The following is a 124,108-nucleotide window of genomic DNA, read 5'->3' on the forward strand; positions in this document are numbered from 1 at the left end:
TACCATAATAATAATATATCGCTTCGTAAAACGGGGCCTGGTCTGTTTGTCTAAGATGGTGGGTACGTTGATGGTTATAGTGAGAGAGAAGTGTCAACTAAGCTGTTCAAGCTCATTCTGGGTGGGAGCAGGTACTGGAATGTAAACGTGTAATCTACCAGTTTAGTATATTCATAGAACAGTTAAAGTTTGTTTTGTTTAATGACACCACTAGAGCACATTGATTTATTAATCATCGGCTATTGGATGTCAAACATATGGTCATTTTGACACAGTCATAGAGAGGAACCCGCTACATTTATCCATTAGTAGCAAGGGATCTTTTATATGCACCATCCCACAGACAGGATAGCACATACCACGGCCGTTGATATACCAATCGTGGTGCATTGGCTGTGACAAGAAATAGCCCAATGGGTCCACCGATGGGGATCGACCCCAGACCAACTGCGCATCAAGCAAGCACTTTACCACTGGGCTACATTCCACCCCAATCATAGAACAGAGCTTCCTGTTTACATTAAAATTTGAATTGCAGGGGCAGGACGTAGCCACTCGCTTGATGCACAGTCGGTTTGGGATCGATTCCCATCAGTGGGCCCATTGAGCTATTTCTCATTCCAGCCAGTGCACCACGACTGGTATATCAAAGGCCATAGTATGTGCTATCCTGTCTGTTGGATGGTGCATATAAAACTTCCTACTAATGGAAAAATGTACCGGGTTTCCTCTCTATGACTGTATGTAAAAATTTACAAATGTTTGACATCCAGTAGCCGATGATTAAATAATCAATGAGCTCTAGTGGTGTCATTAAACAAAACGAAGTTGTTTTTTTGTTTTTTCAATCTGGGTGGTAGCGGGTACCGGAATGTGAACCCAGTATCTACCAGTCCAGAGGTTAAACACCACTGAGTTTAGTATTATCATAGACCGGAGCTTCCTTTTAACACTCAAATTTGCATTTAGCTGTTATTGTATTGCATAAGCTGAGCAATTAGTTCTCTGTGGACATAAATGAAATATTAATAGCATGACACCAATCCTTCCTCATACAGCTGGGTGAGTGGAGACAGAGCCTGTCTGTTCTCCCTCTTAGTTTCCACATGGCTGCTTCAAGTTTCCTAGCCGTCTGAATAGATCTGAGATATAACGAAGATATATATATGAAACTATCACCATGATGTTTTCTTTGAAATTAGAATACATGGCAATGTGTTGGAAGCAAAATCTCATGGTAATATCTCAATCATTGTTCATTTGATGCAGGCATGAAAAAAACTAACTTTTTGTATAGAGGTAGATTATTTTTCTTTAAAAAAAAGAAAAAGAAGATGATGGCATTCTCTCCATGTGGCCTCTGGGATGTATAAAGCATTTTTGAACAGTTGAAAGACTTCTAAACTTATTGTGTATTAAGCTTTCTTCAAAGTAGTGTTTTGTATTCAAAGCAACGCATGTGGAAAGTTCAGCGAGAGACCCCACCTCATCTGCTTAATATTTGGTTATCAAATTTAAGTGACATATTTATGTTTCAGTTTACACTTGGCCACTTTTCTCCTGTCCCTTGTTGTGTACAATTAATCACAAACTCTTTCCTGACAACCTCTTTCCTGTCCATTGTTACACCTGACTAAGCACAACCTCTTTCCTGTCCATTGTTTTACCTGACTAAGCACAACCTCTTTCCTGTCCATTGTTTTACCTGACTAAGCACAACCTCTTTTTGTCCATTATTACACTTGACTAAGCACAACCTCTTTCCTGTCCACTGATACACCTGACTAAGCACAACCTGTTTCTTGTCCAGTGTTACACCTGGCTAAGCATAACCTCTTTTTTGTCCATTGTTACACTTGACTAAGCACAACCTCTTTCCTGTCCATTGTTACACTTGACTAAGCACAACCTCTTTTCTATCCATTGTTACACCTAACTAAGCACAACCTCTTTTCTGTCCATTGTTACACCTGACTAAGCACAACCTCTTTCCTGTCCATTGTTACACTTGATTAAGCACAACCTCTTTCCTGTCCACTGATATACCTAAGCACAACCTGTTTCCTGTACAGTGTTACACCTGACTAAGCACAACCTCTTTTTTGTCCATTGTTACACTTGACTAAGCACAACCTCTTTCCTGTCCACTGATATACCTAAGCACAACCTCTTTTTTGTCCATTGTTGCACCTGGCTAAGTACAACCTCTTATTTGTCCATTGTTGCACCTGACTAAGCGCAACCTCTTTCTTGTCCATTGTCGCACCTAACTAAGCACAACCTCTTTCTTGTCCATTGTTACACCTGACTAAGCACAACCTCTTTCTTGTCCATTGTTACACTTGACTAAGCACAACCTCTTTTCTATCCATTGTTACACCTAACTAAGCACAACCTCTTTTCTGTCCATTGTTACACCTGACTAAGCACAACCTCTTTCCTGTCCATTGTTACACTTGATTAAACACAACCTCTTTCCTGTCCACTGATATACCTAAGCACAACCTGTTTCCTGTACAGTGTTACACCTGACTAAGCACAACCTCTTTTTTGTCCATTGTTACACTTGACTAAGCACAACCTCTTTCCTGTCCACTGATATACCTAAGCACAACCTCTTTTTTGTCCATTGTTGCACCTGGCTAAGTACAACCTCTTATTTGTCCATTGTTGCACCTGACTAAGCGCAACCTCTTTCTTGTCCATTGTCGCACCTAAGCACAACCTCTTTCTTGTCCATTGTTACACCTAAGTATAACATCTTTCCTGTCCATTGTTACACTTGACTAAGCACAACTTCTTTCCTGTCCACTGTTGCACCTGACTAAGCACAACCTCTTTCTTGTCCATTGTTACACCTAAGTTTAACCTCTTTCCTGTCCATTGTTACACCTGACTAAGCACAACCTCTCATATGTCCATTGTTACACCTGGCTAAGCACAACCTCTCATCTGTCCATTGTTGTACCTGACTCACCACAACCTCTCATCTGTCCATTGTTGTACCTGACTCACCACAATCTCTCTGTCCATTCTGATGGATGATTCTCCAATAAAGAAATGAAGTTTTCTGGTACTGTCAAAAACAACAGCTGTCAAGCAATGGATGCGTAAAAAGAAACCTTTTACCATATACTCAATAAAGGAAAGAAGGAACACTCCTCCTTTAACTTCATGTTATTTCATTTCCACAAAACTGGCCTCAGATTACAGTTATCTTCCCATTTGGTTGTCCAAAATCTGGAAATTTGACCGCGCAAGTAGTCTGCTGTTTGACTGATTATTTCATGGCAGACAGCTATGAAGTGGCAACTGTTTGACTGAAGTGACAGGGGATAGCATGTAGTTTGTAAACATGTGTAACTTGTTGACATTGAAGACTTGTTTGTGGTAATTCCGGCCCATGCAAAAGTAGTGCTTTTTGTGTAAAATGGGTGTACTCCGGCCTGGTTTAGAGGGTGTGTCTGTTTAAACCAATATGCTGGGAGAAAGAGCTGGACAACAGGGGTTGTCCTTTTCAGGGTATATGTTCTCCGTGCAGGCAAAGGTACATAAAAAACTTCACGGGCCTGCTGATATTAATAAAAATGTTATAGCCACTAAGGCTATATAGAAACATATAGCGAAATTAATTGTGGTCTGAGGCCTGATATAGTTCACACATTACACCGGTTAAATGCTTGATTCTGATGAAAGTATTATAACCAGAGAGGTGAAATTACACAGACTGATTGTGAATAGCACCAGGAATATGAAAACTGATTTATTTATTTTCTAAATATTTTATTAAATTAAAAAACATTTTATTTGAATTTATTAAAAATTAAAATTAAAATTTTCAACTTTTAAATTTCAATATCCTCCAAAATAGCATAAAATGACCTCTGATGTTACTACATGTTGTTGCAATATTCTTTAACAGTTTTGAGCTAATAATTTGGTAAAAAAGAGCAAAAGTTGGATTTTGTTGGTCAATATTGAGATTTTTTCTTTTTTTTACATATTGAATTTTAATGAGTTTCTCAATTATTGCAATTGGACAGAAGATCTAAATATAATGAATATTTCCCTACTAAATGTAATTAAATACTTTAAATAAATAGTATACAGTTTTTAACAAGATTAAGTACTCTAATAATACATTTCACCTACATTTATGTAAATTACACACTTCAGTAATTTTTAAAAAATGGTCTTTTATCCTTAGAAAATCTAATAGGCTAATATTCTATGCTGTCTGAATGTATTTATTGTGTTCAGTAATCAGATGCTGGTACACTTGTCAAGTTTATTGCAGAAAATCTGCCAAAAAAGTTAACATTTGGCTTGTAAAACATATGGCAGAATAATCCATAATGCATATTCAGTGGTCATTACTACAAACATCCTTCCAATCAAGAAATACTACACTGAGGTATCCAAGACACTGGCACATGATTACACTTGTTAACAGTTATCACTGGAAACTGAAAAATATGGTGCAAGTACTTCTTGGTAGGATTTATATCAGCATTTTGTGACAAAATCTTCATTTTCAAAGTTGTCGTCAACAAAAAACACATTATGGTGTATACTTAAGTAACATCTGTAGGGCATATTCATATTAATATGCATTTATATGGACTGTTTTGCCTTTTACAAAGTGGCTACATGTCTAATGCAGTAAATGAAGTAGATTAAGTAAATACAGCAGGTCAAAATTGAATCTGAGGCCTATCATGTCTAATTTTCCCTGAAATTAGTGTGTAAGAATTTGTTGCAAATGGTCCCAATTTTGTGACTTTCACCATCCCTCCGACACATTTCTAATAATGTACCATGAATTCAGTCACCATATCTTTAATAAGCCTCCACTTATCATATCTAAAATGCAAAATTTTACAGTTTTAGATTTTAATTTTTTTCAAAAATTTAAATTTAAGTTTAATATTTAATTAAAAATGAAGTAAAATCTAATGATTGATTTTTTTTCCTTTAAATATTTCAAAATCTTTCCAAGACAACAGTGTGCAGGGCCCGTGCTTATAAAACTTAAAGGCTAGACTTTAATAAAGTCCAGACTTTAACGTAATGCTATTTGTATGGCGTTGCCATGACGTTAAAGTCTGGACTTTATTAAAGTCTAGACTTTAAGGTTTATAAGCACGGGGCCTGATAGAACATATGTAGAAGAAAAAATAGCTGCTCATTGTATGAAGAAATTCCAAAATTTGATAAAGTTATTACATTTTGAAGTTGGTGTCTCTCACGTTTCCATTGCTAAAATTGGCCATGGCAAGGCACTGTGGTAGGTGTTTTAACACAGCCTCTATATACTCTCAGTTTAAAGGTGACATCCCGATACTTACTGAGCATTGCTTTAATATGTATATCATTGGAATGCATTAGTGTGGGCCAGTTTTTAGGGGGAAAAATGGACTGATAGGCCTCAGATTACAATTATCTTCCCATTTGGTTGTCCAAAATCCGGAAATTTGACTGCGCAAGTAGTCTGCTGTTTGACTGTGATTATTTCATGGCAGACAGCTATGAAGTGGCAACTGTTTGACTGAAGTGACAGGGGATAGCATGTAGTTTGTAAACATGTGTAACTTGTTGACATTGAAGACTTGTTTGTGGTAATTCCGGCCCATGCAAAAGTAGTGCTTTTTGTGTAAAATGGGTGTACTCCGGCCTGGTTTAGAGGGTGTGTCTGTTTAAACCAATATGCTGGGAGAAAGAGCTGGACAACAGGGGTTGTCCTTTTCAGGGTATGTGTCCCCCGTGCAGGCAAAGGTACATACAAAACTTCACGGGCCTGCTGATATTAATAAAAATGTTATAGCCACTAAGGCTATAGCCACATATAGCGAAATTAATTGTGGTCTGAGGCCAACTACCAGAAAATAATCAATAAAACCTCAATATTCAAGACTTTTTTTAAAAAGCAAGAAATGGAAGTTTTGGGATAAATAAATAGGTGCTATCAGGTACATGTATAGGGGAGGGTTTCGGGTGTACTTTATTAGATACGTTTTAGTTTGGTTTTGAGTTATTAGCGATTAATATTTTATGTACTTTATTTTTTGCTTGTCAACCAGACTATGTTTTAATTATTCATATATGAACATGGAAATAAAGTTATTGTATTGTATTGTATTGTATTGTATTGTATACAGGGAGGGTTTCGGGGTCAAAACCCCTCCTTGCTCAAGCAAATTTTCATCTTTTTTCAATAATATATTTTTGGGGAGAGCATAACTTGCCCCCTTATAAACTTCACTCACCACAATCTAGACACCTGCCTGCTAAACTTCCTGCACATGCACTTGGTTATGCAGGCACAAATTGAATAATAAATTAATAACATAGCCCCACTGTTTTTCCTCATTTTATTTTTGTACACGCTTACTTTAAGACAGTAAATAATAAAACAAACAGGAACAGTGCCCCGGAAAGATAAGAACGGTACTATAGTATTGAATAATAAATTAATAACATAGCCTCGCTGTTTTTCCTCATTTTATTTTTTTACACACTTTCTTTAATGAATGAATGAATGAATGTTTAACGACACCCCAGCACAAAAATACACATCGGCTATTGGGTGTCACAAATGGTAAGTATATGAAAAGCACTTTCTTTAAGACGGTAAATAATAAAACAAACAGGAACAGTGCCCCGGAAAGATAAGAACGGTACTATAGTATTGAGTAATAAATTAATAACATAGCCCCACTGTTTTCCTAATTTTATTATTGTACACACTTTCTTTAAGACAGTAAATAATAAAACAAACAGGAGCAGTGCCCCGGAAAAATAAGAACGGTACTATAGTATTGAGTAATAAATTAATAACATAGCCCCACTGTTTTCCTAATTTTATTATTGTACACACTTTCTTTAAGACAGTAAATAATAAAACAAACAGGAGCAGTGCCCCGGAAAAATAAGAACGGTACTATAGTATTGAGTAATAAATTAATAACATAGCCCCACTGTTTTCCTAATTTTATTATTGTACACACTTTCTTTAAGACAGTAAATAATAAAACAAACAGGAGCAGTGCCCCGGAAAAATAAGAACGGTACTATAGTATTGAGTAATAAATTAATAACATAGCCCCACTGTTTTCCTAATTTTATTATTGTACACACTTTCTTTAAGACAGTAAATAATAAAACAAACAGGAGCAGTGCCCCGGAAAGATAAGAACGGTACTATAGTATTGAGTAATAAATTAATAACATAGCCCCACTGTTTTCCTAATTTTATTATTGTACACACTTTCTTTAAGACAGTAAATAATAAAACAAACAGGAGCAGTGCCCCGGAAAAATAAGAACGGTACTATAGTATTGAGTAATAAATTAATAACATAGCCCCACTGTTTTCCTAATTTTATTATTGTACACACTTTCTTTAAGACAGTAAATAATAAAACAAACAGGAGCAGTGCCCCGGAAAAATAAGAACGGTACTATAGTATTGAGTAATAAATTAATAACATAGCCTCGCTGTTTTCCTAATTTTATTATTGTACACACTTTCTTTAAGACAGTAAATAATAAAACAAACAGGAGCAGTGCCCTGGAGAGATAAGAACGGTACTATAGTATTGAATAATAAATTAATAACATAGCCCCACTGTTTTCCTAATTTTATTATTGTACACACTTTCTTTAAGACAGTAAATAATAAAACAAACAGGAGCAGTGCCCTGGAGAGATAAGAACGGTACTATAGTATTGAATAATAAATTAATAACATAGCCCCACTGTTTTCCTAATTTTATTATTGTACACACTTTCTTTAAGACAGTAAATAATAAAACAAACAGGAGCAGTGCCCCGGAAAAATAAGAACGGTACTATAGTATTGAGTAATAAATTAATAACATAGCCCCACTGTTTTCCTAATTTTATTATTGTACACACTTTCTTTAAGACAGTAAATAATAAAACAAACAGGAGCAGTGCCCCGGAAAAATAAGAACGGTACTATAGTATTGAGTAATAAATTAATAACATAGCCCCACTGTTTTCCTAATTTTATTATTGTACACACTTTCTTTAAGACAGTAAATAATAAAACAAACAGGAGCAGTGCCCCGGAAAGATAAGAACGGTACTATAGTATTGAGTAATAAATTAATAACATAGCCCCACTGTTTTCCTAATTTTATTATTGTACACACTTTCTTTAAGACAGTAAATAATAAAACAAACAGGAGCAGTGCCCCGGAAAAATAAGAACGGTACTATAGTATTGAGTAATAAATTAATAACATAGCCCCACTGTTTTCCTAATTTTATTATTGTACACACTTTCTTTAAGACAGTAAATAATAAAACAAACAGGAGCAGTGCCCCGGAAAAATAAGAACGGTACTATAGTATTGAGTAATAAATTAATAACATAGCCTCGCTGTTTTCCTAATTTTATTATTGTACACACTTTCTTTAAGACAGTAAATAATAAAACAAACAGGAGCAGTGCCCTGGAGAGATAAGAACGGTACTATAGTATTGAATAATAAATTAATAACATAGCCCCACTGTTTTCCTAATTTTATTATTGTACACACTTTCTTTAAGACAGTAAATAATAAAACAAACAGGAGCAGTGCCCTGGAGAGATAAGAACGGTACTATAGTATTGAATAATAAATTAATAACATAGCCCCACTGTTTTCCTAATTTTATTATTGTACACACTTTCTTTAAGACAGTAAATAATAAAACAAACAGGAGCAGTGCCCTGGAGAGATAAGAACGGTACTATAGTATTGAATAATAAATTAATAACATAGCCCCACTGTTTTCCTAATTTTATTATTGTACACACTTTCTTTAAGACAGTAAATAATAAAACAAACAGGAGCAGTGCCCCGGAAAAATAAGAACGGTACTATAGTATTGAGTAATAAATTAATAACATAGCCTCGCTGTTTTCCTAATTTTATTATTGTACACACTTTCTTTAAGACAGTAAATAATAAAACAAACAGGAGCAGTGCCCTGGAGAGATAAGAACGGTACTATAGTATTGAATAATAAATTAATAACATAGCCCCACTGTTTTCCTAATTTTATTATTGTACACACTTTCTTTAAGACAGTAAATAATAAAACAAACAGGAGCAGTGCCCTGGAGAGATAAGAACGGTACTATAGTATTTATAAGCCTGTTTTGGAATCACACACAACAACACTTTAGTTGTCCATTCATGCCTAGCCGCACACATGTACACTTCAACGGATCTTTTATCTATAATGTAGTCCCCTACAACTTACAGCCAGGCGTTTCAACACCTTGCTTGGACTGAGTAGCCTACCAAAACTACCTGCGACAAAATTTCACCATTCAGATCCTCTCTCACAGTATCTTTCAACAAACTATAGACCGCTTTAGCATGGTTGGTTGCACATATTTCACAATACATCTCATAGGCCGCGATCTTTAGTACACACAAAGCGTAGTGAGTTATTTGTTGAATACTGTCCTTGCAGAATGTGGGAATATTTTTTCCCAAGTCTGTCATCGAGTTAAAAAAAAAAAGGAAAAAGAAGGAGAGAGAGAAAAAAAATTGTCACGAGTTTAATCGTGTTGTGAAGCAGTTCAGTGTTGTTTGATTGTTGGATAAACATTACACTTCTCAAGAGATGGTTCACGTTGAGTAAGGACAGAGGTCTTCAGTTTTGTTTAATCTACAGTTTTACAAAAGGAACGTTTACTGTTGTCCACAGCATGTGTAAATATTCGTGAGTAAGTGGGGAGCACACTGTTGAGATATCAGGTGTACAGAGATCGAGGAAGGATCTCTTCGGTTATCGTCTTGTCTGTCCACACAGTTACTGGAGTGTGAGCATTATGGAAATATTCAAATAATTTTCTTGGATAATGTGGTAAGAATCTTTAATTTTTTCTTTAAATATACTTTATATATATATATATATATATATATATATATAGTGTGTGTTTGGGTTTTTAAAAACTTTTCTTACCTGTGTTACTTATTTGATACAGTTACTTTCTTTTAAAGAATTTTATTCATTACAGGTATTCTAGAATTTGTTATGGGTTTTTTTTTATATATAGTCTTCTACCAATAAGATCAGTGGTTTTCAATGTTCACTCATCATGAGTAAGAATCCACTAGCCCTACTTAATATATGGTATAGACTCGTAATACAAAGCTCACTATAATGGCTAAATGTTAAGAACCATGGGAGTTTTTATCATTTAACTTATCTGTCTGTAGTTTTAGGGGGGTGTTTTTTTTCAGTGTGGTTAATGTTATTTCATGTGGCGTCATTCGTCTCAGCTGATATATGTTACCTCACTAAAAGGAATACATGCAACGTTACATATTACATGACGTCAAGCACTGCCGTTGATTATGGAATAATGTAATGCACAGACGAGACCAATTAACGGCACATTACTGTCTATGGGACGTGTGCTAGACGGTTTTTCTAGCATGGCTTTCTGGCACCTTTCTACTGGTTGATTGAACTAGAAATTATAATTATGTAGGTAGATTTAAATTTTGTTTAGCCATATGGTAAGAAGTTTTGAAGGGTTTTGTCTCACGTTTACAAAACATTAAAAAGTTTGTTTTGTTTAACGACACCACTAGGGCACATTGATTTATTAATCATCGGTTATTGGATGTCAAACATTTGGTAATTTTGACATATATTCTTAGAGAGGAAACTCGCTACATTTTTCCATTAGTAGCTAGGGATTTTTTATGTACTGGTACACCATTACACAGACAGGATAGCACATACCACGGCCTTTGATATACCAGTCGTGGTGCACTGGCTGGAATGAGAAATAATCCAAATAAGTCAATCGACAGGAATCAATCATAGATTGACCATGCACAAGCAAGTGCTTTACCACTGGGCAACATCTCTCCCCACCTTTATGAAGTAAAAAGGTGAGATTTAGGTATAACCTTTCCAATTGTGATGTCATTAACTTTTGCATTATGAACTGTAAGTAATGGAACTTGATTTATATATGTAGCTGCACCTATGGATGGCATTTAAAAAATGAAAACAAAAATTAATAAAAAATTTAATTAATTAGGTAAAATGTTTAGACTTTTGTTCTCTTTTTTTCTCTTTTTTTAAACATGGTATTGAGATAAACATTTATGATGCCATGTTTTGGGGTTTTTTTTGGACAATTAAAATGTTTTAAACTTCTTCTTTTTTTTTTTAAACAATGTAATGAGATAAACATTTATGATGCAATTATCAGCAATATCAAATAAGTTTTTGATGGGTGATATATTTAATTCTTGTTTAAAGTTTAATTTACTGTATTATACTTAGTTTTGCCTGGTTATTTTTATGGGGAAAAAAAAATGGATCTCTAATTTTTCGTATTTTCATCACACTTCTAGTAATAAATAATAACACAAAATAATATCCAGTTTTATAAAAATGTTTTTATAATTCTTTCATTTTTTAAATAATTTTTGGAAATTTTAAATGACATTTTGGACCATATAATAAGAATATATGAATTTTAAAATTTGTATTTATATGTTGATAGCTTTGAGAGCTTATGAACTATTCTCTTAATATACATCTTATAAATAAACATGTTTAAATGTTATAGTCACTACTGCTCTGGACTGGACTAATTGTTTAACGTGCACATTCAGAACAAGCTGTTGTAGTACACGCCTGTCCTGGGCACAGGTACCAGCCTCAGCCAGTTTCTCTGTCAAGGACAGGACACTACTGCTCAAACAGTATAACCATATATTATGCCCACCAGCTATTAGATATGTGGTAGATGAGTTTTCCATACATAATTTTCTTTATAGTTGTTGTGGCTTGTTACGGCTCTGATCATAATCTTCGGAAAAACCTTTTAAGAATATAAACATTACTTCACTGGGTATATATTGATACAAAATGTCTGTAATTGAAATATACAGCATTTAGTTACCAACCTAGGTGGGATGCAGTCCAGTGGTAAAGCACTCTCTTGATGTGCAATGGGTCTGGGATCTATCCCCGTCAGGTGGGCTCATTGAGCTTTTCTTGTTCCAGCCAGTGCATCATGAATGGTATATCAAAGGCTGTGGTATGTGTTATACTGTCTGTGGGATGGTGCATATAAAAGATCCCTTACTACTAATGGAAAATATAGCAAGTTTCCTCTCAAAGACTTATATGTCAAAATTACCAAATGTTTGACATCCTATAGCCAATGATAAATAAATCAATGTGCTTTAGTGGTATCGTTAAACAAAAAACCACACCCCCTGCCAAATAATGATTAACAAAATAATGAATAGATATTATATACTGTTTTCTTGTAACAAAATATAATATTGTTTAACTGGGTATGCAGTTGATGGTAATAGTCTGCGCCAAACTCGACTACATTCAATTACCCACCTTTGATGTATAGAAGATGAATAGATATTAAATACAACTTACTTTGAGGATAAATTAATTAACTCATACATGTACCTCAATGCTTGAATACAGATTCTGAATGGTGTTTGTTTTTTCGTTTCTGAATAAAGCAACCAGTTTGTAATCACAGAATGTGGAAACAGTTGGTTTAGTATACTGATATTCAGTCTTGTCTGGCGATCTTACTCATTGCAGTTAGTTCACATTTAGTGCAGTTAGTTTGTTGGTAAGAAAGGAAGGAAATGTTTTATTTAACGACGCACTCAGCACATTTTATTTACGGTAATATGGTGTCGGTAGTTTGTTCGTAAAGTCATGGGATGGGTGGGATTTAGCTCAGTCGGTTGAGTGCTCGCTTGAGGTGCTTGTGTCACAGGATCGAACCACCTCGGTGGATCCATTCAACTGATTTATTTTTTTCTCGTTCCAACGAGTGCATCACAACTGGTCAAAGACTGTGGTATGTGCTTTCCTGTGTCTGTGGAAAAGTACATATAAAAGATCACTTGCTGCATTAGGAAAAATGTAGCGGGTTTCCTTTGATGACTATGAGTCAGAATTACCAAATGTTTGACATCCAATAGCCGATGATTAATTAATCAATGTGCTCTTTAAATCATGGGATTGAACCTACACAGTGTGGACTTTACCACTTTGGACCTATAGTGACACACAAGCTATAGGATTAGGGTTAGTTTTAGTTTTACACTTGAAATAAGCATTCTGGAGAACCTAGGGTTGGGATTTAGCTCAGATGGTTGAGCGTTCATCTGAAGTGCTTGCATCGCAGGATCAATCCATTAAACTAATTGTGTTTTTCCTTGTTCCAACCAGTGCACCGTGTAAAAATGTAGCGGGTTCCTCCGATGACTTTGAATAAAAATGATCACATGTTTGACGTCCAATACCCGGCGATTACTTAATCAATGTGCTCTAGTGGTGTCAGTAACCAAAATAAACTTGCTGGAGAACCTTGTATTTATGGATATAATGTGTGGCAAAATATATTTCCAGACAGATTTAACATTATGTGACTAATTCACATTTAACATAGCAGTTAGCAGTTGATTTCAGTAGTGTTAATTTCAGTGAACATATTTCCATTCAAATTCAACATACTGTGATACACAGACACACACAGACACACACACACATACACACACTCACAGAGACACACACAGACACACACACACACACACACACACACACACACACACACACATATACACACTGACACAAACAGACACAGACATACACACACAGACAGACACACATATAGACACACATATAGACACACACAGACACACACACACACACACGCACATAGAGAGACACACACACACAGACACATACACACACAGATAGACACACACAGACACATACACACACATACACATATAAACACAAACACACACACACACATACAAACACACACAGACACACACACATACGCACACACAAACACACAGACATACACACAGACACACACACACATACACAGACATGCACACACACACACACACACATACACACACACACACACACACACATATTTATGTAATCAAGATACATTAGTGCATTATTGTGTATTTTAAAATCCTAAAGTTTAATCATGATAATATTAATTGTTTTTCAAACACACTTCCTGCTTTCAGATGTGTTTACCAGCAGACATAAGCGGGTTGCTATGTTAATGCGTTATATTACATTTTATTTGCTATGTATACACCTGTCTGTTAGCTGTTCATGCTTCGTCAGCGTTTTATAAAAACCAAATCAAACAGAGACGAGGGTTTATGTTTGTCTCGACAGATTAGCACAAAGATTGAGGATTTATTTAATCTTGTTCAATGCCTATAGACTTGTGTTTAATTATTTTCCGTTGTATTGATGTTTCATATTGTTGTCTGGGTTTAGTTTATTATGTTTGGGCAGATTAGCTGAAAGAAAGAAAGAAATGTTTTATTTAACGACGCACTCAACACATTTTATTTACGGTTATATGGCGTCAGACATATGGTTAAGGACCACACAGATTTTGAGAGGAAACCCGCTGTCACCACTACATGGGCTACTCTTCCGATTAGCAGCAAGGGATCTTTTATTTGCGCTTCCCACAGGCAGGATAGCACAAACCATGGCCTTTGTTGAACCAGTTATGGATCTCTGGTCGGTGCAAGTGGTTTACACCTACCCATTGAGCCTTGCGGAGCACTCACTCAGGGTTTGGAGTCGGTATCTGGATTAAAAGTCCCATGCCTCGACTGGGATCCGAACCCAGTACCTACCAGCCTGTAGACCGATGGCCTGCCACGACGCCACCGAGGCCGGTTAGATTAGCTGAAAGTTTAAGGAAGAGAACAAAGAAATGTTTTACTTAAATGCCACACTCAAGAAATTTTAAAATAATAGACCCTAGTTTTTAATCACTATGTATATTTTTCACTATTAGAGTTTTTAAGCACTATGCATATTTTTCACTATTAGTGTTTTTAAACACTATGCATATTTTTATTATTAGAGTTTTTAAACACTGTATATTTTTCACTATTAGAGTTTTTAAACACTATGCATATTTTTCACTATGAGAGTTATTAAGCACTATGTATATTTTTCATTAGAGATTTTAAACACTATGTATATTTTTCACTATTAGAGTTTTTAAACACTATCCATGTTTTTCACTATTAAAGTCATTTTTGATGAATTCACACACACACACACACACACACACACACACACACACACACACACACACACACACAGTTATAAAACAGTATTACATGGTCATCTGGACATAAACAACCAAAAAACCATTTTATATTGTAATTTAAACCCAAAATACGATCTAGTGAATCATTGCTCTGTGCAGTGTAATTTTTTTCGATCTATTGAAAAGTGTATTCACCTTTTCACACATTGGGTAATCCTACGATTTCGTTATAAACCACAAACTAGAAGGTCTTTGAACTTCTACACCAACTGGAGGTAGCCTAAAGTGAAATATAGAAAAGTAGCTTAAGATTTTTTTTCTGGCATTAGAGAGAGCTTGTTGTTGTGTACTTTTTAATTGGTTGCATAAAATTGTTCAGGTTTATGTGCAAGAAAAGTATTGTATAGGAAACATGTCACATGAATATATTTAGGGGGTGGGGGGTAGGCCTGGTGCTTATAAAACTTTTAGAGTCTAGACTCAAGACTAATAGGGCTGATTTCATATGTCTAGGTTATCGGTGGGTTTTCGAAACATATGGTTTAAACCTAGGTTAAACCCTGGGTCATGTTTACTGTGCATTTCACATGTCTGGTTTTCATTAATCCTAGTTTAACACTGGGTTACAATTGTTTTGCTTGTTTAAACCTGCCCTTGAGGTGGTTTTTCGCTGGGTTTGCTCAAAGTAACTTTTCTTCATGGATAATTTCGACAGAAAAATTGTGTTTTACGTCAGTATTGCAGAGCCATGAAATGTGAACGTATTTTAGAGATCATTTGAAGCCACTACAGAAACTGTGGCGTAGCTGGGGGGGGGGGGGGAAGGGGGCCAAAATTAGGGGTGATCAGTGGCGTACTCAATATCATTGTTTACTTGGCTGCCAGGTGCCCCCCCCCCCCCCCCCCCAATACAAACTCCTGCCTACGCCACTGTACAGAAACGAATACAGGGTGGGGGTAGGGGGTTCGAACCCCCTGCCCCTTTAGACAAGATGCCATTTTGCCTGGGTTTTTTTAGCATGACTGTATAATTAGATCCACCCCTTCACCATGTTTGTGGCAAATGAACAACAAAGCGCCTGAGATATATAGAGGATAATAAACGAGATACCAGTTATTATCAAAATTATATCCCAAATCAAATCATTTTTAGTTGTCGCGAGCTTTAGCGAGTGACAAATGAAAAGTATTTCACTCGGGACATCTATTGATAATAACTCATACTGAGTTTGCTATTCTATTTATTACCCCAGCTATGTTTTCTTTAAACGCCTTTATTGTAGGCGCACATGCACGTACATGTAGGCTATAGAAACAATGTAAACCACTTTACACACTGTTCTGGGTATTGCTATAACTTTGCATTTTAATCACGTTCACAGATAATTTTCAAAAACAAAAGTTATTGTTATTCTGGTAAAAATATAAATAATGATTTGCGTTAAAATGACATTTTGTTAGAAATTTAATATTAAAACAGTTGTGAACGCAAACTCATTAAAGTACATGATGTCATGTTGTGTGTTTGCCAAATCGCGATGATGTTATATTTAGTACCGACAAAGTCATTGGTTTGTAAGCGTCAAAACATCCAGTAATATTGTATGTCACAACACTGCATAATATTTCTCATTGAGAAAATACGGAAAATATTTTCCCTGTTATGAGTGGTTACTGGGGATAATAAATGTAGTTATTTATTAAATTAGTAAAAATAAACATTTTCTTCATGGTATATGAACTGCACGAAAACAGGAAGTACTACATCTAGTAATGAAAGTTGATCGGTTGCCACCGGTATCAAAGCAATAAACGTCTATCATAGACTGCAGTCTTATAAAGACATACGTTCGTGTTTGTCTCGTCTTAATAAAGGGGGAACAAGGCAGTACAGGCCCACAGTTTTGAAAATTTGACCATACGTTATCTCGGTGCCCTCAAGCATACGCGTCCCATCTTTTGTTTTTTAATATTATGTTAGAATTAAAGGGAAATGCCAATAACAAATGTTTATTCATATTTGCATTATTACCAACAGCTATGTAGGGCTCTGTAAGCATTTTTGCATTATTACCAGCAGCTATGTAGGGTTCTGTAAGCATTTGACATGGGTTATAACTAATATTGTGAGTAAAATGATGGAACTACACATGTACATGGTGAAATGTTTTCAGACCAGGTAATTTTCCCAAATATGTCCATAATTTTTGACAGAATGTGAAGGTTTGCTCCACATTTGGGGTGGGGGGGGAGGGGAAAAGGTAGCTGATCCTCCATCTCGAATATACCGGTAACGAGTTTCAACTACAAACTGATGAAGTGTAAGCTATTCCTCGCTTATGTCCCTTTCCAAATTTGCATGTAACCCATGTAAAAAGCGTGGTTTTGTAAACACGGGTAAAACACACACATGTGAAATACACCACGGGTGTATGTCTTGGTCAGGTTTTTCAGCGTTTTATGTAAACCATTGTTAAACCTAGGTTTTGATATAACTCGGTGTTTCGAAACCCAGACATATGAAATTGGCCCATAGAGTCCGAGACACTAATGTCATGGTGGGCGAGACCTAGCCCAGTGGTACAGCACTTGCTTGATGCACGGCCGTTTGGGATCGATCCCTGTCGGTGGGCCCATTGGGCTATTTCTCATTCCAGCCAGTGCACCATGACTGGTACATATATATCAAAGGCCATGGTATGTGCTATCCTGTCTGTGGGATGGTGAATATAAAAGATTCCTTGCTGCATTAGGAAAAATGTAGCAGGTTTCCTCTGATGACTACGTGTCAGAATTACCAAATGTTTGACATCCAATCTGATGATTAATAATCAATGTGCTCTAGTGGTGTTGTTAAACAAAACAAACTTTTTTCTTTTTTTTCATATTTGATTTAGTGCACCACCAGATTAGGTCATAGGGTTTAATGTGCACATTCAGAATAAGCTGTTTCAGCTTCACAAACATGATGCAGTGAAATTATTAATTATTATACCAGGCTCTAACAAATTTTCATATCTCCTAAGTTCAAGGGACATAACTGTCAAAAAATTGATAAATTGTGATTAAAGTCAACTATAACTATACATGATAAAGCTATACATAACATTTTAGTTCAATATCTTGAGGCATTGCAAAAAACAAAAGTCCAGAAAATTATATGTGGGACAAATGGACAGACACACAGGCAGGAAGACAGACAGACAGAAGGACAGAGACAAAACTTATATAGTCACCTCCATTTTCACAGGTAGGGGACTAATAAGGCATACTCTGCATATCATTAAAAATATAAAATAGTTTCAGTGACCTTTACCATGTTGCTTTGCTTGCACATGAATGCACCTGCCACATTGTATACATGATATGATAGGGGCTGTTGTTTACGGGACTGTATATGTTTACAAAGTTCCTTGACAATAAGAAACTGTACACCGGTGTATCCTCAAGCTTTCTTTGACATGGGCATGCAAGCAAAAGATATAAAACTGAGAAGATTGACACTTGTGTTTATCCGACCCAGATTCGTTAGAGCACCTGTGGATCATGACCGGTTTCCTTTTGTGTTTCTCTTCAGGTCACTTCTTCATCTTCTTGAATAAGTTTGTTTCTTTGTTTGTTTTGTTTAATGACACCACTAGAGCACAATGATCGGCTATTGGGTGTCAAACATATGGTCATTTTGACTCTGTAATAGAGAGGAAACCCACTACATTTTTCCATTAGTAGCAAGGGATCTTTTATATGCACCATCCCACAGACAGGATAGCACATACCACAGCCTTTGATATACCAGTTGTGGTGCACTAGCTGGAACGAGAAATATAGCCCAATGGGCCCACCGATGGGGTTCGATCTCAAACAGACTGTGCATCAAGTGAGTGCTTTACCACTGAGTTATGTCCCTTGCATCTTCTTGAATAAGGACAAGATAATATAATTCTCTGTACTAAGAGCTTAATAGTTTGTATTTTACAATAAAGATAATGATATACTTTATTCGTTGTCGCAGGATCAAACCCCCTCAGTGGATCAAATCAACTGATTGGGGTTTTTTAACGTTCCAACCAGTGCACCACAACTGGTCAATGGCCGTGGTATGTGCTTTCCTGTCTGTGAGAAAGTGCATATAAAAGATCCCTTGCAGCATTAGGAAAAATGTACCGGGTCAGAATTACCGAATGTTTGACATCCAATAGCGGATGATTAATTAATCAATGTGCTCCAGTGGTGTAGTTAAACAAAACAATTTTTTTCTCTTCGGTATGATGTTGCTCACTGATAAGAGATTTCACCAGAAGTGTTGTGGGACATTATGAATGTGTGGACCATCGGTTGTCTTCTTGTTTGTTTTGGGTTGGTTTTTTGTCTGCGACCCTGCCAATGCCTCATAACTGTAGGAAAGTACATATAAATATATATTACTGCTATTCAGTATATGATAGCAGCACATTTCTCTGTCTCTGTTTCTTTCTGTCTCTCTCTGTCTCTGTTTCTCTTTCTCTGTCTCTCTCTCTGTCTGTCTCTCTCTCTCTCTCTCTCTCTCTCTCTCTCTCTCTCTCTCTCTCTCTCTCTCTCTCTCTGTCTGTCTATATATCTCTCTGTCTCTCTCTCTCTCTCTCTCTCTCTCTCTCTCTCTCTCTCTCTCTCTCTCTCTCTCTCTCTCTCTCTGTATCTCTCCCTCTGTCTGTCTGTCTATCTCTCTGTATTTCTCTCTCTCTTGTCTCTCTCTGTCTATTTCTGTCTGTCTCTCTCTCTCTCTCTTTCTCTGTGTGTGTCTGTGTGTGTGTGTGTGTGTGTCTCTCTCTCTCTATGTCACTCTCTGTCCCTCTCTCTCTGTCTCTCTCTGGTTTATTAATATTGTATGTACTGAGGTTTCATAAAAAAAATCCTTCCTTTCCTTTTATTCATATATACATGTGCAGTAAATGTATATACAACCACTGTGAGGGAGAGAGATATTTTTTCATTAGTAGCAACGAAACTTTTATGTGCACTAAACTACAGACAGGATAGCACATACCACAGCCTTTGATTTACCAGTCATGTTGCAATGGCTAGAATGAGAAATAGCCCAATCTATCCGAGCCTGACTGCATATTAGGCAAATGCTTTACCACTGGGCAATGTCCCAGGCCTATCTTTTACAAATGCTGGCACATCTGCAGGGATTTAGGAAGTGGTATCTAAACTGGTGAGGAAAGGAAAATTTATCTCTTTGCACACACGCCTTAAATGGTATATAAAAAAAATATGGTATGTGCTGTCCTGTCTGGAAAAGTGACTAAAAGATTCCTTACTGCTTTTCAGTAGGAGTGGCCTGTGAGGCAGAACAGTTTGTTTAAAGTTTTTCTGTTTAACAACACCACTAGAGCACATCAAGGTGGTAAGGTATATTCCTTTCTTGAAAAGGTGGGTGACGTATAGGAGCAAATGACTCATATTGATGTTATTTATTTACACTGACACCCCCCCCCCCCCCCCCCCCCATCTCATCAATTTCCTTGTGGGTTGTCTACATGTAAAATATAGTCCCAAGTTGTTGGGTTTTAAAAAAACACAAAAAAACAAATTAATACAAAAACACCGACGATCCATTAAATTTATTGCCATTCTCATAGCAGGTTGGGGAAATAAAACCGTAGGTTGCCATTACAACAGTAATATTTCAAATTTCATTACGTCAAGTCATGAAATTTATCACAAAAGCTGTAAACGCCAATTTCTGTGCAGGCTGTTCACCGAAATGAAAAATGTCATCAGTTTTTACAATGTATGACAGCTTAGTGGTAAAGTACTCACCTACCGGGTAATGTGCAGTAGTTTATAGGATCAATCCCCATCAGAGGACCCACATGGTTACTTCTCATTCCAAACAATGTTTCATGACAATTTTTATAAAATGTTGTGGTATATGCTGTCCTGGTCTGTTGGATAGTCTTATATATAAAAAATAAATGACTCATTAATACTGGAACTGTGGGTTTAAGTGGTTTTATGTATAGTAGTTGTTAATTAAAATTAAAGTTTGTTTTGTTTAAGGACACCACTAGAGCACATTGATTTATTCATCATCGGCTATTGGATGTTTAAAAAATACAAAAATGCTCCTCCCACCGCACCCCCCCCCCACAAAAAAAACCCACACACAAAAAGTAAGTTAAAGTTTGTTTTATTTAACGACACCACTAGAGCACATTGATTTATTAATCATCGGCTATTGGATGTTTAAAAAATACAAAAATGCTCCTCCCACCCCACCCCCCCAAAAAAAAAAACCCACACACAAAAAGTAAGTTAAACTTTGTTTTATTTAACAGCATCACTAGAGCACATTGATTTATTAATAATTGGCTATTGGATGTCAAACATATGGTAATTCTGACATATAGTCTTAGAGAGGAAACCTGCTAGTTTTTCATTAGTATCAAGGGATCTATTATATGCATACTGGCCTTGGTGGCGTCGTGGCAGGCCATCGGTCTACAGGCTGGTAGGTACTGGGTTCAGATCCGAGTCGAGGCATGGGATTTTTAATCCAGATACCGACTCCAAACCCTGAGTGAGTGTTCCGCAAGGCTCAATGGGTAGGTGTAAACCACTTGCACTGACCAGTCATCCATAACTGGTTCAACAAAGGCCATGGTTTGTGCTATCCTGCCTGTGGGAAGTGCAAATAAAAGATCCCATGCTGCCATGTAGTGGCGACAGCAGGTTTCCTCTCAAAATCTGTGTGGTCCTTAACCATATGTCTGACGACATATAACCGTAAAATAAAATGTGTTGAGTGCGTCGTTAAATAAAACACTTCTTTCTATTATATGCACCAACCCACAGACAAGATAGCACATACCACCGCCTTTGATATACCAGTCATAATGCACTGGCTGGAATGAGAAATAGGCCAACGGGTTCACTGATGGCGATCAATTCCAGACCGACCATGCACCATGGGCTAAGTCACACCCACAAAAAAAACACTACATTTTTCCATTAGTAGCAAGACATCTTTTATATGTACTTTCTCACAAACAGGACAGCACATACCACAGCCTTATATATACTATTTATGAGCCAGGAGAAAACACAGTTAGAGAATGGGTCCACCGAGGTGATTTCATTCTAAGATGTAAACACCCCATGCAAGCATTCCACCAGACTGAGGTAAATCACACCCCTATACTGAATATGGCGACTGAAAAACCTGTTAGTAATGTTTTCTCTTGTGTCATCTACAACCACGCGGAAGGGCAACAGCCCACAGACACTATATCACACACAAAAGACTGTCATAAAGAGAACGCTGCAAGCTCCCACACATTTGGGTCACATGGATATACTTTGAAAATAAAACAACGATTATTCATCTCTGGATTGCCCTCAGAATGTAAGTGTGTGTAGTCGTTTATTGTCATTTTATTTTTAGTCTACAATACTACTAATTATATCAAATCATTTTTGTTAATATGAAGATTTAGCTGATATATTTGACTCAATCTTTGTTTATTTAAACTTAACAGACTCAACAGGTTGTTTTCTTGACTGAACCAGGGTACCTGGTACTTATCAGTTACCCTGCTATGTTTTAGCCATAGCTGTATTATTATAGTTGTTTATTAATAACCCATGGCTGTATTATTACAGTTGTTAATTAATAACCCATGGCTGTATTATTACAGTTGTTTATTAATAACCCATGGCTGTATTATTACAGTTGTTAATTAATAACCCATGACTGTATTATTACAGTTGTTTATTAATAACCATTGGCTGTATTATTACAGTTGTTTATTAATAACCATTGGCTGTATTATCACAGTCGTTTATTAATAACCCATGGCTGTATTATCACAGTCGTTTATTAATAACCCATGGCTGTATTATCACAGTTGTTTATTAATAACTCATGGCTGTATTATCACAGTCGTTTATTAATAACCCATGCTATTTAAAGGAAAGTGAGCAAGGGCTTAGAGTTACTTTACACAGACCTGTTCCGTACAACATTTAAAATGGTTTATTTTAGAAAGTGATTTGAGCGGAAACAACAAATGTATAGTCATGTTGCATTTTGAAAAAAAACACTGTGACAAGATTGTTAGCACTAAAAAATATTGCTATTTGGTTGCAAAGATTAGAGAATCTTTTGTGAAAAAAAGAGAGATTTCATTGAATTTGGAAATGTTTGCTTTCAAGAACAAATAACTTGTTTGGAAGGAAAACTGAAAGCAGCATCAATAGAAAGAGTATGAAAAGAATTTGGAAATATATTGGATGCTTTGTATAAATTAATACACTGATCATGTCAAAACAGCATTCTGTTTTTTTAATTGGGGAAGTGTATAAATATTGTCGATTAAGTAATTGACAAGAAATCAGCCTGGTCTTGGAATTGGGTGAAAGGACAGATATTTTATCAATTTACTTTTTCAGTACTAAATATAGTCGCGTCATGAAAAAAAGAAAGAAAGAAAAGTTTTATTTAACGACGCACTCAAACACATTTTATTTATGGTTATATGGCGTAAGGACCACACAGATATTGAGAGAGGAATACACGCTGTCGCCACTTCATGGGCTACTCTTTTCGATTAACAGCAAGGGATCTTTTATATGCACCATCCCACAGACATGATAACACATACCACGGCCTTTGATACACCAGTCATGGTGCACTGGCTGGAGCAAGAAATAGCCCAGTGGGCCAACCAACGGGGATCGATCCCAGACTGACCGCACATCAAGCGAACACTTTACTACTGGGCTACGTCCCACCCCGAGTATTTTAAAGAGTTTGATTATTGTAATAAAATGCTGTTTTAATACAATTTATTACACAGGTTTTAAACAGAATAAACAGAATTTTGGTTTCTGAAAATTATATTTGCATGATCATGAATAAAATATAGTATTACTTAGATAGTGTATACAGTTGTTTACATTGTTTCTATGTACAATAAAACTCCTCTAAACTGGACACCCCTGGGACCAAGTAAAACGTCCGGTTTTAAGAGGTATCCAGTCTAGAGAGGTTCTCTTCTGTACAGATATTTAAAAAGGGACCATTAAAAATGTCCAGTTTCAAGAGGTATCCAGTCTAGAGAGGTTCTCTTCTGCACAGATATTTAAAAAGGGACCATTAAAAATGTCCGGTTTTGAGGAAATTCCGGATTACAGAGGGTCTGGTTTTGAGAGTTTTCACTGTAAATATATACACATGTATGGCTTTTTGTGCCAGTTAAAATCACATTTATGTCCCTCGTGAAATAATTTTAAAACGCTTTGCTTGATGTGTGGTTAGTTTGAGATCGATCCCCGTTGGTGGGCCCATTGGGCTATTTCTCGTTCCATCCAGTGCACCACGACTGGTATATCAAAGGTCATAGTATGTGCCATTCTATCTGTGGTATGGTGCATTTAAAAGTTCCCTTGCTACTAATGGAAAAATGTAGCTGGTTTCCTCTCTAAGACAATATATCACAATTACCAAATGTTTGACATCCAATAGCCGATGATTAATAAATCAATGTGCTCTAGTGGTGTCATTAAACAAAACAAACTTTAACTTTTTTTAACTTACTAAAGTGAAAATATTTGTTGAACCTTCTTTAAAACAAAAAGTATACTTGAACCAAGTTGGGAACTGATTGGGTTTTTTGTTTTGTTTTTTGAGAAATTAGTTTTAAATTATTTATGGGTGTCAATTTATAACTTCAATTTTGATCATGTAAACCATTATTTCTTAGAATCTAGGTAATAAAATTAGATTTTTAAAAATATAACTATTACAAGGGTTATCTACCTCACATCATCCCCCCCCTTCCCCCCCCAAAAAACAAAACCCCAACAAAAACAAACAACAAACATCACAACAAACAAAACAAAAAAGCAGCAACCCCCCCCCCCTCCCCCCAAAAAAAAACCCAAACAACAACAACAAAGCAAACAGCAACAGACTAACAATACAATTGCTGTGTAAACTGAACCCCTTCCCACCCATAAAAGCATGGAACATGCCTCTTGTGTTTGATTAATAGGTTTCTCATAATAATTGTGGGGTTTTTTTTTAAAAGTATAGGTTGAGACCACACTTACATAAATTCAGCCTTTTACGAATGGCAAAACCTTGTATCTTTTGTGGTGTGTTGATAATTAACTCATAGTGTGTTGTCCACTTTCAATTTGTCGACCGAAGCGATACAGGTGGCCTCACATCATTTTGTCATTTAATTTCCCTTCCCAGACAAAGATTTGTGGCAGAAATCCAGCACAGGTAATAAATGTGTTATTCCAACCAGGTTGCATAGTCAATGTTAGTCATCCATGAAAAATTTATCCTTTTTTTCCCCCATGTAACATATGGCTGACAAGCAAGGTGATTAAAATTATCCGCAAGAACGATTCTTCCAGTCAGCTTAACTTAATTGTGATGTGAATTAAAATAAAAGGCTGTGGTATGTGCTATCCTGTCTGTGGGATGGTGCATATAAAAGATCCCTTGCTACAAATGAATTTTTTTTTAGCGGATTTCCTTTCTAAGACTATATGTAAAAATTACCAAATGTTTGACATCCACTAGCCGATGATTAATACATTAATGTGCTCTTGTAGTGTAGTTAAACAAAACAAACCTTTTTAAAATTGCGATGTGATTATTCTTTCTAGGTTTTCAGTTGAACTGTTATAATACTCCTGACTTTAAATGCTGCATTCCTCTGTTTTATGTATCTGTTTATGTGGGGTTTTTTAAGATAACCATCTTGGTAATGTTGTGGTTAAGCCATCAGACTTAAGGCTAGTAGGTACTGGGTTCACATCCCGGTACCAGAGCAAGTTCAACGACTCAGTTGATAGGAGTAAGACCACTGCACTCTCTTGTCTCTCACTAACAACTAACAACTAACCCACTGTCCTGGTATCTGAAGTATGCCCATGACAGCGTGCTTGAACCTTAATTGGATATAAGCACGAAAATAACTATAAATGAAATGAAATGTTTCATTTTCTCCTAATTTGGTTAAAGAAGAAGTTTGTTTTGTTTAACGACACCACTAGAACACATTGATTTATTAATCACCAGCTATTGGATGTCAAACATATGGTCATTTTAACACAGTCATAGAGTGGAAACCCACTACATTTTTCCATTAGTAGCAAGGGATCTTTTACATACACTATCCCACAGACAGGATAGCACATACCATGGCCTTTGATATATCAGTCATGGTGCACTGGCTGGAATAAGAAATAGCCCAATGGGCCCACTGATGGGGATTGATCCCAAACCAACTGTGCATCAAGCAAGTGTTTTACCACAGGGCTATGTTCCGCTTGGCTGAAGAAACATTGACACTTTTACCTTGTGATTTTAGACATAGACTGCATTTTAACTAAAATTATGATTATATACCTACTCAAGCAATGACCTGTATTAACCAGCCACCTGTCTTCAGAGGCCACCTTATTGTTAACCCAATAATCTAATATAATTTGTTTGTTTTGTTTAACGACACCACTAGAGCACATTGATTAATTAATCATCGGCTATTGGATGTCAAACATTAGGTAATTCTGACACATAGTCAGCAGAGGAAACCCGCTACATTTTTCCTAATGCAGCAAGGGATCTTTTATATGCACTTTCCCACAGACAGGAAAACACATACCACAGCCTTTGACCAGTTGTAGTGCACTGGTTGGAACGAAAGAAAAAATAATCAGTTGAATGGATCCACCAAGATGGTTCGATCCTGCGACGGAAGCACCTGAAGCAAGCACTCAACCAACTGAGTTAAATCCCACCCAAACAACAATAACAAAGGTTCTGTATTAATGTATATAAAAGATCCATTGCTGCTAACATAAAAAATGTAGCAGGTTTACTTTAAAAAAAACTACATATCAGAATTACCAAATGTTTGATATCCAATAGCTGATGATTAATTAATCAATGTGCTCTAGTGGTATTGTTAAACAAAACAAACTTTAACTTTAATGCACCCTTAATTGTCAGTTCAAGTAAAGCCATTGTAGTCCAGCCCAGACCTGTCAACCCTCCCGGATTCCGCGGGAGTCTCCCGGTATTTGATCAAATCTCCTTTCTCCTGTGCGGGAGACAGTTTCTCCTTTTAAATGACATTTTTGTAAGTATAAAAAAAAATCGATCCTCTTTTGTCAAAATAACAGAAGGGAAGTAACTCTGCCTTTTTTTCTCATTCGGCAAATGTCGACTACTTTCGGCTTCTGAGAATGTAACAGGCCGAATTGTCCCGACTGTTTAACCTTTGCCGAAGTGAAAATTGTGGGATAGCCTATTTATATTGTTAAAAAAGCACATGGAGTTTATAAAATGACATGTAATTATAATGTTTGTTGTCATCGTAATGGCTACAATGCGTGTTGCCGCTAATTCAACAGGCTGTGTATTGACATTCAGTGTTGCCATATAAAAAAAAAAACTATCCAATTTAGTTCTAATAACACCTCTGAATTGTAAAATGTCTTCCCACTGGATTACATAATGCAACTATGACGAATCTGAACTGCCAGACTCCGAGTTGACAGCGATACACACGATGCATGTTAAAATCACATGTCACAGCAAGACAACGAAAAGACCAATTAGCTGTATAAACATACTTGTGTCAGTTAATTTTGTATGTTTGTGCAGTAAAATGTTGGTTATAAGGGTACACTTCAAGAAATTATTTTTGTACAATTAAAAAATGTTGTGTTTGACATTGACATAAAGTTACTCACGGAAATGGGTATAATTCCGGTATATTTTACACGATGTCCGTAATGAGGTTTTACTTATGATTAATGAAAATACAATGTTTATTGCATCATTATAATGATTTTAAATAAGTACCACGCCACCGTTCCTCATTATAGTAAAAACTGAATATTAATTTATAAGATTTATATAAATTTGTCTTTGGTACTTAGGTACACTAACCACAAATGATAATGTAACGCAACCTGTAAGGCTGTAAGTGTAATACCGTAAATGTACTAATTAAATTTTGTATTTCTTGTTCATGTTCTTAACATTTTTGGATAATTTTTTTTTTTTTTTTTTAAATATGTATTAAATCATAATAATATTTAAACTTTAAAAAAAAAAAAAAAAAAAAAAATTAATATTTTTTTTTTTTTTTTTAATGCCAAGATCTAAGGTTAAGAAGTATATATGACATTATAAAGTATTCATATAACTTATTGTAATAATGTTTTTTTTTAAATCTTGCGATTTTGGGTTAAATTGTGTGAATTTAAAAATCTCCTGCTTTTTGACAAAATCTCCTGCTTTTTCAACACACACCTCCTGCTTTCTCTTGTCTAAAGGTTGACAGGTCTGGTCCAGCCCTGTGTACATTTATCTCGACAAGATTTGTTTAGTTTTTTCGCCTTAAAGAGCAGTGAATCATATATAACAGTTTATGAGGTAGAAATGTCAGCCTGAAAGGTAAGTTTTCAGTATTGCATGTCAGATATATTGGGTGCATATACAAAAGATCAACATAAAGATTGTAATCAGTTTATATTGTGCCAGGCTGTACCACTTACTGTACTTTCAAAATGGCAGAAAATGCAAGTCCTTTGTAAACATTTTACGAAAGTGCCAGAGGGAAAAGAAAGGAATGTTAAAAGTTGATTGACACTAAAACAAAGAAATCACTAGTTCTTTGTGTCTGACTCGTACAGGAATTGTGATACATTTTCTATAATATTTATACATATCGGAGGAAAAACCTGTTGCCATGTAAGTTATGTTTTCTTGCCACAAATATGACAGATATATCCTTAAGTGTTTTATATATATATATATATATATATATATATATAGTTAAAGTTTGTTTTGTCTAACAACATCACTAGAGCACATTGATTTATTAAGCATCGGCTATTGGGTGTAAAACATTTGGTAATTCATGATAGAATGAGGAAAGGACAAAGAAATATTAATTTCATGGACAGATCCTGTGATGTGGGATATTGGTAGAACCCCATGACAGAATGAAATCCTGTTCTGATTGTAGATTTGTATGTAGATTACAAACCTGTATTCCGAGACTAAACCCTATGCATGATTATAGGTTTCAAAATAAATTTTTAGTCTCAAATTTAAGTCGAGTATTTAAACTTATTTGGTCACATGCGTCTGAGAAGTAACGGCGATGGAGTCGAGTTTTAGTCTATTTTTAGAAGGTATTTTACCATTTCAAAGTCACAGACTCATGTTTCACTCAATTGTAACTCTATTCAAATGTGTTACAGGTTTGTAGATTAACTAACCTTAGTGTGCATTTTCTTGGGCTGAAACTAGGGTATGTCCCTTTAAGGGTATTTCTTGCAAAAACATAGTGTTATTCAAAATACATGTACCAGTTTGTTAAATTAATATCTGGCCATATGGCAATTTCTGAGTATATAATAACCTACAAATTAAGTAAATGCTTATGTTCATGGTCATTGGAAGAGTTTTGAATTAATAGCTGATGGTTTAATACGATGATATGAAATGATATGATATGTGATGTTATATACAATGTGATATGATGTATCATATATGATATGATATATGATGTGATATATAATGTGATATGATATGATAAATATGATATGATATTCAGTGTGATATATAATATATCATATATGATATGATATGACATATATATGATATGATATGATATGGTATGGTATATGATATGGTATGGTATGGTATGGTATATGATATGATATATGATATATGATATGATATGATATGATATGATATGATATGATATGATATGATATGATATGATATATGATATGATAATATTATATTATATATGATATTATATGACACATCGGTCTACAGGCTAGTAGGTACTGGGTTCGGATCCCAGTCGAGGCATGGGACTTTTAATCCAGATACCGACTCCAAACCCTGAGTGAGTGCTCTGCAAGGCTCAATGGGTAGGTGTAACCCACTTGCACCGACCAGTGATCCATAACTGGTTCAACAAAGGCCATGGTTTGTGCTATCCTGCCTGTGGGAAGTGCAAATAAAAGATCCCTTGCTGCTAATCGGAAAGAGTAGCCCATGTAGTGGCGACAGTGGGTTTCCTCTTAAAAATCTGTGTGGTCCTTAACCATATGTCTGACGCCATATAATTGTAAATAAAATGTGTTGAGTGCATCGTTAAATAAAACATTTCTTTCTTTTTCTTTCTTTCATTGGTTTGAGCGTTGATCACAGGTTCTGCTGAGTATATTTGAAAGTTTGATAGCCAGGGTGATGAAAATACATGTATTTGAGGGCCTAAATGTGTTGTGGGGGGAGAGGGGAGGGGGAGGGATTATACTGCACTGAGAAAATTTAGATTTTCAGGTGTTAAAATAGTGCATTTCCAGTCTTCTGAACAGTGTAACAGGGAAAGGGGGTGGGACATGACCCCAAGCACCCATTGATACATGGTCCATGGATCATAGTTATAAATGTGGGATGAACTGGTTGACAATTCACTTGGTGTACTGTCACAGTTAGGTCACCGTGTACATACGTGTACTGTCACAGTTAGGTCACCGTGTACATACGTGTACTGTCACAGTTAGGTCACCGTGTACATATGTGTACTTGTGACTCACTATCAGGTCAACAAGATTTCAATGTTTCTTGTACCAATATTGACCAACCAGTGTCAACACAAAATCCAACAAAGGGATAAATATCTTTTCTTGTAAATTGTTATCATCACCTCCACGTACCAAGTGCCAAGTACATGTACCACTAAGTCTAATGAAGTTGGAATGTTATACTACACTACTGGTGCCAGTGTTAACCCTTTCACCATTCATTCGGGTCAGGATCGGACTCTGAACAGAAGAAAAGGTTACAGAATCGGATTCTACCAGTGAAAAGAATATGATGATATTTTATCAAGCATTCTGTCCTGGGCACACATATCAGATAACTGTGTTGCCTGTCCAGGTCAGATGTTAGTAATTAGTTGTTAGTTGTTAGGGAGAGAGAAGTTGGGTGTATAGTGGCATTAAAATACACTGTAGGTGAGACTTGGTACCAGGGTGCGAAATTGGTCGCCGAGTTATTAGCTGTAGTGAGCAGTCAAAGTTGCCGTAATATTTTGGACCTAATCTGATTTCTATACACTATATGTACTTACCAGCCATGAGGCCAACTATGCTAATGATTCCAGTGATGATCAGATTGATGTGTGGTCGGTGTGGGATCGATCCCCGTCAGTAGGCCCATTGGGCTATTTCTCGTTCCAGCCAGTGCACACGACTGGTATATCAAAGTCCATGGTATGTGCTATCCTGTCTGTGGGATGGTGCATATAAAAGATCCTTTGCTGCTAATCAAAAATAGTAGCCCATAAAGTGGCGACAGTGGGTTTCTTCTCTCAATATCTGTGTGGTCCTTAACCATATGTCCGACGCCATATAACTGTAAATAAAATGTGTTGAGTGTGTCATTAAATAAAACATTTCCTTCCTTCCTTCCTCTCTAAATATCTGTGTGGTCCTTAACCACATGTCCGATGCCATATAAACGTAAATATAATGTGTTGAGTGCATCGTTAAATAAAACATTACCTTCCTTCCATCCAGTGATGATATATTATGTTACTTTCATGCCAAAATTCAATCAGTCTATGTGAAATAAGATTTTACTGGTCACTTTGATATTAGATCTTCAAAACACTGCTGGTTTTGCCAATCATGCAGACCTGTGCATATTGGTATTTCTCCCATATGAGCTCTGCACTAAATCATGGTTGGAGTTTGCCCGGGGATATGAACCCTGTATATCACTGAATCATGGTTGGAGTTTGCCCGGGTATATGAACCCTGTATATCACTGAATCATGGTTGGAGTTTGTCCGGGGATATGAACCCTGTATATCACTGAATCATGGTTGGAGTTTGTCCGGGGATATGAACCCTGCATGTATATCACTGAATCATGGTTGGAGTTTGTCCGGGGATATGAACCCTGCATGTATATCACTGAATCATGGTTGGAGTTTGTCCGGGGATATGAACCCTGCATGTATATCACTGAATCATGGTTGGAGTTTGTCCGGGGATATGAACCCTGTATATCACTGAATCATGGTTGGAGTTTGTCCGGGGATATGAACCCTGTATATCACTGAATCATGGTTGGAGTTTGTCCGGGGATATGAACCCTGTATATCACTGAATCATGGTTGGAGTTTGTCCGGGGATATGAACCCTGTATATCACTGAATCATGGTTGGAGTTTGTCCGGGGATATGAACCCTGTATATCACTGAATCATGGAGTTTGTCCGGGGATATGAACCCTGTATATCACTGAATCATGGTTGGAGTTTGTCCGGGGATATGAACTCTGTATATCACTGAATCATGGTTGGAGTTTGTCCGGGGATATGAACCCTGTATATCACTGAATCATGGTTGGAGTTTGTCAGGGGATATGAACTCTGTATATCACTGAATCATGGTTGGAGTTTGTCCGGGGATATGAACCCTGTATATCACTGAATCATAGTTGGAGTTTGTCCGGGGATATGAACCCTGTATATCATGGTTGGAGTTTGCCCGGGGATATGAACCCTGTATATCACTGAATCATGGTTGGAGTTTGCCCGGGGATATGAACCCTGTATATCACTGAATCATGGTTGGAGTTTGTCCGTGGATATGAACCCTGCATGTATATCACTGAATCATGGTTGGAGTTTGCCCGGGGATATGAACCCTGTATATCACTGAATATGCATATGAAGGAAGGAAATGTTTTATTTAATGAGACATTCAACACATTTTATTTGTGGTTATATGGCATCGGGCATATGATTAACTTAAGGACCACACAGATATTGAGAGAGGAAACCCGCTGTCACCACTTCTTTTCGATTAGCAGCAAAGGAACTTTTATATGCACAGACAGAATAACACATACCACGGCCTTTGATATACCAGTCGTGGTGCACTGGCTGGAACAAAAAAACAGCCCAATGGATCCACCGACGGGGATTGATCCCAGACCAAATATGCCTACGAGTCCAAAAGCCTTGCATGTGCATACCTTTAACTCCATCAAGGTTTTATAGTTATTAACCCTTTCAACTCTGAATATATACTGAACAGTATTAAAAATGCAACAGTAAATTTTTCCCTTTTGATATTGATTTTCAATAGCTAAAAAAAGTACATACATGTAGTCAGTGTCGTAGCATAACATTAGAGTACTGAAATATATATTTTTTAAAAACAAACAGTTTATTTGTTAAAAAACACACCAAACATTAGTTAATTTCAAAACAATTTAGGTTGTAAAACTAGTGCATTTTCAATGGCATACAAATGTACCTGTAGGTAAACTTTGATTTACCTTGATAAGAGGTGTTTAATGGGACAATATCACAAACTGTTAACCCCTTAATCTCTGAATTCAGCTAATGTATAGCTGTGTTGTATTTAACAGATATTTATAAAGATAAAATGAAATATTTTTATTAACACAATCATTAATTTTAAAGATGTCTCCACTAAAGAAGACAGTATACAGAGAATAAGAGTTGTTTAATGGAATTTGTTTTATTACCTGTAGAGCCTCGTGCTATAAATTTAATACCTTTTAAGGCTTTTACATCTTTTAATAATCTACTCGATTTACTTTTATTCATGTGCTCTTCACGTCAGCTGTTTATCAAGTACGGTATAACGTTTTTCAAACCATAGTTTTTACAGAGATGGATCCAGGATTCTGTAAGATGTGTGTGTGTGTGTGTGTGTGTGTGTGTGTGTGTGTGTGTGTGTGTGTGTGTGTGTGTGCAGGGCTTCTAGATTATGGTAGCCCCACTCCCATGGTTAGTGATATTCAATGTTGGGCTAGTAAATAACTACTATTGCCATGCCTGATGGCTAGTGAACTGTTTTTGGTCAAATCTTGCAGTTAAGTTTATTTTGTAAATATGAATATCATGTCCTTATATCTTTTAAGCTCTATCTCCCTCTTTGGGTGACATATCCAGTCATTATTATTATTTAGTGAATTTTTAGTGTGTGTGTGTGTGTGTGTGTGTGCATGTGCGTGTGCGTGCGTGTGTGCATGTGCATGTGTGTGTGTGTGTGTGTGCATGTGCGTGCGTGTGTGTGTGTGTGTGTGACAGTTCTGAAATTTTAGATTGCCAAGGGTAAGTTTGAATTTGTTAACACAAATGAGCCGAGCTCCCAAAGGGAGAGATCTCTAAGGAGTTCAGGGAGCATATGCTCTCCAGGAAATTTTTAAAACAAAGATGCTCAAGGAATCGTTTTAAGTGTTGTATATTGTGGAGGATGAATTAAAAAAAAATAGGTTGGGGTCATACAACCCTTGTGTCCACCCACTCCGGATCTGCCAACATTTTACCAGCTACTTATGAGTAAATAGAGACTTCAGTGTCATGTGGAAAGAAGAGAAGACATTTTACTAATTATGTGGAAATGTTTTAAAATCCAAATATTTGTTCTTGTTTTTTGGTGGGAATTGGTAGGTTTAAAAAAATATATATATAGGTTAGATTTTTTTTGTTTTGTTAGGTGTCTTTAATAAAAATGCAACAGATATCTCCTTTTTTTTATTAATCTTGTTTGCATTTTATTTAAATTCTACTCTAACAAAAGCCTTTCTGTATATATATTTTTTCAATTCTGTCTGGTGCATTGTGAATTGTGTACATTGAAATGAATGTGTGTATGTGCATACAGGTGAAAGGTAGTGTTGTTTTCTAGTTGTGCAGCAAGTGGTGCATCAATTGTATTTCGCTTGCCGTAGAGAATGACAAATAAGAGTAATTTAACTAACCTCTAGGTTACAGACATTTCAAATATACTGAATTTCACTAAAAAATCACCTCACAATATTCAGTTCTTATTGCCATTGTATGTTTGAGGTTGCTATAAAACATACAAACCCTTGTACACAGATTCTGCGTTATTTGCTGCCTGCTAGAATGCATCCAGTTAGACAAATTCAGTTAAATACATGTATAGTGTTTTTTCTTCTTGTATCCTTTTTATATAGGGGTGTGACATAGCCCAGTGGTAAAGCATTCCCTTGATGTGCGGTCACAATACCCTGACACTAATATACACGTAGGTCTGGGATCAATCCCTGTCGGTGGACCTATTGGGCTATTTCTCATTCCAGCCAGTGCTTCACAGTTGGTGTAACAAAGGACGTGGTGTGTACTATCCTGTCTGTGGGATGGTGCATATAAAAGATCCCTTGCTGCTAATCAAAAAGAGTAGCCCATGAAGTGGTGACAGTGGGTTTCCTCTCTCAATATCTGTGTGATCCTTAACCATATGTCTGACACCATATAACCGTAATTAAAATGTGTTTAGTGCATCGTTAAATGAAACATTTCCTTCCTTCCATTTATACAAATTCAGTTAAATATAGTGTTTTTTTCTTCTTGTATTCAGTTTTATATCTACAGATCTGACAGGTGTGTTTTCAATGGATCTCGGTATACATTCAGTGGTGCAGTAATAAGGATGACTAATGTAAAACGTACAAATTTGTATGCAAGAAAATAATGCTAAAAGAAGCATTTGTATTTGATTTAGAGGTGGGGCTATTTCTCGTTCCAGACAGTGCACTATAACTGGTATATTAAAGACCGTGGTATGTGCTTTCCTGTCTGTGGAAAAGTGCACATAAAGATCCCTTGCTGCATTAGAAAAAATGTAGCAGGTTTCCTCTGATGACAATGTGTCAGAATTACCAAATGTTTTACATCCAATATCTGTGTGATCCGTAACCATATGTCTGACACCATATAACCGTAATTAAAATGTGTTGAGTGCATCCAGTAGCCGACAATTAATTAATCAATGTGCTCTGGTGGTGGTGTTAAACAAAATAAACTTTTTTCCATCATATTTTTATGATGGTTAAAATATATTGGTCCAAATGTACAAAGCCTGTTTTTCATAAATACAGGTAAGTCAAAAACAGGCTTTGTAAATTCGGCCTATTGTAAAAACAATTCACATTAAATATTAATGTCTCATCTGTTCCTATCATGTTTTGTTGTGCTGGTTCTAATGCCATAATTTCCTGATGATAATAAAACAATATCCCCACTGTTTGTCTCTACATAAGTCAGATGAATCGGGGATTGTGTTCTTTACATATTTTAACAAGCTGAAAAATGTCTAGCATTTCTTTTGGTGTCGGCTGTTAAATATCAACAATCAGTACAATGTGTATTTGATTGTTGTTTATTTCCATACACCTCCTCAAACAAATATTTGATATGAATGTAACACTAGCCCAATTACTTGCTGAGATGATCAAGGAAGCCTGTTCTCCTGAGACAATAAGGTTGTTCGAGTCTAATGAAATTCCATCAACTCGACTGTTTGGCTTGGATGAGCTACAAGAAACTGGTATTGGATTTTGGGGCGGAGTTTTGCAGGACTTGTTAAATCTTCACAAACATGTCTGGCTCATCGATGTAGTGCAAAAATGTGAAGGATTTATAGATGTGTTGTCTCAAGTTTTACTGGATGTTTGTAGACGTTTTGACTTTGTTGGCATTTGGTTAGATGAAATGGTGAAATAATGTGGATGCATATATACAAGAAGGAAGGAAATGTTTTATTTAACGATGCACTCAACACATTTTAATTACAGATATATAGCGTTAGACATATGGTTAAGGACCACACAGATATATATAGAGAGGAAACCCGCTGTTGCCACTTCATGGATTACTCTTTTCGATTAGCAGCAAGGGATCTTTTATATGCACCATCCCACAGACAGGATAACACATACCACGGCCTTTGATATACCAGTCATGGTGCACTGGCTGGAGTGAGAAATAGCCCAACATCCTGCCCCTATACACAAGAATTTAATTCCGAAATGTTTGAAAACTTATGAAACAGTTGTGTATATTTTAGAAGTTGTTTTAAAGAAACATAAATAAAATAACAGACATATAATCGTGTTGGAGAAAAAAAACAATCTAATACATATACAGTTAAACCTGTTCAAACAGCCACCTTTTTATTCTTCCACCTAGTAGAGGTGTGATGAACCAACAATGCATTATGGTATTGTGAAAGAAAGAAATGTTTTATTTAACGACGCACTCAACACATTTTATTTACGGTTATATGGCGTCAGACATATGGTTAAGACCACACAGAGTTTGAGAGGAAACCCGCTGTCGCCACTACATGGGCTACTCTTCCGATTAGCAGCAAGGGATCTTTTATTTGCGCTTCCCACAGGCAGGATAGCACAAACCATTGCCTTTGTTGAACCAGTTATGGATCACTGGTCGGTGCAAGTGGTTTACACCTACCCATTGAGCCTTGCGGAGCACTCACTCAGGGTTTGGAGTTGGTATCTGGATTAAAAATCCCATGCCTCAACTGGGATCTGAACCCAGTACCTACCAGCCTGTAGACCGATGGCCTACCACGATGCCACCGAGACCGATATATGGTATTGTGATGCCATACAAAGTGAGTTGGATATATTTTCAAATGAATTGCAATATAAATGGCATCTAAAAAGCACAGATGTAGTTCTTGCATACATAATAATGTATTGGGGCGGGATTTAGCTCAGTCGGTTGAGTGCTCGCTTGAGGTGCTTGCGTCGCAGGATCAAACCACCACGGTGGATGCATTCTGCTGATTGGTTTTGTTTCTCATTCCAACCAGTGCACCACAACCGGACAAAACCCGTGGTATGTGTTTTCCTGTCAGTGTGAAAGTGCATATAAAAGATCCCTTGCTGCATTAGAAAAAATGTGGCAGATTTTCCCTGACGACTACAAGTCAGAATGAACAAATGTTTGACATCCAATAGCAGATGATTAATTATTCAATGTGCTCCAGTGGTGTCGTTAAACAAAACAAACAAACTTTTTTAATAATGTATCCTCAAAACCCAGGTTTAAATATATTTTCCTACTTAAACATCTTTACAGCCTTTGCGTTGCCTGTTAATAATTATCTCACAGAACAATCAGATTCATGTTACTGTGTATGTCAATCAATACCAATGATGCTATTTTTATTGGATGATATGGCAGTGGTGACTGGGTCAACACCTATAGTCAGTCCCATCATTCTATTAAAATGTGGGGTTTTTTGTAAATAATTTCAGTTTGATTTAACGTAAGATGAAAAGTAAAAATGTTTTGGAAATAACAAAGAAATACTCGCTAGATATCATTTTCTAATGTACTTGTTCATAAAAATGGTATTCAACTGAAAGTCGTATAGTATTCTCTGTTTAATACACATGTGCTTCATATGTTTTTTATTAACTCAGCTATGTTGAAGCATGTGTTTAACAAACAGTGATACTTGTTTTGTAGGTTCCAGTAAATGATGACAGGCCATGTCTGTGAAAAGCTCAGTTATGTTGAAGCATGTGTTTAACAAACTGTGATACTTATTTTGCAGGGTCCAGTAAATGATGACAGGTCATGTCTGTGAAAAGCTCAGCTATATTGAAGCATACTGTGATACTTGTTTTGCAGGTTCCAGTAAATGATGACAGGCCATGTCTGTGAAAAGCTCAGTTATGTTGAAGCATGTGTTTAACAAACTGTGATACTTGTTTTGCAGGGTCTAGTAAATGATGACAAGCCATGTCTGTGAAAAACTCAGTTATGTTGAAGCATGTGTTTAATAAACAGTGATACTTGTTTTGTAGGGTCTAGTAAATGATGACAGGTCATGTCTGTGAAAAGCTCAGTTATGTTGAAGCATGTAACAAACTGTGATACTTATTTTGCAGGTTCCAGTAAATGATGACAGGCCATGTCTGTGAAAAACTCAGTTATGTTGAAGCATGTATTTAACAAACTGTGATACTTATTTTGCAGGGTCCAGTAAATGATGACAGGTCATGTCTGTGAAAAGCTCAGCTATGTTGAAGCATACTGTGATACTTGTTTTGCAGATTCCATTAAATGATGACAGGCCATGTCTGTGTAAAGCTCAGCTATGTTGAAGCATACTGTGATACTTGTTTTGCAGGTTCCAGTAAATGATGACAGGCCATGTCTGTGAAAAGCTCAGTTATGTTGAAGCATGTGTTTAACAAACTGTGATACTTGTTTTGCAGGTTCCAGTAAATGATGACAGGCCATGTCTGTGAAGAGCTCAGTTATGTTGAAGCATGTGTTTAATAAACAGTGATACTTGTTTTGCAGGGTCCAGTAAATGATGACAGGCCATGTCTGTGAAGAGCTCAGTTATGTTGAAGCATGTGTTTAATAAACAGTGATACTTGTTTTGCAGGTTCCAGTAAATGATGACAGGCCATGTCTGTGTAAAGCTCAGTTATGTTGAAGCATGTGTTTAATAAACAGTGATACTTGTTTTGCAGGGTCCAGTAAATGATGACAGGTCATGTCTGTGAAGAGCTCAGTTATGTTGAAGCATGTGTTTAACAAACTATGATACTTGTTTTGCAGGTTCCAGTAAATGATGACAGGCCATGTCTGTGTAAAGCTCAGTTATGTTGAAGCATGTGTTTAACAAACTATGATACTTGTTTTGTAGGTTCCAGTAAATGATGACAGGCCATGTCTGTGTAAAGGTCAGTTATGTTGAAGCATGTGTTTAACAAACTATGATACTTGTTTTGCAGGTTCCAGTAAATGATGACAGGCCATGTCTGTGTAGAGCTCAATTATGTTGAAGCATGTGTTTAACAAACTGTGATACTTGTTTTGCAGGGTCCAGTAAATGATGACAGGTCAGTCGGTGAAAAGCTCAGCTATGTTGAAGCACATGTTTAACAAACTATGATACTTGTTTTGCAGGTTCCAGTAAATGATGACAGGTCATGTCTGTGAAAAGCTCAGTTATGTTGAAGCATGTATTTAACAAACTGTGATACTTGTTTTGCAGGTTCCAGTAAATGATGACAGGCCATGTCTGTGAAAAGTTACAGCACACTGAGTGAGAAGAGTTACAAGTCACAGAGCAGCACCAACTCCAACAGCACGCGCTCGTTTGTCCCCAACAACAAGAATGTCGGCTACGGCAGCAAGTTTCACGGTAGCTCTGCCTGGTGGAGTGTGGGGGAGTACCTCAACCCCGGGCTCACCCACCAGAGTGTGGGTCTGTCCCTAGCCCACCACACCAGCGACGATGATGTCTGGGATTTGTCTGATTCCCTGGCGGATCTGTATGCGGAGTTGAATAATCGAGAACAGAAAGCAGCGAATCGGATTCCTGGAAAAGCAAATCTTGATATAAACCATAAGGTATGGTTTTTATTTACTTTGGAGAAAAATTATTTGTTCTTCTTCAGCTATTTACACCTTTATTTATGCATTCACCTTAGTTTCAAAGCCAATGTAATTTTCATGCTGGGGTGTTGTTAAACATTCATTGATTCATTCATTGATTGATTGCTTCATTGATTGCTTCATTGATCGATTCATTGATTCATTCATTCATTCTTTAGCTTTTTTAGGTATGTAACCTAGTAACAACAGTCATAGTAACATAAATTATTTGCTGGCTATCAGTTATGATATTCATGTATTTCTGTCAGATTATTGAAACACTTAACTACATACTAAAAATTTTAATTTTGAGATCAAAATAATGTTAAACTATAATTTCTTTCATTATTTTTGCTTTATTTCTATTTTATTTCCTTTAAAAAAATTGTGGTGAGGGGTATAAATATTTTGAAAGGAAAGGAATGTTTGGTGTCTAATATATGGTTATTTTGACATTTCACCAATAGAGTGAAATAGAGGATACCCATTGTTACCACATACAGTGTAGGTTATTCCAAATGAAGTAGCAAGGGATCTTGTATGTGTACTTTATCATAGACAGGATAGTACATACCATAGCCTTTGATATATCTGTTATGGGATACTGGTAGGGACAAGAAACAAATCTGAGTTCATTGATGGTGAATAGTTCTGCGACCCATCACACCTCGTAAACGCTCTACCATTAAGCTACATCTCTCCCTTTAAAACATTTTTATTAGTTCCCTACCGGTCCAACCGGAGGGGACTATAGATTTCATCTCCATCTTTCTGTCTGTCTGTCCATCTGTTCTACATATGTTTTCCAGATTTATTTTTCAGAACACCTTTAGATATTGAGCTGAAATTTTGTGCATAGGTTTATCACATATTTTTACAGATCAAGTTTGACTTTCATGACAATTTACCCATTTTTGATGGAGTTATGGCTCTTGAAAATTAGTTTTCCAGACTCTTTTTTTTCTTTTCAGAAGACTTAGATATTGAGCTGAAATTTTTTGCATAGGTTTATCACATATTTTTACAGATCAAGTTTTTCTTTCACGGTGATTTACCCTTTTTTTTTAACGGAGTTATGGCCCTTGAACTTAGGAGATGTGAAAAAAAAATGTTTCCAGATTTTTGCAATGACTGGAAATATTAAAAATTTTGTATATAACTTTATCATTTTGATATAGCTTTACAGATCAAGTTGAAGTTTCATGGTGATTTACCCACTTTTCAGAATTATGGCCCTTGAAATTAGGAGATACAAAAAATTGTTGGGCCTGGTAGGGGACATGTATTGCTTTAGCAGTACTCTCAAAATGCTTGTTATTCTTTTATTTATCGAGGCAGGACATAGCCCAGTGGTAAAGTGCTCGCCTGAAGTGCGGTCAGTCTAGAATAGATCTCCATTGATGGGCCCATTGAGCTATTTCTTAATCAAGTCAGTACACCACGACTGATATATCAAAAGCCTTGGTGTGTGCTATCCTGTCTGTGGGATGGTGCACATAAAAGATCCCTTGCTACTAATGGAAAAATATAGCGAGTTTCCTCTCTAAGACTAAATATCAAAATTACAAAATGTTTTATATCCAATAGCCGATGATTAATAAATCAATGTGCTCTAGTGGTGTAGTCAAACAATACAAACTTTTTTTTTATTATTCGTTTATTTATATTTCAGATTGATGTGAAGAACTGGATAGCAAAGGACACAAGCCATGGATTTATTCGAATATTTAACTCAGAGTCGGAGGAAAACTCTAAACTTTACCCATCCACCTTGTCGACAACAGCACAGAAGATTTGTTCCACTCTTGGAATACCGAGTAACTCGCTGCACATTCAACTGAACGGAGATATTATCCGGCGACTGGAGCCCTTCGACTGTCCCCTGGCCATTCAGAACGAGTTCCTGACAGGGATAGGATACACTGACATACTGAGGGTACAGGAAGAGGGCTCCAAGTTACATCTGTGCTTTCTCATCAGGTTCTATGCAGGTATGAACACAATGTGATACAGAAAATAGTTACATATGTAGATATATGGAATAATGTATGGCTGGGTGGATGGATGGATGGATGGATGGATGGATGGATGGATGGATGGATGGATTGGGGTGGGAAGGTGGGAAGATATGTGCTTTCTATTATAATTTTATGCTTCATAATATTGAATTTATATATAGACGGATGAATAGACAACAGAAGTATAGACAGATGAATAGACAGCAGAAGTATAGACAGATGAATAGACAGCAGAAGTATAGACAGACAAGCAGTGACAGACACACAAACAGATAAAATAATAAATATACTAAAAGATAGTGGCCTCTGTCAAAACCACATCCACATCTGTGTAATAAATTTATTTATTTTTGGTTTAGATAGCTTTACAACAGTGTTTAAATGATATTAATAACAAACTTGGTATAAAATCAATCTGGTTAAAGCTAGTGACACATTTTAAATCAAACTGATTTTCTTGCATACAGCATTACATATTACGTGACATCAAGTACTACCGTTAATTATGGAATGACATAATGCAAAGGTAGCAACCTCCTAAATGATGAAACCAATTAACCAATGAAAAGGGCACATTACCATCATGGGGACGTGTGCTAGATGGGTTTTTTTACACGGCTTTCTGGTATCTTTCTCCTGGTTGATTGAACTAGAAAAAGTAATCTGGTCTGATAAGGTGCTAATTGTGAGTTTTTACAGGTAAATGAGAACAGTTCCCCAGCCATTGTTAATCCCAGCACCTAGAGTAGAAGACTACAATTTCCTAATACAGGTTCTTTCCCAATATGATGTCATAATATAGGAATCCTTGCTCCGTTAACGGTGGATACACAGAGCATTTTTAACACTGTCCGAAATTTGCATCAATTAGATCCAACAAATAAATGTTACAGACATGTCAGTCTTCTTTGAAAACCACTGATTTGAAATCATCCTTTATCGGATGCATTTGACGGCTGACGAACGGATCCAATAAATGGATGGATATATGTGTCACTAGCTTTAGACAGTAAATATCTGGATTTAGACAGAAAAGAAAAATAATATTTAATTAACAGGTGCACTGTATGTAGTGTAGGCCTACACATGTCTGTACTTTTTAATTAAACCTTAAGTTGTTAAGTTGTCTACTTGAACTGCACTGCTGTATTTGATTTCAACAATATTTATTTCCATTCTGGGATTGGCCTGTATCAAGAGCTGTCCCTACGTATTTACATGTGCAGTATTAACACATAATTCAACATTTACACAACACTAACACAACAAAGAGAACAAGGAGACAGAAAGGACACAAACAGAAACACAGAAAATAAAAACCATGAAACACCAAGGATTGACGTATAACAAAAAGGCCTATGTTTTATTCAAGTTGTATGCGTTTTTTTAATTATAAAATAGAAAAAGATAGTAAAAATATAAGTAAATAAAATTGTTATTTTTCAATGTTATTAAGATACAGTGAAACCTCTCAAAACTGGACCCTCTTTAAACCGAAATTCCCTCAAAACTGGACATTTTTAACAGTTCTTTTTAAAAATTCGGTAAACAATGTAACCTCTCTAAACCGGATACCTCTTAAAACCAGACGTTTTACGTGGTCTCAAGGATGTCCAGTTTAGTGGGGTTTCACTGTGTATTCAAACTTCAAAAATCTATCTTTGTTTACAAAGATTTTAATGAAACATAATTATTATTATGTAAATGTTTATTTAAATTAGCTTTAGAACATGAATTACAGCAGAAGAAAAAGAAAAAATCACATAAACACTGTTAACAAGATTAAATACCAGTAAACAAGAAATTATATGTATTGTACAATGAAATGTCAAATACCTATAGCTTGGTTGCATATATCATTTCCTTTTTAATGTATTTCCGTATTTATATTTACTTAATTAAAGTTCAAGCACACTGCCCTGGGCACATATCTCAGCTATCTAGGTTGTCTAACCAGAAGATAGTGCCTAGTTGTTAATGACACACAGAAGTCGGTATAGTTGACTTATACCTACCCATTAAGCAAATAAAAGTCATTCAGGGGTGGGAAGGAAGGAAATGTTTTATTTAACGATGTACTCAACACATTTTATTTACGGTTATATAGCATCGGACATATGGTTAAGGATCACACAGATATTGAGAGAGGAAACCTGCTGTCGCCACTTCATGGGCTACTCTTTTAGATTAGCAACAATTAGGGATCTTTTATATGCCCCTTCTCATAAACAGGATAGCACATACCACAGCCTTTGATGTACCAGTCATGGTGCACTGGCTGGAGAGAAAAATAGCGCAATGGGCCCACTGACGGGGATCGATCCCAAACCAACTGCACGTCAAGTGAGCGCTTTACCACTGGGCTACGTCTTGCCCCTCAGGGGTGGGAGTCTGTTCTGACATATAAAACCCATCACTTATGAGACTTGGGCCTCAACCAGTACATGACCAAGGCCAATAGTTAACATTTCTTATTCTGCAACCACCTTTTCTATTCACAGAATATGATGATGGACAAAGCAAAGTAGCTAGTAGCAGGATCTGACTTTTGACATCACTCATGTGACGTCACATGCATCGCCTGCATTAAAAAATCACTCATTTGACAGAAATAATAGCTTTTCCCCCTAATTTTTATGGTCTGCAGGACAAAGATAATAACTAGTTAAAGACATTGGATATCTGCTTTATCCTGTTCGGGAACGAATGAGAAATCCCCCCATTCTTACCGTCACAAAATAAAGCAGATATGCAACATCATTAACTAGTTATTCTCTATTTAAAAATGTTTTTACTGAAATATACATGTATATTTTTCTAAAGAGGTTTGCTGTGAATTCAAAACTGAAAAATAAATAATAAAAGTTAAATGTAGACCTAATTATGCTCATTTATAATGACAAATTTAACAATTCAAAACTGTATAATAGATAATAAAACTTAAAGGTAGACCTAATGATGTTCATTTATAATTAGAATCAAATTTAATAATTCACTACTGTAAAATAAATAAAAGTTAACTGTAGACTTAATGGTGCTCATTTATAATGAATTTTTTTTTAATAATTCAAAACTGTAAAATAAATAAAAATTAACTGTAGACCTAATGGTGCTCATTTATAATGAAAACAAATTTAATAATTCAAAACTATAAAATAAATAATAAAACTTAATAACCTACAATGACAAACAAATTTAATATCTGCCTTTCCAATGATGCCGTTTGTCGAACATCACCATTACGCACTGTGGAGCATGACAGTTTAATAAATCATACAACTTAACTTTCACCTTTATCTCACAGGTAGATCTCTATTTTTAAACATGTTTGCTGTGAATTCAAAACTAAAAATTTTATAAAAGTTAAATGTAGACCTAATAAGGAAATGGTTTATTTAACTACGCACTCATCATGGTTATATGGTGTCAGATGTATGGCTAAGGACCACACAGATATTGAGGGAGGAAACCCACTGTCGCCACTTCATGGGCTACTCTTAGCAGCAAGGGATCTTTTATATGCACCATCCCATAGACAAGATAGCACATAGCACGGCCTTTGATGTACCAGTCGTGGTGCACTGGCTAGAGTGAGAAATAGCCCAATGGGCCCACTGACAGGGATCAATCCCAAACCGACCACGCATCAAGCAAGTGCTTTACCACTGGGCTACGTCTCGCCCAGCCGTAGACCAAATAATGCTCATTTATAATGAGAATAAAATTTAAAAATTCACTACTGTAAATTAAATAATAAAACTTAAATGTAAACCTGTTAATGCTCATTTACAATGAAAAACAAATTTAATATTTCAGAACTGTAAAATAAATTTGAAAAGTTAAATACAGACCCAATAATGGTGCTCATTTATAATGACAAACAAATTTAATATCTGCCTTTCCAATGATGCCATTTGTCGAGCATCACCATTACGCACTGTGGAGCATGACAGTTTAATAAATCATACAACTTAACTTTCAGCATTATCTCCCAGGTAGATCTCTCATGACAAACAGAAATGATGAAAATACTTTCGTCCTCTCAGCATCCATATATATGAAAATGTCATAACTTCCATCAAATCAATTTGCCAGCCATCCGTTTCCACCTGATGTACTAATCAGTGCTGGGTTCAGTTACCAAGGAATGTTTTTTCTCTCCCATCAACATGAAGAACATTCAAAAGATAAGTTTACTGATGCATAAGAATTTATTTCTTTGTAAATGGTCGCCATTAGCATACTCATGAAAGCCGAGAGAACAAACAATACAATTTCTTTTCTAAATATAATTCAAAAGATGTAATTTAGTGAAGGGATAAAAAATTATTTTATTTTTGTATTATTTTCTCAAAATGGCTGCTATTAAACACCTTAGTGGAAGTCAGACGAATGACAGTGAAAAGTGTGACTAAATGGAATTCCGTTCCCACTCATTTAAAGTTATTAGAGTAAGGAATGCTTTGTAATTTCGTATTTCTGAATGGAGCAGCTAGCTTTTGAGACTGGGATATTGTTATCTATATTGGGAGCGACATTTATATTGACATAAAATGTCAATGGGTGTGAGTTATCTAAGGATGGTTTCTTTGTTAGGCAACCAATGCACCTGTCATGCTAGAAGGCCATATTTAACAATGATTTGATAAATTTACCTATTATGGTCATAAATGTTTTCATACTTCCTTGAAGAGATGCATGTACAAGATGCATTTGAATAATCTTTAAAATATTTTATTGTAGAAAAATCATGAAAAAGTACCTTTACTATTTGATGCCATTTAGTACATTTCTGTCATGTATCTCTATAATTTAGTTTTGGTGGCTGTATTTGAAAAAGCTTCCGTGCAATGTGTTTTTAATTTTATAGTTTTAATAGTAATAAAGCAAATTTGCCAAATAATGAAATATATCCATATGATTTTTTAAATTACACCAGAGATCTTCCATTTTTGGTGTAATTTAGTTTTTTTTACTACACCACTAGAGCACATTGATTTATTAATCATCAGCTACTGGATGTCAAACATTTTGTAATTTTGACATATAGTCTTAGACAGGAAATCCACGATATGTTTTCATTAGTAGCAAGGGATCTTTCATATGCACCATTCCATAGACAGGATAGCACATACCACGGCCTTTGACATACCAGTCGTGGTGCACTGGCTGGAACAAGAAATAGCCCAGTGGGCCCACGAACAGGGTTCGATCCCAGACCGACTGCACATCAATCGAGTGCTTTACTACTAGGCTATTTCTCGCCCCTTTTTGTTTATGGCCATGCAGTAAAAAGTATACTCTTTACATCTTAAAACATAATGAACTTAATTAATACTTTCAGCAGGAACTTGCCTTTATGCAGCCTAAATAGAACTCCTTTAATATGATATGTACTGGTTCAACAGTTTTCTTCCCCCTTCATTTGTGCCTGGGAGAAGGCATACTAAACAATGTTTTGATAGTTAGTATATAGAACATCGGTTTTCCTGCCAAAAACCCTTTCAAATCTTTTGACCAGATTATTTGAATTTGTGTCAAATATGGCCCTACTACAAATTGCAGGCCTTTCAAAATTGTGAGAGCGATATACATGTAGTTTCGTTTGCGAGTTGCTCTCGTACGTATTATTTGCGTAACCAAGTTTTCATTCGTGCACTGAATTTATGACATCATTTATATGTTCATGATGGGTTACCTAAAAACGAACTGGGTCACCTGAATTTGTTTTAGAGTAACCCATAAATATGCTTTACACAGCTGTTAAGTTCTCCGAGGCCTGATACTGTAATGTGTTTCTTGTTTTGTTTTATTTTTTATTTTATAAGGTTAACAAAATGTTGAACTTCCCAAGTCATGTGCAATTTTTATTTGGATTTGAATAACTTAAAACCAGTACAGATAGCACTCACTGTTTATTGAGATTATCCCTTCTGAATTGTAATCACCAGAATTCGAAAATTACTGGTAATTTTTTAAACACATTGTATAAATGAAAACAAAATTATTATTTGGCTGGATGCATTATTTTATTTGTCAACTTTCTTGTCATACCACTCTATAGACATGTTAAGTTAAATAAAATTCATTTTTTAAACACATTGCATAAATTAAAACAAAATTTATTATTTCGTTGGCTGTATTATTTTATTTGTCAACTTCCTTCACCAAATAAACTTCAAGTTTGTCATACCACCCTACAAACATGTTAAGTTAAATAATTAAATTCATTTTTTAAACACATTGCATCAATGAAAACACATTTATTATTTGGCTGGCTGTATTATTTTATTTGTTAACTTCCTTCACAAACTAAACTTCAAGTTGTTCATACCACCCAACAGACGTGTTAAGTTAAATAATGAAATTTCATTGCATATCAAAAAGGCCATTGAAATGGTATGCAACAAGACATCCTGTTTGCTCCAGTTCCCATGAACAGGTTTTTATATCTGGCCCAAATTACCCACACTGCTTTTGTGTTTTAGAAACATGAGTCTCATTTAAGTAACTTACACTGCCTACATGGGATTTTATTTCATGTCCTTGCTATCCATTCCTTGAATTCATTCCAAAAACATGTTGACATTAAAATATAAACTGTAAGCTTTAATTGACTACTTGAAGATTATACCAATACAAAAAGTTCAACAGAGCCTGAAGTATTGTAAAGGAACAATCTGACTAAAGACAAATCAACATATTATTTTAATCATAGTCTATCAGGTGTCAGATATATAGCAGAACAATTTACGGTCTAGAACATGACCTGGGCACATTCCTCTGTCTAGGATCATGATTAATGGTTAGTTTAGGTGGAAAGAAAAGAATGAACAGAAGTATTTGTTAAACAATATATCAGAACATATTCAAAAACCTGCTGCCCAAAAGGTAATATCATTTGAGTTATTGTGATCCAGCTGGTGGAAAATACCACACAGAATATTCATTGCTCTTTATGGCACAGACTTCCAACATTCTTTGTATATCCTATAAACATAAGTGTACAAGATGAGTTTGGGGGACAGTTGGGGGATGGGTAACAACAACCCCATCAGTGCTGGAGCAAATATTTGAATTAAGGCTAAAACGATGGAGACATTCAAGCAAAAGGAGCTAACCTGAAATCTTTTCACCATGTATTTCCATCATTCTACTCACAATATTAGTTATAATTCATGTAAAAATGTGTAGTGATTAATTTACAACCGTATATAGCTATTTAGTATTAATGCTAATATAAATATTGTTATCCTGATTCCAGCATTTTTGTTTAATTTGGGCAAAAAATCAGCCTCCCCCATCCCCCTACAAAAATAGGATCCCATATACAACATAAATGTATAATAATACATGTATAACAACTTGTCTTTAATAATATTCTTAATCCTTATTAATTTCCTCCTTTTTGCATTTAATTTTAGTCGAAGTTTTCAAAGTTTGTAGTTCATAGTTATAACAATTTGTACTTTTATATACACCTACAAATTTCATAGCAGTTCATTTCTTATGGTTAGTTTGTGACAGTCCAAGATAAACACTTCCTTTCAGTTAACATATTGCTGTAAACCGACAATCTACACACTGTGGCACGTAATTTCCATTCTTTTCATGTTTAAAAATACATCATGAATGGCACTTTTGTCAGGGTGTAAACTCTGTGTACTGCAAGGCATATGTATCCTGTTTATATTTATAAATGCACTCTAATTTATGTTTGGTCGTGAGATTGGGGAAGTAGCACGTATGGGTAATTTAGATGTAATCCGATTCACGGTTCATTGAGAAATGTGCGATACAAATCAGATTTTTTTATGATCTGTATTGATACGTTTGTATTGCATTACTGTTGAAAAGTGTTTACGGAATATGGGTCACCAGATTTAGATTTTGCCACGAAGAAAGTTGACCCATGCAGTTGAGTTCAACAAACTATACTTAACATTTAATTATATGTTCAGTTGGTGCTCACTTGAGGTGAGTGGTGGGACGTAGCCCAGTGGTAAAGCGTTCGCTTGATGAGCGGTCGGTCTAGGATCGATCCCCATCGGTGGACCAATTGGGCTATTTCTCGTTCCAACCAGTGCTCCACAACTGGTGTAACAAAAAGGCCATGGTATGTACTATCCTGTCTGTGGGGTGGTGCATATAAAAGATCCCTTGCTGCTAATCGAAAAGAATAACCCATGGAGTGGAGACAGCAGGTTTCCTCTCTCTATATCTATGTGGTCCATAACCATATGTATGACGCCATATAACTGTAAATAAAATGTGTGGAGTGCATCATTGAATAAAACATTTTCTTCCTTCCTTCCTTCATTTGAGGTGCTTTGATTGTAGGATCGAACCCCCTCAGTGGCTCATTCTCTGGGTTTATTCCCCCTCATCCCAAACAGTGTATATTAAAGGTCAAGGTATGTGCCGTCCTGTCTGAGAGAAAATGTATATAAAATATCCCTTGTTACTAATAGAAAAAATATAGCAGGTTTCCTGTAAGACTATCTGTCAGAATTATTGTTCATTCGAAAGAAAGAAATATTTTATTTAACGATGCACTCAACACATTTTATTTACGGTTATATGGCGTCAGACATATGGTTAAAGACCACACAGATTTTGAGAGGAAACCCGCTGTCGCCACTATATGGGCTACTCTTCCGATTAGCAGCAAGGGATCTTTTATTTGCGCTTCCCACAGGCAGGATAGCACAAACCATGGCCTTTGTTGAACCAGTTATGGATCACTGGTCGGTGCAAGTGGTTTACACCTACCCATTGAGCCTTGCGGAGCACTCACTCATGGTTTGGAGTCGGTATCTGGATTAAAAATCCCATGCCTCGACTGGGATCCGAACCCAGTATCTACCAGCCTGTAGACTGATGGCCTACCACGACGCCACCGAGGCCGGTATATTGTCCATTCGCTGATGATTAACAGATCAATGTTATTCACTGGTGTGGGTAAAAAAAATACCTTTGTGTTGAAACCTGTATAAAGAACCCTTTGTTGTGAACCCAACCTTGGTGGTTTGGTGGCTTGTCACTGGCCTTGGTGGCATTGTGGTTAAGCCATCGGACACAAGGCTGGTAGGTACAGGGTTTGCAGCCCGGTACCGGCTCTCACCCAGAGCAAGTTTTAATGACTCAGTGGGTAGGTGTAAGGCCACTACACCCTCTTCTGTCTCACTAACCACTAACAATTAACAGCTAACCCACTGTCCTGGACAAACAACCCAGATAGATAAGGTGTGTGCCCAGAACACTGTGCTTGAACCTTGGTTGGATATAAGCATGAAAATAAGTTGAAATGAAATGAATGGTGGCTTGTCAACTTTAAGGCAAGAAAAGAATGAGTTCATATCCTAGAACTGGATTTCATCAAGTCAGGGTCGGGACGTAGCCCAGTGGTAAAGAGCTTGCCTGATACATCCTCACTCTAGGATCGATCCCTGTCAGTGGACCCATTGTGCTATTTCTTGTTCCAGCCATACATCATGACTGGTATACCAAAGACCATGGTATGTGCCATCCTGTCTGTGTTACTAATGGAAAAGTCCTGTCCTGGATGGAGGAGCTGACAGAAGTCAACACGTGTGGCCATGACAGGCGTGCGCTACAACAGCTTGCTCTGAATGTACACGTTAAACCCTTTGACCATAAATAGCAAAATGTGATGCGTTTCCTCTCTATATGTCAGAATTACCAAATGTTTTATATCCAATAGCCAATGATTAATAAATCAATGTCCTCTAGTGGTGTCGTTAAACAAAACAAACTTTAAACACACTTTTTTCATCAAGCTAAGTTTTAATGGTTCTGTGGAGAGGTGTAAACCCATTACATTGACTTGTCTCTCACTGAAACTGGAGGTGATACGTAGCTAAGTTTTAATGGTTCTGTGGAGAGGTGTAAACCCATTACATTGACTTGTCTCTCACTGAAACTAGAGGTGATACGTAGCTAAGTTTTAATGGTTCTGTGGAGAGGTGTAAACCCATTACATTGACTTGTCTCTCACTGAAACTAGAGGTGATACGTAGCTAAGTTTTAATGGTTCTGTGGAGAGGTGCAAGCCAATTACATTGACTTGTCTCTCACTGAAACTAGAGGTGATACGTAGCTAAGTTTTAATGGTTCTGTGGAGAGGTGCAAACCCATTACATTGACTTGTCTCTCACTGAAACTAGAGGTGATACGTAGCTAAGTTTTAATGGTTCTGTGGAGAGGTGCAAGCCCATTACATTGACTTGTCTCTCACTGAAACTAGAGGTGATACGTAGCTAAGTTTTAATGGTTCTGTGGAGAGGTGCAAACCCATTACATTGACTTGTCTCTCACTGAAACTAGAGGTGATACGTAGCTAAGTTTTAATGGTTCTGTGGAGAGGTGCAAGCCCATTACATTGACTTGTCTCTCACTGAAACTAGAGGTGATATGTAGCTAAGTTTTAATGGTTCTGTGGAGAGGTGCAAGCCCATTACATTGACTTGTCTCTCACTGAAACTAGAAGTGATACGTAGCTAAGTTTTATTGGTTTTGTGGAGAGGTGTAAGCCCATTACATTGACTTATCTCTTACTGAAATTGGAGGTGATTCATAGCTCAGTGGTATGGCACTCGCTTGATGCGCGATCGGTCTGGGATCGATACCCGTCGGTGGCCCTATTGGGCTATTTCTTATTCCAGCCAGTACACCACGACTGGTATATCAAAGGCCATGGTATGTGTTATCCTGTCTGTGGGATGGTGCATATAAAAGATCCCTTGCTACTAATCGAAAAGAGTAGCCCGTGAAATGGCGACAGCAGGTTTCCTCTCTCAATATCTGTGTGGTCCTTATCCATATGTCCAACACCATACAATCTAATTAAAATTAGCTCCACAATTACATGTGGATCTAACACCAGCCAGTTGGAGCTCATGTCCACCAATCAAAACCTTACTTGCAGAATCATGCCAGTGATTTAAAAATAATTTGAAAACATTCCGAATTATCCTGGGGGTATACGACATGTTTCGTGTGAATTAAGAAATGCCTTAAAACATGTTTTATTTTATAAAATAAATATTTTGTAATGTAAAACTGAAGACTGATTTAGTTGTTTATTTTTTTTTATAAATAAATAAATAGTTTTTAATGTAGAATTGAAGACTGATAACCCATCCCGTACGTATTGGTATGGTTCTCTGTACTGCGGCCACTAAAATAGACTCGCCCGATATTTTTAGAATTTGTATGCTCCCAAATAACGTTATAAAAGGCGAAGTGTGATTGGTCAGTATTTAAATTATTATTTACAGACAAAATGTTACCTGGACATTGGGGACTAAGCAGTGTTGTTAGTTTTAAATCACTGGCAAGATTCTGCAAGTAAGGTTTTGATTGGTGGACATGAGCTCCAACTGGCTGGTGTTAGATCTACATGTAATTGTGGAGCTAATTTTAATTAGATTGAACACCATATAACCAAAAATAAAATGGGTTGAGTACGTCATTAAATAAAACATTTGGGGAGGTGAAAAACTGCTATGCTTACTTGTTCATCTGTATCTCACTAGTTAACCATACAGTTCATGATAATTACGATGTGTGCACAGAACACTATAATTGAATTTTAATTGGATATATGCACAAAAAGTAATGGAAACAAAGTGAAATAAGTGAAATGAGCAATCTACAAAGATGCTCTCACAATATCGAATTTTTTTGGACCCACCAGTGTGTCTGTTAGCATCAGATGTACTGTAATTATTTGATTTTGTTCTGTTGGTGATGAATATTAAAAACCAGGGTCATACAGTAAAGTACTCTTATAAGAAACTAGAAGGGACCATGATAGTTAGTTCATTATAGCAGTAGTTCGTTATACACATTTGTACAAGTTGGTTATTAATGTGTAGGGAGATAAAATGGAACTTTACAATCAGTTCGTTCTAAGCATTTTCGTTATAAGTGTACTTTACAGTACTTATATATTACATCATAATTTTTTTTTTTTAAATGATAATTTTAGTTTACATGTACCATTTTCATTTATGTGGAAAAAATCCTATAATATTATCTCTGTGTCCCGATTCCGTTTAACTGCCCCCTTGTTATTTTAGGCTGGGTACAGCCCTGAAAACAACATCGTATCTCATCCATACATCCCTTCCCACCATCCTAGATGCAGATTTTATTTTGTGAAATCTTTTGCAGGAAAGCCCATCTCTGACAGAACATATTCCCAGAATCAGTTGACAATGTATGCCTATATCCAAAAAGGACTTATTTTGTGAAATCTTTTACAGGAAAGCCCATCTCTGACAGCACATATTCCCGGAATAAGTTGACAATGTATGCCTATATCCAAAAAGGACTTATTTTGTGAAATCTTTTACAGGAAAGCCCATCTCTGACAGCACATATTCCCGGAATAAGTTGACAATGTATGCCTATATCCAAAAAGGACTTATTTTGTGAAATCTTTTACAGGAAAGCCCATCTCTGACAGCACATATTCCCGGAATCAGTTGACAACGTATGCCTATATCCGGAAAGGAAAGCTGCTACACCAATGGGTGCGGAGATACTGCATTATTTCTGGAACACGTCTGCTCATTTACAGAGGTGAGAATATTCACTTTAATACTAGTTTCACATTCAAATTTGTTATGATATAATAATATTCAGTTTATTCTTCTTATTCTTCTTCTTATTTTTATTATTATTATAGTGTCATCGATCTTGTGTCATTGTTTTTATTAAACAAATTTCATTTACAGAGGTGAGAATATTCACTTTAATACTAGTTTCACTTTCAAATTTGTTATGATATAATAATATTCAGTTTATTCTTCTTATTCTTCTTCTTATTTTTATTATTATTATAGTGTCATCGATCTTGTGTCATTGTTTTTATTAAACAAATTTCATCTACAGAGATGAGAATATTCACTTTAATACTAGTTTCACTTTCAAATTTTAATTGTTATGATGTAATAATATTTAGTTTATTATTATTATTATTATAGTGTCATCTTTTGTCATGTTTTTTTTATCGAACAAATTTCATTTACAGAGATAAAAGTCATGAGATTCTTGAATGAAATAACAATTTCAGTTTAGGCTGGTTATGAATCAGATGGTTTTGTAAACAGGTACACCAAAATAAGGTGATAGAAATCATTATTAGCTTCTTTGAAGATTCTGACAAATGTCCAATAAACTGTCAAAACTTTATGATAGTATCAGTATATTTTTATACTGTTGTTATTATTATATTCTAATATATTAAATTATAATCTGTTATAATTATTCTTTTTACAAATTGTTCAAATTACATTACATGTTTTTTGATAAGCTGCTTTAAAGAGACAGACCCTAGATGTTAAACACTAAAGCATATTTTTCATCTAGACCCTAGTTTCAACCCGTAAAATGAAAACTAAGTTTGGTTAATTTACAAAACTGTAACAAATTTGGATACAACAAAGTGAAACAAGAGTCTGTGATGTTATCAAAGGATAACATCCAGTTTTTTAGTGACATTATCCAATCAGAATTGAGTAAATAGTATAAAGGTGGGATGTTTGTAATTATAACTTGATGTAATTATATTGTCCCAATAAAAAATTTAATAATTATATATTTACATTTTGTACAGACAAAAATGCAAATCCTACAATTGTACAGCTTGCCAAAGGATCAGTGGAAGAGGTCCAGGTCAAAGGTCAAGGTAACGTCTTGAAGCTGACCTCGACCTTGCAGGGGGAACGATCTATATATATATCCTTCATTGATGTGTCAGACTACAACAAGTGGCTCAAGAAAGCCAAGAAGGTAAAATTAGTAATTCTGCAGAACTATTTGTACTGGGTGGGATGTTGCTTTATGATACAACTACTATATCAAAGGCTGTGATATGTGCTGCCCTGTCTGTAGAAAAGGATGTTGGCTGCTAATGAAAAATATAGCAGGTTTCCTCAAAGACTACAAGTCCAGCACTTGTTTTTGTTGTGTTGTGTTGTAATGTGTCATAATTTAAAATTAGAATTTTTATATTGACATTGATAACCAGTTCATTCACATTCCTGTCTTTGGTTGATACCCAATAGCTGATGTATTTTGGGTAATGGGAAGTAGCCCAGTGGTAAAGTGCTCGCATGACGTGTGGTCAGACTAGGATTGATCCCTGTCGGTGGGCTCATTGTGGTATTTTTCGTTCCAGCCAGTGTACCACAATTGGTATATCAAATGCTGTGGTATGTACGATCCTGTCTGTGGAATGGTGTATATAAAAGATCCCTTGTAACTAATGGAAAAAACAATAGCTGGTTTCCTCTCCAAGATATGTTACAATTACCAAATGTTTGACATCCATAGTTGATGATTAATAAATCAATGTGCTCTAGTGGTATCAATTAATTAATCATCGGCTATTTGGTAATTCTGGCATGTGATCAGAGGAAATCCGCAACATTTTTCCTAATGCAGCAAGGAATCTTTTATATGCACTTTCCCACAGACAGGAAAGCACATACCATGGTTTTTTGACCATTTGTGGTGCACTGACTGGAACGAGAAAAAACACAATCAGCTGAATGGATCAACCGAGGAGGTTCGATCCTGCGACACAAGCACTTCAAGTGAGCACTCAACCGACTGAGCGAAATCCCACCCCATAAAGTTCGACACCAAATATAGTTTTTTAAATGTGCTTTGGTGTTCTTCAGCAAATATGCCTTTCCTTTCTATATGTTGTGTTAATGTTGTTTTCATTCTTCAGGTTCACTTTTTGTTCCACTATACTTACTGTTCATACACACATCCCAGGCCTTGTCACTTCAAAAACTGCAAGTACTTGTCTCATGTGGTTGTTCATTCCAGACATCTCCAAACTGTATTTAACAAGTGAACCCATTTAGCATGTTATTATTCGAAGAAAATCTGTTTAATTATTAGAACATGATCTTTACCAAAGAGAACAATTCATCAAAACTATAAACCATTCAATGTTTGTAAAGTAGAAAAGTGGGGAATCCATAAGTAGAGTACAGATGACGTCCCGGGGGATGGTGGCCCACTCGGCCTGCAAGGCTGCTGCCAGCTCGGGCAGGGTCTGGGGCTGTGGTTGTCGCTGTCAGAAGCGTCGGTCCAACTCGTCCCATAGATGCTCAATTGGGTTCAAATCCGGTGATGTCGATGGCCAAGGAAGGACATTAATGTTGTTGTTCTGTAGGAAAGCCGTTGTGAGACGTGCTGTGTGAGGCCTGGCGTTGTCATGTTGGAACACTGCGTTGGCGTTGGCCATAACTGGAACGATGTGTGGCCGGAGGATCTGGTCAGTGTAGCCCTGTGCATTCAGGTTGCCCTGCACGTGGACCAGGTCAGTTCTGCCAGTGTGTGAGATGGCTGCCCACACCATGACACTACCCCCGCTGAATCTGTCCACTTCCTGCACGCAGTTTGCCGCAGTTGAGGCCATTGTCGATGAATCTGGCACCACTGCAGTCGGAGTCGACGGTGTTGTGGTGTTAAGATGACACCTCGAACTGGACGTCTGGCACGAATTCCTACCTCACGTAGGCGGTTCCGTACGGTCTGGTCGGATATCCTGCGCAAACCTGGTATTGCTGCGGCTGTGGAGGTGGCAGTAGTCAATCGTTCCCGAAGGTGGCGTACCCGGATGTAGCGGTCCTGCCCGGGGGTAGTGACCCGTGGTCGACCGGATCTAGGGAGGTCACGTGTTGATCCATGTTGCTGGTAACGGTCCCACAGTCTGGAGATGGTGCTTGGGGACACATGGAATGCCCTGGCAACGGCCGTTCTGGATTCGCCTGCGTCTAGTCGGCCGATGGCATTGTTTCTCTGCGGTTCACTGAGACGTGGCATGTCCTGGATTGTCAACTGTCAGCCAGATACAGAGGCCAGGCAAGCGAACACCCTGCACTTTTATACTGTCGGTGTTCATGTTGCATGTGCAGACAACGCACGTGCAGTGGTGACATGGTTTGCACGTGGCTGCGTTTTTGCGAATATTCACATTTTGGAACTTTATTGTACAGTAGCTGCGTTTTATCGAATGTAACCGTGGGAATGTGTTTGGGACATGCAATGACCTTATATTCACAAAGCATGAACCGGTAGGAAACATAAAATCGGAGTTATAACCCATTTGTACCCTTTTGCGTTTCTTTTTTTGAAGAGTATATTTTCAGAGATGAGTGCTATAAATTCAAATAACAAATCATGGGTGGAGAATTACAAGGTTCTATGTGCACAAAACCTCATTTTGAGAAATCCCCATTTGAAGTTTAGAGCTGCCATATTATCCGAGTCATAGAGAGGTCTTTGCAATAGTTTTAATATAACAACTGTGTCTTAAAATACCATATTCTAGGGCTGTTTACTATGTAAATAATTTTTATTTTCTATCAAATAGGATGGATAACTAATTTTTGGAAAAATTGCAGCTAGAACCTTGTAATTCTCAGGCTACAAAATTTATGTGAAACAGAATATTTGCGCTTTACCAATGTAATGACAGACCCAGAACTGATTGATTTTAATGGATATTTTCTCTTCAAATAATGGATGTAGGATGTGTATCGATCATTCTTCTTGTAAATTTCTAACTTTTATTTGAAACAGGCAACATCAAAACTGCCTACCAAAGCTGACCTGTCCAACTGCCATCTTGAATTTCTACCCGAGACCGTCTTCATCAATGATGATCTGCAGATTCTGATTTTGAGACACAATGCTCTCAAAGAACGGCCAATTGAAGAAGACATCTACACCATCGGATGGCTTGATGATTTGCCAAGGTATCAGACTTTACAGTAGTGCTACAGTTTACCGAGGCATAATTTACAGAGTTGTCCAAAATTAATATTCTAAAACTCTTTTAAAACTATGAGGTGAAAGAATCTGACAGTTGTGTTATTTATAAATGCTATAAAACATAAATTTAAATGCATTTGATTGTTTATATCCCTCACCAATGAATGGTTTGGAGGGCATATTTTTTATAAGTTTTTATTACAGATATGACACATCACTAAAATGGGTGTGGGACAAAATGTTAGCAGTCAAAATGTCAATGGACAAAATGACAGTGGTAAAAAAGTCAATGGACAAAATGTCAGTGGACAAAATGTCAATGGTTAATATGTCAATGAACAAAATGTCAATGGACAAAATGTGAACCAATAATGTGGTATTTCGGTCAAAATGTCAAAAAAACATTTAGTTACTTTCATTTAGAAACAAAATTCCTATACACCTTTAGTGCTGTTGACTGTATGCAAACAGTGTTTTGATTGGTCAAATGAAAGGTTATACAATTGTAAGTTTTCTTCTCTTTTTTTTGTGCAAATAATCTGAAAGTTTACATTTTGACCTGGGTACCACTTTAATAGTTGACATTTTGACTGTTGTCCTGGGTACCACTTTAATAGTTGACATTTTGACTGTTGTCCTGGGTACCACTTTAATAGTTGACATTTTGACTGTTGTCCTGGGTACCACTTTAATAGTTGACATTTTGACCATTGACATTTTGTCCTATATCCACTAAAATGATGTCTGATACAATACCCTATTTTGATATTTTGGTAAACATATTTGTACATAATGGTCATTGCTTAGATGACAACAATAGATTTGACAACTGTAAGCAGCGCTTATGAAGGGTGCCACTGGTGGGGCAGGATATGATCACTTTACACAGACATTAGTGGTGTGTTCAGAAGGCCAAATGCTTGTGAACAATTTACAAAAAAATCAAAAGCACAAAAACCTGACAGTGATTCATGAGTTCATGTCACCACAACTGTAAACATCCATTGAGCTCTGTTTTGTGCAGCAATATGCCTTTGTGTTTAAGATTTGTCTAAACAGTGTAGGAAGTTGCTGTTCTCCTCCAGATGAAGCATCTGACTAATTCATGGAATCATATCATCACAACCATGTTAAAAATATCCACTGGACGCTGTCTTGTTCAGAGATATGGAATTATTACTTTCCAGGTTTATTTTTTATGATTCCACTAAAATCTTAAAATAATGTAATATATCTATTTTAGGATTCTGTCTCATAATCTTATGCTTCAGACCCAAAATCTGGAATTTGCGGAAGCACGAACTTCTGTTAATTTGCAACCTGTTTTTATGATTCAGACTTAAAATACATCTGTTTTTATGATTCAGACTTAAAATACATCTGTTTTTATGATTCAGACTTAAAATACATCTGTTTTTGAGAAAAAAAAGTTAAAGTTTTGTTTTGTTTAATGACACCACTAGAGCATGTTAATTTATTAATCATTGTGACTATTGCATTTCAGATATTGGGTAACAGACATATAGTCTTGTTTGTGACAAAAATAAGCAAATTATTACATTATAGTATATTATATTTTATTTTTTCTAGATTCCTGCACTTGACCAGCCTGAACCTGGCAGACAACAGCTTGTATATTTTCCCTCAGTCAGTGTGCCGAATTCGCACTCTGGTCGAGCTGAACATGGCAAGCAATAAACTGGAGGACATTCCTGTCCAGATTGCAGACCTTGTCCAGTAGGTTTCTTCTCTATTAGAATGTAGCCCAGTGGTAAAGCACTCACTTGATACATGGTTGGTTTGGGATCGATCCCCGTTGGTGGGTCCATTGGGTTGTTTCTCGTTCCAGCCAGTGCACCACAACTGGTATATCAAAGGCTGTGGTATGTGCTATCCTGTCTATGGGAAGTTGCATATAAAAGATCCCTTGCTGCTAACTGAAAAGAGTAGTCCATGAAGTGGCGACAGTGGGTTTCCTCCCTCAATATCTGTGTGGTCCTTAACCATATGTCTGACGCCATATAACTGTAAATAAAATGTGTTGAGTACATCATTAAATAAACCATTTCCTTCCTTCCTTCCAATTAGAATGATTTTCAAATTATCTTAGATAGAATGGTGGCCCAATTATTCAAAAGTTAGAGCACATTGATTAATTATTGGATGTCAAACATTTGGTAATTCTGACTCGTAGTCATCAGAGGAAACCCTCTACACTTTATCCTAATACAGCAAGGGATCTTTTATATGCACTTTCCCACAGACAGGAAAGCATGTATTATCACAGCCTTTAATTGACCAGTTGTGGTGCACTGGTTGGAACAAGAAAGAACCCAATCAGTTGAATGGATCCACGAGGTGGTTCGATCCTGCGATGAAAGCACCTCAAACGAGAACTCAACTGACTGGCTAAATGCCACCCCCTTCCCCAATTATTCAATGATGTTTTGTTTTAGCTTTTTTTTAAATAAAGAGGCTTTTTTTTAGTTATTTTGACACTTTATCACAAATGGCACATAATTATGTCTATTTGGCTTTATTTCTCTAAAAAACAGAACTAAAAGGCAACAATTTTGAAAGTTTATTAAAAGATAAAACACATGATTTATATTGTTGTTAGGAACATTTTAAATACAACTTGCAGGAAAAATGTTCCTGTGTACCAAATAGTCTCGAACCAATTGCAAAGTTTGTAAATGGTTAAAATTTAACAAAGACGATGAGAGACCAGCTGCAAAGTTTGTAAATGGTTGACATTCGACAAAGCAAAGGATTTGTTGTGTGTCATTTCTCACAGACATGACAGTACATACCATGGTCTTTGATACATCAGTTAGGGGGACACTGATTCAGGTTGCGGAAAAAACTCAGTTGGTGAATGAGTCCACCAAAGGGATTGGATCCTATGATCAAAATGCCTTAATCTTCAGCCGAGTGCTATACCACTGAGCTACATCCTGCTCCGAATGTATGAATAGGAACTGGGAACTCTATTAACGTGCCCATATCCAAAAGGTTCAGGCATGCCAGGTTTGGGCTCTGACTTTGCCAGTGGTTAATTCCATCTGAATGGATGAACCGGTCCTCAGTTGGTGTCGTATTTAAGCCATTGGACATAAGGCTAGTACGTACTGAGTTCACAGCCCGGTTTTAATAATCCATTGGGTAGGTGTGAGACTACTACACCCTCTTCTCTCTCACTAACCACTAACAATTAACAACTAATCCACAGCGTGCTTGAACCTTAATTGGATATAGAAAGGAAGGAAATGTTTTATTTAACGAAGCACTCAACACATTTTATGTACAGTTATATGGCATTAGACATATGGCTAAGGACCACACAGATATTGAGAAACCTGCTGTTGCCACTTCATGGGCAACTCTTTTCGATTACCAGCAAGAGATCTTTCATGTACACCATCCCACAGACAGGATATTACATACAATGACCTTTGTTACACCAGTTGTGGAGCACTGGCTGGAGTGAGAAATAGCCCATTGGGTCCACCGACGGGGATTGATCCAAGACCGACCATGCATCAAGCGAACGCTTTACCACTGGGCTACGTCTGGCCCCTTAATTAGATATAAGCACAAAAATCAGTTGAAATGAAATAAATGGATGAATGAGTTTTAATAATACAGCTCAAAATGAGAAGATAAAAAGAAAATGACTGTGTCAATCTATACTATTTTATTTTCTTCTCTTTTTTTCAGTCTTCAAGCCCTCCATTTGCACAACAATCGGCTTGCTTCACTTCCAGAAGAAATAGGGACCATGAAAAGACTGTTGGTAGTGGTGCTGGCTTTCAACCGATTCACCACGGTTCCCAACGCATTGCTGTCCCAAAATGCATCATTCAAAATGGACAGTGTCATCATGGCTGGCAATCAGATTGAGAGACTGCCAATGGACAATCTCAGTCACATGAAACACATTAAAAAGATTGATCTCCGGATGAATAAACTTGAACTGTTGCCAACGGAAACTGCCAAATTTCATTCCTTGGATCACGTGACTCATCTTGATATCCGTGACAACCACATAGTGGATCTGGATATCCGTGCAATTCGGTGTTTGGAATATTTGAACTGTGAGCGCAGTGGTCTCAGAAGCCTGCAGATCAATGGAAGCGCTTTGAAAAATGTTTTCGCTTCACACAATAGTGAGTATATATAATTGAAGCCTGTGCGTAAAGGATATAGCACTCAAGGTAGTGTTGAGAATCGGTGGGAATTTCATCATTAATGATCTGTTATAATCCATAGATATAAATGTAAAATGTTAGATGTAAATTAATCGAGGTCACGGCACTACGTTTATTGACATTCAAGTAAACGTACTACAGTGACACTCCATAACTGACGAATACATTCATAGTCAGCAAATGAAAACATTTCAATAGCAACCTTACACTGTAAGCTGTCCAGCATTCAAAAAACAAAAAACGTTAAGTACTAGTTTATTTTTATGCAAGGATATAAAAAATAACGACATTCGAGTTTGATGTCATTTCCATTCAAAAGACACCATACCACATAGTCTTACGTCATTTGAATATCTAGTAATGGCAGACTGGAATTAAAGTTGTGTGTACAGTTTACAAAAACATATTATATTAAGCTTGAGATTATAGGCTATGATAAAGAGATTATTACACTCGTGTGTGTCTATGTCATCAATATCATATATTAGGAATAAAAATAATGTATTATGCTCGTCATAATGCAATTTTTATTCCTAACATATGATATTGACAACACCGAAAAACACTATGATAATAACATCTATGTATGTCTTGTGGATGATTTCATAGGTACAAAATACAATAGAGTTATCTTTCCTTGCAGACATCCAGTCTCTGTCTGTGAATCCTAAACCAGAGTGGCTTATTAGTATGGATGTCTCACAGTGAGTATCAATTAATTAATGCCATTAATTAATATAACAATTAAATTTGAGATTTTATTCATTTGTTAATCAGTAAAGTTTAAATTAAAGGCTGTCATGTTGCCACTGATATCTGTAGGTGTTAATGTCTTTATGATTATAGTAAAATAAATAATCAAATGTTGCTATGGAGGTGGATCCAAGTGGGTGTTAGGGGACCAGGGCCCGTGCTTATAAAACGTTTTTAAGAGACCAGACTTAGTCTCTAATGACGTCACATGCATACAATTTGTATCGCATCGCCATAACATTAGTATTACAGACTCTATTAGAGTCTCAAGCCTAAACTCTAAAAGTTTCATTAGCACCAGGCCTGCCTCTCCCCCACCCCTCTCTCCCCCCACCATAAATATATTCATGTGACTCTGGGGGGTTTTCAGGCTTTAAAAACCCCCACCTCATTGGGTTTCCCTTTTCACAAGTTGGTCCATGTGTCCTTTTTCCCTTAGTCTCTTCCCCCCCCTCCAAAAAAAAAAATGAAATTATTAAAAAAAAAAAAATGTTTTCTAGATCCACCCAGGTATTGACTAGTAAGCTGCAAATCCTATGCAGAAATTCAATTATAACCATCTAAATGGTCAACCCAAAGAAACAGTTTTTTGTGCTTTGTTGATCTACATGTATGTAGAATTTATGCAGCAACTTATCACATTATTGTATGTCAGTGTTATAGTAATGTAACTGTACTTGTGTGTATTTCAGCAACAAACTCACTCAAGTTCCCAACTGGCTGGGTGATTGTTTCTTTCTGGTTCGACTCGACATTAGTCACAACTGTCTTGACATGCTTCCAGATAGGTTAGTATATTAAAAATGGCTTTTAAAGGGACATACCCTAGTTTTTAAACACTAAAGCATATTTTTTTTACTATTAGAGCCATTTTTTGACAACTGAAATCAAGACATTATTTAGATTTTATTGTTTAGATTATCCATTTCCGTACATTCAAAGTGTTTTTTGGTCATCCTGGTGTTTTTAATATCATAAAATGCATTTCTCATATTTTTAAAAATGCACGTGCATCTGAGAAGTAACAGTTATGGAGTCGAGTGTTAGTCTATTTTTAGAGGATATTTCACCATTTCAAAGTCACAGACTCATGTTTTACTCAATTGTAACTTTATCCAAATGTGTTACAGGTTTGTAGATTAACTAAACTTAGTGTTAGTTTTCACGGGTTGAAACTAGGGTCTGTCCCTTTAAGTAACTAGATGTTTTATTTAAAAGGTGTTTTTAGTTGGAAAATCATACGTCTTTTAAAAATGTTAATGTGCCTATACTTGATTGACTGCTTTACTCCATCTGTTAATATTTGTTGATCAAAGTGCTATTGTACGATACAGCATATCATAGGAATAAAAACTCTTGGTTGATCAAGTTCAGCACATCAACATAGAACTTTAAAATTTCACAAGTTTCATGTCTTCAAGATGCAGGGGGATTGAATTCAACATACCATCCCAACAAAACAGGGGCCTAGCTTGGGATTTTCAGGTGGTACACAGACTTTTTCGGCAGTGAAATAAAATGCATACACATATACGCATATACGCATTTACATCATATATTTTAATACAAAAATATTTGTAATCTCAGGTGGTACGCAGCTGCGTACCTGCGTATATGGAAGCTAGGCCCTTGCAAAAGCAATTCCATAAATTTGGAAAGAAAAGGCAAATAAAGATTCAAGGGCTGAAAACATGACGTGTTGGCGTTTCAGAATTTGAAAACAACAAACACATTTCTATGTATGAAGAGTTCAGGCACAAAACCGATAAACGCCATTTTATCTAAAAATCGACTTCTACTATCGTTACTTAGTTCAACGTGTCATGTTCTAATTTTCATACTCATTTTTTTAAATTCTGTCCTTTAATGACTTGACTTATGTGAAATTAAGATAACCCATTGTGGTCTTGATATGTTTTACATAGAATACAAGCATAACAAGAAAACCATTTTTACAGAAAATTACTCAACTTTATTTATTTGCTTTTGCATCTGAACTCTTCATATACATACTGATCCTAGCAGTTCCAAACCTAATTTAACTAACTAAATTACTGTTAAAATTAATCACACATATAAATTTGATTTACAGTTCATTTTATAGTTTTACTGGCTATTGTATTCTCCTATCAAAACTTAATGTAGCAATAGGTCTTTGTTTTTATTTGGGCGATCACTTGTGCTATGTCTGTGTAGGCTCCCATTTTGTCCAAATTAAATGAAAATCCCCACATGTTTATTCTTATTTACATTACTACCAAACAGCTACATATATAGGATTACAACTGATACTGTGAGTAGAATGATGGAAATATATGGTTAAAAGGTTTCAGGATAGCTCATTTTGTCCCATAGGGCTCCTGTTTTTGTAGGGGGGCTAGGGGTGAATATTGTGGTCAATTTTACTATTGCAATAATATTGAGACAGTTAAAATACTATTGAGATAGTATTGCAATAGTGATAGTACTATTGTGATAGTATTGCAATAGTAGAGTTCTTAAATCGCTTGATAACAATAATATGAATAGATATTTCGCAAAACTATTTACCGGAGTCTTCAAATGTGTGTCTGTGTGTGTCTATGTATGTCTGTGTTTGTACTTAATTATTTGTAATAATGTTACTAGGTAGTGAAATCATGCGTTGATCGTAGACTAAATTATTTCACTATGCATACTATCGAAACTATTGATAGTCGGGCAAACAATTGCGATAGTTATCGATAGTTGAATTAACTATCAATGCATTGCTATCGAGGCACTGACTATCGCAACATATCGATAGTTCGATGTATTGTTACACCACTATAGGGGCCAGGCTTATTTTTACCCGAATTAAACAAAAATGCCTGAATCTGGATAAAAAAAAGTGTTTTTCATATTAGCATTAGTGCTAAACAGCTATATAGGGCTGTAATTGAATCAATACGCATTTTTACATGAATTACAACTAATTTTGAGTGTAGAATGATGGAAATACATGGTAAAAAGCTTCAAGTTAGCATATTTTGTCCAAATATCTCTATCGTTTTTGCTCAAATTTGAGGAGTTGCTTCAGCACTAGGGGGGCAACTGTCCAATGTCTCCATTATTTGTATTTGAATGTGAAGATTTTTTCCTGCAGAGCTGTACTGGGGAGGGTGAAGGGAGAGGGGTGTCAGTTACTAGGCTTATACATGTCTGTATCTATTTTATTTTTTAACAGAATCATGACAGATTCTCGAAAACTGAAAATCCTGCGTGCAGACCACAACCGCCTGAAGGTACTGCCTAGCGACATCCACCACTGCATAATTGAAGAGTTACACCTAGAACATAATGAGATCAGCGACCTGCCGCCAGAACTCTTCATCAAAGCCACCAAGTACGACTCGGTTAAACTAGACATTAAGGAAGGAAATGGTTTATTTAACGACACACCCAACTCATTTTATTTACGGTTATATGGTGTCGGACATACTGTATGGTTAAGGACCACACAGATATTAAGGGAGGAAACCCGCTGTAGCCACTTCATGGGCTACTCTTTTCAGTTAATAGCAAGAGATCTTTTATATGCACCATCCCATAGACAGGATAGCACATATCACTGCCTTTGATGTACCAGTCATGGTGCACTGACTGGGATTGATCCTAGATTGACCGCGAATGAAGCGAACGCTTTACAACTATGTCCCGCCCCTCACAGCAATAGAGGACTCACCTGGGGTGTAATGAGTTATAGGATTGATTAATTGCCACTGACCTGGTTTTTTTTATTATATCAAAGGCCATGGTATGTGCTGTTCTGCCTGTGGAAAAAATATATAAATCATCCCTTGCTGTTATTTGGTAAGAGGAGTTTATGCAGTAGCACTGGGTGTTTTTCTCTCACTATCTAGACCAAATGTTCAAATAAACATGTTAGACATCATATACCATAGCTATACTTTAAAATGTGCTGCGATATCATTAAAACTAATATTTCTTTATTTTTCACTTAATGTTATGGACTTGAGGTCAGATTTTAGAGTTATCTGTTACTTATCTTTACATTAAAAAAAATGTGAAATGTTTTTTTTACTAGCGTTCACACTTAAAGATGACCTTGGATACAAATTCTGGAAAACTTTGCTAGGATTTAAAAAGTAGGGAGTTTTATCATGAACTTTCCATAAATAAATAAAAACAAGGAAAAAACAGGAACATTTTTTTGATTGTACTAAAATTAGGAATTTCAGAAAAATCGGGAAGTGTTTTATCTCAGAGTATTTTAGTGGAGACTCTGATGTACAAACATAATTTGTAATTTGTTGTTTAGATTGCGGTATCTGAACTTGACACGGAACAACATCACGGATTTGCCGACTCCGAACCGGAATGACTCGTACAATAAGATACAGGAGCTATACCTCATGTCCAACAACCTGAATAACAAGGCTGTCCGCAAGATCTGCTGCTTCCCACGACTTCGAGTGCTGCATCTCGCTAACAACAACATATCAGAGCTAGTTGACAAGTGAGTAGTACACTCAATTTTGAAAATGCTTTTACAATTTCAGACAAAAATTGCCAATGATTTAGGAGATAACCATATGGAGTTTTTAGATTCGCGGGTGTTATTGTCTATTTGATCCCACAAATGTCATTTTTGACTGAAGGCGTTAGCCTGAGTTTAAAAATGAAACATTTGTGGGCATTAAATAGACAGTAACACCCACAAATCTAAAAACTCCATATGGTTATGTCCATTGTAAACTAAATTGTTTTCCTAAGGAACTAACTGTATATTTGGTATTTCTTGAAAAAATATCTGACTACAATCTAACTGTAGACCCTTGAACCGTCAACTTGGCCTGTTCCAATTGCTAATGACTTTCTAATGACGTCATTCTTATTTTCATTTGATCCTGGAAAAAGAATGTAATTAACCAATCACCATACAGAACACCCTCCCATCAGTTTACAATAATTAATCAATGTGCTCAAGTGGTGCTCAAATTACTTTCATAATAAAATCTATGTAGTAAAGATATCCCATGTTTTAGCTAAGTGAATGGAAACAATCATTTGAATGTAGTGATTCACAGATGTACTCCATCACAGTAGGTTATTTAGCATTCTAATGTGTGCTTCACATGAATACAGTTGAATCCCATTGGCTCGAACCCTGTTGGTGTTCGAGAAAGTGTTTGACCTATCGGGTAGTTTGACCTATCCATTTGGTTAAACTCGAGACCACGTTTTTGGTTCGAGTGTTGCAGAGTATTCGACCCTTCCGAGTTCGACCCAATGAGATTCTACTGTATATTTTTGTGTTTAATAATTTTTCCAACAGATAGTTCAGTGTTACATCTAAGAAAAAATTAACAAAAGGTATTTATCTCTTAGTCATATGTAACTTTCCTAAGTATATTTAATAATTCATGATAAACATGTAAATAATTGTCCTTGACCTAAACATGTGATATATACCTTTGATAAATTTGGCTGCTAAAGTTTAATTTTTTGTTTACAGAGATTTTGAAAAACTTGAACAGCTACAAGAATTGAATATTTCCTTCAACAATCTTCGTCGTCTTCCTGCCTGTCTTGGCCGCCATCCTAAACTCCAGTCCTTGCGGGTGAACTGCAATCTGCTGCATGAGTTGCCTAACTTTAAAGACTCTTCATGTCTGAAGGTAAAATATTTACATCATAACATTTAAAAATTAATGGATATTTATAACTACATTTGTTAATTGGTCCATTAAATTATGGTATCATAACTAGTTTGTCCTGGCTGTAAGGAAACTATTTAAGAAAAAACCCACAAACATATAATAATGTTCAACACTACTGCTTTGACGTTCAAACCAAACAATGAACCAAGCAAAGAATTTTGTCAATTCAGAATTAAGTTAAAGCACAAATACTGGACTTGTTAAAAGTAGAATAAAATTGAATTATGGTTTCCTTCATGTTGAAGATGGGATGTAGGTCAGTGGTAGAGCATACACTTGAGGTGTGATGGGTCATAGGATCAATTGTCCTCGGGGGAAAAATCATGGGTTTTTTTTCATTCCCACCAGTGCCCCACAACTTGTACATCAAAGGCCATGGAATGTACTGTCTTGTCGACACAATGAGAAAGTGCAAATAAACAAAATCCATGTTTCTTTTCAGAATGAATATCTTATGTGGCTGCAATGGGTTTCCTCTCTCACTCTCTACACCTAATACTGAAATAACCATGTTAGACACTAAATAACGATAATATAAAATATGCCGAGGTGTTGTTACACAAATATTCCTTTCCTTTCTTTCAGGTTCTGGAAGTGGGCACGAACCATCTCGAGAACATCAGCATGGGAAACCTGATGACCTCTAAGGTCAACCTTCTGGACATCTCGGGAAACCCAAATATTCTGGTCAACACTCAGGAACTGGATGGAGTCAAGTATGATGTGCAGATTTAACTCTTTATCCTGCAACCACTGTTTCTATTGGCAGAACATGATGACAGATAAAGCAAAGTCATATCCTGCTACTAACAGGATATGACTTTTGATGTCACTCATGTGACATCACACGCATCCAATGCATCGTACAATGTGGTTGAAATAACAGAAATAATAGCTTTTCCCCTTAATTTTATGGTCTGCAGGATAAAGACAATAACTAGTTAACGACATCTGATATATATGCTTTATCCTGTTCAGGCCGAATGAGAAATTCCGCTCGTTAATGCCTTGCGGAATTTCCCATTCTTACTGTCACAGGATAAAGCAGATATCCAACATCATTAACTAGTTATTCTCTATGTAGCTGCTCAGAACAATTTTACAGTTATTTTGGACTAATCTAGAAACTACAAAACATAAATTGTTTTTGTTTTCCGTTTCGGCTTGGAAGACAATTCAAGTACATTTCTATAGGACAGTTTACAGTTAATTTGGACTAGTCTACAAATTATGCATAAAACGTTATTTAGGTTTTCAGTTTGGGTTTCATCATTGTGTCAAGGGAGACAATTCAAGTACATTTCTATAGGACAGTTGACAGTTAATTTGGACTAGTCTACAAATTATACATAAAACTTTATTTAGGTTTTCAGTTTGGGTTTCATCATTATGTCAAGGGAGACAATTCATGTACATTTCTATAGGACAGTTGACAGTTAATTTGGACTAGTCTACAAATTATACATAAAACGTTATTTAGGTTTTCAGTTTGGGTTTCATCATTATGTCAAGGGAGACAATTCAAGTACATTTCTATAGGACAGTTGACAGTTAATTTGGACTAGTCTACAAATTATACATAAAACTTTATTTAGGTTTTCAGTTTGGGTTTCATCATTATGTCAAGGGAGACAATTCATGTACATTTCTATAGGACAGTTGACAGTTAATTTGGACTAGTCTACAAATTATACATAAAACGTTATTTAGGTTTTCAGTTTGGGTTTCATCATTATGTCAAGGGAGACAATTCATGTACATTTCTATAGGACAGTTGACAGTTAATTTGGACTAGTCTACAAATTATGCATAAAACGTTATTTAGGTTTTCAGTTTGGGTTTCATCATTGTGTCAAGGGAGACAATTCAAGTACTGTTTATAGGACAGTTGACAGTTAATTTGGACTAGTCTACAAATTATACATAAAACGTTATTTAGGTTTTCAGTTTGGGTTTCATTATTGTGCCAAGGGAGACAATTCAAGTATATTACAGTTTGTTTTGTTTAACGATACCACTAAAGCACATTGACTGATTAATCATCGGCTATTGGTTGTTAAACATTTTGTAATTTTAGGAGGAAACTACATTTTTCCATTAGTAGCAAAGGATCTTTTATGTGCACCATCCCAAAGTCTGGATAGCATATACCATGGCCTTTGATATACCAGTCGTGGTGCACTGGCTGGAACGAGAAATAAACCAGTGGGCCCACCGATCGTTTTATCACTGGCTACATCTCGCCCTCTTCAAGTATATTATGTTAGTGGGACAGTTTATAAATAATTTGGAAATAAATTGTTTATGTTTTCCATATGGGTTTCATTAGTGTGCAAATCAATATGCTCTAGTGGTGAATTGGAAATGGACAGAATTTTGGAATAGCAATTAGTGAAAAAGATGTGTATATATATTTTTTTTAAATTAAAAAGTTAACTAGCCAAAAATAAAAAGGAATTGGTGGCTCAGCTGAATATTTGTATAATTTGGAGCATTTTAGACGGACATGCAGTCCAAAAATAAATGAGAGAAAGGAGGATCGGATTATTTAATAATATAGAAAAAAGGCAATTTTGACATAAAATTTTGAATGGTGGTCTAAAAGTTTAAAGTCTGATATATGTCCACGTGATAGAAAATAAATTATTTAGCTTTTCAGTCTGTCAAGGGAGACAATTCAAGCACTTTTTTTTTTTTTGTAGGGAAAGTTGATAATTTTGACATTTTTTGAAGCAACAAAATCTCTTCTGTCCGAATTAATAGAGATTTCTTTAATCTGTGATTTACTTGATGTTGAGACGGTTTTTTCCAAGGCATTAAAAATGTGTGTATTTATGTTTCAGTCTGAAAAATTGCTTTTGTCTGTTTTTCAGGCATTCAAAGCGAGTGTGTATGATTGACATGCGAGGTCAGAACCGGTCCCTGGAGAACCTGAATTCTATCAGCAATGCTGAGATGAGTTGGCAGAGTGGATTTTCTCACACATCCGGAATGAGAAACAAGTGAGCATCAGTTTAGATATTAATATGAACTTTATGGGGGGGGGGGGGGGGGGGGGTGGTCACAGAGAAAGGTGGTCAACGAGACTCAAGAATTGTTTTAACTTTTTTTTTCAGATTTTTTAAAAGATAAAAGTTTTTATGTGCTAGAATTTGGATGATAATGCATTTTTGAAAGTACATTTTTATAATACATCTGTTTTAATTGTCAAGATATTCGACAGTTCAAGACATTTCAAGTTCAACATTCATCTTAGATAAGATTTCAACATTTGGGATTAGAGAGTGTGACACTGTCAGACAAGCTTCTCTTTGACCCAATTATTTCAAATTTTGTTGGTAGTATGGCCAGAAATGTATTGAATATATGAATATATGGACTATACATAATCTAAGCAACAAAATATATGTGCATGAAAAAGAAGGCTGTACTGACCTAAAACATAACACTGTGGCTATACAAACTCTTGATGAAAAATAAATAAATATATATACTGTATAGTTCTTTTAATGAAATGTGTTGTAAAATGTTGTTTATAATAATGTTAATTTTAGACTGAAGATGCTTTGTTTGGAGTATTTGTAAACTTCTATATAATGTTAATTTTAGACTGAAGATGCTTTGTTTGGAGTATTTGTAAACTTCTATATAATGTTAATTTTAGACTGAAGATGCTTTGTTTTTTAGTATTTGTAAAATGTATAATGTTAATTTTAGACTGGAGATGTTTTGTTTAGAGTATTTGTAAAATGTTGTATAATGTTAATTTTAGACTGGAGATGCTTTATAAAATGTTGTATAATGTTAATTTTAGAAAGTCTGTGGCCATGTTGAACCACACACACTTCAGTGAGTCTGGAGATGCGTTGTTTGGAGTGTTTGTAACATGTTGTATAATGTTAATTTTAGACTGGAGATGCTTTATAAAATGTTGTATAATGTTAATTTTAGACTGTCTGTGGCCATGTTGAACCACACACACTTCAGCGAGTCTGGAGACGCGTTATTTGGAGTGTTTGATGTATAATGTATAATGTTAATTTTAGACTGGAGATGTTTGGAGTATTTGTAAAATGTTGTATAATGTTAATTTCAGACTGGAGATGTTTTGTAAAATGTTGTATAATGTTAATTTCAGACTGGAGATGCTTTGTAAAATGTTGTATAATGTTAATTTGAGACTGGAGATGCTTTGTAAAATGTTGTATAATGTTAATTTGAGACTGGAGATGCTTTGTAAAATGTTGTATAATGTTAATTTCAGACTGGAGATGCTTTGTAAAATGTTGTATAATGTTAATTTCAGACTGGAGATGCTTTGTAACATGTTGTATAATGTTAATTTTAGACTGTCTGTGACCATGTTGAACCGCACACACTTCAGCGAGTTTGGAGACGCATTGTTTGTAACATGTTGTATAATGTTAATTTTAACTGGAGCGCGTTGTTTGGAGTGTTTGTAACATGTTGTATAATGTTAATTTTAGACTGGAGATGCTTTGTAAAATGTTGTATAATGTTAATTTTAGACTGGAACGCGTTGTTTGGAGTGTTTGTAACATGTTGTTTAATGTTAATTTTAGACTGTCTGTGGCCATGTTGAACCGCACACACTTCAGCGAGTCTGGAGATGCGTTGTTTGGAGTGTTTGACGGAGGACGCAATGATGAGATTGCAAAACTCTTAGCAGAAGGGCTGCCCTCCATCTTACAGGAAGAACAATCCCAGAATCCCTCCTCGGAGATCTTCATGAAGTACACACTGCTGTCTGCCCACAGGTAACTTAGTGTACAGACATCTATTGTCCGTCCCCCAGGAAACACTTTTTTTCATACTATGAAATTTACTACTACTTATTTATTTCTGAACCAATTGATTTGTAAATTGCACACAAAATTAGTCGTTTTTTTTTTATTTCCAAAAATACTTTTACGTTTCTTGTTTCGTCAAACCAAACTGAAGTTATTTACAAAAAACATTTCTATAGAAATGATGGGATGGACTATAGAATAGAAATGAAAAGAATATTTGTTTAATAACATTTTAAATGACAGTTGAAGGAACATTTTGCTTTGCGATTCGCTGTGCAAGTTTCAGAAATTGCTAAACTATTCTAAAAGATGAAATAGTAATTGCTTATACATGTTCAACTTATTAGCAGCTGTTGCTACTCGAAATTTTGAAAGCAAAATATTCCATGCAGCTAAACTTGGTGTCTAGAGTTATTTTAACACTGTGTCTACAGAGTGAGGAATCCACTGCCAGTACACAAGCTACTCCTACTAAATAGGAATCTTTTATATTAGGGAATTGGGAACTCTATTAACGTGCCCACATCCTTAAAGATTCAGGCACGCCAACCTCAGATCCAGTCTCTAACAAGGCCAGTGGCTGGTTCTGGGGCAGGAGGGGGAATCTTTTATATGCACTTTATCACAGGCTACTCCTACTAAATAGCAGCGAGGAATCTTTTATATGCACTTTATCACAGGCTACTCCTACTAAATAGCAGCGAGGAATCTTTTATATGCACTTTATCACAGGCTACTCCTACTAAATAGCAGCGAGGAATCTTTTATATGCACTTTATCACAGGCTACTCCTACTAAATAGCGGCGAGGAATCTTTTATATGCACTTTATCACAGGCTACTCCTACTAAATAGCGGCGAGGAATCTTTTATATGCACTTTATCACAGTGAAACACCTGAGAGGTATTGGGGACATTTAGCTCAGTAGGTAAAGTGCTTGCATGAGTGGTAGTATGACTACAAACAGGAATTAAAATGTTTAAAAAGTACATTTCAGGCATGGTGGACGCAAGTAGACTTGGGAAGGGGGGGGGGGGGGGACTGACTGAGATTGAAGTGATCTCCTATATGCAACATTCCCCAGTCAGGATAGTATATCAGTCAGTGCAGAAGCAAGTAGACATTGGGGGGGGGGGGGGGGCTGACAGATCAAGGGTGCAAAACAGTTTTTAAGGGGGGTTCAGGGGTATGCTTCTCCGTAAAATTTTGAAAACTAAATGTCCTGAAATGCAATTTCCTGCATTCTACAGGTAAAATTCATCTCTGCCTTATGATTTTCTACCAATAATACTTTTGATTCAGAATGATTGGGGTGGCTCCACCGTGCCTGCATTACAATTGCATAATTTGTTTTCAATTCATCCATTCGATACAACCATCTTGAGTCCCATGTTTGATATTTTTTTCAGAAATTTGAAGTCTGTTGGTCAGAAACTAGGAGCAGCAGCTGCTGTTGTTCACATCAAGAAGACGCAGAATGCCGATGGTCACATCTTGACTGTAGCCAATGTCGGTGACACCGAGGTCATTCTCGCGAGACATGGCGAGGCTGTCTGTCTGTCTCGAATCTTTCTGGTTTCTCAGAACTCAGAAGAATGTCAAAGAATAATCAAGGCTGATGGTATTATAACAGAGGTAACTAATTTTAAATTCCTCCATCTTTGTCTGGTTTAGGCCATTTTAGAAATTGTCAAAATAGGGAATTGAAAAGGTTTTTATTCATTAATTTAGCTTAGTCTAGAAAATTATTATAAGGTTATAGTTATTGTTGTTTTTTGTGTCCATTTTTATCTGATATGGGCTGTTCTAGAAATAAACATATAGAGGTTGTTGTTGTTGAGTTTTGTTTAGGTTTTGGGGTGGGGTTGTACTTTTTTATGTAGGTGGTTCATTTTTTGAAATTTATATATAATTTAATCTGTTTCTAAAATGATCACAGGAGTTAGGACTGAAGTACGAAAATTACACATTTATATTAATATAAACACATACAGATTTCCTTTTCATTACTTGTTTTCCTCCAGTTTTGTCTGATTTAGGCTATTGCCTTTGCTATACCAGATGTTTAAATTTAATAATTTGTTGCTTTACTTTCAGGATGGCAGAGTAAGCGGTGTCACGTTCAACACCCGTCTTCTTGGTTGTGGTTACCTCTACCCTCAAGTAATTCCAAATCCCCATGTCGTGTCACTGACCTTGACCCCAGAAGATCAGCTCATCATCATAGCCAATCAGGGACTGTGGAGGTATGTCTCGTACCAGGAGGCCGTGAAGGAGATAGTCGACATCCCCGATCCCGTGATAGCGGCCAAGCGTCTCCAGGACCTGGCCCAGGGCTGCGGGTCGAGAGAGAACATCGGAATACTTGTTGTCAGGCTCCTTCTGTCAGAAGGAGAACGCTTCCGCATGCAAGAAATACTGAGGTCACAGTTCGAAGGTCAGAAACAGCTTCTAGAGACCCTAAAGCAGAAGACGAACCTGACACAGCTTCACGACGTCATCCCGGCCGTGTCGGAATTCGGCGGGATTGTCATAGATAAGACTGGCCGAGTGCGGAAGCAGTCAAAGGAGTGCATACGTCCTAGCTTGAGCGTGAAGCCCACACCAAATCCGAACAACAAATACCGAAAGAAGAACGAGCCGCTGGACTGGGAGGCCATCCTGCAGAGACGTCTGGCTGAAGAGGTCAAGGACAAACAGATGAAGCAAGCATTTGGCCTTGATGACGAGGACAATCCTGACAATCCCAATGAGCCCACGAGCAACTGGTCCACATTGGACAAGCGGAAAGAAGGAACACAGTCGGAGAGCAATGTGATGAACAGGAGGGCAATGGTGGCACCTATGGTGCGTCCACCACAACCACCACCACTGCCCAACGTTATTATCCACAGATCTGTATCCTCGGATACGATAGAGTCATTCGACGAATTTACCCGACAGCCAGTCATCACTCAAAACATTGACCGGGATGCAATTCTCTTTCACCAGATGCAGATGGCTCGTGCCCATAGCTTGAGCAGCAGCAGTCTTGACTCGACTCAGTCTGACCCATTGTACGCATCCGTCAGAGAGGTCTACAATGGACCCAGAGCTCCGTCGCGCAGTATTGAAGTCTTGGTTCATTCCTCGGATGGCCAGGACCAGATTGTGTTACCTTCTCGCATCCACAGGCGGCCCGAGAGAAACAGTGGTGCCCAGCTGCAGGTGATGCAGGAGAAGCAGGACCCCAGTGAATTGGATGAGAGTGAGATTGAAGCAATTGAGACTGACATCATGGAGAACTTCCACATTAGCATTGAGGACTTGTACGCGCGTGTGATGAAGAAGAAACAGAATGACATGGATAAGGACCCCAGTCGAGTGAATCTTGTCAAGTTTACAGAATCGGGGGAAGTTGGACCCACCGTGGAGGAAATGTATGCAAAAATTGACAGAAGTCAGAGAAAGAAATCCGTATTCCCGTCGACCAGTGTTTTCACCGGGTCGTCCACCAGCATGGATGAGCCGAGTAGGATACAGAATGGGGGAGGCTCCCTTTCCCTTGCTGAGTACAGTTTTAATAACCACAGGAACCAGTCCCCTACCCCTCCTCCAGTCATCATAAACAGGACAGCCAGCCAGCAGAGCATCATTATTACATATTTGTGATTCCAGCAGTGTTCAACAAATGTTTGAGAAAGTCACTAGTCCTCACAGTAGCTTTGGCCAGTGCTCTATGTATTATGGGAATACAGGTGATATTTTCCACTAGCTCAGACCAAAAATTCACTAGCTGGGACCAAGGGCTAGTGGATTTGTCAAACCGTGGGGAAAGGTTACATCATTACAGCTTCCAGTGGATAAAATTTTGAACAGGGTGTGGTGAGGGTGGGTGGTGGTGTGACTATAAATAGTGATTTAATATTTAGTAACTGGAGTAAGGGAAAATCAGGTTGTCATCCCCCATCTCAAAGAACCATGACGTCGCCATTGTATGGTAAATCGAATGTACTGTAAGCAACTTGCATTGGTAAGATAAATGAATAAATGAATGAATGAATGAATGAATGATAGTGTAATGAGTACCAATTCTATTTCAATGTATTGCCCAATACCAAAGTTGAAATAATCTGGTGTTGGCAAACAGAGATAAGAATTATATAATATCAATAACAACAACAACAAGCCAGACAGAGACACAAAATTTATATTTGTAGTACAATACCAGCAAAAGGGCATTTTTGACAGGGCTGTACATAGTGTGTGTGTGTGTGGGGGGGGGGGGGGGGAGACAAGAGGGACAGTTGCCATCCCAGAAAATTAAAAAAAGTTCTTGGTGTAGTTTAATATTGAGATTTGCATTATTGTTGTGCTCTGATTCGATATTTACTGCCCCTCCACCCCCCTCTCCCATCATTTTGGACATCCAGGTTTCAGATGTACATGTATGTTATTGGTACAGCTTTGAATAATTTAATATTTATTATTATGTACCCAAATTTTGGCAAAAAAGACAAGAGACTAATTTGGTTAAAGGAAACACCAGCTCCGACATTTGTTTAACACAATACATAGAGGTCATTATACCAAAGTGTGAATTCTGTATGAAACTTATTATATATGGCATATTTACCAATTATTTTATTTAAAAGTGAGGGGGAACAATGCAATTCTGAGACAAGTTTCGTAAATTTGTTACAGCACTCATATTAAGGTGATCATTTAATTATTGTTACAAATGGAGATGCCTAAAACCATAAAAATATTATTTCTTTGATTGTGAAAGTCTTGAGAGATCTGAAAACCTTACAGTTGTACATTTCCACATTCTTGTAACCTATAAACCTTAATAATGCAGAGATAAAAATACTTTCAATATTGTGAATTTCAGGATCGTAGTCCTATTCCAAAACTGTTTCTGTCTTTGTTCTTGGATGAAAGTACATTGAATCACAACTAGCCCCTGACTCTTCAAGTGAATGCAAAATTTTCTGGACGTTTGTTTTCAATGCCATTTTCATTCTTTCCAGTGTCATTTTCACTTGTGTGTGAATGAATTTGTTGCAATATGTGTCTCAGTATGATGATAATTTTTATTCAGATTTTTAAAACACATATATTAAATAATATTATTATTATACAATACATAGTGAACATTACAATTTCCATTAAAACACACAGTTATTAATTAATACAAAAATATACATGTATATATATATATTACATCTGAAGTACTCAACCGATATATTCTCACTTTTGTCTTACTTTATTAGCTTTTACTGTGGGGTAAAGATCAAGAAAATATAATTCAATCTACATATATGAGCTAAACATGAAATATAATTTTGTTACAGGAAGTCTTTTTTTTCATTCTACAAATATGTATACGATTTGTTTTATTAACACTTATCCTGCCACATTCTTTTTGCTAAATTTGAAGAATTTTCACCTGTTCTACATTTCTAGTAATTTTATTATAATCCATGGGCATTTTAACATGAAATTACACCCATATATACCATAATGATCCACCTACGTAATTATAGCATTTTGTAGATGGTTATTTTATTTATGTTACCATGGCAACAGCTAACATGTAACAATTAAATTACAATACAATATTGTACTTTCATGCTATTGATGTTTTATTTCCTGATAAATATAAAATTGCAATAAATATTTATTTTCTTCTGTGTATATACAATTCAAGAACATATGTATATATTTATGGTATATGGCACCAAAAGCATCATATCAGAACTAGAGATAAAATATCTTGTATGCTTTAGGAACTGGGTATATGCTTGTAAATGGGAGAAGGGTAGAGGGCAACAATTTCTATCTATGTAATGTATTATACTGTCTTTAAATCAGTTTTAAAGTACTCATACCTTGTCTAAATGATGACATTTTATGCCAGTCTCTTTCATTTGTAGTTAGTTGTGAATTTACTGGTTCAATCATATCATTGTTACCATAACTCATTTGGTTCAAGACTGGATTCAGTACCATGACTATACTGGTATGCTAAAACTTCAGCTGGATGTAAGTGGAAAATACTAGAAAAATATACTGTGAAACCCCTTTAAACCGGACACCCTTGGGTTCAAGACAAATGTCTGGTTTTAACAGGTATCTGGTTTAGAGAAGTTAAGTTCTGTTATGGTTTTGAGAAAGGGACTCTATAAAACGTCCGGTTTTGAGGGAATTTCAGTTTACAGAGGGTCCGGTCTTGAGAGGTTTCACTGTAGTTCCATGTGTTTTGGAACAATAAATATGTCTGTCTGGATACCAGTAAATCACATTTGATAATAAACAATTCTTCATTTAGATTTTTTAAATATTATTATTAATGATGATAATAAATACACAAATAATCATTCACCAGTATGAATAATTATAAATATTTTTTTTAAGCATATGAAATGTGACATACCTATTCAGAAATATTCTAAAGTTCTAACTAGAATTCTGGGCAAATATAGATTATTCTTTATATGCCAGAATTTGATTTATAACTGTAAGAAAACACTATTTAATCTGGCAGTACATTTTGATAGTTTCCCTTTAATACAGTTTTAAGTCCACTTCACATAGCTTGTCCATTATAATCCTTCGATGTTGGGAAGTCACATTTAAAAGGGGATGGATTAATGAAATCCTACTGGTGCTATTTTTTAATTACCTAATACAGATTTCATAAGATGTAACAACTTTAAAAGTTGTAAGATTTATTGTTGTTTTATCATTCAAATGCATTGTAAATATGCTCATTTGTAAACATCTTTGTGATATATGGCAATAAAACTTTTACATATCTTTTAATGGACTTTTTATTCTTGACATGTACATGGAACCAGCCTTGATGGTGCAGTAGTTATGCCATTGGACTACAGGCTGGTAGGTACAGGGTTCGCAGCCTGGTACCTGCTCCAACCCAGAGCGAGTTCTTAAGAGCTCAATGGGTAGGTGTAAGGTCACTACAACCTCCTCTCTCTCACTAACCAACTAACGACTAACCCACTGTCCCGGACAGACAGCGCAGATAGCTGAGGTGTGTGCCCAGGACAGTGCTTGAACCTTAATTGGATATAAGTTGAAAATAAGTTGAAATGAAATGTACATGGGTGTTTTGTGTGCTACTTCTAGATATTTAACACAAAATAGGAAAGGAATATATGTTTAACGACACCTCAGCACATTTTGAAGTAGAACTATTTGGTGTTGCACATGGGTATTTTGATACTCGAAATAGATAGTGAGAGAGAAAACAGCACATTTTGAAGGACAACTATTTGGTGTTTAACACATGAGTATTTTGATACTCGAAATAGATAGTGAGAGAGAAAACAGAACATTTTGAAGGACAACTATTTGGTGTTGAACACATGAGTATTTTGATACTCGAAATAGATAGTGAGAGAGAAAACAGCACATTTTGAAGGACAACTATTTGGTGTTTAACACATGAGTATTTTGATACTTGATCAGGGCTAGCTCTGGGTGAGCAAAACATTTCACCAAATTTGTCTATTAAACTTAAAAAATTGAAGAAATCAACAGATATTTTCTTTAAAATGTTAATTATTACATGAAATTATTTCGCTAAATTAAAATAAAATTAGCCAACTGCTTTCAAAATCCGCTATTGGCAAATTTGGAAAGTGACAGAGCTAGCCCTGCTTGATCTAGATGATGACAGAGGAAACAGCACATTTTGAAGTACAACTATTTGGTGTTAAACACACTTGGTTTTGATACTTCATCTAGATAGTGACTGTGAGAAAGGACACAACACATTTTGATACTCGATATAGATAGTGAGAGAGGAAACAGCACATTTTGAAGTACAACTATTTGGTGTTAAACACATTTGGTTTTGATACTTGATCTAGATAGTGACTGTGAGAGAGGACACAACACATTTTGATACTCGATATAGATAGTGAGAGAGAAAACAGCACATTTTGAAGTACAACTATTTAGTGCTAAACACACTTGGTTTTGATACTTGATGTAGATAGTGACTGTGAGAGAGGACACAACACATTTTGATACTCGATATAGATAGTGAGTGAGGAAACGGCACATTTTGAAGTACAACTATTTGGTGTTAAACACACTTGGTTTTGATACTTGATCTAGATAGTGACTGTGAGAAAGGACACAACACATTTTGATACTCGATATAGATAGTGAGAGAGGAAACAGCACATTTTGAAGTACAACTATTTGATGTTTAACACTTGGTTTTGATACTTGATCTAGATAGTGACTGTGAGAGAGGACACAACACATTTTGATACTCGATATAGATAGTGAGTGAGGAAACAGCACATTTTGAAGTACAACTATTTGGTGTTAAACACACTTGGTTTTGATACTTCATCTAGATAGTGACTGTGAGAGAGGACACAACACATTTTGATACTCGATATAGATGATGACAGAGGAAACAGCACATTTTGAAGTACAACTATTTGGTGTTAAACACACTTGGTTTTGATACTTGATCTAGATAGTGACTGTGAGAAAGGACACAACACATTTTGATACTCGATATAGATAGTGAGAGAGGAAACAGCACATTTTGAAGTACAACTATTTGGTGTTAAACACACTTGGTTTTGATACTTGATCTAGATAGTGACTGTGAGAAAGGACACAACACATTTTGATACTCGATATAGATAGTGAGAGAGGAAACAGCACATTTTGAAGTACAACTATTTGGTGTTAAACACACTTGGTTTTGATACTTCATCTAGATAGTGACTGTGAGAGAGGACACAACACATTTTGATACTCGATATAGATAGTGAGAGAGAAAACAGCACATTTTGAAGTACAACTATTTAGTGTTAAACACACTTGGTTTTGATACTTCATCTAGATAGTGACTGTGAGAGAGGACACAACACATTTTGATACTCGATATAGATAGTGAGAGAGGAAACAGCACATTTTGAAGTACAACTATTTGGTGTTAAACACTTGGTTTTGATACTTCATCTAGATAGTGACTGTGAGAGAGGACACAACACATTTTGATACTCGATATAGATAGTGAGAGAGGAAACAGCACATTTTGAAGTACAACTATTTGGTGTTAAACACACTTGGTTTTGATCTAGATAGTGACTGTGAGAAAGGACAGAACACATTTTGATACTCGATATAGATAGTGAGAGAGGAAACAGCACATTTTGAAGTACAACTATTTGGTGTTAAACACACTTGGTTTTGATACTTCATCTAGATAGTGACTGTGAGAGAGGACACAACACATTTTGATACTCGATATAGATAGTGAGAGAGGAAACAGCACATTTTGAAGTACAACTATTTGGTGTTAAACACACTTGGTTTTGATACTTCATCTAGATAGTGACTGTGAGAGAGGACACAACACATTTTGATACTCGATATAGATAGTGAGAGAGGAAACAGCACATTTTGAAGTACAACTATTTGGTGTTAAACACACTTGGTTTTGATACTTGATATCTGCGAGAGGACACAACACATTTTGATACTCGATATAGATGATGACAGAAGAAACAGCACATTTTGAAGTACAACTATTTGGTGTTAAACACTTGGTTTTGATACTTGATCTAGATAGTGACTGTGAGAAAGGACACAACACATTTTGATACTCGATATAGATAGTGAGAGAGGAAACAGCACATTTTGAAGTACAACTATTTGGTGTTAAACACACTTGGTTTTGATACTTGATCTAGAGAGTGACTGTGAGAAAGGACACAACACATTTTGATACTCGATATAGATAGTGAGAGAGGAAACAGCACATTTTGAAGTACAACTATTTGGTGTTAAACACACTTGGTTTTGATACTTCATCTAGATAGTGACTGTGAGAGAGGACACAACACATTTTGATACTCGATATAGATAGTGAAAGAAGAAACAGTACATTTTGAACTGCAACTATTTGGTGTTACACATGGGTATTTCTATATCTGATCTAGATAGTGAGAGAGGAAACAGCACATTTTGAAAGGCAACTATTTCGTGTTTAACATGGATATTTTGATACTTGGTCCAGATAAGAGGAAAGAGATCATTTTGGTGTTTAACACATGGGTATTTTTATACTTAGTCTAGATGATGACAGAAGAAACAGACTGCTGCCACATAGTGGCAAGGGGTTTATTTATATGAATTTCTTAGGACAGTACATACCATGGCTTTTGCTATACCAGTTATGGTGAAAAATGTGAGTCAACGAAGGGTGTTTGATCCTACAACCCATCATGCCTCCAGCAATAGGTCGATCCTAAGACACATTGAGGAGGAAATGTTTTATTTAATGATGCAGTCAACACATTTTATTTACGGTTATATGGGGTCAGACATATGGTTAAGAACCACACAGATATTGAGAGAGGAAACCTGATGTCACCACTTCATAGGCTACTCTTTTTGATTAGCAGCAAGTGATCTTTTATATGCACCATCCCACAGACAGGATAGTACATACCACAGCCTTTATTATACCAGTTGTGGAGCACTGGCTGGGACAAGAAATAGCCCAATGGGTCCAACGATGGGGAAGCCACATTGAGTCTGACCCCAAATTACTTTTTTATTACATGATGTATGCATAATGGCTCGTTAGTAAATCTGTGGGCGCGACGTAGCCCAGTAGTAAAGCGCTTGCTTAATGTGTGATCAGTTTAGGATCGATCCCCGTCGGTGGGCCATCGAAAAAGAGTAGCTCATGAAGTGGCGACAGCGGGTTTCCTCCCTCAATATCTGTGTAGTCCTTAACCATATATCCGATGCTATATAACCGTAAATAAAATATATCAAGTGCATCGTTAAATAAAACATTTCCTTCCTAAATTAGTATTAAATCATTCAGAAATCTATCCACAAATACAGAACTAGATGACTATATATAAAAATACTCTTTATTATATAGCGTTTCTTAGAACTTACTCTAGGAGATATTCGCATCACATATTTGACGTTATTGTTTGGGGATACCTCTGGCCTCGTGCTTATAAACCTTAAAGTCTAGACTAGTTTTATAAGCACGGGCCATGTCACATTTACTATTTAGTCCATAAATTAAAATAAAGAGTTATCGTTCTTTGAATAGCTTTTCACGGCTCGGAAAACGCAAAGCACGAAATTTATCGAGATGTTACGAAGGTGAAAGATGGCAGCCTCCATTTAAAACTCTTGCTACGAAATAACTTTATTTACCATAAAACTTTAAAATTAATATGACGCCATCTTTATTATATTTGTTAGTGTATTTTGGTAATACTGATGAAATTTTCTAGAATGTTCTAATAACGATTAATCTATTTATAGCCAGCGAGGAAATCCCGGTTGGCTGATGATAGCAGACTGTCGCCGAGTCGGTTTTGTAAGTGTTGCATTTGCAGCTCTGCATGTTGCATGTGACTTAAATGTAGCTTTTCCAAATAAAGCTGTGTTGCAAGAGTTAAATGTTGATTGCCATTCACGAAACTGAGAGTTGTTCGATCAGTTGGACATTCAGTAAACATAGTTACTGGTGGAAAGGTAAATTACTTTGGAGCTTTATCTTTTAACTTCACTTTAAACCGATGTCAGGCTTGCCGGTTAGTAGGCTAATTATTTGACATTGTAGGACTCGGAACTTAAATATTTCTCTCTCACAGCAATTTAAAAAAGAATTGCCATGGGTGAAACACCTCACCGACAGCAACTTTGAGCCTGTCTATGGCATTTTTTTTTTTTTAAAGTGACATTTGCAGCAAATCAACATGACCAAAAAGTGATTTTGCTGTATCCTCGAACCAGTCTATTAAAGGGACATACCCTATTTTTTAAACACTAAAGCATATTTTTGACCATTATAACCGTTTTTGATAACTTAAATCATACTTTACATAGATTTTATTATTTAGATTATCAATTTCGTACATTCAAAGTGTTTTTGGTCATCCTGGAGTTTTTTATGTCACAAAATCATGAAATGCATTTGTCATATTTTAAAAAATGCATGTGTCTGAGAAGTAACAGTTATGGAGTAGAGTTTTAGTCTATTTTTAGAGGGTATTTCATCATTTCAAAGTCACAGACTCATGTTTCACTCAATTGTAACTTTATCCAAATGTGTTACAGGTTTGTAGATTAACTAAAGTTAGTGTTAATTTTCACGAGTTAAAACTAGGGTATGTCCCTTTAATTGGAAATGGTTTCTGCACATTGTAATGTACGATCAATTTGATAAAATAATTTTTTACATTGTTCACTTTAATGTCAAAATCAACAAAAAAATTAATTTTTAATATCCATGCCATTTTCTGTTGTGAAGAGATTAAATGCATTTTGTAGTCTAATGTTGACATTCTTCAGCTACTCCTGTAAACCGGGCTATTGTTTTCAAGAGTGACGCGTGTCACATGACATCACCAAAACTAATGCATCTGCGAAGCAGACAAGACTTTGACAATGACAGCGGTGTAAAACTTTTTTTATTTAGGTTTGTTTAATATTACATGCCATTTAATATAGTGTGCACAGTGCAAAATGGCCGTCATGTATACATTTCCCTATGTATAAAAATATTTTGAATGTCTTCTTGTCTATTCCTCATTTGTGCACCTTGTTTTTGGGAAGGTTTTCTAAAGTCAACAAAAGTATTTTGATGTCAGGATTCAATCATATGCAGATTTCTTAAAAGCAAGTCGAATGTAAATACGGTAGACTGGTTTATGGGATAGCCTGATTCACATTTTTTCACAATATATGTATGTAAACATATTTCAAATGTGCAAATGTTAAATATTTATAGGATATTAAACAAGCTTCTGTTATAGTATCATGTTTATGTCCCAAGTGAAATAATTTTCAATTGTCACAAGCTTTAGCAAGTGACAATAAAAATTATTTTATGAGGAAAATAAATATGATATGAAATTATAGCAAGTTTAATATCCTATTTATTACCCGTAATCGATCTTAATTTATATCACTCAACTCGTTTAGTTGGCATTCCTGTAAGGTTGTAGTGCGCCAATCGATGACGCCATCGTTTGATGTTGAAATGTTACGCCCCACTTGGCGTTCTAGTGGACGTATCACTGATATGTACCAAGATATTTTTAAACATATTGTAATGGACCCAACTAGTGTGTCCATTAATTATTATGAGTATTTATAGTAATTATGTACGAAATCACGCGATTAACACGTTATTAGCAAACAGCTGATTTTTACACTTTAGCTTAGATAATTTATTTTACTCGATAAGACGATATTTCGATGAACTTGTTACTCTGTACATGTTGGTACTTATTTCACTGTACTCTAAATAACCTTGAATTATGTTATTTCCCTTAGTTAATGTTATTTTGGAGTTTAAAATATTCCTGTTTATGCGCGTATTCGCAGAAGAATACATGGATGTCTGCCATATTGACTTCACTGGTGGTGTTGTTACAGGGGTCGAAAATACAACACGTGTTAAAATAAGTTGATTTGTTAACTTTTAAAACGTTGTAGAATGATGCTAAATGACAAAGCTATTTGTTTATGTGTGCATAATTTACTCTGATATACTGTACAAGTTTACTGGTGATTTTTATAGGACTTGGTAATCTTATTTTTATAGCACGGCTTTTGGATACATTACCACAAAATAATGGGGCATGGTTTTATGTTGGCTTATATCGTAAAATGAATTGTTGTATAATATTAAGTAGTGCTGTGCCCCACTAATTCCGTGTGGGGCAGAGTTTGCCCCATCATATTTACTGTAGGAAAAATAGACTTGGTGGTCTGTTTTAGTAGCACAGCTTTTGGTTGCATCACCACAAAATAGCTGGGCGTGGTTTTACATTGACTTATATCGTAAAATGAATTGTTGTATAATATTAAGTATTCCTGTGTCCCACTAATTCTGTGTGGGGCAGAGTAGCAATATAAACGTAAATGTTCAAAGCAAGTGGAGTGGCCGACTCGATGTTTGTCTTATAAATTGTACAGCTAATACTTACTTGATTTTGGGGCAGTAAAGTGCACACGGATGCTCTGTAATAGTAGATTGTGGATCCGTGTGGGGCAGAAACTGCCCCACGTTATTTATTAGGTTATTTAGCATTTTCTTTGTAAAATAGATCCAATCTGGTGTATTGTCCAGCCAAATTACGTAACGCGATTGGTTAGATGACGTCATGTGACGTCATATGAAAAGTATAAAAAGCGCGAAGGAACGTTTGTTTATCACTTTTCACTTCGGTGTTAAAGTCATAACATCTCAAATAATAATAAAAAGAAAATGGAAGGTTACCTTTATGACAAATAGTTAACTATGTAGGCCTGGCATTTGGAATGGAGATTGACACTGTTTACACACAATTTAAAGTATTTAAACCAAATGAAACTACGGTATAATTGTGCCTCAATTTCCATTACACCGCTTTTGATACATTCATAGCTCAGCTTCACTTGAACACCAGACAGGATCTACTGGATAATGATGATGTGTTATTTTGGCTGTTTGTCTGCTGCAGTAAATAAATATGAACTGATGTTTTCTACCATTCCTGACTTGTTCCTTTTGTTAGCCAGGTGGCTTACAATATATATGGGTAATAATGGCAGATAACGTACACCAAGTTTATAAATACAATTTGCCACTGTTGAGTAGCTTTACTGATAGAAACTTATATCACAATGATGTCAGTTGCTGTCTTTGCCGTTGTTAAGTTTGAGCCCTGCATTGTTCATACAAGTCATCAAATCTATAGTATAGGGAACACCATCGTTCATACCATGGAATTTACTACAAGTTATTTAAATCCGAGCCAATTGTTTTCTAAATTGCACACACAAATAGTGTTTGTAGGAGGATGGGATGGACTATAGAAGGTAGAGTTCATATCTCTGTACTGACCCTAATACAGTAAGCACCAAGCCGATGACTCAGAAGATATTGCCTATCTACCCAATAAGCATTGTATTCATTTGCAGTGCCTGGCTTTTAAAAACCATGGCAAGTGAAAAATCGCACTCATCAAAATGCTAAGGCGAGTGAAAACCAAGCATTATTAATTTATGAAGTAATTGGTACATGTAAATGTAAAAGAAGTATGTTGAAAAAATGAACCAATAAACCAATAATGTTTTCTTCTAATTTTATGTTGTTTTATGTTGTTTGTTTCATTAATGTATATTAATGTATACTCTTCAAAAAAAGAAACGCAAAAGGGTACAAATGGGTTATAACTCCGATTTTGTGTTTCCTACCGGTTCATGCTTTGTGAATATAAGGTCATTGCATGTCCCAAACACATTCCCACGGTTACATTCGATAAAACGCAGCTACTGTACAATAAAGTTCCAAAATGTGAATATTCGCAAAAACGCAGCCACGTGCAAACCATGTCACCACTGCAGTGCGTTGTCTGCACGTGCAACATGAACACCGACAGTATAAAAGTGCAGGGTGTTCGCTTGCCTGGCCTCTGTATCTGGCCGACAGTTGACAATCCAGGACATGCCACGTCTCAGTGAACCGCAGAGAAACAATGCCATCGGCCGACTAGACGCAGGCGAATCCAGAACGGCCGTTGCCAGGGCATTCCATGTGTCCCCAAGCACCATCTCCAGACTGTGGGACCGTTACCAGCAACATGGATCAACACGTGACCTCCCTAGATCCGGTCGACCACGGGTCACTACCCCCGGGCAGGACCGCTACATCCGGGTACGCCACCTTCGGCAACGATTGACTACTGCCACCTCCACAGCTGCAGCAATACCAGGTTTGCGCAGGATATCCGACCAGACCGTACGGAACCACCTACGTGAGGTAGGAATTCGTGCCAGACGTCCAGTTCGAGGTGTCATCTTAACACCACAACACCGTCGACTCCGACTGCAGTGGTGCCAGATTCATCGACAATGGCCTCAACTGCGATGGAGACAGGTGTGGTTCAGTGACGAGTCCCGATTTCTGCTCCGACGTCATGATGGAAGATGTCGCGTGTATAGGCGTCGTGGTGAACGTTATGCGGCAAACTGCGTGCAGGAAGTGGACAGATTCGGCGGGGGTAGTGTCATGGTGTGGGCAGCCATCTCACACACTGGCAGAACTGACCTGGTCCACGTGCAGGGCAACCTGAATGCACAGGGCTACATTGACCAGATCCTCCGGCCACACATCATTCCAGTTATGGCCAACGCCAACGCAGTGTTCCAACATGACAACGCCAGGCCTCACACAGCACATCTCACAACGGCTTTCCTACAGAACAACAACATTAATGTCCTTCCTTGGCCATCGATATCACCGGATTTGAACCCAATTGAGCATCTATGGGACGAGTTGGACCGACGCCTCCGACAGCGACAACCACAGCCCCAGACCCTGCCCGAGCTGGCAGCAGCTTTGCAGGCCGAGTGGGCCACCATCCCCTGGGACGTCATCCGTACTCTGGTTGCTTCAATGGGCAGGCGGTGCCAGGCAGTTGTCAACACACGCGGAGGCCACACCCGGTATTGACTCCAGATGACCTTGACCTTGGTGGTGTGTCCTATCACTTACTCACAATGGACTAGAGTGAATTGTGAACAATCCTGCAACATTTGGTAATTATCGGACTCGCCATTCAATAATTAAATCAATTCTCCAAATGTTACGACAATGTGGTTTTGCGTTTCTTCTTTTGAAGAGTATATAATATTAGTTGTATTGTTAGTAGTAATTGATTCAAATTGTGGTTTAGTCAACTTTTTGTAAACGTACTTGTAAAAGTAGGCTTAGGATGTTTTGGGAAATTGGTCCAGATATATATAAACAAAAATTCTAAATAGGTTTATATAGAGAATGATTGGTTACTGTCATAAGATAATACATTTATTGTGCAAATGTTAAAAGGTAATGCTTTTGACCTGAGCAGGATGAAACTGATATTTTAAGGATAAAACTGGTTATTTTAATTATCCTGCAGTCCAACAAGATTGGTAGAAGATTTTTTTTTAATTCTAGCTTTTATGTGCAAGGCTTTTGCAGTATGATGTCATTCTTTGTTAAATGCTGGTGCTGCTCCATTTTATCACTTAAAAACAAAAATTCTACACTTGTTCATAAATATTTTTTAAATATGTACACTTTGTATCTTTATCGGGACACATATATATTGTATTGAATTGAAAATATAATCGAGTTGGGATTATGACATGTGATCTATATTTGTGTTATCTTCCAGGTAGTTAACATATCTTTCCAGTATATTTAATGATTGCATATAAATAGAAATATTCGGTCTACACTAACCTTTAAAAATCCCTTGCTACTTTATCAGTGGGGGGGGGGGGGGGGGGGGAGACATAGCTCAGTGGTACAGCACTCGCTCGATGCTTGGTCGGTCTGGGATCGATCCCCGTCGTGGGCCCATTGGGCTATTTCTTGTCACAGCCAGTGCACCACGACTGGTATATCAAAGGCCGTGGTATGTGCTATCCTGTCTGTGGGATGGTGCATATAAAAGATCCCTTGCTGCTAATCGGAAAGAGTAGCCCATGAAGTGGCGACAGTGGGTTTACTCTCTCAGTATCTGTGTGGTCCTTAACCATATGTCAAACGCCATATAACCGTAATTAAAATGTGTTGAATGCGTTGTTAAATAAAACATTTCTTTCTTTCTTTCTTTATCAGTAGGATAGCCTATTTAGGATGACTGGGGAATTCCAAGCCTTGGAGAGAACTCCCCCATTCTTAATACTAACAGCACATGATAAAGCTGATAACCTACGTCATTTATTGTTATACTTTAATATAATTAAATTTCTGTTACATTCATTACAACGTAACGTCATCCGATTGGTCCAGACGTAGGAACGGGAGTTTGTTCATTTTTCGATGAACGTAAAAATTATGTCGTTGGGGAACGTCATATGTGATGACGTCATTTTATATGGGAAAGTTGTCTTAATGAGCGTTATTGTTTATGGATAAAAAATAATTCAAAATAAAGTATGACGTTTTAGTGTTATTATTAGCATGTATCATTCAAATTTAATTATAAGTATTGTCTGTTATTTCTTTTACGTTCATCTGGGTATGAACAAAAAAAAATCAACCACAAACTTATGTGATAACGGCTTCGCCGATTCACACAATTTGTGGATGATTTTTGTTTTGTTCATACCCCGATGAACGTAAAAGAAATAACAGACAGTCCTTAAATATAACTGTAAATTTATTTATTTTTATGCTCTACATAACTGTGAACATATTCATTGGAATTTAAGAGCACCAAGGATGCCATAACTTCAAGGGAAATAACTCATGGATTTATCCAGGATTTTTCATCAAGGTCCCATTGCTAATCTAGATTAGGAAAATAAGCGCGACTTTAGTCATAATTGGTAATTTTTTAGGGCCAAGTGCTGTAATATTATTTAAAACATATACAGAGACTATTTCATGTTTTTTTTTTATGTCAACAAGTGATGTGTGAAAACCAGTTTCACGAATTGCGAAGCGTACAAGGCCTGGATAAATTCCTGACTCTAATCTCAGTTTTACTCAGTTGTGAAACTTGTGCTCATTTAATTGGTCAGATAGTTCAGATAAACAATATCTGACTAATACAGTTAAATGGAACATGACTAATATCTTGTAATCAATAACAGCTAATACTTCAGAATTGTTACGTAAAACATTTTTATTCTTCTTTTCATTCTTTTTCTCTAATATCTCATGAGTGCTTAAAATTTGTCACCGAGCTACTTGGATCTCTAAGATTCCATATTTTAAAATAAAACATTACTGTGATTATTATAATATTAAAATACATATGTCTTACATATGTCTTGCTGTACAGCTTTCTTATGCAAATTTGTACATGTCTTTGTAACATGTTGCAAGGCTGTGATGCACCGGTGAAAAATGTGAAGCTTATCAGCAATGTACTTTCTGGTGGTGCCAGCTGTGATTTTCACACTGCCAAACATTATTATTAATAAGTTATTGATTCTGTGACAGTTAGATACACATGCATCATGCTGAAACATACATGTAGCTGAACACATGCAGACAGGTGGGGATCGTATGTGTTTGTCACTACTGGAAGAACGTACAAGAAACTGTAAAATTGTAAAGCATTTTTATATTTTGTGTGTGTGTGACTGTATAAATGCATGTACATGTATATATAGACTTTTATAAATGAGTTATTGATTATTATTAAGTTTATTTATCAAGTTAAATAGCTTGCGCTTATTATGAGCTTTGGCAAGTGTTTCACAGAAGATATAAACTTGATATGTAGTACAGTAGTACTAAAGTGGTGTCCTAATCGAGTTAGCTGCTAGAGCTGTGATGTAAAGATTTCCATACATATACCATATATGTATTTCTATACTAAATACCCATGTGTAACGTTTATCATTATTTCATAAACAAAGGGCAGGGTCTAGTTCATTCAATAGAGTGCTCAACTGACAGCTAGGGTTTCTGCCAAAGGGTATGAAGGGTAAAATTATGTACCCTAAAATCTTGAAAATTAATTAATACATTTTTATTATTTTTAGAAAGATTATAGAACTGCTGTTTAAAATAGTACATGAAAAGCAGTGTTGAATTTCAAAACATTTCAAACCCATAACCACCTGTAGTCTGTCCCATCCATCTACAAAAAATTTTTGTGTAAATAATTTCAATTTTGTTTGACGTGAGAATAAAAGTAAAATGTTTTGAAAGTAACAAAAAAACCCAACTATTTTTGTGTCTAATTTTATAAACAATCGGCTCAAAAATAAATAACTTGTAATAAATTCCATAGCAGGAAAAAAGTCGTTCCCTGTAGGACGGACTATAGTAGGGGCCATTATGGTATGTTTGGTTTTATTACGTACCCTCAAATTATTGTCTGGCAGAAAGCCTGCCTGAGATGCTTGCATTCTAGGAGTGAACCACCTCAATGAACCCATTGGGTTTTCCCCATCCCACCTAGTGCCCCATGACTGGGATATCAATGGTCATGGTATGTACTGTCCTGTTTGTAGGATCCCTTGCTTCAAATGGAAAAAAATGTAGTGGGTTTCCTTTAAGACTGCATATAAAAAATTACCAACGGCTGTTGATTAATAAATCAGTGTGCTCTGTTGGTATATTGTTAAATAAAACCAACTGTACTTTATTTCATAAACAGGTAGATGACTATGAGCTGCTAAGACAAAGTGGATGAGCTGAGTTACAGATGGAACGGTATATGGAGATGTGGTGTGTTTTTAAGTGTTACCACTTCTCAGTTGATCCAGACCTGTGCTCAGACATGTGACCAAGTGAAGAATGCCTCTGAAGAAGAGCAACATGGCAAGAGGAACTAACTCTGCCTTCAAGCTGAAGAATGGACTGGAGCCAATCAAAACGTTTGATGGTGAGACCCACTGTTCAATGATAGAAATAAGCAGAATATTTTACCAGTCCACTGGACAAATAAATCTAGAAATCCACTTGTCCAAATAAATGGTTTGTTTTATTAAAGTACCAGGATGATGTTTGTGATTGCTCAAAATGAAACTGCACAGAACATTTTTACTTGTCCACTGGACAACAACCGAGGCACAAAATGCTTATCTGAATAGATTTTCAGTTGTCGGAACAAACGGACAATTGCTTATTTCGAACACTGCTGTTCTAGACAGATTGCCCAGGCAGCTGAGATGTGTACCCATCATGCTTGAACCTTAATTGGATATAAGCACCACAATAAGTGGAATTAAAGGATACAAAATGACTGATTTCAAACTGGATGTTCTGTTAAGATTTATATACACAAGTACAGATACTTTATTTAAATTGTAATTATATATGTGTGAGGTGTGTGGACTTTCAAAAAACCCCAACCCATTTGTATCCTATCCATGTAACTGTTGGTCTGTACTATTTATTAATCTGTTAATACATCTTAATGCATATACATGTATAATTGGGTGTGGGTGTGTACCATGAATATAATTCTAGTTTACTAAATTGTCTATTTCAGATTCTGACTTGTCTCAGCTGGATGATGGGAATGCTCGTCGTCAGAGTTCGCAAGCACTGGATCTCCCGCGGTCTGTCCCCACCCACATCCTGATGACGTCCATCTTGGAACAGCTGTGCTATCTGTATATCCGAGATGATGTTTTAGCTCAGGAGCTCTTTAATTGTAAATAACTTTAAAAAATTAATTCTCATTGTGAAAATTGACCAAGATAGGGACTTCATGTAGTTAACGTGTAAAGAAAAATAAATTCTAAAATTTATTCATTCTTGGAGCTTTAAAATGACATGTTTTTTTTTTTTGCCCCCTAACCTGACCCATATTTGTAGCTATCCGAGTGTAGTCTTTTTCAAGCTTATATCACTTGTTTTGATGGAGTTAAAATTGTCCGATATTTGATGAAGTGAAACATTTGAATGTCAGAATGTAAATTCATTATAGGATCATATCAGGGTGGGTGGATGGCCGTAATTTTATTTTATGCCTGTGTGTACATCAGGGGTGTGGAAAAATAAAATTGTCAGTTGGTCCCACTTATGTCATCACTATGGACAGGTGCTTCGGACCGACAAAAATGACAAAAGTGGGACCAGCAAACACACGTTTTTGAAAAATAATTTTGGTCTCGGAGATCGAGAATCGGTCCCAGAGGGCTTTTCCTGGTGTACATGGTTTAAATTAAAAAAATTTTTTGCATGATGTAAGTTAATTGTCACCTGCATTCTGATGTATAATATTTTTGTACTGGTGTCTGTGTGATTTATTTAACTTTATCTTGTGTTACTTCTTCTCCATTTTGCCAGTGATGTGTAAGCGGCTCGTCAAGTTGAGAGTCATGTGTCCGATGAGTTTCATTGACGAGATCGGCAGTGTTCGTGCCCAGTACCGTATCTGTGTCAACAACATGATGCATACCACCATGAAACAGGTTCTTAAAGTAGGTCACAGTTTTGTTTCCTCTTTATTGTGGTCACTAAGGTAGATAACTTGGTTTAAACAGTAATAATTAAATTTTCTTTATGTCTATATACTTTTTTGTGTTCATATCTCGATGAATTAAAAACATATAAGCCATGCCTACGCCCCCCCCCCCCCCCCCCCCCCCACCTGACTAGCACTAATTTTCTGCAACTTGCCAGAATATTCAGGTAACCATATTTAAATATTTTGAAAAAAACACATATGAAAGATACAAAAGGCAGTGAAATTGTGATACAGTTGCTGGTACATCTACACTGCTTGACCATTCAAAAAACAAGTGTTGTTTTGGTGAGTGTGTTGTTTTGAAGAAGAAAATACTGTGATTTACATAAAATAAATTTCCTATAACATCCCCATCTGGATTTTAATTTTTTTTAGTCTAGGTGATGATTAAAACTCCATTCAGTGACAGTGATCTGAAAAGGAATTCCCCTAATCAAATGTAGATCTTTCTTTTATTGAATGTAAAGGGTCAAAAAGGCTTTTATTACTGTAATAAGATCAAATGTTATAGATAGAGGATTAGTCACAAGTATTTTTTAATATGGAAAATATCAATTGAATCTGTGTTTATCAGTTTTGTTGAGGCTTTGCCGAGACAAATACCGATTAACTAGACGAGGTTGATATTTTACATATTAAAAAACACGAGTAGCAAATTCTATTTATGATATAACACTTCTAAAATAACAGTTTAATTCAATTTTAAGTAAATCACAGTACTAAAGTCGCCGCCATCGGTAATATGACATCATCACGAGTAGAACAAATTAGTTTGACTAAATCAAATTAGTTTGATGCATTTTAACTACATGTAAATCAGGTACACAGGTCTTGTTGGCTTGTAAGCAAATGACCTATCCACAGCAACACATTACCTAAAACCTTGCGAATTTGCATACCATTATTAACCAGGTTAATACACTAAATTTTCACATGGGTTTATGGCATGGATATCATGGGTAAGTTATATTTTCCTATTATTTTCCTATTTCAGAATGCTGGTTCCATGGCACTGGTGCCAACAGAGACAAGACGAATACCTGGACTTTGCTACTTGAAGTAAGCTTGTTTTAAACATTATATGTAATCCACTTGTAGTCGATTGCTGCCAAAGTAACCACATGTACCTCTTAAACAGTGAGTTATGTGGTATGGCCACCTTTCTCCCAAAACATCTGGGGCCGGACATAGCCCAGTGGTAAAGCGTTCACTTGATGCACTGTCGGTCTAGGATCGAACGGTGTATCCATTGGGCTGTCTTTCGTTCCAACCAGTGCTCCACAACTTGTGTAACAAAGGCTGTGGTATGTTCTATTCTGTCTCTAGGATGGTGCATATATAAAAGATCCTTGCTGCCAATCGAAAAGCGTAGCCCATGAAGTGGCAACAGTGGGTTTCCTCTCTCAATATCTGTGTGATCTTTAACCATATGTCCGATGCAATGGTAAAGGTATGACTCTGGCTTACCTATCCCAAAAATTGCCCAAAACAGTATCAGAACATTCTCGCAACCTGTTGCGTGATGCTGATCACTTGTAGGGATTTAGAAGCCGAACAAAACTATTTTCTGATTCGTTCTTCCCTTCAGGAGTTAAATTATGGAACAAACTACCAATAAATACTAGACATTCTTTATCCATAAGTTGCTTTAAAAAACACTTATATGCAAACAAAACTAAAACTCCATTTTATTTTTACACGTGCGAGAGAAGACCAGAGATGTTACACTGTCATCTTCGTCTAAATATTAGCGACCTAAATGGACACAAATTTACACGTTTTATATCGGATACTCCAATCTGTGCCTGTGGCCATCCTATTGAGAATTCTGAACATTTCTTACTCCATTGCCCAAACTATGACAGACAATGTGCTCAATTTCTATTTGCTTACTCAAATTGAAATTACTAAGTGCTTTTACTTGGAAATTCAAATTTTGATGACCAAGAAAATGTTGACATGTTTAAAATGGTTCAACAGTTTGACATTATCTGACAATTCTCATTCATTCATTCTCTCTCTCTCTCTCTCTCTCTCTCTCTCTCTCTCTCTCTCTCTCTCTCTCTCTCTCTCTCTCTCTCTCTCTCTCTTCTGTCTGTCTGTCCTCCTGTTTCTGTTCATTTCTCGTGCGTTGTGTGTGATTGTTTTTCTCACAACTGTTGTTTTGTCTGCTATGTTTTGTAAAAATTGTATTTGTAAAATGTAGGGAGAGACCTTAATATAGGCATCGCCTGTTGGTCAATCCCAAACGTTAAACGTTAATAAATATTAACCCCCCCCCCCATATGTCTGATGCTGTATAACCATAAATAAAATGTGTTGAGTGCATCGTTAAATAAAACATTTCTTTCCCAAAACATCTAAAGTAGTATCGGTTGAATTCTGTTACATGGCCAACTGTTTCGATATTTCTTATAATTTGTAGCATCGGCTTGCATTCATATGTTGAATCGTCTTGTGAAATCGACCAAATTATGACTTTTATATGTACCCTTACTGCAAGTTGTGATGATAATGGGTTTTATTTCCTGCTATAAATTCTTACAACAAGCTGCAAAACGACACCTAGCCACAATTAGGATAGCTAGTTAATGCTGAACTCATTACGTAAGATACTTTCACTTGAAATTGGGTAAATCTACAAATTTTGCTACATGCACTACATATATTAGGGATAACAATAATGTGTTCGTTGTGAAATATTTTGGCATTAAAACATTGAGTAGTTTTACTTAATGCAAATTAAAAGACTTTTTTTTTTGGTCAAATACATCTCATATAATATATATGAGATATATTTAGCGAAAAAAATGTTTGTCTCTTGTAGCAGGTAGTAAGTAATGTACTTAAAAAAAGGTGAACATTACACCGGGAAGTTACATTTTGTATTTATGTTATTGGCAGTAATTTCGTTGAGCTACAGCTGCCGATGGTATCGTTTGATGACATCATCACGGTCCACACATCGCGGTATCACAACGAGTTCTTGGAGCTTGAACGACTGGGCAAGGGAGGATTTGGATCAGTGTTTAAGGTGGGTACTCACTGACAAACATTCACTCTACCATTTTGTCTTTATTAGCAGGAAGGGGTGGGACGTAGCCCAGTGGTAAAGCACTCGCTTGATGCGCAGTCAGTTTGGGATCGATCCCTGTTAGTGACCGATCCCTGTTAGTGACCCCATTGGGCTATTTCTCGTTCTAGCCAGTGCTGCACAACTGGAGTAACAAAGGCCATGGTATGTACTATCCTGTCTGTGGGACGATGCATATAAAAGATCACATGTTGAATCAGGAAAAATGTAGTGGGTTTCCTCTGATGACTGTGTCAGAATTAACAAATGTTTGACATCCAATAGCCGATGATTAATTAATCAATGTGCTCCAAAACAAAACAAACTTATTATTAGCAGGAAATTAAATGTTTCAATACATCAGTCATTTGATCTGTGAATTTTTTTTACATACACATTGCACTGTTGTCTGAAATGGACTTTGCATGGCATACAAAATATATTATTGTTGAATTTATTCTTTTGATAAGCTTAGACTTTCTTTAATTCCAGGCAAAAAACCGTTTAGATGGACGAGAATATGCAGTGAAGAAAATAAAGTTCAAACACAAAAATTCAGAAAAATTACTCAAGGTACAAATCTAGTTCTTTTCCAAATGAAAAACATATTTATGATGCTTTCAGACTATAATTGTGCATCATCAGTAACAGTTGGTATCTGTAGTATAATTTCATCAGGCTGTGTTAGATGTCTAAGATACTACCATGTAATATCATAAACCTCATACCATACTCTCTAAAACAGAAAAATGTAAGAATGTTTTTTCTTTTCTTTTTAACGACTTTAAAATTATTTGGATGCATTTCTAGTATATTCAAAGAAACTCAAAGACTTGCTTTTTGAAAAAAATAATAACCAGTTTGGTAAAGCTTTGTTTGACAAGCCAGTAAATATTTTATTACTGTCTTTGTTTTTTTGTTCAGTTACTGCGAGAAGTGAAAGCCTTGGCTGGGTTACAGCACACACACATAGTTGGCTACAACGCTGCCTGGTTTGAAAACGACGTCAAACGAACAGGTAAGTAAAACGTAACTTTATTTCACTTGTTTGGCAGTTACTTGTTAAAATTAGAACACATGATAACTGCACCTATTGTCAAGATTCACGTTGGCTATGAAAATCCAGTTTTTAAAAATCCAGTTAGTAGTTGAAAATACTTATATTCTTGTTTGTTTTGTTTTGTTTTGTTGTGGGATTTTTGGGGGGGAGGGTAAGAAAAAGATGTAAATTTCAAATTAATTTTCTTATTATTCTGTTGTTGGTTTTGTTTTGAATTGCAGTTATTCAAATTGGGATACACTGTACCAAAGTTGTAAAGATGATCTTCAATAATAACATTTTTTGTTCCTCTTTTTTTTTTTTTTTTTTTTTTTTACCGTTTACTCCAGTTTGTTAGGCAACCTTCTCTGCCTGGTTATGAACTGTAATTATATATCTTTTTCCAACTATAATTTTATACATACAAAGAAAGAAAATAGCTTTAGCTAGCAATTTCAGTTATAAAAGTAATATTTAACTATTGCTGTTTCTGTATAATTCCTGAAACTGATGCTATACTTTACATGTGCGTGTGTGTGTGTTTCAGCCAACAATCCTACACCCAGTACTGAAGACAGTATATCACGGACCACAGAAAGGTGAGAAAATTGTTTGAGAATATTTTGATTGTTTATCATATTTCACAGTAGGAAGTTTGTTTTGTTTAATGACACCACTAGAGCACATGTATTTATTAATCATCGGCTATTGGATGTCAAACATATGGTAATTTTGACAGTCACAGAGAGGAAACCCGCTACTTTTTTTCATTAGGAGCAAGGGATCTTTTATATGCACCATCCCACAAACAAGATAGCACATACCATGGCCTTTGATATACCAGTTGTGGTGCACTGACTTGAGTTTCGCAGTAGGAGGTCATTTGTTTAATGTTGGTAGCTGTGTTAAACAATCACTGAAGCAATATAAAGCAAAAAATAAATTAAAAATAAAATAACATGCAGTGACAATCACAGGCATATCTACAAACAATGAAAACACAACACCCTGTTGCTAGGTCCTTGTCGGTTAAAGCAGCAATTAACACTGGTAGAAATAAGGGAACTCATGGTATTATGGACCAAATTTAATTCACTCCTGACTTTAGTAATGTAGATAAAAAATACAAAGGCTTAATCTGAGATTGAATGTCAGTAATGTGGAATTGAATGTCAGTAAGACAGTCAACGTCCTGATACTATGTATTAAAGGGACTTGCAGCCATTATAAGATTTTTGCGATAACAGAGCCTTGTTGGCGACTACTATTTCATACTAAATACATTTTCTTGTTTAGAATACCAGTCTCTGTATATTGAATGTGTTTGCGATCGTATACTAATGTTTGTAGTACTCAGTTTTTACGTTAATTTGTGATATATATTTGTTCGTACGTACGTACAAAAGTATTGAGAGGTAAAATCCGGTTTGGGCTACTGCAAGCATTCGGACAACAACAAACACCTTGTAAATACAGACACTGATATTCTAAATAAGAAAATGTATTTAATTTGTATGTTACATCATCGAAAAGGCTCTATTGGTCGGAAACATTTTACAATGGTTGTAGACTCAAGACTGTCCCTTTACGGTTCTGGTGGTGGTCACTGTGTGCATTTCTTTTTATGTGATCCCTGATTTCTTTTCATCAGTATTGTCTCGTCTCAATTAATTTTCAGTAGTTACTCTCCAGTGAATCACAAAAGTCCCAGTGTCAGCATACAGTTCAAGATGTCCTCAGATGAAGACGAACTGACGGATCAACAAACCAGTCTTCCTAAGAAAACCCCCACTACTCCCTACATTAAGGAAATCAAGGATGATGAGGGCCATAATAGTAACAGTCCCAATATAAATGGTGCTTCGCTGATTCGCAGACAGACAAGTGTTCACAGCTTTTTCAATATGTCCATCGTTAAAAAAAGCTTAATAGCCGGACCTGTGCAAGACAGCATGGGTAGGTTTGACTTTGACCGAGAACCCAGGGTTTCCTTTCAGAGGAGTATCAGTTACGAGCCTCCAGGAGATGGAGGAAGACTTTGTGAAAGTGCCGTGGAAGAAGCAGAGAATGCTGATGAAAGCTGTTTGTTAATGGTGAGTGGTGCTGTGAAGTATCTAGATTTAAAACATTGTTATATGTATTTCAGGTTTTTTTTAGAAGACCATGATTAGATAAGTGCTTCAATATTTTTGAGTGGTTCTATGAAATGTTTAGATTTTTAAATTTGTATTTCAGTTTTGTGTACAGACATTGATTAAATAAGAACACTATGGGTAAATTTTAAGGATTTTTTGGAGGTAGTCTAAAGGGCAATCAAGAGCTGACATTTCCCATAAAAATCCCAGGCTATCCCGTTTGTTTGTTTAAAACAGATGAAAATTGTTCGCACTTATCTGGAATTCTTGATTTTTAATCATTTGTACAATGTATCCTGTTTTTCGCTGTTTGTCTAAAATTGTCCATGTTCTCCATCCAAAATGTACAATATAGTTTAGATTGGTGTTTTGTATACATTCTGATTGGTGGCTGTGATTTTAGACCATAACGTAACCCTAACCCTAGGGCCAATCACGGTAACCTACCACCAGTATGAACATTTCTGGATTTTTTTTTTTTTTTATAACTTTTATTATCTCTGTTAAAAGAAGAGAAAGAAATTTATTATGTGAATACTGCAATAATTCAGTGTTTTGATTTATTTATGTGCAAACACTGTTTTATATATATGAATTTATTATTACCCATATGGTTAAAAATATCTTGGTACATATCAAAGTGATACGTCCCACTAGAACCAAATGAGTTGAATGATATAAATTAAGGTCAATTATGGGTAATAAATAGGATATTAAACTCGCTACTATTTTGTATCATGTTTATGTCCGCTGTAAAATAATTTTTAATGTCACTCACTAAACCAAATGAGTTTGAATAATATAAATTAAGATCGATTATGGGTAATAAATAGTATATTAAACTCGCTACCATTTCGTATCATGTTTATGTCCCTCATGAAATAGAGCTCGTGACAACTGAAAATTATTTCATACGCGACATAAACATGATACGAAATGAAAGCTTGTTTAATATCTTATAAGTATGTCATCCGTTTTGTTGCATTAATTTACTAATTCAGATATTTATAATTTAACTAAGTATAACCTGTTTTAGATAGCAATATTACATGATGGGAATCCACGAGAATGATTTGTTTTCACGAATGTTTCACTCTACTAATAGACTAACTAATTAAATGGCTGAAGGAATATTTGTTTTCACGAATGTTTGACTCTACTAATAGACTAACTAATTAAATGGCTGAAGGAATATTTGTTTTCACGAATGTTTGACTCTACTAATAGACTAACTAATTAAATGGCTGAAGGAATATTTGTTTTCACGAATGTTTGACTCTACTAATAGACTAACTAATTAAATGGCTGAAGGAATATTTGTTTTCACGAATGTTTGACTCTACTTATAGACTAACTAATTAAATGGCTGAAGGAATATTTGTTTTCACGAATGTTTCACTCTACTTATAGACTAACTAATTAAATGGCTGAAGGAATATTTGTTTTCACGAATGTTTCACTCTACTAATAGACTAACTAATTAAATGGCTGAAGGAATATTTGTTTTCACGAATGTTTCACTCTACTAATAGACTAACTAATTAAATGGCTGAAGGAATATTTGTTTTCACGAATGTTTCACACTACTAATAGACTAACTAATTAAATGGCTGAAGGAATATTTGTTTTCACGAATGTTTCACTCTACTAATAGACTAACTAATTAAATGGCTGAAGGAATATTTGTTTTCACGAATGTTTCACTCTACTAATAGACTAACTAATTAAATGGCTGAAGGAATATTTGTTTTCACGAATGTTTCACTCTACTAATAGACTAACTAATTAAATGGCTGAAGGAATATTTGTTTTCACGAATGTTTGACTCTACTAATAGACTAACTAATTAAATGGCTGAAGGAATATTTGTTTTCACGAATGTTTCACTCTACTAATAGACTAACTAATTAAATGGCTGAAGGAATATTTGTTTTCACGAATGTTTCACTCTACTAATTGACTAACTAATTAAATGGCTGAAGGAATATTTGTTTTCACGAATGTTTCACTCTACTAATAGACTAACTAATTAAATGGCTGAAGGAATATTTGTTTTCACGAATGTTTCACTCTACTAATAGACTAACTAATTAAATGGCTGAAGGAATATTTGTTTTCACGAATGTTTCACTCTACTAATTGACTAACTAATTAAATGGCTAAAGGAATATTTGTTTTCACGAATGTTTGACTCTACTAATAGACTAACTAATTAAATGGCTAAAGGAATATTTGTTTTCACGAATGTTTGACTCTACTAATAGACTAACTAATTAAATGGCTAAAGGAATATTTGTTTTCACGAATGTTTGACTCTACTAATAGACTAACTAATTAAATGGCTAAAGGAATATTTGTTTTCACGAATGTTTGACTCTACTAATAGACTAACTAATTAAATGGTTAAAGGAATATTAGTTTTTAGAAACTGTTTAAAGTTATAGTGGCTACCGTAATAAAACAGAATAACCAACTTGCTACACGGTCTCTCTTTTGTGAATTAATATTGTAAACCGTCATCAAAGTGGTGTGTTTACAACATTAATTCAGTCAAGACAGATAATACATAATACCTTGTAGTTAATGACTTTTTTTCTGTAAGAATTGATGCTCAATATCACAATTAAATGTTTAGTAATAAGAGCAAACATGTATATTTGTATTGTGTGTTACGTACATGTATATTTGTATTGTGTGTTACGTACATGTATACTTGTGTTGTGTGTTACGTACATGTATACTTGTGTTGTGTGTTACGTACATGTATACTTGTGTTGTGTGTTACGTACATGTATACTTGTGTTGTGTGTTACGTACATGTATACTTGTGTTGTGTGTTACGTACATGTATACTTGTGTTGTGTGTTACGTACATGTATACTTGTGTTGTGTGTTACGTACATGTATTCTTGTGTTGTGTGTTACGTACATGTATACTTGTGTTGCGTGTTACGTACATGTATACTTGTGTTGCGTGTTACGTACAATGTATACTTGTGTTGCGTGTTACGTACAATGTATACTTGTGTTGCGTGTTACGTACATGTATACTTGTGTTGCGTGTTACGTACAATGTATACTTGTGTTGCGTGTTACGTACAATGTATACTTGTGTTGCGTGTTACGTACATGTATACTTGTGTTGCGTGTTACATACATGTATATTTGTATTGCGTGTTTCAGACTAACGTTATTTTGTACATACAAATGGAGTTGTGTTCACTCACGCTGAGTGACTGGATGAAGAAGAGAAACACCGACATACACGCTGACTCGAGTGGAGGTGAGTAGAGCTGGGCGGTGTACCGTATATACCGTCCAGTATCGGCATCATGTCAATATCAATTTACTATACCTGCCATTTAGTAAAGCACTAACAATATATATCTGACGAACGCAAAATAGCTGAACAAAATACCGTACTGATACCGAGGTAAATCACCTCAAAAATACTAACACCAATACCAATACCAATACCGATACCAATACCAAACCTCAAATTTCAATACCGCCCAGCTCTAGAGGTGAGTTTATATTAAAGTGTTTAAACCAGTGTGTCTTCAAGACTAATGTGGGATCACAAGCTTTCGGTAGACAAATATTAAATGAATGAGAGATGTAAATTCGCAGCTAACCACATTAAAATGCTCGAGCCAATTTCACAATAAATCGCAACTACCGGTACGTTTATGGTTAGCAGTCATATGTTTACAAGTATTTGGTATCTATTATGTCAGTATGGAAGATCAGTCATGGTAAAGGACAGTAGAAAGTAACTGACGTATATTTTGAACTGTATTATTTGTACTGTATGACACTGTACAAAATGCCAAAATGGGAAAGGTTTCAACATTTATCGGCAGGATGCTGCTGAAATATAGTGAACAAATTATAACAAAATCAGTAATGATTTTACCCTACTAAATCCACAATTAAAAACATTTGGTGAGTTCACACAAGACATAAATATTTTCTTTTGTCTCTGCCTTGATACATAATCCTAGTTTTTCTGCGTTAAATAGTTACCAGATATTTGTAAGTTTACATATAGCTGGTCACCACAAATGTAATTTTACAATATTTTGTGAAATTGGCGTGGTTTTTTTGTTTTTTTAATTCCAAATGTAAACTAGGAAATAGAGTGTGTTTAACAAAACGTCATCGCATTGTAGACAACACCGGTGTCCCTCGTATGGTTATTTCAGTTTCTACTTATTATTTCACACAACTATTTCATCTTTATTTTTATTTTTTAGGTGAAATGTCAATAAACCATGACAATATGCACATATTCAACCAAATCCTGCGAGGGGTCGACTTCATCCACTCTCAAGGCCTGATGCACAGAGATTTGAAAGTAAGATCACTTATTTATTTTTGTACAGTGAAACCCCTCTAAACTGGACACCCTTGGGATCAATAAAAATGTCCAGTATTAAGAGGGATCCAGTTTAAAGAGGTTTAAGTTCTGTACTGGTTTTTAAAAAGGGACTCTGTAAAACGTCCGGTTTTGAGGGAATTCCGGTTTACAGAGGGTCCGGTCTTGAGAGGTTTCACTGTATTACTATTGATGGAAAATCAGCCTCAGTGGCTTAGTGATTAAGCCAAAAAGCCTGAAACTTAATTGCACATAAGCATGCATTTTTTTTTTTTAAGTTGAAAAATTTAATATCATTTACAAATATTTATTCTCATGGCAATAATATACTCTTCAAAAGAAGAAACGCAAAACCACATTGTCGTAACATTTGGAGAATTGATTTAATTATTGAATGGTGAGTCCGATAATTACCAAATGTTGCAGGATTGTTCACAATTCACTCTAGTCCATTGTGAGTAAGTGATAGGACACACCACCAAGGTCAAGGTCATCTGGAGTCAATACCGGGTGTGGCCTCCGCGTGTGTTGACAACTGCCTGGCACCGCCTGCCCATTGAAGCAACCAGAGTACGGATGACGTCCCGGGGGATGGTGGCCCACTCGGCCTGCAAGGCTGCTGCCAGCTCGGGCAGGGTCTGGGGCTGTGGTTGTCGCTGTCGGAGGCGTCGGTCCAACTCGTCCCATAGATGCTCAATTGGGTTCAAATCCGGTGATGTCGATGGCCAAGGAAGGACATTAATGTTGTTGTTCTGTAGGAAAGCCGTTGTGAGACGTGCTGTGTGAGGCCTGGCGTTGTCATGTTGGAACACTGCGTTGGCGTTGGCCATAACTGGAACGATGTGTGGCCGGAGGATCTGGTCAATGTAGCCCTGTGCATTCAGGTTGCCCTGCACGTGGACCAGGTCAGTTCTGCCAGTGTGTGAGATGGCTGCCCACACCATGACACTACCCCCGCCGAATCTGTCCACTTCCTGCACGCAGTTTGCCGCATAATGTTCACCACGACGCCTATACACGCAACATCTTCCATCATGACGTCGGAGCAGAAATCGGGACTCGTCACTGAACCACACCTGTCTCCATCGCAGTTGAGGCCATTGTCGATGAATCTGGCACCACTGCAGTCGGAGTCGACGGTGTTGTGGTGTTAAGATGACACCTCGAACTGGACGTCTGGCACGAATTCCTACCTCACGTAGGCGGTTCCGTACGGTCTGGTCGGATATCCTGCGCAAACCTGGTATTGCTGCGGCTGTGGAGGTGGCAGTAGTCAATCGTTCCCGAAGGTGGTGTACCCGGATGTAGCGGTCCTGCCCGGGGGTAGTGACCCGTGGTCGACCGGATCTAGGGAGGTCACGTGTTGATCCATGTTGCTGGTAACGGTCCCACAGTCTGGAGATGGTGCTTGGGGACACATGGAATGCCCTGGCAACGGCCGTTCTGGATTCGCCTGCGTCTAGTCGGCCGATGGCATTGTTTCTCTGCGGTTCACTGAGACGTGGCATGTCCTGGATTGTCAACTGTCGGCCAGATACAGAGGCCAGGCAAGCGAACACCCTGCACTTTTATGCTGTCGGTGTTCATGTTGCATGTGCAGACAACGCACGTGCAGTGGTGACATGGTTTGCACGTGGCTGCGTTTTTGCGAATATTCACATTTTGGAACTTTATTGTACAGTAGCTGCGTTTTATCGAATGTAACCGTGGGAATGTGTTTGGGACATGCAATGACCTTATATTCACAAAGCATGAACCGGTAGGAAACATAAAATCAGAGTTATAACCCATTTGTACCCTTTTGCGTTTCTTTTTTTGAAGAGTATATAATAACAATTATGTATTAAAATAACTGTATAATACATATATAATAATATTGTCTTACCTTTGATGAAAATTATGGAAAAAATATTTAGAATTTACTTAAATTCCAACAGCCATAATGTTAACAGTGTCAATCTTACATGGTGATACTTTGGACCCATGTTTTTCCTGATTTTTAATATCAAGATGGTAGAACATAACTGTTCATTCAGTATGCAGCCGTTAGTTATGCCATGTATCCAGTCTCCAGTGTGGCAACCAGCTTTTTCTATTTATGTCACCAATTCTGTTACAGCCTAAGAACATATTTCTGCAAGGATTAGATTTACATGTGAAGATTGGAGATTTTGGATTAGCAACAGAAGACTTCCAAGGTTCCAACGGGGAATCAACAATCCTCACCCCTTCCCCTGCAGTTAAAGGTAGTTATTACTCGGGCAGTCGTAAAAACGTCTTGATAAGAGGTTTCTCTTGCTTTTATGGCAGGAATTATGCCAATCATTATTAGCTTTTTATCTTGTGATTTACCGTATATCTTCGCCTGTAAGTCGACCCTGCCTATAAGTCGACCCCCCTTTCTTTGGTAATAAAATCAGCCACTTTTGCTTTGACCCGCTTATAAGTCGACCCAGTTTCTGTGGCAAGTTGTTCTTGACATTACTAAATGATGACAAACATATCATTCTTATTATAAGGTTGTGGTACAAGATTTTCGCTTCACAAACAACAACCGTCGCCATACTTATTTTGTTACTGAAAGTATTTCCTCCATATCAGTATGAGCACCCTCTGAAGTATGTTACGTTTTATAGTAACGTAAAACATTATTTTCATTTGAAGCTAAATGTATGTAAACAAATACAACAAACAAGTTGGGTTTTTTTATATTTACATTTTTACTACAGTTTTTTTTTAATAACATCATTCAGTATTAAATGCAATAAAATGGTGTCCAATTTCAAAATAAACAACTGTCAAAAAAGTACAAAAATAGCGTCTGTTGTATTTACCGTTGAATCATTAATCAAACGCACAATCACTCGGTGACCAACCCCAGAAATCCTCATCCTCACTGTCCGACTCCCCAAACAAGGTTTCGAACTCAGCCAGCGCCATGTTGTCCTGGTACGGATCGTCATCCTCTTGGGTTTCTTCCCCAGCTTCCTGGACTGATTCTGTTTCAGCTGAACTGCCCGTTCCCACCAAGTCATTGTAGAGTTCATCGTCCTCCGTACCATCTAAGGCATTTGAAATGCCACACTTCAGAAACGATTTTCTTACCATTTCATCCGGAATATCGTCCCATGCTTTCTTCACCCATCCACATACAACTTCAATTCCTGGGCGCTTCAAATTCCCTCCCTTTGTGAATTGTTTGGTTCCTTCTACCATCCATTCATTCCACTGTCTCCTCATGTTGCACTTAAATGGCTTGTTTAAGCATACATCTAGCGGTTGCAAAAGAGAAGTCGTTCCTGCGGGGATGACTGCTTGATGCGTTTTCATGCTTCGTAACTTCTTCTTGATGCTGTCCATCAAATGAACACGAAACATGTCCCAAACCAACAGCGACGGGCGATTCAACAGTACCCCGGGCCGTTTATTCCACACATCCATCAGCCACTGGTGAAGAATTTCCTCATCGACCCATCCCTTTGGCTGTGCAGCTATGAGAACACATGGCGTCTTTTCCTTTGGCAGAGTTTTCCTTTTGAAAATCACCATGGGTTTTAACTTAGTTCCGTCTGCCAAACAGGCCAAAACAACAGTGAAATGGGATTTCTCTGCACCACATGTCTTAATAGACACTGTTTTTTCACCTTTCACGTGGACAGTTGAATTTGCAGGCATGTAAAAAAACATCGGTGTTTCGTCCATATTACCAATACTCTGCAGTGAATACAACATATTTTTCCTATCGTCAATCACAAACTTGTGAAACTTTTCCACTTTGTCGTTGACGTCTTTGGGCAACTTCTGCGCGATGTGTGTTCTTTGACGCAGTGCAAGTCCGTGTCGATTCATGAATCGTGTACACCATCCTGCTGAAGCTTTGAAGTCCGATGTTTGTTCGGCAAACTTGTCACTTTTAGAAAGAGTTAGGGCCTTGATGCGTACAGACGTCCGTGTTACGATGTAACCACTTTGCCTGAGTTCCAGGATCCACTCATTCAAGTCATTTTCCATACCCACATATGGACTAGCATTTGATCGCATCTTCTTGAGTGTTTTGGTGCATGTTTGAAGTTTTTCCTTCTTACATCTCCAATCTCGCACTAATTTTTCGCTAACACCGAATTCACGTTCTGCGGCACAGTTATTGTTTTCTTCGGCAAAGGCAATAACCTTAAGCTTAAATGCTGCATCATAAGAATTCCGTTTACGTTTCGGCATTATTGTTAACGGAAAAAAATCGTGGCAATAAAAAAACGGTATACAAATAGCTGTGACGATCGAGGAATGAATAAAGTAATATTTTATGTATATATAAATTATATCCAAATTAATTCGTGTAATTGTAATTGATTACTGCACCAATAAAACATGCCGGTGTTGCCTAATTAATATTCATTAGGTTGGTAAGTAATTGATTACTGCGCCAATGAAACAAGCCGGGTTTGCGTATTTAATATTCATTAGGATGGCCTCGTTTTCATTGGTATCGGAATCACACGAGGTATTGTTTTGGGAGCAGGAAGTTATGCAATGCACGAGTTCTTACTACCGGCCCCGCCATATCACTGGCTGAGTATTAAACAAAGATCGATTTGCCTGTGTTGTTTTAACATTAAAAAAACACACCGACTTCACTACCTTCAAGTTGACCGGATTATGACCCTATGTCACTATCTGTAGATAGTATTGTAAGCCACCTAATTAACCTCTTCTCATGTCTTTTAGTTCAGAGACGGGTGCGTTTGTTTACCGATACGCACTAAGCGGCTTTGTAAAAACAACAATAATGGATGACAATAATCAAATAATGTTTTATTAGAACCTTTTATTACAGTGAATAAACATTAAAGGTAAGTACAGATAGTACTATTGTCAGTTTGAGGCTACTTTAAGATGAGATCGTGATTTAAAAACAAACCCATGACAGACTTGCAAAACGTCATTTACGACATGCCGGAGGAGGATCTTTTTTTTTTCTTTTTTTTTTGTTGACTCTCTTGTAAGTCGACCCCCTGGCCTTTTGTAGAAAATTTTGGTGTAAAAAATTCGACTTATAGGCGAAGATATACGGTAGTGCTTATTAATGAATGACCATGTCTGTGTTAAATAGGACATCACGGTTTGGCGAACTTAGCATGTCACTTATTTGAAATGGAGCTTGCATTTACTTGTCAATATCCAAAACGAAATTGCTAACAATGTAGCTTTTAACAAGTTCTTAAATTGAATAAATAAAACATTTGCTTTTAAAGAATTACCTTGAAAGTGAACAAGGACAACAAACAAGTTATCAGTTGTTATCAAGTTTATGTCCGTCATGGAATAATTTTTGAAAATAAAACCCCCATAAATTTGATAACTAATTCATCTTTTATCGTCTATGTTATCTTTCATATTGATAAAAATAATATCACTTTTCATTATTCACTTGTGTCTTTATATTTTTGTATTTCAGAATTGTTTGTATTTGAACACCACACCTCTGAGGTTGGAACTTACACGTACGCAGCCCCGGAGCAGCGTGAAGGAAGGATATACGATAGCAAGGTATGATAGCTCTTCTAAACTAAACAAGTCTGATCGACTTTCACACTTTCTGCCACATGTGCACATCATGATTAAAATTTGTCACCTATCAGCTTACCTATGTTGATTATTTAAGTATTCAGTGTAGATTACTGTCAAAGATATTTGTGACTACCGTATATTGCCGTGTATTAGTCGACTTTTGAAGTCTAGAAATACTTTCCAAAAGAAGAGTGTCTGCTTATACATGGAGGCAACAAATTGGCGCATGAAATTCCGATCGAAAACACTTCCGACCGCGACTTATAATTTTTATCAGACCCTTACAGCCATTCACAGCTTATGTAACAATAATTTGTGCACAGTATAAATAAAACACCCGATCATGCAATATTATATAGTTGTTTTGTTCTTGAATGCATTAATACTTTGATGAATAATAATAAAAATTATTTGTTTTATTGTCATTTAAATGGTAAAAACGTGTTCTTTCCAACCGTCTGCCATCTTTGTTTGACAGGACCAGTCTTTCACTGACACCTGTGTCTATATCATTTTGTAAGCTCTTATTTGATTGGATCACACGATTTTGCCACCTGCACCAGTATGAACAACAGCCATGGACCACAAAATCATTTGTTTCTGTGTGGGGTGAAACAGGGATTAAACATGCCGGAATGAGTTTATTATTGTTATGATTTATCGGTGCTAAATTATTTTTGCACGGCATGGAAGACGTTAGCATGGCGATAATGATTACCGTGTCTGTAAATAAAGGGGAAGAAAATATAATGAAAAAGAAAAGCACAAGTCTATTTGTTGACAGTATTATTGAAATCAATACAATGTACAACTGGACAAAAGATGACTTCGGATTATTTTGTACTAGATATTTAGGGTCAAACTAAGAGGTCAGCTTATACAAGGAGTCGGCTAATACACGGCAATATACAGTACATTAATACAATTACTTTGTGATACATTGATAAAATTTCACACTTTCTGCCAAATGTGCACATGTTGATTACAATTTGTCACCTATCAGCCTACCTGTGTTGATTATTTAAGTGATTCAGTGTAGATTACAGGTCAAAAATACTTGTGACCACATTAATAGAATTACTTTGTGATACATTGTTGATTACTTAGTAGTATGTTGTTATTGCAGTGTGATATCTACAGCCTGGGTGTGATATTCTTTGAGCAGTATCAGTGTTTTACCACCGAGATGGAGCGACACAAACAGATCAAAGACCTTCGAGCTGGGAATCTACCGCAGGAGTTTGTCGATAACTGGCCCTCACAGGTTTGTCTTAACAATTTCTCCTGTTCCGTAGGTGCGAGACACAGCCCAGCGGTAAATCGCTCGCCAGATGCGCTGTCGGTTTGGGATCAGTCCCAGTCAGTTGGCCCATTTGGCTATATCTCCCTCCAGCCAGTGCACCACGACTGATATATCAAAGGCCATGGTATGTGCTATCCTGTCTATGGGATAGTGCATATAAAAGATCCCTTACTGCTAATTGAAAAGAGTAGCCCATGAAGTGGCGACCGCGGGTTTCCTCCCTCAGTATCTGTGTGGTCCTTAACCATTTGTCCGATGCAATGGTAAATAAAATGTGTTGAGTGTGTCGTTTAATAAACCATTTCCTTCCTGTTCTGTAATTACAGAACATTACAAGACTTAATGCATTCAAGAAATAATGTTCATTTATCATGAAGCTTTTAGCATTGTGAAAAGTACCATGTCCTACTGGAGCCTGTCACTTTGATAAATAGCATATTTTTTTGAAAACCATAATGTATTTTCTATGGAAGAAATATTTCTGTATTGTCATGTCAGATTTAATGGTAACAAATTTTATTACAAGGTGGTGTACAGGATTTTAAAGATACTTTTTTTTTTTAATTCATAAATTTCCAAAATGTTTACAACTTATAGTTTTTACTTTGTATTTAAAAAACAAAGACTCTAAAATTTTAAAAGAAAATTAAAAATAGAATGTTGCTTTCAGTATTTATCTATATTGTGATAAAACATATATTTATTTTTTATAGGCAAAGGCAGTGAAGGAAATGACAAAGTCGTTTCCCCAGGAGAGACCGACAGCGAAATCTCTTTTGATGAGTGATCTGTTCCTGACTAAAGATCAGGTAAAATAACAAAAAGAGTGTTACTAATGTTTTTTTATATACCCCAGGCTTAAACTAGTACATAGATGTCATACAACATTTTAGCTATATTTGTCACGTACACAAGTGACAGAATGGTGGACAACAAATTATTTTAGTTTATTAGCATTCTGAAGCAGTCTTTGCAGACTAGATACTTGATTTTAAAAAACTAAAAATTAAAGGGACAGACCCTAGTTTCAACCCGTGAAAATTAACATAAGTTTATTTAATCTACAAACCTGTAACACATTTGGATAGTTACAACTGAATGAAACATAAGTCTGTGACTTTGAAATGGCGAAATACCCTCTAAAAATAGACTAAACTCGATTCCATAGCCGTTACTTATCAGATGCACGTGCGTTTTAAAAAATATGAGAAATGCATTTTGTGATATTAAAAACACCAGGATGACCAAAAACACTTCGAATGTATGGAAATGGATAATCTAAACAATAAAATGTAAGTAAAGTATGATTTGTGTTATCATAAATGGCTCAAATTGTCAAAAATATGACTTAGTGTTTAAAACTAGGGTATGTCCCTTTAAGTGTTTAAATTTTATTTATTTATTTTCCATTATTAACATACTGAAGCGGTTTTTGGATTTTCATTAAGTTAAAGTTTGTTTTGTTTACTAACATCACTAGACCACATTAATTTATTAATCATCGGCTATTAGATGTCAAACATTTGGTAATTTTTGGCTCAAAGTCTTGAAGGAAACCCGCTACATTTTCCTCTTAGTAGCAAAATATTTTTATATGCACTTTCCCACAGACAAGACAACAGATGCTACAGCAGGCCTGCATAAATTGCACGAACGACCGTTTCATTCGTGCATCGGTTATGCCATTTTATTTGGCATAACCGATTTACCGTTTGTGTAAAATTTACTGAATGGTTAGTCTCGGCAATGTACCAACATATCTTTATCGCGAGTACAAACATTAGACTTGTTGCCGAAGCAGTGCTTTTTCGTAGCGTGTAACGTAACCAGTCAAGTTTGTATAAATATTTTGCGAAATAGGTGTATTCCCATTGGTTGTTAGAAGGCGTTATAGCCGAATTTAACCAATCAAAAATGGTGACATTGTGATGGTCATTACAATCTCGAACTGGATCAGCAACCAGAGTAAACCAGAGTCACAGTGACCCTATTATTAACTTTAATTCTGAATCAAATAGTGACTATGACGACGATGACAATAGTGTCGGTGATAATGACAGTGACAGTATCAGTATCCCCTGTTCCTCAGATGAGGAAGATGGCACAGAGTCTCTCACTTAGGACTAAATGTCATGACATTATATACACATAAAAGACTAATATTATAAAATTAATGGTAAAAGATTGCCTTGCAGTGAATTTATTTACACGTAGTTATGCACATATGATGATGTGCTTTATATAATAGGTCAAGCCTGACATTCACTATATTTTGGTAATTTATTACAATAGTCCTAATTATTATTATTATTTTCAAATCTCTTAAACATTTGTATACGTATACTTTTTACTTACCATTGCCACTCTCTTGTTTCTCAAAATTAAGTAATTTTCTTTTTTAATTATAAAGAAAAAAACACAGGTTATGCAAACCAAAATAGGTTATGCAAAATCTTTTGGCATAACCCCTTTTCAGGTTATGCAAATTTTTAATTTGTGCAGGCCTGTACAGCCTTTGATATACCAGTTGTGGTGGACTGGTTGGGATTGGAAAAAGCCCAATCACAGAGTGGTGCCTCTGAGGTGGTTTGATTCTATAATGCATTGCAAGCACCTCGGACAGATAGATATATATTTTTTAAAGTGCTTTAATCTCCTTCCCCATTATTAACAAGGGGTGGGACGTAGCCCAGTGGTAAAGCATTTGCTTGATGCGCGGTCGGGCTGGGATCGATCCCCGTCAGTGGACCCATTGGGCTATTTCTCATTCCAGTCAGTGCTCCACAACTGGTGTAACAAAGGCCATGGTATGTACTATCCTGTCTGTGGGATGGTGCATTTAAAAGATCCCTAGCTGCTAATCAAAAAGAGTAGCCTATGAAGTGGTGACAGCAGGTTTCCTCTCTCAATATCTGTGTGTTCCTTAACCATATGTCTGATGCCATATAACCATAAATAAAATGTTTTGAGTGCGTCGTTAAATAAAACATTTCCTTCTTTCCATTATTAACAATCTAAATCAGTCTTGGCAAATTTGGTACGGAGATTTTGTTCTCTTAGTATTTCAAAAGTGTTTTATTTATCTATTATTTTAGATTATTAACAATCTGAAGCAGAAATCTAAAGACGACGAGTCAGAAATAGCCAAGCTACGACAGCAACTCAGAGAGTACGATCGTCTTGTTCAGGAAAAAGATCAGGTCATTCTGGAGAAAGACCAGATCATCATGGAGATGTCCACTCAGTTGAAACAGATGCAGTTCCAGTCCTTTTTACCAGGATAGCAGACCATAAAGAATGAAAATGGTGGATTCTGAACCACCCTGGAACAAAGATTTTATATCCTGAAGTAGGATAAAATGTTCACAGACTACAGTTCACATCTGTTCCTTTAGGCAAGGATATCATAAGAAAGGAAGTGATAGACCCTGAACAGCCATGGAAGTGATTGTGTATCCTGAAGTAGGATCAAATGTTCACAGATTACATTTCACATCTGTTCTTTTAGGCAAGGATATCATAAGAAAGGAAGTGATAGACCCTGAACAGCCATGGAAGTGATTGTGTATCCTGAAGTAGGATCAAATGTTCACAGACTACATTTCACATCTGTTCTTTTAGGCAAGGATATCATAAGAAAGGAAGTGATAGACCCTGAACAGCCATGGAAGTGATTGTGTATCCTGAAGTAGGATCAAATGTTCACAGACTACATTTCACATCTGTTCTTTTAGGCAAGGATATCATAAGGAAGGAAGTGATAGACTCTGAACAGCCATGGAAGTGATTGTGTATCCTGAAGTAGGATCAAATGTTCACAGACTACAGTTCACATCTGTTCTTTTAGGCAAGGATATCATAAGGAAGGAAGTGATAGACTCTGAACAGCTGTAGAAAAGATTATGGATCCTGAAATAGGATAAAATGTTTGCTAACTGCAATTTGAATCTCTTGAAAACAATAGCCTATGAATGGAAATGCTAGATCCTGAACCATCTTAAAAACGATTTTGTTTCCTAAAACAGGGTTACAATTTAGAGAATTTCTGTTTGAATCTTTTTTTGTCACAAGACTAGGATACAGTAAGAAACAAGATGCTGTATTCAAAACAAGCACTGAGAAAGATTTCCCAACTTGCAAGAGAATAAACATCTGATAGTAGCAAGTTCAGTGTCCTTTCTCTGAAAAAGAGTTACCGTTACGGTTATGTTATAGTCTGTCATAGCAGGATAGTGTATCTGCTGGTAATATTTCAAGAAAGCATGTGCTATATACAGGCATTGAATCTGAGGATATATTTATTTCCCAGGATTCCATCAGAATCATAAACATTATTTAATATGGATATTTTGGGATTCTGTCTCATAATTTTTACTCTTCTGACCCAGAATCTAAGATTCACAGATACACAGAATCATGCTAAATTCACAGCCTGGGTATATTTGTAAAAATGTATTAGCCTGTGACTTGATGAATACTCTCTGCCCAAATAACCTGCAAACCATGCCTTTATGACCAGTTGACTTTGGTATAAGAGTTAAAACCTACTTACAGTGTAGAAAGGTTATACCAAAGTGCTGTTACAGGTGCTTGTTATAAAAGGTTCCACTTTTACAGGTGCTTGTTGTAAAAAGGTTTCATACATAGGCTTTTCATGGAATAAAGTATTTTCTTGTGGTATTATACAATGTTAAATATGTGCCTATGAAACTGCATATATATTATAGAGGATAATAAATGAATTGCCAGTTTATGTCCCGAGTGAAATAATATTTTTCGCTTGTCACAGGTTTTAGTGAGTGACAAATGAAAATTGTTTTACATTATAAATTTGATAACAACTGGTACCAAGTTTGTTATTCTATTTATTACCTCAGCTATTTTTTCCTTTATTTTCCATTATTCATATGTGTGCATAAATACAGAAATGATGCAAACCACTTTACACAATGTTCTGAGTATTGTTACAACTTTGGTTGTTTTTTTTACAGTCACAGATAATTAAAACAAAGTTCTGTTTATTCTGTTAACAAAAATCTGTAATCAGTTGTATTAAAATAACATCTTATTACACATTTAACACTAAAAACCGAGAGGCGTTGATACAAAGTCTCATGCATGTTTGCCAAATTGTGATTACCTTGTATTCACTGGTTTGTAAATTGTTCATTAATATTGTATGTTACACCAATGCAAGGTAATTTCTCTGTGAGGAATTATGATTTTTATTTCCCAGTTATGAGTGTTTGCTGGGGGAATTATTGATATCTATTTTCCCCAAAATGTGTGTTCTGTATTATGTCTTCATGAACTAAGTTCAAGAAGAGAATATGTTTTCCATAATAGAAAATTCTATGTATGTTCAGGTTAAAAGTCTGTGTTCAATTTTGACCATTATTGTGAGGATTATACTGTTATAAATGTGTTCAAATTTCTTATGACAATTTTATGAACTATAATTACTTATAATTACTTTTCGAAAAAAAAAACCCACCCAATTAAATCAGCTCAGTAAAAACATGGAATTCACCATAAACCTTGAATGTACCATTCCAAAATGTCATTAGAAGTGTGAACAGTTTAAAAAAAAATGTTTTGTTTAACGACACTACTAGAGCACATTGATTTATTAATCATTGGATATTGGATGTCAGACATTTGGTCTTTTTGACACATAGAGAGGAAACCTGCTACATTTTTCCATTAGTAGCAAGGGATCTTTTATATGCACCATCCCACAGACATGATAGCACATACCACAGCCTTTGATATACCAGTCATGCACTAGCTAGAGCAAGAAATAGCCAAATTGGCCCATGGACGGGGATCGATCCTAGACCCGACTGTGCATCAAGCGAGCATTTTCCCACTGGGTTACGTCCCACCCTATGTGTGAACAGAGACATGACTGTTCAAAGCAGCGCTGGTGTATCAGTGTCGTAGTGCATGGATCTCGTAGGAGAACACGACCCCTTCCCCAGTCATACTTTATTAGGACCCACCCTCTACAAAATAAAAAGAAGGAAGGAAGGAAATGTTTTATTTAACGACACACTCAACACATTTTATTTACGGTTGTATGACATCGGACATATGGTTAAGGACCACACACATATTGAGAGGAAACCCCGTTGCCACTTCATGGGCTATTTTTGATTAGCAGCAAGGGTTCTTTTATATGCACCATCCCACAGATAGGATAGTATATACCACAGCCTTTGTTATATCAAATGTGGAACATTGGCTGGAATGAGAAATAGCGCAATTGGCCCACTGACTGGAATCAATCCTAGATCGATCGCACATCAGGTGAGTGCTGTACCACTGAAAATAAAAAGAAGTCTGTACTAAACGTTGTTTTGTTTTGGGGGGTGGGGGGTTGTAATGTTCTCCAACAAAGTATAATTTTGAAATTAGATCTTGTATTTCAAAAATTACACTCCGAACCATTTAATAGTTATAACAATGTTTTTGTAACATTATGTATGATGGAACACACAGAAAAATATATGAGGTATCTTGGGTAGATATCTTATATCTTCTGAAATACCTTTTAATTTTGCTCATTTTGTTTTGATTGAATATGTTTTTATGTGAGTTTTATATATTACAAATGTTTTAGTTTTCTAATGAAATCAGCATTATGAATTATTAAATAATGTGTGTGTACACGATGAGTGATAATTTAATAAAAGTTATTAAATATTGCAGGTTTTCTTTTGGTATTGTGAATTTTACACGTTTATTGAACTATGTAAAATAAGTGAGCAACATACATGTAGGGATCCAATTGTGTATAATCAAAACCGTTTAGCGTAGCCTTTGGAATACTAGTACAGGGAAAACCCCATCAGGTCCATGACAGAACAGGAATCTATTCAGAAAGAAATTTTGTAGTTTGTAGCTCGTTTATTTTTTTGGCAAATACATGTCTACATTATAAAATGTACAATTTATTTACATTTTTTCATTGGAATTTCTCTATAACAAATGCATTTATGGATATCGTAATGTTTTGTAGTATCAATATTGATTTTTAAAAAAAATAATTATGAATGTACAATTTTTTTTTTTTTTTCCCAAAGGCCAAATGAAATTTGTAATAATTTGGCCAAAAATAATAATAACCAAATGTATTTATCCGTATAATGCTTTATATACTCTTCAAAAGAAGAAACGCAAAACCACATTGTCGTAACATTTGGAGAATTGATTTAATTATTGAATGGTGAGTCCGATAATTACCAAATGTTGCAGGATTGTTCACAATTCACTCTAGTCCATTGTGAGTAAGTGATAGGACACACCACCAAGGTCAAGGTCATCTGGAGTCAATACCGGGTGTGGCCTCCGCATGTGTTGACAACTGCCTGGCACCGCCTGCCCATTGAAGCAACCAGAGTACGGATGACGTCCCGGGGGATGGTGGCCCACTCGGCCTGCAAGGCTGCTGCCAGCTCGGGCAGGGTCTGGGGCTGTGGTTGTCGCTGTCGGAAGCGTCGGTCCAACTCGTCCCATAGATGCTCAATTGGGTTCAAATCCGGTGATATCGATGACCAAGGAAGGACATTAATGTTGTTGTTCTGTAGGAAAGCCGTTGTGAGACGTGCTGTGTGAGGCCTGGCGTTGTCATGTTGGAACACTGCATTGGCGTTGGCCATAACTGGAATGATGTGTGGCCGGAGGATCTGGTCAATGTAGCCCTGTGCATTCAGGTTGCCCTGCACGTGGACCAGGTCAGTTCTGCCAGTGTGTGAGATGGCTGCCCACACCATGACACTACCCCCGCCGAATCTGTCCACTTCCTGCACGCAGTTTGCCGGATAACGTTCACCACGACGCCTATACACGCGACATCTTCCATCATGACGTCGGAGCAGAAATCGGGACTCGTCACTGAACCACACCTGTCTCCATCGCAGTTGAGGCCATTGTCGATGAATCTGGCACCACTGCAGTCGGAGTCGATGGTGTTGTGGTGTTAAGATGACATCTCGAACTGGACGTCTGGCACGAATTCCTACCTCACGTAGGCGGTTCCGTACGGTCTGGTCGGATATCCTGCGCAAACCTGGTATTGCTGCGGCTGTGGAGGTGGCAGTAGTCAATCGTTCCCGAAGGTGGCGTACCCGGATGTAGCGGTCCTGCCCGGGGGTAGTGACCCGTGGTCGACCGGATCTAGGGAGGTCACGTGTTGATCCATGTTGCTGGTAACGGTCCCACAGTCTGGAGATGGTGCTTGGGGACACATGGAATGCCCTGGCAACGGCCGTTCTGGATTCGCCTGCGTCTAGTCGGCCGATGGCATTGTTTCTCTGCGGTTCACTGAGACGTGGCATGTCCTGGATTGTCAACTGTTGGCCAGATACAGAGGCCAGGCAAGCGAACACCCTGCACTTTTATACTGTCGGTGTTCATGTTGCATGTGCAGACAACGCACGTGCAGTGGTGACATGGTTTGCACGTGGCTGCGTTTTTGCGAATATTCACATTTTGGAACTTTATTGTACAGTAGCTGCGTTTTATCGAATGTAACCGTGGGAATGTGTTTGGGACATGCAATGACCTTATATTCACAAAGCATGAACCGGTAGGAAACATAAAATCGGAGTTATAACCCATTTGTACCCTTTTGCGTTTCTTTTTTTGAAGAGTATATTTTAAGGCATTACGTTTTTTTTAAAACAGAATGTGGTGGGTGTTTTTTTGGTTGTGGGAACAAATGGAAGTCTTTCTTGGGCTGAAAATTCAGGACAGTTCATTTAACACATTTATGGTTATACAGTGTTTTACCACACAGATAATTCATTATAATGAGAGGAAGTTTGTGTTGTTTGACACCACTGGAGCACATTGATTTATTAATATTCAGCTATTGGATGTCAAACATTTGGATAATTAGGACACCTGCTGTTTTTGTTAGTAGTACATCAGTCATTGCGGAAGCAAGTAGACATTCAGGGGGACCGACTGATAGAGGGCGCAAAACCGTTTCTAAGGGGGATTCGGGGGTATGCTCCCCCGTAAAAGTTTGAAAACTAGATGTAATGAAATGTAATTTACTGCATTCTACAAGTAAAATTAATTTCTGCATTAAAGGGACAGATCCTAGTTTTTAAACACTACTGCTTATTTTTCACTATTAGAGTTGTTTATGATCACTGAAATGAAACATTACTTATATTTTATTATTTAGATTATCCATTTCAATAGAACCTACGTGTTTCTGGTCATCCTACCGGCCTCGGTGGCGTTGTGGCAGGCCATCGGTTTACAGGCTGGTAGGTACTGGGTTCGGATCCTAGTCGAGGCATGGGATTTTTAATCCAGATACCGACTCCAAACCCTGAGTGAGTGCTCCGCGAGGCTCAATGGGTAGGTGTAAACCACTTGCACCGACCAGTGATCCATAACTGGTTCAACAAAGGCCATGGTTTGTGCTATCTTGCCTGTGGGAAGCGCAAATAAAAGATCCCTTGCTGCCAATCGGAAGAGTAGCCCATGTAGTGGCGACAGCGGGTTTCCTCTCAAAATCTGTGTGGTCCTTAACCATATGTCTGACGCCATATAACCGTAAATAAAATGTGTTGAGTGCGTTGTTAAATAAAACACTTCTTTCTTTCTTTTTCTGGTCATCCTGGTGTTTCTAACACCACAAAATGCATTTTTCATATTTTTAAAAACGCATGCGTGTCCGAGAAGTAACGGTTATGGAGTCGCTTATTAGTCTATTTTTAAGGGTGTTTAAACGTCACTCTGCTGTATCCAAATTTGTTAGAGTTTTGTAAATTAACTAAACTTGAGTGTCCATTTTTACAGGTTGAAACTAGGGTCTAGGTGA

The 124,108-nt window shown here is 36.5% G+C and overlaps 2 protein-coding genes across 5 annotated transcripts; both read left to right on the top strand.

Annotated features, from left to right (window-relative positions):
* The first annotated feature begins 9,502 nt into the window (after positions 1–9,502).
* On the top strand, positions 9,503–81,580 carry LOC121388293 (PH domain leucine-rich repeat-containing protein phosphatase 2-like). Of its 2 annotated transcripts, none has more exons than XM_041519576.1 (18): positions 9,503–9,888; positions 40,078–40,436; positions 42,133–42,451; positions 54,953–55,087; positions 56,124–56,299; positions 59,111–59,286; positions 60,893–61,039; positions 63,023–63,471; positions 64,157–64,217; positions 64,959–65,054; positions 67,472–67,630; positions 68,567–68,764; positions 69,764–69,926; positions 70,554–70,684; positions 72,842–72,970; positions 74,552–74,746; positions 76,189–76,414; positions 76,877–81,580. In XM_041519576.1, exons 2-18 carry the CDS (start codon positions 40,101–40,103, stop codon positions 78,428–78,430), a joined length of 4,650 nt encoding a protein of 1,549 aa, XP_041375510.1. In that variant the 5' UTR covers positions 9,503–9,888; positions 40,078–40,100; the 3' UTR covers positions 78,431–81,580. The 2 variants fall into 2 exon arrangements, with proteins under 2 accessions (XP_041375510.1, XP_041375511.1); XM_041519577.1 differs by lacking the exon at positions 9,503–9,888 and adding an exon at positions 22,408–22,529.
* A 4,331-nt stretch (positions 81,581–85,911) lies between these two features.
* LOC121388720 (eukaryotic translation initiation factor 2-alpha kinase 1-like) lies at positions 85,912–119,964 on the top strand. 3 transcript variants are annotated; one of them, XM_041520188.1, is made up of 17 exons: positions 85,912–86,323; positions 94,951–95,178; positions 95,788–95,952; positions 96,591–96,724; positions 97,766–97,830; positions 99,676–99,805; positions 100,337–100,417; positions 100,769–100,862; positions 101,431–101,482; positions 102,562–102,976; positions 106,202–106,301; positions 107,275–107,375; positions 109,516–109,642; positions 112,852–112,943; positions 114,091–114,228; positions 114,981–115,076; positions 117,363–119,964. In XM_041520188.1, the coding sequence occupies exons 2-17, from the start codon at positions 95,091–95,093 to the stop codon at positions 117,549–117,551; spliced, it is 2,067 nt and encodes a 688-aa protein (XP_041376122.1). In that variant the 5' UTR covers positions 85,912–86,323; positions 94,951–95,090; the 3' UTR covers positions 117,552–119,964. The 3 variants fall into 3 exon arrangements, with proteins under 3 accessions (XP_041376122.1, XP_041376124.1, XP_041376123.1); XM_041520190.1 differs by having other exon boundaries at positions 102,565–102,976; XM_041520189.1 differs by having other exon boundaries at positions 85,912–86,165.
* Positions 119,965–124,108: the final 4,144 nt, after the last annotated feature.

Source organism: Gigantopelta aegis, chromosome 14 (assembly GCF_016097555.1).
Source record: "Gigantopelta aegis isolate Gae_Host chromosome 14, Gae_host_genome, whole genome shotgun sequence".
Taxonomy (NCBI): Eukaryota; Metazoa; Mollusca; class Gastropoda; order Neomphalida; family Peltospiridae; genus Gigantopelta; species Gigantopelta aegis.

Bases quoted from the DNA above. Each gene is read 5' to 3' on its own strand.
- LOC121388293 (XM_041519576.1), top strand. From the start codon at position 40,101: ATGTCTGTGAAAAGTTACAGCACACTGAGTGAGAAGAGTTACAAGTCA. The intron at 42,452-54,952 runs GTATGAACACAA...AATCTTTTACAG, and splicing joins TCTCATCAGGTTCTATGCAG to GAAAGCCCATCTCTGACAGC. The intron at 74,747-76,188 runs GTAACTTAGTGT...TATTTTTTTCAG, and splicing joins ACACTGCTGTCTGCCCACAG to AAATTTGAAGTCTGTTGGTC.
- LOC121388720 (XM_041520188.1), top strand. From the start codon at position 95,091: ATGCCTCTGAAGAAGAGCAACATGGCAAGAGGAACTAACTCTGCCTTC. The intron at 99,806-100,336 runs GTGGGTACTCAC...CTTTAATTCCAG, and splicing joins GATTTGGATCAGTGTTTAAG to GCAAAAAACCGTTTAGATGG. The intron at 109,643-112,851 runs GTAGTTATTACT...TTTGTATTTCAG, and splicing joins CCCTTCCCCTGCAGTTAAAG to AATTGTTTGTATTTGAACAC.